At 36.3% G+C, this 137,137-nt stretch overlaps 3 protein-coding genes across 9 annotated transcripts in view; 1 reads left to right on the forward strand and 2 right to left on the reverse strand.

Annotated features, from left to right (window-relative positions):
• The window catches only part of LOC106181199 (uncharacterized), a 9,623-nt gene extending 204 nt beyond the window's left edge, over positions 1-9,419 (reverse strand). Inside the window, exons 1-3 of one of the 2 annotated variants that reach the window (XM_086994550.1) lie at positions 9,295-9,419; positions 3,788-4,024; positions 1-3,434 (exon numbers count right to left, since the gene is read on the reverse strand). The exon at positions 1-3,434 is cut by the window's left edge and continues 204 nt beyond it. In XM_086994550.1, the coding sequence (XP_086850676.1) occupies positions 3,205-3,434; positions 3,788-4,024; positions 9,295-9,319 (492 nt within the window). In that variant the 5' untranslated portion in view covers positions 9,320-9,419 and the 3' untranslated portion in view covers positions 1-3,204. Of the gene's footprint in view, positions 3,435-3,787; positions 4,025-5,468; positions 5,670-9,294 lie in introns of those variants that run through there. The other variant, XM_013565519.3, reaches the window with a different exon arrangement.
• An 8,260-nt stretch (positions 9,420-17,679) lies between these two features.
• On the reverse strand, positions 17,680-28,848 carry LOC106181203 (uncharacterized). Its single transcript, XM_086994549.1, has 6 exons — positions 28,694-28,848; positions 27,601-27,644; positions 20,684-20,840; positions 20,036-20,272; positions 19,245-19,476; positions 17,680-18,533 (listed from the first exon to the last, which is right to left on the reverse strand). Exons 3-6 carry the CDS (start codon positions 20,808-20,810, stop codon positions 18,479-18,481), a joined length of 651 nt encoding a protein of 216 aa, XP_086850675.1. The 5' UTR covers positions 20,811-20,840; positions 27,601-27,644; positions 28,694-28,848; the 3' UTR covers positions 17,680-18,478.
• On the forward strand, positions 23,517-121,615 carry LOC106181472 (uncharacterized). Of its 6 annotated transcripts, none has more exons than XM_024077135.2 (10): positions 23,517-23,927; positions 37,104-37,407; positions 112,238-112,377; positions 112,798-112,940; positions 113,330-113,488; positions 113,882-113,998; positions 114,319-114,512; positions 114,866-115,039; positions 116,092-116,247; positions 116,905-121,615. In XM_024077135.2, exons 1-10 carry the CDS (start codon positions 23,871-23,873, stop codon positions 119,064-119,066), a joined length of 3,606 nt encoding a protein of 1,201 aa, XP_023932903.2. In that variant the 5' UTR covers positions 23,517-23,870; the 3' UTR covers positions 119,067-121,615. The 6 variants fall into 6 exon arrangements, with proteins under 6 accessions (XP_023932903.2, XP_023932904.2, XP_023932906.2 ...); XM_024077136.2 differs by lacking the exon at positions 23,517-23,927 and adding an exon at positions 33,107-33,232; XM_024077138.2 differs by lacking the exons at positions 23,517-23,927; positions 37,104-37,407 and adding an exon at positions 44,602-45,273.
• The last annotated feature ends 15,522 nt before the right edge of the window (positions 121,616-137,137 follow it).

Raw genomic sequence — 137,137 nt, forward strand, 5'->3', positions numbered from 1 at the left:
TGGATAGCAGTGTAAGGTGCAAGTACCCCGAGTTCCTAAGGTCATTGGAGACTTGCCTGTCTATCATCAGCATATGACTGGGTTTTCAGTGTCCTTTGAAACACGGGGTGATGGAAATACCTGGTGTATATTAAGTAGTCATTGTCAAAATGTACAGTTTAAAATGTGAACATTCTCTAGCTTGTACAGCTTGTATTTTAATACAGAATGAAATATAATTATGGCTATTCTAAGTGGTGTTGTTATACATAGAAATTTATGTTGGAGTTGCCTGTAGTTTGTCATCACTAATTTTAAAGAAAAATTTAACATGAAATTTTCTCTAGTGAGATGTCACTATTTGAACAAAAACATAATATTGTCTTTTGTGTGAAATCACAAATTTTCTGCTGTTGGTCTACATGGCATCAGGCTATATGCAATGTTTCATCCATAATCACCAAGAAACAACAAATGCAGTATACGCACCACATAACAGTATTTTATTTTTCAAGCGACCCCAGAAATATACCATCTATCACAGAAACAGACCCTTCACAGATCAATATATATTTAAAGCAAAAATTGTTTTATATTTCATGATCAAGCTCAGTAAACGGTGGCATAATGAAGCAAAACAAATTGAAAACCTAAATATTTTTTAGGCTTCTTTTTTCCTATATAATGAAAATAATAAAGCTTTACTACATGCAGTTATTATAACACATCAGTCTAAAATAATATTGCCAATAAAAAGTGGACCAAAAAAATGAAGAACCATTGATCTGTGCACTAAAAAACATAGCTTAAAAACTGGAAAACAACTGAGTACTTTTTAACATAAAAGTCAGCTTAAAATAACTGTAAAGCTTTAACTTTATAATTTGGAGAAAGCCTTTTAAAATGGATGTGAAAAACAAAATGTGCTGGGTGTGAAAATCACTAAATTGCTAATTGTGCTTGTTGTGACCATTAAAGCTGATACAGCATTTATCAATACAGAGTGCACATACGCAGTTATGTAAAAAGGCAAGAAAACGCAAAGAAAATGCTTTGAAAACAGTGCTTTGGTAATTATGCAATCTTTTCAATGGGCAAAAATGATCAAACTTTCAGATACATAAATTTTATAATCACAGAAATTAAATTTGTATGGCATTTTTGGTGTCTTTACTGCATAGAATAGTACTATATAGTGGCCTGCTTTTTAATTTTGTTGCAACCACTCAATAGGAATGTTCTAAGTTTAACAAATGAAGACTTAAAAAATACAGTGACTTAAAAAATATAGTATCTGTAAAATTTACAATTTTCCCACCCATTGAAAAGACCCGAGTCATTACCATTCTTCAGTTATAAAAACTAATAAATGGTTTAAAAATATACTAAATATTTGGCTCACAAGGTACCGATTCCATATCCAACTCTAGTTTCTGGCAATCTGGCCAAAAATGAACAACAGATCAATTGTTTGCATTATTACATTATAGATTGAAAACATTCCGACCCTTCACCAAAGAACCCTGATCACACAGTGTAATGAGTGATGCTGTTCTTAATTGCGATATCCAGACCACACCTGATGTCATGTGACAAAGCGCTCCAACACAACTACTTGTCAGTTATCAGGTTTCATGAGCAAAACAGAAGAAAATGTTTACCCTCTTTAGAAAATAGTTTTCACTTGTTATAACCACAATAATACAATGAAAATCCTATTTCACCCTATGTCAAATCAACACAAGCTTTCCAAATATAATCAGTAAGTTTTCCTTTTTGATGTAAGCGAACATTCTTTAAAAGGGATAATAACTCTTCGTTTTGGCCAAAAAATGAATTTTCCTTGAGTAAACAACAATTTTCCCGTACTTACCAATGGTTAATGAATCCATTTTTACATTCAAAGTGAGTCCCTGTTTTTTTTTTTTTTTTTGTTTTGTTTTTCTAAAATGTTTGTTTTTATGTTAAAATCTCTTAAGAGATTATAACAGAGTATAGCCATCAATGGAGGTCACGTGGTCTAAAGACAAGCTCAGATATCAGAATAATAGCTATATTTGCCGTTTTTGTGGTAAAACAAATATATTATATTTCTATGAGTTCACAATGTTTTTATTGTGAAATATAGATCTCATACGTAGATCTCATACGAAGAGTTATTATCCCTTTAAATAAACTTCTAAAATAGCACTTAAAGCAATGACAGTGATTTAAATTGAATATCATTTCACCAACAAACTCCTCTAAAGCTCCAAAACTCATACTTTATCTTTTACTTAAAGCTTTATCATAATCCACTTAACAAAATTTGATCCTTTGTATTAAATAATAAAAAAAAATTGCTGTTACCTTTTTTGTTTGTGACTACCATGAACAAAACGTAAAAGTAATTCAGAAATGAGAAATGTAAAGAGCCACTCAAAAAAGCAACTGGCTCATAATAATATTCTTACTTTTTAAGTAAATAAAAATTATACACGTTAATCTAAAAATTGAAGGTTTGACTATTTACCTATAATAAAGTTATTTTACTCTAGGTTAGTACATAAGCAAAATCTAAAGCAATTTGATCTATAATTGTATCTATGCTAGAACAAATACATATACTAATAAAAGTATGCAGGACTGTGTCATTTTTTCAAATGGCTGTAAAACATAAAAGGTGTTTTGATGAAGTGGCTTCTAGCCATTTTGTGCCCATAAGAACCAACCCTGAACGCAGGGTGGCTACATGGTCCTCATCATTTCTAAAGGTCAACCAAGGACATCTCACCATACTTGCAAAACGGCTGCCCATCCCTCATATTGCAAATAGTTCATTTTTCTGCAAATTTTAACCTTTTAATCTTCATTGCCAAGGTGTACCATATTCAAATCCATTGAAGAAAATGACATTTTTAGCTTATTTTTTTGTTCTACATTTCTCATTTTGGGTCATTCCCATATGTGGGACAGATTGATGTTTTTTACTTGCAATGATTAGTTGCATTAGAAAGTAAGAGCAGGAAAACTTGTACATTACAAATTTGTTTTTGGATGGATGGATAAAAAGAAAAATTAATTCAATTTCCATATTTTTCATTTTTATCTACTTATCTACTTTATCTATTTATTTTTTTCATTCCATTCTTTTCTTTTTTTTTTTTTTAATGTTTGAAGATCTGCACTATCCCACATTGTACGTCTGCAATGAGTACAATGCTTGATCCATATGTGTGAAACTCACTAAGGTACCCCAACTTTTTCCCTGTGGTTCTTCATCGCCTGGGCGTGCCAGTCCAGCTGTGCCAACAGCCGCAGTGCCCCCTTACGCATGTGTTCATTCTGTGGTTCTCCCTCTGGGCTGATGGCTTCCATGACTTGGGGGATACCGAAGATATTCGAGACACTCAAGCAGCCAAGCTCTCCCAGAAAACTACGTAGTTGCATGGCAGCTCTCATTCCACCGTACTGACCTAGTTATTAAAAATAATATATATTAATAAATAAAGGAATAAATATTTTCAATTCATATCATAATGCTATTAAATCATTTCTGTCTTGCACTGGTCCATTACTCACATTTAGAGTAATAACTTAATACAGTCAAACATGACATGGTAAATTTACCCATGAAAAATTATGGATAAGTAACAACCAAATTTGTTGATTCAAAAGTTCTGAACAAGCACAATCACATCTGGTACAGTTCTCAACTGACACAATCACATCTGGCTCAGTTCTCAACTGACACAATCACATCTGGTACAGTTCTAAACCAGCACAATCATAACCAGTACAGTTCTCAACTAACACAATAACCTCTTACCTGGTGAATAACACACAATTCCACTAGGCTTATAAGAGTACCCTGATGACCCAAAATGGTCCATCATATTGGACAAAGCTGGCGGGATGCTGTGGTTGTATTCGGCTGTTACAACTACAAAGGCATCAGCAGCTTGGATCTTAGCGTTGCAGTCCTGTAAAAACTGGGGCGCCTTTGACTTGTCTTGGTAATGGTGGAGCGGCTTCTTCAACATTGGAAACTCCGTTTTCATTGGATCTGGGAGGCAGAGGAAATTTGATATTATTTTTTAATTGTAAAAAAAAAAAAAAAACAGAAGAAAATTAAAATTCTTTAGCATTGGAAACTCTGCCTTGGCTGGATTTAGGAAGGAAAGATTAATGTTGATGAGGTATGCATACAGCATACTTTCCATGCAGTTACAGAAAAAATGTATATCAATTTCTTCACCATTCAAAACCATGTCTTTACTGGATTTCTGGAAAAAAACAATGTTACAGAAACAGGCATACTGTATCACTATTTTTCCATTGCACAAAACAAAAAAATACAGAAAAAAATTATGGAAGAAAATTAATGTCACTGAGGAACCATTATTACACAGGATGTGAGGCATCTTTAATCATATTGTTACAAAGAAAGAGGTTATATTTTATCTGCATTAGCCTGTATGTGGAAAATATTACAGACAGACAGTTTTGCTGGGAAAAGATGAATTATTACAGTAATTATTTCTCCTATTATTTCATTGTACCAGAGATTTATTGCGTCATTATATGCAGATAACAATTTTTATATAAAAACAACAAAACCATGGTAACAGAAACAGACTCATAACAAATGCCTTTAAGCATTGATATGTTCTAACACTTTTATCACATGATTGAAAGCATATATATTTAGTTTCTTCATAAAGCTTTGGCTAAATAAATCTTATCTTCTGACCATGTGTACTTAGAGTTGCCACTGTTAGCCAACTTATCATTTCTGTCAGATCTAATGCATTATTTTAGTCATTTTGCAAGTCTGCTCACTAGGTATGAGTGAGTCAGCATTTGTTGTTTTGTTACATGATTGATGTGTTGCAGCACTTGCCGTCTGGCTGAAAACATAAATTGCATGGCCTAATTCTTGACTATATATAAAATTAACAATAGTAACCATTCTGTTATATCTATAATTTTTATTAAGCCTTTGCAATAGAATGTCTGTGTTTTGGTTGAGGTGCAGTAACATAGCTAGGTGTATTATGACTTTTTGTTTACTAATTTAAAAAAGGCAATATCTATTATATCTATGCAATTTTAAATTCACTGATGCAAAAAGATATTTATCCTTATGGCAGGAGCTGTTTTCTTAAAATGAAAACCTTACAGCAATCCTGAAGAATGTATATGAACATTAACATGTGTAATGGTTTAGAGTGCATACCCTGACAACTGAAGTAATCAATTGAATAAATCAATTGTGCAAGTCATGACTCAAGGTGAAACGTGCACTTCAAATTACCGTACCTGCACACATAATTTACCTTAGCTGTTTTCTAGCAATCAAAATTAATGATTTAACTCATGCCGATGCAGTGAATATTTCCCAAATTTATAATATTTTTAAATTCAATCTAAAAATCTTACAAAAAAAAACACCGAAAAAATTAACACTGACAATGATGTGCGCGCAAAGGTAAACAAAGACATTTTACCCATAATTTCGACCTCATGGTTAGTTTCCACAAGTATATTCTTCATGAACGTTGCGACCCGTTCCCCCAGACGGTTGTCACGGACGCTTCCGAGGAAAAGCACCACTTTTAACTTGTTGCCAGCCATCAGACAGGTCAGAGAATGCGGTGCGGCAGCCGATAAACACGATGTTTTCACTCACCTCGTCAATACTAGGTCAAGCAAGACGAGACGAATCGGTCACCTAGTCAGCACCAATCGGCAATCCTCGGCTGACTCCGCCAGGCTCCACACCAATCGAGTGAGTCAGTCCTGAAGAAGATTATTTTTCTTTTGTTCCGACTGGACGTTACAAATATGGTCTATGGCCCTTTTCACATAAAGTGGTATACTTTAGTGGCACAGTTCGTACCGGTATACTTCTTGAAAGGATTATTTGAAGGCAGGGTCCGCGGATGCGAAGCCGACAAACCCCCCCCCCCACCCGTGCTGTATTTGTACTATTATATAATTAAAAAATACAAAACAAAACGTACCAAGTGAACACCAAAATTCCTTTTGTTTAATCTCTCTTGTCCTTTTTTCTTCTTTTTTATCATAACCGTAAAATAATAAATTTGTTCCATTAATGTCCAACATTACAGAAACATTTTGTCTTACTATGGCCCCATTCAGAATAGGGGACTAACTAGCTCCGAGGATTATCCTGCAGCGATGGCGCATGTGGAGGCGGGAAGACCAATAGGGAATTTCAGCATCGCTTTTTTAAAAGTGGGGTTGGCCATATTTAGTCGACGGATCGATCGATCATATGTTCTGAATGCGCTCACAGAGGCAAGCTTACGATATTCTGGAGCTCACGTTTAATACAGTTAACCCCGAGTTTCAAAGTTTGGAAGAAAACTTGAAACCCCACAGGCATCCTGATAATAGAAGAGTTTTGACCGACCTGTGTTTCTCAGGGTGTTACTCATGGGCGTAACTAGGCATACGCACGGATGCACTGTGCGTACAATTTTTTGGCCAACCATGATATTATTTTATATAAATTTAGTATATTTTTCACGGAATATAAAAGAAAATCCTCTGCTTATTAAAGTCACCTGTATGTACAAATCCTCTGTATCAATTGTATAAGCACAATTAATTGTTCTGACTCCCCCTCCCGTCTTGCAAACTGAGGTAAACAATGCCTGTAACCTTAACAAGTCCTATCGTAATCGTCCATCTAACTGAAACTTCCTTTACCTCTTAATTGGAGGGTTCAGTGGCCCTCAACTCTTCTGTACCCTCTTTCTTAAGAATATCTGGCGATATTTATCTCAGGTAAAAATCTGCCCGAGTGTTATTTTCAAAGAGCAGCTCCCGCAACCCTGGGGGCACTAGATAAAATCTGGACACCACCAGGTTTAAGAAGGAGCTAGAGAAACAAAGGAAGAATTTTTCCTGCAAAGCTTCAAAGAATTTTGACACGGACTTGACCCAGCTTACCCCTCCAAACTAACAGGGTGACATGGGCAATTTTTACAAACAAATAATTAAACTTAGATGTATCAGAGCTCTGTCGTGTCGTACAATTGGTTGTTTTTGGGAGCCATGCATCCACATGTAAGGTGAATGAAACCGTATGTTAGTTCAACTCAGAGGTGGATCCAGGATTATTCAAAGGGGGTTCCACATATGCGAAGCTAGCCTCCTTTTAAATAAATATACCGTTCTGGGTAATAAGAATATTGAAACTTTTGTAATTGCGAGAATATTTCTGACTAAATGACGATTTTATTATTAATGGAAATTAAGCTGCGATGTGTGGTACATATGCTGTAATTACGCTGTCCTTCATCTCTTGCGTTAGTCTACATTTTGCTGGGAATTTTAAAAATCTGTGCGTACAATTTTTAAAGGTCTGGTTACGCCCCTGTTACTTAAACTTATACAGAATAAAAGTCTCTAGTTGTCTGTGAAACTCTGGGTGATTGAAATGCACTTCTCATGTTCAATGCCCATAACATTATTACTCTTCATTGTTAACATTTCATTAATTTCTTAACAAACCCTGTAAAATATATACAGCTATAACTATCGGTAATCTCTTATTACCTCCGCCAAGGAGGTCAATTATGTTTTTGGTTCCGTTAGTTTGTCTGTCTGTCTGTCTGTCATAAACATAACTCAAAAAGATATATGGGCCGATTTTGAATATATTTTATGGAACTGTCAAAAGTGGGTCAAGGAACAAATGATTAGTTTTTGGTGGTGATCCGGATCATTAATCAATCAATAATCAAAAATCAAAAAAAAAAAAAAAAAAAAAAAAAAAAAAAAAAAAAAAAAAAACTAAATCATTATAAAATGAAAATTTAGAGGTGAAACGGCATTGGGTGGAAACTTTGCTGCCTTGGCGGAGGTCTGCGCTCTCGGAGTGCTTTTCTAGTTAGGCTACTGTAGGCCCAAGTCATATCATTGTCTAGAGGTACTTTTATTACTTATTTCTTTATTTGGGATATCTATAAACATGGACGCTCGAGTATCGCAGATCATCTTTTTCACTTGAAAAAAAAAATTTTCTCTAGATTATTCTTGGTGAATTTTTTTAATGTTAAATGGACCTATAATCCGAGAAACAGTGGGTGTTCTCGTGGCAGGCGAAGCAAATCCCCGAGCTCGATTTTCAAGCAGGGTCGAGTCAAAGACCACCTCACTGAAACACACACACACACACACACACACACACACACACAAATGGAGCTGTTGTGTGCCTGGCCATGAAAACATTGATAATAAGCAATTGACTTTTTAACATGTAAGCTCTAGTGTTCGACAACTTCAGGCCTACCCAACTACCAGACTCGGCACATAAGGATCCTGAATTAACCGGTATACCGGACCACAATACCCCTTTTCAAGGTGTGTGTCAGTTCGCATTTCGGAGTATCAGTCAGAACACCGACAAGATGAGCCCGCGGTCGTCCTGCAAAATTTATTCTGGGGTACGATACTCCGAAATGCGATCTGACACATACCTTGAAAACGGGTAGTGTGGTCCGAAATACCGGTTAATTCAGGATCCTTATGTGCCGAGTCTTGTAGTTGGGTAGGCCTGAACTTAGGTAGTGTGATCGCCAGGGAGATGTGAAAGATGCCAGTAACCACTCAGACTTATAACAATGTTAAAACGTGTATTAGTGCAGTTTTCAACTGAGATTTAAGGGGATAAAGTAAACGTATAAATGAAAAATATTTAATTTTAATTTTTATATTAATGTCTTTTTTTCGTCTTTTCCTCTAGCCATGCTACTGACATCATAGTACTCAGGGCCGGATCCAGGATTATTTGAAGGAGGGGGCGGGGTCCGCTGATGCAAAGCCGACCCCCCCCCCCCCCCTTCCCCGTTGGCGTGGGGCTCAAGGCCCCGAAAATTTTTGAGATTTTAGAGGGCGAACGGTGCCATTTGGTACGGTTTAGTAGGCCTACTATAAAAGAGAAGAATATTAGTGTGTGTGTGTGTGTGTGTGTGTTTTTTTTTTCAGAAGCCGAAATGGGAGGGGGGGAGGATCAGGACCCCCCTGACCCCCCTCTAAGTCTGCCACTGGTACTTATAACCCTAAAGTCGTGAAGGGAGCTCGAGGCGTCTGTTGTTAATTATTACCTATATCAATAGACGCTCTATATGTAAAAAATATTCATTGTTGCTACTGCCTGGCCTGGAATGCATATAAGTAAATGAAGTTTCGTAAAATCACAATAACTTGTTTTTCATTTCTCAGAATAACAACTCAGTTGATTACAAATGCATTTCAGAGTACTGAGGTGGCTGTACATGCAAAGTCCAGCAGTGTACTTACAATTCACTACAATCAAAACAATCATGTTCCCTCAGGCTGCCTCGAAAATGCAGTCACCCTACGCCCAATTATATTATCCACATGGATCAACTTTGAATACGCACGTACTATAATGGCCTGCGAGAAGTTCACGTCTACCTGTACCAGTTCAACGGACATCGTGGACACTATAATTTTAGGGAGAAGGTATGTTGTTTAAAAATTGTCATCAAATTTGCCTGTACATTTCGAAGTCACTACTAAGTGCCTATTACTCTTATTATAAAATAAAATGATCAAAAGAATAATCAAAATAAAAAATAGTTAATAAAATGTATATGTTAATAAAATATTATAATGAATTATGTACATCACTATCAAATGCCACCCCCTATGAACAAGTTGACCATTGGTGACAACTGGAACGGCACCATGTGACTATATATCACTGAAGGTATAAAGGCGCGGAATTTTGAAATTTCGTTCATTCAACGCACACAGATCAGGAAGAACAAGAAGGATGCCATGGACTGCGCCCCGTATCACGCACAAAGGACACAGGATTCTACTCACATTTCTCCGAATCTTTTCCTCATCCCAAGTCAACGCATCGTTCATCGACGTATTGTTTCTTGCACACGCAGTCGTCTGGACGGTGGATTCGACGTTTCTCTAAGCTGGCCAGCTAAAACCTTCGCTTCTCTCCACGAGGAATCGTCGCTCAGGAATCTTCGCAGGATACATCATCGGCTTTCTGCTGTTGTGGGTTGTATTATTGTAGTGTCATTGCATATATTTTCATGGTTTCTTCTATTACAGGTCCAGGAGGCAGACTGCTGAGTGCTGACATAGGTAGGAAAAGTCATTAATCCGTTTTTCTTTCTTTTAACAGAACTCCATTATGGCGATTCTCGATAGAGTTCCCACTGACAACTGCAAGGAGAAAAGGGCCCACATCTACACTTCAGCTATTTCGACCAATCCTTGATGCCGGCGAGTCCCGCCATGGTCTGTCTACGAGGTGGCTGCATTGGGGAAGCGTCCAGCAAGTCCTGTCATGGTCTGTCTACGAGGTGGCTGCACTGAGGAAGCGTCCAGGGCATATGGTTTTTCAATGAGATGGAAACCCCTTAAAGGTAAGCCTGTCTACAGAGTGCTGACATAGGTAAAAAAAGTCATTAATCTGTTTTTCTTTCTTTTAACAGAAATCCATTATGGCGATTCTCCAAAGAGCTCCCACTGACAACTGCAAGGAGAAGAGGGCCACATCTACACTTAGCTACTTCGACCAATCCTTAGTGCCAGCGAGTCCCACCATGGTCTGTCTACGGGGTGGCTGCAGTGGAGAAGCGTCCAAGGCATATGGTTTTTCAATGAGATGGAAACTCCTTAAAGGTAAGCCCGACTGCAGAGTGCTGACATACTTATAAAAAGTCATTAATCTCCTTTTCTTTCTTTTAACAGAACTCCATTATGGCGATTCTCCAAAGAGCTCCCACTGACAACTGCAAGGAGAAGAGGGCCACATCTACACTTAGCTACTTCGACCAACCCTTGGTGCCATCGAGTCCTGTCATGGTCTGTCTACGAGATGGCTGCATTGGAGAAGCGTCCAGTGAGTCCCATCATGGTCTGTCTACAAGGTGGCTGCATTGAGGAAGCATCCAGGGAGTCCTGCCATGGTCTGTCTACGAGGTGGCTGCATTGGGGAATCGTCCAGCGAGTCCCATTACGGTCTGTCTACAAGATGACTGCAGTGGAGAAGTGTCCAAGGCATATGGTGTTTCAATGAGGTTGAAACCCCTTAAAGGTAAGCCTGACTGCAGAGTGCTGACATACTTATAAAAAGTCATTAATCTCCTTTTCTTTCTTTTGACAGAACTCCATTATGGCGATTCTCCAAAGAACTCCCACTGACAACTGCAAGGAGAAGAGGGCCACATCTACACTTAGCTACTTCAACCAATCCTTGGTGCCAGCAAGTCCTGCCATGGTCTGTCTACAAGATGGCTGCAGTGAAGAAGCGTCCAAGGCGTATGGTGCTTCAATGAGGTGGAAACCCCTTAAAGGTAAGCCTGACTGCAGAGTGCTGACATACTTATAAAAAGTCATTAATCTCCTTTTCATTCTTTTGACAGAACTCCATTATGGCGATTCTCCAAAGAACTCCCACTGACAACTGCAAGGAGAAGAGGGCCACATCTACACTTAGCTACTTCAACCAATCGTTGGTGCCAGTGAGTCCTGCCATGGTCTGTCTAGGAGAAGCGTCCAAGGCATATGGTGTTTCAATGAGGTTGAAACCCCTTAAAGGTAAGCCTGACTGCAGAGTGTAGGCATAGGTAGAAAAAGTCATTAATCTCCTTTTCTTTCTTTTAACAGAACTCCATTATGGCGATTCTCCAAAGAGCTCCCACTGACAACTGCAAGGAGAAGAGGGCCACATCGACACTTAGCTACTTTGACCAATCCTTGGTGCGTGCCAGCGAGTCCTGCCATGGTCTGTCTACGAGGTGGCTGCAGTGGAGAAGCGTTCAAGGCATATGGTGTTTCAATGAGGTTGAAACCCCTTAAAGGTAAGCCTGACCGCGGAGTGCTGACATACTTATAAAAAGTCATTAATCTCCTTTTCTTTCTTTTAACAGAACTCCATTATGGCGATTCTCCAAAGAGCTCCCACTGACAACTGCAAGGAAAAGAGGGCCACATCTACATTTAGCTACTTCGACCAACCCTTGGTGCCATCGAGTCCTGTCATGGTCTGTCTACGAGATGGCTGCATTGGAGAAGCTTCCAGTGAGTCCCATCATGGTCTGTCTACAAGGTGGCGGCATTGAGGAAGCGTCCAGCGAGTCCTGTCATGGTCCGTCTACGAGGTGGCGTCATTGGGGAATCGTCCAGCGAGTCCTGCCATGGTCTGTCTACGAGGTGGCGTCATTTGGGCAGCGTCCAGCGAGTCCTGCCATGGTCTGTCTACGAGTCGGCTGCAGTGGAGAAGTGTCCAAGGCATATGGAGTTTCCCTGAGATGGAAAACGTTTAAAGGTAACCCGTGTTACTGGGGAGAGAAATGCACTAAATGATTTTTTTTTCAGTTGCATTCTTTGCCATACCTTACTGGCCATTCGGATCTCAACCTTCTTAAAATTTATTGCTTTGATTCAGGATTCACCGATCTGAATAAAAAATTCAATACAACTTGACTGGATTGCTTTAAAACATTATTATTAACAAGACCTTGACATTTTTAGAATCATGATGTAACAGTAACATTAAAAATTAAATCATATCAAAAGCGTTTTTGAAAACCAAATAATAATTAGTATGTCAGTCATTTATTACACAGAAAATATTAGAAATATTGATACAACAAAGGATTGGTAATTCAAACAGTCTAAAATAATTGGGAAATGTTACCGTTTTAGTGATGAGACCCTGGAAATCGCAACGTGAAAACAAATCTGCTGGACAGCGAGAACTGCAGTGACCTGATAGTGCCGGGTTTGCCTGGGAAGAGCACTGACGATGATTTGAAGGCTTACTTCTCAGTTTGGGAAGTCAACATGGCACAGGTACTCATTGCTACTCATTAAGATCACTGATATGGGTTTCTTCAAAAAACAAATTTTAAGTGAGTCTTTAATTTTAGACGAAAAGGATTCAAATGGAGCAATCCAGTTATTACTGGTATCGAATGATAGCAATTTCATTCTTCTAAAAAAATAATTACTATTTTTTGTGTACAGCTAACGCCGCAGGCTGCTTTCGATACACAATTAATGAAAATTAAACAAACTAGACGACAATTCACTTTTGTTCATACTTGAAAATGTTGAAGTGTATCCCGATTTATAGAAAGCAGCATCTAATCATAATTCTTAACCATGCACCGTTATGAAACAATTCTGTCATCGCAAAAATGATGTCCCTCGGCCATTATCCACACTTTTAGGGATAATTCACTTTTCAATGTTAGTACATTTGGGGAGGGAGGTAAAAGGAAAACTAATGCTATTTTTCCTTTCTATCTACAGAATTCGATTATGGCAAGTCCTGATAGAGCCATGGTCTGTTTATAAGGTGGCTGCATGGGGGGACATCAGAAGCATATGGTGTTTCACTGAAATGGAAACCTTTCAAGCCATAAAAGGTAACTCATATTATTGCGAAGAATAGTACACTAAAGTCATTTTCGTATCTTTCAAATATTTTTAGATAAAGCCCTAAGCCACATTAATTTTACAGCTTACTTTCACAATTAAGGTAGTGTATCTTCACCTTGACCCACTTCTGGAATGAAAAATATTAGTGGGTTGGGTGGGAGGAAGCGGTAAATGGGGAAACTAATGTCTTCTAAATTTCTGCTTTGAAGTTGAGGCAGATAGCATTGGCGAGCGCCTAATGGTCCACTTTTGCGATGTTAAAATGGAGAAAGCTATATCAGCATATGGGATTTCAAAAGCCCTTGTCTAGTTGTGATACCATTGGGATATAGGACCCTTTAAGGTAAGTTATGGGCGAGGGTAGAGGGTGAATCATTAACTTAATTTGTCATTCATTCTGTAGATATTACGAATCATATGTCAAAGCAAATTCAACAAACTGGACATTTTGTGCAAGGTCTTACACACAATTGTTTTAAATTAGACTGTTTGGAAACTGTTGTCTAGTCACTAAATATAGACATTTGTTTTCTATTTACAATTTACTCAACGAAATCCATATAGCAGACATTTTAGAATCCAAAAACTCTTTTAATTTGTCACAAACTTGAAAAAAAAAAACTCGTGCAAAAAAAGAGAACAAACTCATTTTAGTAGTCAACGCCCTTTTCATTTGTCACAAACTTGCAAAAAAATCACTCATGCAAAATATTTTGACATCCAGCTTTCAGATTTTCATCAGTCTCAATGTGACACATGTGGCGTTGTCACTGGTCTAGAATACTAGGGGCTACTACCCCCCAACCTCGCCCTCAGTGCTGCGGTTGTGGTACTAAGAGGCCATTGTACAAGTGAGCGTGTTTTTTCATCTCTTTATGTTGTTCAGATCGTCAAGCGTTTTCGTGATTCATATGCCTACCTTTATCCCTCTTATTCTCTAGTCACTTTCTTTTTGTACAATGTTAACACTCTTCTAAATCATAATGTGGATTTCTTGTGTTGTGTTCTAGAAGTGGGATGAATGAAATAAGAAAATTAATTAATCGCGTAAAGGACCAAAACCTTGTGAAACATCAAAATGATTACTAGTTTTAATTGTGTGTAAATACCAGTGACATACATGTTCAAAGTTGAAAGTTTTCAATCGCTTTTCATACTTTTTTGTAAACAAGTTGCATTCTATTTGTAGGCTACATGTACGAAAGGGCAGTTTTCCAGAAATAATGCCCAAACTCGGATGCCATCAATCCTAGCCTAAAGTCCAAGACGTGAAACACTTAATGGCGTTATCAACTATCCCCTGGGGTCACTTTCATTGATGATCGGACGTCCTAGTTGTCTTGGTTTTTAAGGACACAGCTTGTCTGCAAATAAATTTAGAGAATGTGGAATGGTTATGAAGAGCGATATACTGAATGTAAGAGGAATGCAAACTAATAATGTACTCGAGTCTTTTGGATATTGATGATATTTGCAATTCAAGGGTCACGGATGAGTCGGCTGTGATTGCATATAGTACGTTTTATATTTTCACTTTTATTGCAATAGCTTACGAGAAAGCTGAATTTCAAGATGATCATTCATAATTCTATTAATGTTCAATTGAATAAGATGAATTGTGGTTCTGTATTAAAATTTTAAGTCTTCCTCCACAGGTATTATAATTATTTTAAAAATTAAATTGAATATGCAGATGCGTTATCCACATTCTAAGTGCAGATAGGTTTTCGCTCACAAAACATTGGTATCACCACCACTTATGGTCATCTGTGTTTTATTTCAATCTTAGTGATGTAGTCAATTTTCAAATTTGTGCTGTTGATGATGTGGAGTTGTTCGTCAGTATAGCGTTTGAGAAGATCATAATCCGCACACTAATCTCAACTAACCCTCACATCTTTGTAAAATCTGACTTCATGTAAATGCTTTTACATGAAGAGGTTTTACATTGATAGATTGTGCAAAACATATAATGAAATATTTTAGTTTGAGAAAATATTTCATTATATTTTTTGTACACAGTCTGCTCCTCGTGGGGGATGGCTGGATGCATTCAGGCATCTCTCAAGATAGAGGATCGCACATTACTAATATCACTAATATTATGATTTTCTCAAGTGTTATAGTTGACAAATATATCCAATTCATCACATATGCACCTTTTTTCTGGATCGAAAAATTCTTTTTGAAATTTACATGGACGGCCATTAAGTGTAATGTGAGATCTGAAATATTTCAAAGCAAGCTTGCTTTAATCTTTACTTGTATTATAAAAGTACAATGTAGTTGCGATTGCAGGGTAAAATTACATTTGAGAAACTTATTTTAAACCGAGTTTTATGTCCAAGTTTAGTTTAAATCATAGGTGTTTGGGTAATGATCATATTACCTGAACTTTTTATTTTTTATCATTAAAAAGAACTATATTCAAGTTTTGATGGATGCTTTTAGTTGTAAAAGGGTTTAGTCACTATTTATGACTTCATCTCCCTAGATATAGTTTAAATTAGGCTGTTTAATTGTGTTAAGATCCTAGTAAATGTTTTAAATGGCGTCAGTACCTCTTTCTGTGGAAATTACTTTAGCAAATTCTTGTGCTTCATCTTGTGTACCAGTATAGTGTATATAGAGAAAAGTTTGTAGTCATGAGAGTTTTTTCAGCTGCACCATGCTGTCTAAAACGGGGCGATATTCTTGAACTGTAAGGCGCCGTCCCAATAAAAAACTGAAGTTATCATGTTATAAAAATTGAAGTATCCGGGCGTGGGCACTTTCCCGGCATTCCCCACGAAGGGTTTAGACGGGTTTTTCCCCACGGCCCGCAAGCATCGGGTACCAGCTTACTACCACAAGAGCAGCATTATAGGACTGTATGCGGTCTGATGTTACATGATAAAGACAGGAATGGAAATCTTATACTTTAAATAATACTAACATTTATTGATTTATTTCGTTTACATGATTCATAAATGATTGCTAAAGCACTTTTGAAATTGAATGTTACTGTATATAATAGATTAATAAAAAATATATTCTGTAATTTTTTTTTCTTTTTGTTCAATAAAAAAAACCGGAAGGCCTGTACAGATGGCAAAATAATCACCAGATTTGTGAATTAATGTTAGTGGAGTTGCCTGCATGTGCACGCGATTCGTTTAATTGTCAGTCGAAATTGTCTTCTATTCAATTGCCCCTTATTTCGTTTAAACTTTTTTTAACTTTGGCGCTTTCTGTCACTCCGGTTTCTTCCATAAAACCGGCAATGTCCAGATAATAAATTGATTTTTTTTTTGGTTCTAAAAATAAAACTGCGGCGTTGAGGAACTTTTTTCTCCGGAAATAACTCGAGCCGATACCTAGACTTTCCTGAGTCGGATTACAGCCCCTAGAATTAACTATCCTAAATGAATAAGAACTCAAATCCTCTTGATGTTAGTGAAGGGGTACATTATATATAGGAGCGGATTCAGGATTTTCTAGAGAAGGGGTTCGTTTTTATTGATCCCCTCACCCCACCAAAAAAAAGCACTTTTTAAAATTCAATGTATTGACGGAACGATTCAAGTTAAGCATTAAACAACTTAATTAAAGATTAATATATTAAGATTAAGCTCATTAAATTCACGATGAAGGACTCGGATATTTTCGTATCCGTGGCTAAATGAAAATGAGGTCCGTTGCCTGTAACAAGAATGGGTATGGGTTCCTATTGAAAATGTGGACTTGGAGCAGACAAAATCGATAATTGCTGAAAGAACGGCGACTCTCTAGTTTTATACAGGAATCTTCATGAACTTCTTCATTTCTCCACTAAGAATTCTCAAATTTATTTATTTATCTATTTTTTATTTTGCTCTGTTTTGTTTAAAGAGAGAAAGGAATAGCTGAAACTACAGCGTGGGTGATTTTGCGGTTTTCTTTTTGTAAATTTATCAGCTTTACCAATGTATTATTTTCCACTGAAAAAATGGCGCCAAAAATGTGATTTTCTAAAAATGAGACTCTATCGCGTGCATAAAGCATATTATCAATTTTTGTCTGTCTTTATCAATATCACATATCCGTTTGCCTACAGAGGCTGAAAAGTAGAATGGGGCGTACGAGGCCCGCTGAAACTGGGGTGAAGAATTATACGCAGTATGTCGGCGAATTTTGTCAGCGTTATTTGATCGGAGAGATGGTGTCGACAGTGACTGCGATGAACAAACAACGACAACGTGATTTGTTTATGCCAACGCAATAGTAAATACAACTTTATTTATTTGTCTAACACAATTACAAAACGAAATCATGCCGAATGAAGCAAACTAAATTTACAAATGATGATCAATGCAATTGATTAACTTGTGAGGTGGCCTTTCCGGAGCAATAATACAACTAGAACCCTGTATGCAACGTAGAGGAACACAAGATGGACATTTACTTCTTTCATCAAAGGGTAATTACGTCACCCGATACACGATACTGACAGAGAAGTGAGAGGGGGCGGTGAAAGAATCCACGTTGCTTGTCACCCATGGCCATCTCAATGTCACCCTTGCCTTTGGTCTCTGTTGCTTGGGCTCTATTTTGCGTGTGCTGGGAGTAGCCCATGTTAATTCATTGCCAGCTGGAACTTTGATTTTCTGTGACCTTTGCCGTCTGAAGCCTTTAATTTAAATTGCCTCCCGCCTTAACTTCCTGGTTTCTTTATTTCCTGGTGCCTTAATTGCCTGGATTCTTTATTTCCTGGTGCCTTAACTTCCTGGTTTCGTTATTTCCTGGTGCCTTCATTGCCTGGGTCCATCATTTCCTGACTTTTATCTTTACCCTTTGATGTTTGTGCTTTCCGGTGCCTGGTGCCTTTATTTTCTGAAGTCTTTCTGTCTGGAGCCTTCATTTTCATAGGAATTTATTTCCCGGAACTTGCACTTCCTGCTTTATTTATTTCCTGCATGGTGCCTTAACTGCTTGGTGCCTGAATTGCCTAGGCCCTTTATTTCCTGGGACCGCCACTGCCTGGGGACTGATTTAATTTGGGATCTTAACTGCCACACGATAGAGTCTATAACTTGGCCAGTATTACCAATGGAGGCGAGGGTGGTAAGCTCCTTATAGAACTTCATGCAAAAGTAATTTATGGAAAATATCAAAGAATCTCCAAACATTTATTTGTGACCATATAAAGTTTTCAAATAAATATTCATATAAAGTATTATGTGAGCGGTAATGTAGTGCGTTTTACAAACAGTGCCGATTTAGAATAAATGATTGCCTACGCATATCTGTCCTTAAGTCAGAAAATAATATGTAGGCTGTTTCAGGTACACAAATACCAACAAAATCGAGTGCTCATGGGAGAACAGAAGGGTATTTCTTACTGTCAAATCAAACAAAATTAAATAGTAATAAATTCCATGAGGTATTTCCAAAAAGATTCATGGGATAAATTGTAAAAAAAGTGGCACTTAAACTGTAACCTTTTTTGTATAACTTAACATTATTAATACTGTTACAGTTAAATGTCTCCATGTACATACAAAATGTTTGGTGTTTGGCATTATGGAGCATAATTAGCCTAAAACAGCTGTTTAGACAACACAATCTATTTCATTAAAAAGCTAAGCTTTAACTAGTGAGTCCCCATCGTCTTTCTGATAATTCGGGTAGCTGATGACCCTAAATTTTCAGTCTAAAACACCACCCGTGTGAACGCAATTACATTGCTTAAGAAAAAGAAAAGACATTAAAAACAAACAAAAATACTATAACTTAATAAGCACAAAAAACAAAACAAAACAAAGTAATAAGTCCAAAAATGTTGCATTTACTGGGTAGGGACGCCCACTTTCATCCTATGATTCCTCATCGCGTGGGCGTGCCAGTCCAGCTCTTGCACCATCTCCAGCGCACTCTCCCGCATGCGCTTGTTCAGCGGTTCGCCGTCCGCGTCGATGGCCTCGTGCACTTGCGGGATGCCGAAGATACTGGGGACGCTCATGCAGCCGAGAACTCCGAGAAAACTGCGCAGCTGCATGGCGGCTCTGACCCCAGCTGTCTGACCTAGACACGAATGAAAATAAGATATAAAAAATTTGACCATTTTTAACAATTCTTCAATGTTACTGAGAGAGAGAGAGAGAGAGAGAGAGAATGTGTGTGTGTGGGGGGGGGGGGGAGGGGTTAAACATTCAGATATCAAATAGCGGCCGGGCGATCTACCATACCCGCCCACCCACCCACCCCCAACCCAATTACTGTGCTTGAGATGTGGTGAGAAAAAATGTGTGTTGGGGTAGATGGACGGCAAAACCCAAGCCGCTAAAACCCATCCCCACCTCCCGCTCTTGGTTGAGATTTTCAACATCATGTTAACATTGTGTTAAGTGAGCCTTTCAACTATTGCAATCACCACTCCAAAACAAATTGCATGTCATTTTTTTCGACTCTCTTACACTATGTTTATTCTGTTGTTTCTTCCGCAAGAATGCTCATTGAAATCGTTTTAATGCAGCAAGACTATGGTAATGATTTGGGAGTGGTGTTATACATTTGTACTTAAAACAACCCCCCCCCCCCTCCCACACACACACACAGAAGAATCGCAAAAATGACCACTCACCCGGAGAATAACTGACAATCCCGCTCGGCTTATAGGCGTACACTGACGGGCTAAAATGGTCCATCATATTGGACAACGCTGGCGGGATGCTATGGTTATATTCGGCAGAGACGACCACAAAGGCATCAGCCTCCTGTATCTTGGCGTTACAGTCCTGTAGAAACTGGGGCGCGTCTGACGGATCATCATAATGGTGAAAGGCCTTCTTTAGCAATGGGAAGTCGATCTCTTTTGGATCTGGAGGAGAAGGGGGGATGGTACTATTAGAAAGAGGCGATATCAAATGAAAATTGACCTCGTCTGCTCATAAAAGTGTATTGTAATTAATTAAAATGGTCCGCTTCTGTTTTATATTTACCAAGATAGTGAGTCAAAATTTAAAAAAAAAAAAAAAATAAATAAATAAATTAACTGAACATTTATAATAGGCGTAAGATGCAAACATTTGAACTTATTTAGAAAAAAAATTAATTTTAGTTTTTCTTATAACCAGTGATCGTTGAGTAATTGTTTAAGAAATGCAATGAGAACTAAAAATTTAAACTGGTAGAATAATTCTGGAAAAAAATAATAATAACACTTATATTCTTAATTTAATTGGCAAATATGACATTTAAAAAAAATACATCTATAATTTTAATCATTTACCCATGACTTCCACTTCGTGGTCCGTTTCCTCCAAGATTTTTTTCATGAAGATCCCGACACGTTCCCCAATACGGTTTTCCCGCACGGTCCCTAGGAACATGATAACTTTAAGCTTGTTGACGGCCATCTTAGATCCCCTATATCCGCAGAATTCTGACTGAATTGGAATAAAAAAGAAACCAGTAATGAAAATGACGGCGATCGGGATAGTCCTACTTAACTCATTTCGGTTTGCTCCTGGGCATAAGAGTATTTGCATAGTTGGCTTTTTTGGTATTCGGCTTCCGTCGACCTCTTTCTTAAAGCTTCCACTGGCGTATGTAGCTGTAATTAAACATATCATTTCATAACGGATCTCATTAATATCAGAACAGATCAACGGTAAATATATCGTTATCCAAATTTGACCGTATTTGGACAAGTGCTATTCTTCAATACCCTCTACCAGATTGATTTTTCACTAGATATTCGCAGATATGTCTCTGGCTAATTCGTGACACACGGAGAAATGTGCACATAATTAATCTACGGACCTGGTGGAGAGCAATTTTTTTAACATGAAGCCACCTGTACACACTTTTGTGGGCCCTATCTTTTAATTCTCTGTGAAAAATTAAAAAAAAACTTCGCTTGGGAATACAGACAATGTGGAGAAACCGTTTCATTGCTTTAAGAGAAGTTATAGAAACTATAGTACGTTGGTAGTTTTGTGCAATATATAAGAACAAATAAAAATTACGCATGACCAAAAACTGTTTTTTTATATTTTTGTAAGTTTATTTTTCATATCCAAATTCCCTAAAGTTACCCCATGAGTTTCAGGGTTACTGTTACCTAGATTTACAACTACTGGCTGATAGTAAATAGATGAGTTTCCAAGAAGGGAGCTTTTAAACTAGGGGTGAGCGATAACTGATAATGCCTTTTCAGTTTTTTAATCGTTTGTATCAATTAAGATTCTAAGATTTACCGGAGTGACAGGAATGCTAGCCCGCTTGGGACCGTAGTTCGTTTTTCGTTGCTTCGTACAGGTGACGTTCGTTCCATATTCTGACCTTCTGACTCCGATACTTCCGACTTATCCTAACCTGTACAGATCATATATAACGGGAACCCGGACTTCCATACCTGTCAGCATTTACGATTGCCAGAAAGGGAGATTCCCTCGCACGCCCTATGTTCCCCACCCCTACACACACACACACACACACACACACCCACACACACACACACACACACACAAAAAAAAAAAAAAAAAAAAAAAAAAAACGTGACTAAAGTCACCTCAGCAGAGAGAAATGTCTGGCAGATCGGGAAATTTTTAGTCTGAATCGGGAGACTTCCTACTTGATCGTTATATTCTGGTTGTTTCCTTTATTTCAAAGGTACTTTAAGGTACTTTAATTGAGAGAGAGAGAGAGAGAGAGAGAGAGAGAGAGAGTGGGAGAGAGCACGAGGGGGGGGGGGTGTCACCGTATGCAAATATCAGGGGCGGATCCAGAAATATTTTCTGACAGTCTTTCAAATTATCTTTGTTGTTCCATCCTCAATTTTTGACCGTCTTCCGACAGAAAATATTACGTACCCATCAATGTAAACTTGAAAATCTAACCGTCTTCTAGAAGACCCAGAAGACGGCCTCAATTAATCCGCCCCTTAATATATAGCCAGGTTTAGAAAAGCGATGCAATCTACATGTATTATACTGCTTCAGATCTGAGGCGTCTCACGGTTTAGTTATCGTGATAGATCTCCACTCCTCATGTTCATTGATATCCCAGCTGTACTGTTAGCAGGCCTAATGTTATCATATTATTATCATTCGATCCTTAATTGACATTGATCTTGATCTCTGTATCAATGATAACCTATTAAATCTTGTGTAATTATACTTTATAACCTTAACCTTGTTTTTGATTTGAGTTCGGTGACTTGTACTTGTAGGTTCACGGGGCCTGGTGATTTATATATTCACGTACATGACACGTTAAAAGATAAATAAAAACTGTACTATAGTAGGGGTGTACCGGGTATATATATTATAATGTCACTAGAAATTATTTATAATGTAAAATATTTACTCTTATTCATGAAATGGTTGCGCAATATAATAATAATTATTATTATTATTATTAGTCAAATATGTTTTAAATGTTAATTTTGGCGAAAGGTCCACCTGTCCTCATGAGTTCCAATTCAACTGCGAATTTAGACAGTTTCTATTTCTTTTATTGAAAAACATGTTTAAATTAATCGGAACCAATGGGTTCACGGTTGTTGTTTTAACTTTGTTTGGGTTCATTATAAACTGGAGCGTGCATCGACCTTGCATTGTTATAGCAACAGAATAAAATTGTAAACACCGCCACCAAAAACTAGGTCAAAGAAGACGAGCCCAAACCGAATTGCCTTAAAATCCATTAACACAAAAATCAATTAACGTTTTAGTAACACAAGAGAAACATCTATTCAACCAGTAGATTGTCTTCGTAATGCAGTTAACCTAGAAAGTCAGTGGGAAAGTCAACATCGCATAAATTTATTACAAGTCAATGGTTCATAAAAAACCTATCAGTTCATTTTCTGTGACATTAGTCAAGTCGTGGTTTGTGATAATGACAGGTGCACTATAATGACCTTTCAATTTCCCCCGTCAAAACAGACCCAGGCAGTCGCCATTCCGCATTCTATTTCAAACCATTAGTTTCCCATTTAGAGCCAGATCTGTTCTAATGCCCGCGGGACGAGGAAATTGTTCATTTTGGCCGTTAGATCGAAGGGAATTATTATCACCCGGGATAATTAGCGCAGGCGCATCGAGTTGTTTACGACTCTGAACCTAGATCACGTGATGCGAATATGGCTGCTGCCTTTCAGTAAAGAGAACAACACAGCCGCTGCAAGATTAATATAGATTTTTCTCCGGTTCAGGAATCGCGAGACCTTGTGTGCTTCAAGTCTGACCAGCCTCCCCTTAATCTTTTCATCCAGGGGCGCTGAGGATTTTTCCTTTCGCTGGAACATTTTGATCGGGCGTTTGTTATTGAGAGGGCAAGCTCTCTGGTGCGCCGACTCTCATTCATAAATTCCCGTGTGTAACATGTTTATCGGCGCCAGAAGGTACAAGGAAGAAGTTGTGTAATAAACAGACTCACGGAGGAGAAGGTGAAGGTGATTCAAAGGCAGGATGGCGTCCACGGACTCGGGGGATATCCGAAAGCAGGGATATTTGAGGAAATTAAAGGTGAGACTCGAGAAAAACAAGGGCCGTACGATACACATATGTAATGGAGTGAATGGCAGGTTCAAATTGCACCCTGTGTGTCATAGCGTAGAAATGTTCCTTTAACCTCCAAATCACAGGGTGACATAGTTTTACCGTGTAGATTGTACCGAGTAACCCAGAAAAACATATATAACGATAAAAACAGATTGAATCAAAATTCCAGGTACTACTACTAGTACTCGAGTACTGATGGAGACGTTTCATTCATCCTTTATTGCCAGCACGTCCCTCTGTCTGTCATCCCGTCTATCTGTCTGTCTAGCTATCTATGGACATGTATATACACATACAGCACTGGAGTATAAGCCCATTGATAAAAAGTGAATTGTTCCTAAAGAAAAAAGCCTAAACCTGTTTTTTGCTAAGTACTCATGATTATGTGAGACATGGCATTGAGCCAATCATCAAAGAGCCGTTTTTTTTTTATCCTTCATTATAAAGAGACAGTGAATGTTTTATCATGTAAGCCGATTGTCCTCTCGGTGTATTAAGTACTCTGTAGTTTTTTTCCCTCCAAGTCTGATGGAAATGGCAAATCCCCTCCCCCCCCCCTGCATTCTGGTATTTACATATATGTTAAGTACATGTGATTTGCATATATGTGTTTAAGGTATATTAATTAATCACCATTATTATAATTATTATTGAATAATTGATACTGTTAGTATTTTTGATTGATTGATTGGTCTGAAGAAACTGTGGTTCACCTAAATTAATATGTTTGTTCACATGTTCACTTTTCTGGAAGCTTAATACAGTGTCATCAGAAAAAAAAAAGTTTTTTTATTGGGGATATTTTTTTAACTGCAGATGTTTTTAGATCTTCCTTGAAAAATATCTGCCAAATTGGAAAATGACTTACTCTCTCTCTCTCAGTTAAATATCATATAGCAGTTGCAGGTACCATGTACATAAAATAGAAATCATCAAATCATCATTCCCCTTTGTCATACGAGACTAGAAAACATGACAAAAACCCGTGTGAGGCTTAACTTTTTATTGATTTTGCCCAGAAAGGCATCTTAGAAAACAAAACATGATGAATTTGTACTGTAGCTACACACAATGAACTATAATTTGACGAGACATAAGAGGAAAAATTACCAGTGTATAAATTCTATTGTCTTTTATTTGTTGGCGCACCTCTGTCGCTAGTCTGCCATTATTTCTTATCCCACTCCTTCAAATTCCATGAAAATTGGCTCGACTTTAGGCTAAGTGGTGAGACTGTGGGCTGTCTCTGTAGAACGCATTCAGAACAGGTTGATCTTGGGACAAACAGATCCGCGGACCAAATATGGCAGACACACTTGAAAGCTTGCTGCCTAATCCCCTACTAGGTACTAAATAGATTAGGCAATAAGCTTTCAAGTTTGTCTGTCATATTTGATGTGGATCTATTAGTCCGTGGATCAACCTCTGTTCTGAACGCAGCCTATGATTGTTTAAAGGGATAATAACTCTTCGTTTTGGCCAAAAAAATGAATTTTCCTGGAGTAAACAACAATTTTCCCATACTTACCAATGGTTAATGAATCCATTTTTACATTCAAAGTTAGTCCCTGGTTTTTTCTAAAAAGTTTGTTTTTTTGTTATATAATCTCTTAAGAGATTTTAACAGAGTAAAGCCATCAATGGAGGTCACGTGGTCTAAAGACTAGTTCAGATATCAGAATAATAGCTATAACTGCCGTTTTTGTGGTAAAACAATATATTATATTTCTATGAGTTGTTCACAATGTTTTTATTGTGAAATATAGATCTCATACGAAGAGTTATTATCCCTTTAACATGGGAGACAGATTCATACACCCCATTTCCATAGATTTTTAGATCGATCTATCCCTGTGGGGAGTCTCACTAGATTACTGTCAGCTTGGCCAGCTTAAGTGTCTGTCCCGCCTACTAAAAGCTGTAAGGGGGTAATTAACTATGGTGCGCGCTCGGCTGACTGCAATTTAGTGTGAACCCCCAGGGAGTTAGGTCGATCTAAAACTTAATCTTTAGATCGATCTAAATCTCTGGGAAAGCACCCATAGTGTGACTGTTGTTGTTGTTGTTTTTCATCTTCCAGTAATTGTCCTTCATCACCCTTAGCAACAGTCATATTTATATCTATTTTGTCTCAGATAGGAAATGATGGCCATTATTTCTAAGCTCGTTTCATTTCAGATTTATTTATACCTTAGCCTATCATGAAAATTGTTTAGTATTGTTTTTTATTCTTGTTTTGATGGGATGTAGGTTTTTTCAAAGGTCAACTCAACCCTGGATAGAGAAATTTCATTATCAGAAACCATAGGAAAGATTATAGTTTTGAGGAAGCTTACTAGTACCAGAATGTAATGGGGGTTTATCTGGAATAATCTTTATTTAGTCTTATAGCTGGATGGTTTTGGCCATTTATTTATTTATTTATTTATTTATTTCTGCCTCAAACATGCCAAAAGTACATTTGAACTTTAATTTCCATCTCCCCCCCCCCATTTTTTTAGCTGTAGACAGTATAGGGATTTTTTCATTTGTGATACAGAATGTTAATCCTGTTATTCATTTATCTAAGTCAGAAACTTTTAACAAAATTAATTATGTATATTTGACGGGAAAGGGCTAATGTGTTTTACATCGATCTTCAATGAGTAAATGGTCCAATTTTACATTGTACAAAAAAATAAAAAAAATAAATAAATAAAAGAATGTCAGCAGACCACACCAGGATCTGTTTACAAGTATAGAAATATGATAAGCAATAAATATACAAAAAACAACTGGTGTTATATAAAATTTGGCTCGGGGACTTCATGATGGAGGGAACTTTAGCTGGCATAATAAGTGTTCACATAGGTTAAAAATAGCTAGCTAATATATTGCCACGAAAAGTGAAAGAGGATTTACTTCTCTTTTCCAAATTTTGTTAATTCATGGCTGGAAAGATTTTAACAAAATTTGTTTGAAATTAGGATTCTTTTTCTGTAGGTAGTGGGTCTAAGGGTGGGATTAGTGGGGTGGGGGGTGGGGGGGTTAAAGGTTAGGAAAGGGATGTTTTATTGTGTAAATAATTGTGTAATGGGCGAAGGTTTTACTGGTTGCACGTAAAAGCAGTGGGAAAAGAAAGTAACATGTTACACCATTGTTATAGTAAAGATTCAATTGCATTGATTTTTTAAGTGGAAGAGTGGATCTTGCTTCCTTCACATTAAAATTAATGCTCATCATTTTCTTGAAAACAAACTGGATTTCTATTCCACTTGCTTAGATTTAGTGACAAGTTACCTAGTCCATAAAGTGCAGTTATCTAAGAGTAAGGGTCACATTTTTTTTAATCTCTTAAATTTTGCCCTTGACAAGTTTAGAACGACTATATGTGCCCAAGTAATAAATTTGATTTAAGGTATAAATTGTATCAGAGAACTTAGTAGAGGCCATACTGTCTTGAATGCATAAGGATGAAATTTTGGCAAAAAACACTCTATCAAAAGTAATATTGCTTCTGGTTTTAAAAAAATCAGATTTCTTTTATAATAAATTTGGTGAAAAACAGATATTTGATTCAAAAAAATTCTGCAACCCTTTCATAAGTTTTTTACTTTTAAGATATATTTTAAGTTTTAAAATAAATAAACAAACATACCTGTGGCTGACAAAGTCTGCTGTTTTTTCTTGGAAGTCCTGGCTCTGTAATGACGGTTGAAGAAAATGACCAAGCTATTTATACTATAGATATGAAACTGAAAGTGGGCAATACCATATGTCACCTTAGAGGTCCCTAGCTCTTAGAATTGGGGGTTTCCGTAGGCTCTTTATTTCTTAGAAGTGGAGGTTTCCAGAAGGCCCTTTGTGTGTGTGTGAATGTGTGTGGGTGAATGTGTACGTGTGTGTGTGTGTGTGTGTGTGTGAATTGATGACAATCTGAATATAATTGAAATTGATGCAATATAATTTTCGAAAATCTTTGATGTTTGACAGGACTGTGATAATAATAATAATAATAACAGCTATAATAATCAAGCAATATGTCACTTTTTTTTTAGTCGCATCAACTTTTAAAACAAAGAATCTTTTGTCACAACATCTTTTTACAGTTTTGTTCCAAACTTGGGGGGGGGGGGGGGTCTGGATAAATTGTATATAATTTTTTTTAAAGTCCAAAACGTATACAGTACAAAACAAGGCTGATAAGATTGCGAAAGGGTGAACTTAAGCAGATGGTTCTCAGGTCAAATGTCACAGGGGTTTCCGTAGCTCTTTATATCTGAGAACTGGGGGTTTCCAAGAAGTCGTGTGTATGTGTGTGTGTGAGAGAATCAGTGATAATCAGAAAGTTGAAATTGATGCTATATATTAAAATTTTTTGATGTTTGACAGGTCTGGACTAGTGTGATAATAATAATAATAACAGCAGTAATAATCAAGCACTATTTCACTGTTTTTAGTCATATCAAGTTTTGAAAAAAATCTTTTTTGACATCATTTTTTTGACATTTTTGATACAAACTGGCCAGGGCTAGGGGTCTGGATAAATTGTATAAAAAATTCTTTGAAGTCCAGAAATTATACAATACAGGAGAAGGCCAATAAAATAATCAAACGGTGAACTTAAGCAGGTGTTTTTCAGGTCAAAGGTCACAGAGACTTCCAGCCAGGTTGAAGTTTCTGAGAAATTTGAGAAAATGAAAGTAAAAAAATTCCATCCTATAAAATGCTTGAAAGACAAAGCAACCTACCTGCTATTAACCGGCTGTGGTGTTTTCTTCTAGCACAGGATCCGTAATAAAGGCTCAAGAAAATCACCCAGCTTTTTGTACCATAGATATGAAACTGAAAGTGATCTTTTGAAATTTCCAAGAACTGGAGACTTCCAGGAGACCCTAATTTTGTGTAGGTGCATTGTTGACAATCTGAAAATGGATTTTGATGCTTTATCTTACAATGTGCCTTCCATAGAATTGGTATATAGTAATAATAATAATAATAATAATAATAATAATAATAATTATGAATATCACATCTCTCTGATATTTTTGTCATTTATTTTTGAAAGTGAATTTTTTAAATCATTTATTTCCATTTGCTCAACTTGAGAATGTCTAGAATTAGATGGAAATATAACCAAGTCTTAAATCCAACCCTTACACAAGGGAAAGTTGATTTAATTTTAAAAGGTTGTGTAAACAAAGGTTTTGAGGTCAGCAGGTCAAAGGTCATGGAGTCTTCCAGCCAGGTTGAAGTTCTGTGAACTGAAAGTGAAGGTGAAAGTCAGAGGATACATACTAGTTATTTCTTTATTGAATTTTAGTAGCTAACTTATATTTCAAGGGAATAATGTGATGGATGCAATTCTTTTTATTTATTTATTTATTTATTTATTTATTTAGTCCTGCCTCAGACATGCCAAAAGTAAAATGGAATCTTGAATTTTCATCTTTTTTCCCCATTTTTTAGCTGTAGACAGTATAGGGATTTTTGTTTGTGATACAGAATGTTAATCCCATTATCCATTCATCTGTCATGTAACACGTGTAGCGGAGGCGCCTATGTGTGATGAGATGACTTCTTGAATGGTATAAAATATGCATAAGGGAAAGTTGATTTTATTTTAAAAGGTTGTGTAAACAAAGGTTTCGCGGTCAGCAGGTCAAAGGTCACGGAGTCTTCCAGCCTGGTTGAAGTTCTGTGAACTGAAAGTGAAAGTGAAAGTCAGAGGATACATACTAGTGGGGCCGTAGCGATAGTCCGAAGGTTCAATAGTCCGAAGGTTCATTGGTCCGAATGTTCACTATAGAACCTTCGGACCAATGAACCCTTGATTAAAAAATCGATGAAAATGTTACCACTTTTCGGACCAATGAACCTTCGGACCAATGAACCTTCGGACTATCGAGACGCCCCCATACTAGTTATTTCTTTATTGAATTTTAGTAGCTAACTTATATTTCAAGGGAATAATGTGATGGATGCAATTCTTTTTATTTATTTATTTATTTATTTATTTATTTATTTATTTATTTATTTATTTAGTCCTGCCTTAGACATGCTAAAAAGAACAATTGAAACTATAAATTTCCATCTTTTCCCCCCCCCCCCAATTTGTAGCCGTAGACAGTATGGGGATTTTTTTATTTTCCAATTCTGAATGTTAATCCCGTTATCCATTCGTCTGTCATGTAACACGTGTAGCGGAGGCGCCTATGTGCGATGAGTAATGACTTCTTGAATGGTATAAAATATGCACATCAAGTACAGTTGCTTAACCTTGTAACGAGACACACTACTGAATCACATACAAATTTTTTTTTTTTGTCACAGCACAGAACCTGACAATTTTGCCTTATCACTGGCCTAGTCACTTTTACCAACTTTTAGAGAACTTTCTGTTTCACTTTTGTTTTAATACTTTTGGATTTAAATTCTAACAACTATTTTACAAGTATATACACTTGGTAAAAATGTTTTGCCTTTGTCATTGTTAAATGCACTAATACTGTACTAAATAATAATGATAATGATGATAATTATAGAAAAAAAAACTTTTTTCTTATCAATGCAAATAACCTTCACCCAGTTTCATTAAATACGTCAAAAGTTCAACCTTTTAAGACTTGAAGGCCTATCAGGGTGTTTACTGTGTATATTGCCACATCTGGGACCCCAGCGTTTTGTTTGTTTATAGATTTTGAACTTAGCCAGAACAAGGTTAAGGCATGGGAATTTTTTTATTTTCTTTTTTCTTGTTAATAATTATCAATAAAACTAATAATACTACTTAGTACTACTACTAATAATAATATTTTAATCAAAAATTCTCAACACATTTTGAGCGAATGTCAGAAGGTTGGCTCAACCAAACTATTGCATATAGTATTCATAAAATGTAGTGTAGACGTGGAAAGAAAAATTGACAGACAGACAGACAGACAGACACACAAAACTTAAATCATAGTAACACCATGGCAAATATCAAGGAAAAAAGGTCAGACATGCATCTTGCTTACAGGAACATCACAAAAGTGAAAATAAGCCACCTAGACGAATTTTAAAGCCTTGCTGAGTTTGAAATGGACATGCACCGAATGACCCCCCAGAAGTTAAAAGATGCCATCATGTTGTTGTTGTCGTCTCAGCCACCAGACATTGAAATGAGTTGTTGACTGACACTGAAGGTGAAAATAGACCGGGTGATTGACCTTGGGGCAAATAACAGTGTCATTGAGACAAACCGTAACAGTATGTGTCACCCAATTTGATATCTAGATCTGTGTTCATTGCTTGTTGTTTACCTGAATGAAAGCGAATTATTAAATACTGGAAAAAAATATAAAGACAGAAACCAGAAAACAATCAAATACCTAAAGAATGAAGAGATTAATAAATAAGAGGATTAATATATAAATAGTTGATAAATAGTTGAATCAATAAATAAATGAATGAATGAATGAATAGAAAGATGAATGAACTAATAAAATAATTAAATAAATGAATAAGTAATTAGTTAAAATTGAAACTAAATTGTAAAGTTTTCACCAATTAAAGTGGAAATGCCCCAATTCATATCTTTTAGGCTAGGACCAGTTCAGACAGGGAAGTAACTTAGACTGGATCTTGACCACATTGCATCATGATATTTACTGTTATAAAGAATCACTAAACCGCAGGCGGCTTGTTTGACGGGGCAAAAAAGGTTGCCGTAGAAATGCTCTAGTGATGCTCAACATCTGGTGATGATAATGATGATGTAATTAATTTATGACGCTTAATTTGATTCCTGATGTGAACAGGCCCGTAGGTTGAATTTCTGGCCCTCCGGTGCCATGTCAGTGCAACACGATATTGATAACCTAATTTCATGGAGTGTGGCATAAATAAGTTCTAATTATATTTCTCAGCTGGCTCAAAGATGGATTACCCTGAGTTTCTAAATCATATTGCCAACCCATTGCATGTACTAGTAGTGGGTAAGACTTCTAGAATGAAATTATTTGCTGGGTTTTATAATTATGTGAGTATGTTGGTGAAAACGGAAGTCACCCTATTGAATGTAGGTTGGGAATTGATAGATGACGATAAATAAACCTAAACTGGGTTCACATACCTAACGGGATCGATCCATCTCCAAAGGGTTTCCCGCTAAATTACTTTCATCTTAAGTGGCTCAGATGTCTGACACGCCTACTGAAGCTGCTAAACGATAATTAATTACCCCCTAGCAGCTTCAGTAGGCGGGACGTACATCTAAGCTGATCAAGTTGATTGCAATTTAGCAAGAATCCCCTTGGAGATAGATCGATCCACAGTTAGTACGATATGGTCTAGGAATGGTTCCTTAGCCACAATGACGTAAAACATAATTATAAAAGGTGGGGGGTATGATTTCTCGCCTGGTTCAAGGATGGGATAAGCTGTCCATGAGTTTCTGCACGAAAATGATTACCCAATGCATGTAGTGTGCTGACGCAAATAGGCACTAATTATATTTCTCAGCTGGCCTAAGTATATCGATTACCTTGGGTTTCTATGCCATAATATGTGATGACATAAGAAATTAGAAAACTGTCACAATAATATACGTAAGAGAAGTCTTGTAGATATTGGTTACTTTTCAGTAACTTGCTGTTTTTAGCGCGGTAATAACATGGAAATTTAGTCGGTTCTGAAATTTTTTTCAGTAGATGATTCTCCACTGACATAATTTTTTTTCACTTAGAAAATTTTGTCAAAATTTTAAACATGACACAGGATAATTTTGAGAAGTTTTTCACCTAATATGGCCATGTCAGATTCAGGCATGACAAAAATGACAAAAATTTTCAAGGTCTTTACCGTAACACCCTGAGATTCTAGGGTCATTTTGAAAACTCTCCCGTCTTACTTCAGAAAGTCTCTACCATTTCCAAAGAGGTGATCTTCCAGTGCCTTCTGACTCTCAGGGTGATATGAGTATACTTGCACTAAATACCTCCTGTTTTGTAACTCGGATAAGGCGGTTAACCATAGCGATCATAAGTGTCACTGGAAATGATGTCATATCAAATTTTGTCAATCACTCTCGTTGTTGTTATGTAAGTTGGGATTGGCTCATAAAAAAAAAAAAAAATTGGGTAAGATTACACGAGCTACCAGTGCTAATAGATTTGAAATACGGATGTTTGAACCAGGCTTACCCCTGAGGGACGACCAGCCATCATTTGGATGGCCATTGGCTGCAAAAAGACTGCCTTTATTTCCAAAGATGGTAGAACGGCTTATGTAATCATTGGGAAGTGAAGGTATATTTGTAGTTTGACTCCCTGTAAATCGGTGACGCAATTACAGATTTATTTATAAACATTTTGGGACTCCCCATACCCCAAATACTGGGGAAACCTCTGATTTGAATTGTGACAAAATAGCTTAGAGACTAAGAAAATTTAAAAATGTTTTTTTTTCCTTTGAGGCTTGATGTTTTTTACCTTTCTCAAATGGCCTTGATTACACTTGATGGCACTCGTCATCACCATCGTGAGCTCTGGGAGTTAAGATGGTGCCATTGTTGAAAGGTCAAATTGTCATGCCTTGTAGACCTATGAAAACACCTTTTGTCTCATAAATGTAAATTATCAAACACAAGCCGAAAATTTTTCATACCATTAGCTAACAGACAACCTGGGACGTAGGCCTTCATCAGCATTATGTTGTTACTCACTGACCGCTAGGTGGTATAGCGGTGATCCAGTGTGACCGTAAACAAACCATATGAAAGATTTTCAGCTTGTGTTTTAGAATTTTCATTTATGATCCAACTACCAAGCTAATGAACATTTTTGCTGATTTACTTTAGTCTCTATACAAATGTTGTTTTCATCATCGCCACTCAAGAGACACGGTTTCATCCTCCTTAAAGCATTGATTTAATAGATTATTTTTGCTGTCAGTGTTTTTTAGTTATTATTTTAAAAGATGAATTGATTCTGCATAAATCTGTTTGTGATTGTGTAATACTTTCAGACATTTAATATACACATTTAAAAATGCCCAAATGCCCCAAAGTCATTTTTTGCATGTCTGCAGATCCTGCAAAGCTACTTATCTTTCCTGATTCTGATCCTAAAAACCAATAAAATCTCTCGAATCTAAATACTTGATGTCGATAATTCCCTCTGCGATGTTCAAGAAAACATGTCAGCTTGAGCATCTGGCCAGACATTAAAAACTAAATTATTTAGGAAGAAGAGGCGTAAAACTTCAAATCATTGGGCAGGAATTTGTTGAACGATGCTTTATGTGTAGGTGAATTGCTTTTTTATTTCTCAAGGAAAATCTGAGAAGTAATGAAAATCCCAGATATGATGCATTTATTTTATGTTAATAATTGAAAGAGCAGTTACATTATAGTAATTACTCGATCTTTTTAAAGGGCAAAAATGATCAAACTTTCAAATACATAATTTTATTATCACAAAATTTTATTTCTGTATAGCATTTGTGATGCCTTTACTGTATATAATAGAACTACAGAGTAGCCTCCTTCTTAGTTTTGTTGCACTCAATAGGAATGTTCTTATTTTAAGAAATTATGACTTAAAAAATACAGCATCAGTAAAATTCACAATTCTCCCCATTGAAACAAGGATTGGCAGTGATCGCTCCTGTGGGGGGAGGGGGGGGAGGGCTTTTTTGTGTATCTCTTTGGATGTAGATATATATACAGTATTTAAATCTGGGGTAGCACTAGCAATTTTCTTCTTATAGCCAAATCACCCCTTTTTCATTACTTTTTTTCGCAAAATGGTTTAAATTTGTCTAAAATGAGTCAAATCAACCCTATTTTGTTTAGCCACTTGAAGTCAGTTTTAGCATTTGGCTAAATTGGCGAGTGTTAGCACTACCCCATTGTAGATATATATGAATATATATCTTTTTGGGTCATTGGTTTAGATTTATTTCTATTTTGTTGGATGAAAATCAGGGACGACCTTTAATGGACCGTGGAAATGATAACCTATTTCATGTTCTTGTCAAATAGAAAACAATCCCATTTCTATTTCTGCCAAAGATTTATCTTATTAATTTCGGTACGAATTGTCTGGTAATGTTGGTGCATTGTATGGTAATGTCGGACGGATACAATATTGGGTCTGAAAGGAAGGAGAAAAAAACAGAGAGAGAGGGAGGATACATGTGAACAAATAAATGAGAGAGAATAGAAAGTCCTGACCCTAAGACATTTACAAAATTATATAAACGTCTTAGTGTTGGTGTGTGTGGGTGAGTGAGTGAGATATCTAATTAGTTCTTATCAAATTGTACTTATTATTATTTTTTTTTTGAATTATGCAATAAAAAAGTGAGTCCAGACCCAGGATAAAAATCAACACTTTCAGACTTGAATAGAAGTCAACACAATTTTCTACTGTCAATATTGACCCAGTATGGAGAGAACAGAGCCCAACCTCTGACCTCTGACCTTCCACCCCCCTGATTTTTATTGTGGTCCAAAATTGAGCTAACATGGGTAAAGACCAGGGAGGCGATAATGGGCAACGTTGCCCTACTACATGAACGGGATTAGAAACTGACCTCCCCCAGGCGGCAAGCCTAACGGCAACTATTTATGGCAGTACGTAATGAGTTTGGCTTAAATCTGTCAAGTTGAACTACTCGGCTAAGGTTAGAATTTCTTTACGGCCATTGGCTGAATAAAGTAACCAAAAGCATTAATTAAATTACAAATTGTTTGAATTGAGAATTTAAAGATAGAATACATTTTTGCCAAATAATATGCAATCAAGCGATAATTAAATAAAAATAATTTTGATTGAGAATGTAAAGATACAATACATTTTTTGCCAAATAAAATGCAATCAAGCATTTGGCTTCGATTTATTCTTCTAGAAGGGGCCATGTTACCCTGTTGATCAGGCATACCACTTTCCACTTCCTATTTTTTTTTCTTACGCATCATCCAGATTCATGGAATATAACAAAAGTTAAAGGGATAACAACTGTTCATTTTGGCCAAATAAAAAAGGATTTTCCTACGTAAGCGGCAAATTTCCTGATAGTTCACGAATGTATTCTGACATTTTAAGTCAGTCCCTGTTTTTATTTTCTAAAAATCTTTTATTTTTTTCTTTTTTTTTTTTTGTAATATTCTCTTAAGAGATTATCACAGAGGGTAGCCATCTGTGGATGTCATGTGGTCCAATGGCAAGCACAAATTTCAGAATAATTGCAGTAACTGCCATTTTGGTTGAGAAATGGAATTTATTATATTTCTCTGAGCTGTTTTCAATGTTTTTTATTGTGTAATATGGATCTCATATGAACAGTTGTTATCCCTTTAAACCTTTTAAGACTTGAAGACTTGTCTGGGTGTTTACTTGGTGTATATTGCTACATCTGGGACCCCAAGGTTTGCTTGTTTATAGATTCATGTCTGGACTTAGCCAGAACAAGGTTTACAGTCATGAGGGAATTTTTTTTCTTTTCTTTTTTTTTTTCTATTTTTTCTTTTGTTTCACTTCCAACTGTGCCAAGATTTGCCAATGTTTGTTAAGCATCGATAAGAGCAGTAGAAGTAATGCCTGATGATTGCAGTGCATTTTGGCAGAAATGAGGATTTGTTTTTTTTCGAAGTTTGTTGATATCGCTGTTTCTGATGTAGGTCAGTTCTGTCATACTACATTTGAACCAGTCATGTTTTTTTTAATCCTCTGGATAAATTCATCAACTTTCAGTTTGGAGGCGGCTAGTGCGTGTGTGGAAATGTCAAATAACTTCTCTTGAATCATTAAAAAAAAAAAAAACCCAATGCCCTTGAGGAATAATTGTATCAGGAAGTGAATTGAGGAATTTTTTCAGTCAAATAGTCAACAATCAGTATTCTGTATTTTTTTCTTCTTTTTTATCTATTGTAATTTATTTATATAAAAAAGTGGTCTGTTTTCTTATGTTTGTTTAAACAATTTCTTTAAAAAAATTTCTTTACATTTATAAAGAGACATTTATTTATATAAAGAAGTAGTGTGGCTTCTATTCTTTTGTTTGTTTAAACAGTTTAAAAAAAAATTTATACATTTTATAAATGGACAACAGCGCCATCTTTATTCCGTATTTTTGACTACAAAGCAATGTCATCATCTCAATTCAATCTTTCAGACGATGAAGAAAAGGTACTTTGTAGTCAGAGAAGAAAGTCCTAGTGGTCCTGCCAGACTCGAATACTATGATAACGAGAAAAAGTTCAAAAGTGGCCATGCCATACCCAAGAAAGTGGTGGACTTTTACGAGTGTTTCAACATCAACAAAAAACACGATTCCAAACACAAGCACGCCATTGCCCTCTATACTGGAAGTGACTGCTTTTCGCTGGTTTTTGAGAATGAGAAAGAACAAGAGGAGTGGTTAGCGCTGTTTTTAGAACTGCAGGGCATTGATGAAAATTCTACCAAGCAGCATTTTGGTGAGTCTTCCTTGTAATGTTTGCCTGGTGTTGGTTGTTTTATGTCATGTTGTGTGGATATATATTTATATTTATATTTATATATACAATGGCGGATCCAGCATTGGGGGGGGGGGGGGAGGGGGGGGGTCTCGATAGTCCGAAGGTTCATTGGTCTGAAAAATGGTAGCATTTTCATCAGTTTTTTAATCAAGGGTTCGTTGGTCTGTAGGGAAAATTCGGACCAGTGAATCTGTGGACTATTGCTACTGCCCCGGTGCACACAAGTGTTAAATAATGGGCCCAATTTTACAATTATAATATTATAAAATTATAATGCTTAGAACACAGGGATGGAAACATTTTCTGGTATCATTTTGCTTACTTATTTTATTTAATCATTTACTTTTTAATTTTTTTGTTGGGAAGAGGGGGGGGTATCTCGGAAAGTTGGGGGGATGGAAGCTCATGCCTGTTGTAACTTTGCCCGGATCTGCCTTTGTGACATTGTTATAAAACTGAATTTTATCAAATTTTCATCATTTCTGAGATTGGTCAAATGTTGAACCAGGTGTTATTTCTTTTTCTTGATATTTTGTATAATTTACACATGAAAGTCTTCCAGAGATTTGATTGTTGTATTTATGCCACCACATAATATAGATCCCAATTGTTTGCATTTTCAGGATTATTATAAAGTTTTGCTTATATCTCTCAGTCTGATAATTGTTTTTGTGTGTGTGTGCGTGTGTGTGAATTTTAAAATTATTTGTGGGTGATCAGCGTTACTGTTTTCAATAGTGTCACTGGAAAATGATTATTAAACTGGAATAAAAAGACCTGGTTAAAAAGATGAATGAATAAATAAATAGACAAAGGAATGAGTAAACATTTGGAAGTAGATAAATAAAATGCATAGTTGAATAAGATGAATAAACATGGACGTGGACAAATATTATAGGTAAATATAGAGATTGATCAAATTTAAGACATATTTAAAAAAGCAGTGTGTGGTATGACACAAAATATGTAAATACAGTTGCTGACTGTGACAATACATAACAAATGATAGTACTTCAGATTCTATCACTCATCGTGGCCCTTTTAGAATTGTTTTTTTTCTATTTATCCTTGATCAAACTTGGAGATTAAACTTAGATGGGTTTTCTTATTGGTTTTAGCAAGAAATGGATGATATTAATGCTATTTATTGTTAAGTTGTGGCTTTAGTCCTGGGAATACTCGGGTTAGTTGAGGCAATAAGCAGGTGCTACTATATCCAGACGTTCTTGTGGCAAAGATTAATTTTCCTAGAAAACTCACCACTTTTCCCTTAATTTCCAAGGAATTTCCTGCTGTAAAGTGTTGGCAACATTTTGATCCTATAAACAAATTATCAAATATTAAATTGAGATGTTTTTACATTTAGTACTGAAATTCACCAGTTTCTCTCCCTGTCATGCCAGTCCTGTACTAATAATGATAATTAAAAAAAAAATTAAAGCTAGAAATTAAAAATGGCTTTAGGAAGTGCAATTTCATGTACTGTTTTGGATAGGGTATTACGTGATGATTATGGAAAATTGTGAAATTGGTAAGAAAATTTTCATTGTTATTTATTATTATTATTAGTGGTAGTAGTATTTGTATAGAAAGTTCTAACTCTTGCAACGTTCGTTGTGGAATTATTTTATAGAGTTATACTGTCTGAGATTGGGAACAGCTTAATCTGACAAACATTGCTCATTTTGTGGTCTTCAAATGATGAGAAGCAACAGCAAAATACAAATGCCACGTGAACCAAAAGAAAAATAGCGTTTTGGGGCCTGGAATAATGGGGGTTTTGTTGTGCAAGTTTTTTTTATGAGTTATGCAATGCTGATTATTTAAGGAGGTTAGAATTCAGGTAAAAATGTTTACCCCACTTACAAATGAATATGTTTTTATACATACCTGTGGCATGTTATTTTATTTATTTATTTTTTTGACTGTGAACTAGTTTCTAGATAAAAACTGCAATAACAACTATGGTGGGAGAAACTAGGACGGAAAAACAGACTTATTTTCTATTCCATATTTTCAAGATTGATATTTAAGTTCTTAAAAAACATGGTAATTATTAAGAAATCGCAAAGTAGGTATTGTAAATAAATTTTCTTTTTGCAGCACAATTGTTTTTAAAAATAATTTGGATAAACATTTATACCAAAATTGGTTCAGGTATATGAGAAATGTGAGCAGAGAATTTTTGGGGTTTAAAGGGATCATAACAACTGTTTGTATGAGACTCATATTTACAATAAATGCATTGTAAACAACTCATAGAAATATAATAAATTCCTTTTTACCACCAAAACAGCAGTTAAGGCAATTTTTCTGGAGTCTATACTTGCCAAGGATGGCCTTACCTAATCTCCTAAGAGATTATAACGAAAAATTTCAAACTTTCTTAGAAAAAAAAAAAAAAAAAAAAACATGGACTCGAAAATGGTCAGATTTTAAATAAATAATAAAATAATAAAAATGAAAGAGAGGTTGCTGTACTTGTGGTATTTTTTTCCTCAAATGCACCATGGGGCAGTCAAAACAACACAAAGATGGGAAAAGGCAAATGCAGATTATTTTATTTCCGAACATCTGCTCCGATACCTTAAAAACAGGAAGTACTTTGTGGTCTGCGGGTCTGATAAAATCTTTCATGAACGTCTGCTCGGTTTGTTTGCACATTTGGAAGGTCGGCTGCTATCTTTGGCAGTGGAAACATAAGCTTGGTTTTAGACCATCATCAATCCGTATTTTATTGGAAACCACAGTTTATTAATCAAGTGAAGAGTACTCCGATTCTTTGTTTGCTAGGAAACCACCAAGAAATCATCTTAATGACAAACCACGGAGTTCTTTGTTTTCCTGTAACCACACTTATCAAATCCAAGCTGGTGCTTTCCGTTCTTTGTTTTCTGACAACCACAGATCTGATGCATGATGCCTGCTCAAAGGGTTGACGCCAACCGCCCAGAAAATGGACGGAATCACTTTGTTATTGTTCGTTCAGAATTGCATTTGCTAGGTGGGGTATTTTAACCCCCTACCCTACAAACAAATCTCTTAATCTGATGAACATATTTAGGATTTAGTACTGGGATTTTAATCTGTGTTGAGCTATTGAAATAGGCGGAATTTCTCTTGACTGTTCTCAGAAATTTTGTTTTCAAGTCAGCCTTTTCTGTGATTTGTATCAATTTATAAGTGAACAAATGCCATTTCATTCAGATGATATATCATAATTTTTGACAATTAAAGCCACTGCTGAAAATTTGAGATGGGCTAGCCTTTTTTTTTGAAAACTAAGAAAAATTTATCGCTTTTTTGTAGTGGTAGATTTAAACCAATACATTGTCTCTTTCAACTCAAACTAGATATGCAGTAGTTCATGATCATTGAAATAGAGAAACTATTTGCCTAAAACAATAGCCATCTCTTTCTAAAAAAAAAAAAAGAAAAAAAAATTAGGTAGTTACTTATTTATCTTATGTCAAAATGGACTAAAATTTTGATCTTAAAGTTAAGACCAATTTTGGGGGCCAGATATTTTTTTATGAATCAATCCACAATGTTGATGTCGCTGATGTCGCAGAAAATAGACCCATTAGCGGTTGTTTACAACTTCTCAACCAGACGCTTAATATGGGGCCACGTTGGGTCATAGCGGGTGATTAAGGAGCCTTAAGTCTGACGAGAAATCCTATTTCATTTTCCAGACATTTCTGTGTCCCTGAATGATATGAATCCTGCCTTGGGCATGTTCACAATACAGACAGATAAATTGTTTCTAAATTGGTCTCGATGACAAGGAATTTTTTTTTTGAAGAGAGCATTGCTGATAAGGCGATTTTCTATAGAGGATGAAACTCATTTTTGTCTTTTTTTTTTTGTCTTCTTTCTTTTCTTTCAGACTTTGATTCAGTGTGGCTGTATTAATGCTCTGTGTGTGTGTGTGTGTTTCTGTGCGCGCGCACATGAGAGAGAGAGAGAGAGAGAGAGATTATTCATTTATTAAAACTACACGAAGCATGACAGAATATATTTTTAAAAAATAACGATGTAGACAGAAAACCCCATCCTTGTCCTACTAGCCATATGTGTCAACAAGTACAACAGATGGTGACTACAAATTAACCTGGCTAGATAGGCAGTTTTCACAAAACAATTTCAGTTCGAAAATCAGTCCAAACTTCGGTCTACTTCTGACCTTAGATAAATCAGTAATAGTCCAGTTTTAAGAAGTGTTTGTGCTTTTTTTATAAAAATAAAGTCTTGGACTATGTTTGAGACAATTACTTACTTTATTTAAGCGGACTGATATAGATTTATCTAGAATGAAAGTTTGGACCTATTTTCGGTCCGAAGTTACTTTGTGTAACTTGGCCCTGATTTTCATTCATAAGTGTGGTCTGCACTTTAAGCACCCTCCCTTCCTTATATAAATAACCAAGAAAGGGGGTACAGAAAGTTCATATATTTTTTTGACATTTTTTGCATATTTCTTGGACTTTTAATAGATGTAGATAGTGTCTGCACTGTTGGAGATAATTTCGGGGGATCTAAATAGCGAAATATATGTGGACCAGGATATACAAATTGTTTGTCACCTATAAAAGTTATGAAAAGGAATTGCGTATATATTGGCTCACTACTTTAAACAGGAGAGATTATCAGAAAGACTTTAAACAGTGGACCAATGTATTTATAGATTGAATGTTTTTGTTTTTCTCACTCTTTCGACTTAATTTGATATATTATTGTAGAGCTTCTTAGTGCCATAATTACTTACTAGTAATGTTTTCAAATCCCTGACTATTTCTATAATTTTGTTTTTACAAAAAATCTTTTTTCAAACCCTCCCTAAAGATTACTTCTCAAGATGAAGCCTATCAACATTTTAATTTAATTACAAACAAAACATTTCTTGAAAATTAAATTAATTCATTTTGTTCAAATTTAATGAGCATTTATCATACCTTAGAAAAACTTGATGCTCTAAAAGTGACCATTTTTTGTGGAATGGAAATTAATTAATATATTTTGTTCACATTTGATGATTAGTTACCATTTCTCAAATAAACTTTACGCTCTAACAGTGACCATTTTTATGTGAAAATTAATTAACTCATACTGTTCAAATTTAATGAGTATTTACCATACATTGAAAATACTTTTGTGCTCTGTAAAAGTGACCATATTTTCAAGTACCCCTGTAAGATGGCAATCTCCTCTTGTAACAGCTTGAAGTGTGTCTTTGACCCCTGACCCCTGACCCCTGACCTCGTCTAGCCACAACTATTTGTTTGTGTCCCGCTCAGTACACTGTTGAAATAAGATAACTTGCGCAGCAGTGTAATTTATAGACCTACTTTTGGGTTGAGTTTCCAGGGTTGTTGGAGGTGAAGAATTCTAAGGGGGGGGGGGGGGGCACTGGGATTTCAGCATGGGATAGAGTTTTTGTTGGTGTGATACTAAGTACAATGGGACAAAAAAAAAAAAAAAAAAAAAGAAGAAGCAGTGGTGAAACAATAGATAAAGTGGGTTTATATTGAGGTCCCTGCTTAATATCAGTTTATATGAGGCAAGGAACTGAAAATCTGAGAGCCTTGGGCAAGGGGGGGGGATCATTGGCATCTTTGCATAAAGCAAAGCAGTCATCAGTGTCTAATTTAGTACAATGGAGAAACAGAAACTATGGTGGCCTTGAGGTTCTTAGTTGTAAGGAGGCGAGAAACAAAGTGAGATAGAATGCAACTTATTAAAGTATTGGCAGTCAAGACGGGGGAGAAAGTGTTTATGAGTATTTTAGGTCAGACGGGTTTGTTTTCGTGTTGTTGACCTTATGTGATTGCCTGCTCAAGTCAGTGCATGCGTCCGTTTTAAAAAAAATGTCAACAAGACCTTTAGCAGATAGAATTCTCACAGGAGGATTTTGACTGGAATTGCCATTCTGTTTATTGGGTTACTCAATCTGCATTGCCCTTTTGAGGGTAGAATATTTTCAATGATTTCCTGAATTCTGCATTAAATGTTTCAGTGTATCTATAGTAAAGCCTTTGAATATGTATGGCTGCAAAAGCATGTCCTTACCAGGACCCCCCTCACTCCCCCCCCCCCCCCCCCCTAGACTCCCAAATTTCTCCTTAGGTAATTTGCTTTATTTCACTCGCAAGAAGAAATAATACTATAATGATGATAATTTATACAACTATTATATAATTGATGCATTAGAAATTGTGATATGAAATTTGAATAATTAACAGTAAATCTATGTCCCTAAAAGGAATTTAGTGTTTGTGCATGTGTGTGTGTGTGTGTGTGTGTGTGTGTGTGTGTGTGCGTGTATATATGAGTGACAGCCAGTCATATTTCAGCATTGTGTTTGTATTGTTTATTTTTGAAATCTAAACAAAAATGGCATTCTAATATTGTTAAAATACAAGGTCAATAAATCACTACCAAATTAATTTATAATTATTGGTTAAGAATAAACCTTGAAATCAGTGAAGGGATAAAAAAACATGCAGATAGCAGCAGTGCATTCATTCTGAAAAATCTCAGTTGTTGGCCAGACGGAGTTTAGCTGCCCGTGGAACTAGTGAATGAATCGTTCTAAGCAGGTGGAATGAGGTTTTTGTGGTCTGGGGTTGTCCAGGGGGGATCTCCAAAGAGGAAGATGGCCATAATTTATTTTTATCCAGTATTTTTCCCTTCAGGGTTTGAATTTTGCACAGCAGACCTCATTTTAAAAAAAAATTTCATGATTGGTTTTAATCAATTTTTAATGATTTTATTTATTTTTTATTATGTTTCGCTTGGCAAAATAGAACAAACACAAAAATTACGAAAGTTCCTCTGACAAATTTTTACTACATGCAGGAGTCGAACTATTTCTGACCAAGACGTTTATAAAACGACCTCATTTATATAACATTGGACTCTTTTTCCAGCTTTAGTATAGAACCAAATTTTTTATATGGTTCTCCAAGATATTTTTATTCAAGTATCCCCTCCCCCCTCCCCCCTCCCCCCCTGTACACTTTAAAAAAATTTTGCACCTGCCTTAATGTCACCCCCTACCCTTACCCAAACCCCTCTTGTACACCCCCCTTGTTAAGCAGAATAAGTTCTATTGCATGTAATTTGCCACCTCTTCATGCTGTATATCCACAGTACCAGCTTCTCTCAGGTGACTGTGGGCCGTGTGGCGTGTTGTTGTTCTACCTGATCCGTCTGTAGACTAAACTGTGCTGCTGTGATAAAATCTTCCGACTCCGGGCCGACCCAGTCTGCTCTTCTAGTGCTTTCGCGATGTTTCATTTGCGATGAGGGGAAAAAAAAACAAGACCTTTCGGAACAGCCTACTGTAGACAAAAATGATGGCACAGTACTAGCTGCGTAAATATGTTGTAAATCTACTCGTGTGACAATAGAAGTAGACATCCGATACCAGAAGTGATTATTTTAGAAAACGGATCAAGTCTTCAATAGCCAGTGAACCATATTGACCACGTGAGAATCAGAAACAACAAACAACCTCTTCAATAACAGAGGACTCTCCATTTGGACATTACATCCAGTGAACTGCTCGGGTCAGATGTATTCCATTACTATACCCTCCTAAGTGTTTATTTCTCAGTTTAGCACCTCTAAAAGTGCCCTGAGGAGTTGGACTCATTGACTGCTTTTGGTGACCTTATTTTGTCTGGAAAGTGGCAGCCGTCCATTTCCGCTGCTGTGGGGTCTGTTTCTCGTGGATTTGACCTCCAATGGATGTTTTTATGGGAGGGAGGAAGAAGCTGCGACGTTCGTTTAGTTATCCCAGCGCCTGTTATACTATACAAGGTATTGTTATTGCATTGTTATTGTTATTGTTAGTGTTGGGTCTGGTATTGTTATTGCACTGTCATTGGTTCTCTCCTGCTGTTCTCTACAAAGATATAATGTTATTCTAGTGTTATTGTCATTGTTACTGTTGGTGTACTATACAAGGTATTATTGCATTGTTATTGTCATTGTTTTCTGTCTTGCCTGGCATTGTTATTGTACTGTCATTGTCTTTGTTCTGCTTTTTTTTAAAAAAAAAAGGTATTGTCATCATAGTGTTGTTGCCATTGTTACTGCTATAATTTGATAAAATCTTTCCTGGAAAACAAATTTAAACAATTTTAAACAAGTAAATAGTAGTAAAGAGATTGAAAACGGTGACACATTTTATTTCACTTTTAAAAACAAGATTGCGAGATAAAAAATACCCCCCCCCAAAAAAAAAAATCTTTGATTTATATATATTATATATATATTAAGTGATGTTTAGGCAAGAAAACATAATTAAAGAATGATAAGTATATATAGATATATAAAATGAATATATTTTAATCACCCGAGCATGATAGTCCTCGACTTTTTAGCGACTGGTTGTGTCTGAGGTCACGTCCTCAAAACGTATTAAAAAAACATCCTCTGCTGCTTTATATATATTTATATACAGAATGCGATGAGGGCATTTGTAAAAGGCCAGATGAAATGTATTACCTTACTTGGTTCGCAGGGTTTTTTATACCTCCACCATGAAGTTTTTTTCCCCTTTGTTGGTTTGATACTCAGCGTAACTAAAAAAATTCTTGATGGATTTTTATGTATATAAAAAAATAGGATAGGTCAGAAAATAGGCTTATTTAGAATTGTTTAGATTATTATTGTGTTCCATTTATTAACTTATACCTGTTGTTTTATTGATAAGGAAGATTGGGTTTTTGTGTACAGAAGTCTACGCTCTTTTTTTTTTTTACGTTAAATAATGAACTGAAATCTGCTTATGTGGAAAGACATTGAATTACATTTAATGTGACAGTGTGTATATTTTATGCATTGAATCACAAGTAATATAATAGTGTGTGTGTGTGTGTGTGTGTGTGTGTGTGTGTGTGTGTACGTGCATCAGTTCGTTCATGTATGTGTGTGCATGTTTAAAATAAAGATATTGAAATATTGAAATAAAAAAGATGTTTTTTATAACAGGAGATTTTATGAAGCTTGGTTTTAGTTCCTACCAAAAGTACTGTTTTGAAGTTTTTACTTCCTATTTAACATTTTTTTCCTCCAGACAAACATAATGATTAAAATGTAATTAATCTATTTTAAGCTACCACTTATTTTGTTTTATTTATTTGCAAAACATTTTAACATGTCGGGAACATTCCCCAGTGGGTGGTGGTTGGGATGTTTGTTTTCAAATTTAACAACGGTAATTATTTTTACATTTGCTATGATGTGTGAAGAATATCTTTGTTTTTTTTTTTTTTTTTTTTACAGAGACAGATATGATATTGAGTATATTGATTTAGTGGGTGGTGGGTGGGATGCTTGTTTTTGGAATTTCGCAACAGCAATTTTTTTAAACAATTGGTCTGACAACGTGTAAAAGAGAGCCTAAAAAGTTTGTTTTTATTTACGGAGACAAATTTGATCTTGAGTATTTTGTTTTTATGATCAAAATTTTGCAGAATCATGGAAAATTAGGAATAGGTTGTCCTATGTCACTGGACAAAAATACCTAGCATTTCTGCATGAATTTTTAAGAACTTCAACCTGGAAAAGTTGGGTTAATAATTCATTTGAAAAAGCAGCAGAGGTGTTTGAATTTCCAATGCACCGGTTGAAATATGTAACAGAAACATTTTGTAAAAGTAATCATGTGCTATCATCATACTGGGAGACACATTAATTTTGTCCTACTTTTTTGTAAGACCCCATTCCCATACCTAGATCGATCTAGCAGAATCAGTCCATCTCCAAGGAGATTCTCGCTAAATTGCTTAAGCGGCTTACATGTCTGGCTTGGAGCTTTAAGCTTGAAAGCTGAAAACAACTTAGCTAGAATCCCCTTGGAGATGGACCGATCCCGCTAGATCTAGGTATGGGAATGGGCTCTAATATTCTTATGGCATACAGCTCTGTTTGGTATGAGCTTACAGCGGTGATTTAAAAGCATAATTTCGGAAAATTTTGCATCGTCTTGACTACCATTTCTATTATGTATGGCATACCTTAGGTATCATTTAGGGCGAAACAAAAGATAACTCTTCATTTACTTGACGGTTAAGTCAATTACAGTAATAATACAGTATATTTTAGAGTTTATTTGCAGTTACAGGTGCCCAGAGTAAGAAGAGTCTGGCGAATGTTGGAGAGTGGGCTTTTTCCAAATCTGTCAATTATCTTACTTCTGGTGGAATTATTTTATGGCATTTATTTCTGTCGATATTTCATGACATTTATCTGATTAAATATGATCAAAATATAACGCTTGCCCTCAGATAAGGTCAAAAAGAAGTGGTTCAAATGAAATGTGTTCAAAATCTTCCTCTGTCTCAGTTTGTATCAGTGATCTTCTGTATTTTGTTTACAATTAAATCAAATATTTGAAGAAACATGAAAAATAAAGTATGGGTCTTCTTAAAATAAGCAATTTTTTGTGGAATACAACTTAGTTGGCTAAGTCTTGGTAGGCTAAGATTTAAGCTCTGGAACTGACTTCAAATTTTTTTGTGAAATGGGTCCTGGTTGTTAAATATTTACCTCAGCCATGATCCCGTCTCTTCTCGTCTCATAGAAATTACATCTCAGCTCAAATTGCAACAAAAATATCTGGACCAAAGTCCGAATGTAAGTTCAGGGGGTTTATTTATTTTGAGCAGTCTTGTTTTTAGAACCAATTTGTTAGTGAACTGAAGTAGCCTGGTACATATTTCTGTTACTGGGAGGAATTTTGATTGAAATTATTCAATTACAGTTGCAATATGCACTTGAGGGTCAGCGAGAAGCGTGCTAGAAAAAAATGTGTAATAGCCTCTTCATGGTAGCTTGTGAAATGTATGTTTATATTGATTGATTGAATGATTTATATTTTATGACATCAGTTCTCCATTTTTCTCAAACATTTTCATTTTGGTTCTTAATTTTACTTAAAAGTACTAGAAAAATGAAATGTTTGGAGATATTTGAATGGAAAATGTTTGACAAAATAATGAAAACTAGAGTGTGTAGGGCTTGCAGCAGATTGACAACCAGCTTTATGTTTGTGATATAAGGCTTTTCTGTTCTAGATTACCCGCAATTATTCACATAAATTGACTTACTTTTTGCCGTCTGTCGTGGTAACATGACACGATACTGCTAGACCTTTAGGTGATATATACAAAACGTAAAATCAGAAAATGTCACAATTTATGAAAATTGCTGTTTGATCAAGATTCATCAATGCTAGTAATAATAATAATAATAGCAATAATGATAATAATGACTGTAACTGGTTCTGGCACATTTTATAAAGGCTATTACCAAACACTTATGTGCTTGACAGTAATGACAGATGCTTTTTTTATAATAAAGAAAAGAAGACCTTCACATACATCAAACTGCTAGATAGGAGTTGTCTTTATCATGCAAATAAATTGACTCGTTTTTTTTTTTTTTTCTTCCTACAATAGTGGCATTGTGACAGACAAATCTAAATCTGTTTACGAAATCCTTTCACAATCTGAAAATCTAATCACACCGATCTTGACATTGCTTTGATGTGTTTTTTTTTTCTTTGACGCACAATTCTGAGAATTTGCCACTTGAGACAGGCTGCCAGTTTCCGCTTACATCTTCTGTTGTGTTTCATTGAAGCAATTTTTGCCTGAAGGTCAGCAACCGGAAATGTTCATGAATTGAGATATTTATAAATATTATTTTTGTCAAAGTGGTGATTTCATGGCCAAATTTCATTTTAGAAACTTTCACATTGAAATCAAATTTTATCAGTGTTTGGTAAAGATTGTTCAGGTGTTTCAGCTATAATGATATTACATGAATCTGATAATGTATTTTATTCTTTGGAAGTAACTGTGAGCAAGGTTTTTAAAGGTGTTTTTAGTTTTAAAAGGATTGAGTGACTTAAGTCATGGCTTCACATCCTAATTAAAATGAAATAAATCGCATGTTTATTATGTTTTATTATTATTATGTTAAAGGTTTCAGTAAACATGTCTGAATTAGTTTCAATATCTCTTGCTATTTTATGTGATTCGTTTTGTGTATCAGTATATGTATAGGGAATCTTTTGTATAGAGACCAGAGATCATCAGAGCAAGTTTGATCAGTCGAACCTATAGCTGGATTGCCCGTGCTGTCTTAGGAAGACCCAAGATCTCTTACCCTGAGAAATAAACCCATAGATCAGTCAGTTTATAGTTGATCTCTAGAAAACATATCGTAGCTGAACGTGTGTTACCTGTCGCAAATTTTCTTTTGTCTCAAGTATTCAATTTTAAAAATATTCACAGCTATGCTTCAATGTCTGTCGACAGTTTCTTCATTAGGTTTTTCAATGAATTACTAGTAACTTCATTTGCGACAGAAATTTTTTGATCTGAGTGGGGTAGTGATTGTGTTAGAGGAGACAGCAGTCACAACCGGCACATTGTGTTGAGCAAAGAAAATAGGACAACTATCACAATGAGTTTATGAGGACCTATTATTTTATTCTTTCCAAAATCAAATGTTTGATTGTAGTTTGTTTAAAAAGGCGTGAAAAGCAGTGGTTTTTCACCTAATTGGAAAAATTCAAAGTCTACTCCTCTAAAGGAACAGAAGCCTATATAGAAAAAAAGCTTTCAAGTATCTGCTAGCAACAGTGTTGAGTTTGCTTGTAAAAGCAAGCAGTCATTGCTTCAGTTGCCAAAATTTAATTTAATTTAACTCATTTCAATTCAGAGGAAACAAGTGACACAAAATAAGATGAGATTTGATATGTTGTTATTGTGTATTTTTCCTTTTTCGAGCATGCTTTTTGAAGTGTTACTAGGTGATCAAGCAATATGTTCACTTGTAGGATTTTTGTTTTTTTCTTTAAATTTTGACAGGCTGTCAAATTTTTTGTTTACTGTTTGTTTTTTACTCATTATATATTTATTGAAATGCCTTCCTGTGGCTACTGTTTATGAAATTAGATGGCAAATTCATTGATTTTGAGTTTAGATTGAGTAAGAGTACAGAAGTGATTTTTCTTCAATCAGCAGCAAATATCAGAATTGTTGTTTACCTCCCATAATTTGATGTCAGTCTAGAGAATCTCCATTTTCATAAGTCGGTTACTTTTTAAGCTTCAGAGAGCAGATAATTTTACAGAAAAGAGACGGTTCAAATAACTGCATGTTTCTTAACTGTTTATTGCTGCAGTGTTGGTAAGTCTGTATATGTAAACTGTTTCCATGTGATCAGGTGCCAAATTAACTGTGTAGAATTCTCGTTAATTGTGAAACATTAGATGAAGAGAACTCCCATTACAGGGGTACCCAAGGACAATTCTGAAGAGCTGGTTCTTGTTTTTTTTTTTTTTAGCTAGTAAACAGTTAATCAATCACCTCCCGGTTCTTTTCAGCACTGTCAGATATAATAAGTATAAATTTATACGTTCTAGGAATCCACTTATCCATTTATGCTGACGATATTAAATAAATCTTTTTTTTTTTTCATGGTAAATAATTTCTAGGAAAATCTTGCTAATTCTATAAAGCCACTTGGAAAAACCATCAAATGGCACAATGAATTTATCACTCCTGTGAATTCACTTCTTCTGCCATTACTCCCAAGGTATCAGATGATCTTTGTTTGTTATTTATTTTTATCCGTCCTCCCCTCCCCTCTCCTGTCAACGTATATAATTTCTAGGAAAAATCCTTGTTTCCAGAAAACTAATTTAGCTTGTCATCAAGGGGTCACGCATTTTTGCCTTGAGTGGATTTCGCTCTTGAGACCTCGGTAAACAGGATCAAAATCCCATTAAACTATTACGTTTCTGGATAACTTCCCCAGGGCTCGAAGAACTGTAATGTTGACAATTTCATGTGACCCAGTGGAACGGTGGCAATCGGTGACCTTTTGGCAGTTGAGGATCTATAACCTTCTGTGGAATTAGTACTTGACTGTAGTTTGTAGTGCTGTTCACTTTCTGATCGAGTTCCATGGTCAGGATTTAAAGAAAAAAAAAATTTTGAAAAAAATCTGTCATATCCCCCATTCCAAAATTTTTAAAAAATTGAAAAAAAAAGAAAAAAATGAAAAAATGGATGAGACCAATTTAACTCAGTACTTACCTTTTTGCCAACTACGTAATATCTTCCAAGAGTAATGAAAATAAAAGGTCAGAGCTCACATCAAACTGTTTGGCACAAACACCAGGTTAACCATTTAATTAGCTAAGAACTATATTTAGCTTAAGATCATGCTGTTTGGGTGAAATAATTTCTTGACATATTTATCAAAAAAACTAAGACAGGTCTACTATAGTTAATGGTTTGTTTTCTTTAAAGCTTCTTGTATCTTAATTAAGGAGTGTTCATTGTTTTTATTTTTGTTTTGTGTTTCCATGGCAATAATACAGTTGATCTAATCAACTTTATTTTTATAGGGACTTTTGACTACATAAATCATATTCAAACAAATACTGGAATGTCAAATATTATTTTGTGTGTACTAAGTCCTAACTACATATTGCTAATCAGTAGTTTGCAGGTCACCTAAATGCCATCCAAACAAATTCAGTCATTTCAGTTATAAAAATAGAAGGAAAATACAAACCAATTTTGTTTACAAGTGTGCATCAGTATGTGATGGTCAACAGCTTCTGCTAACCCAGATCCAAGCCAATCAAATTTAGCTGCGATGTCGCATTGTTTAAGGTAAAAATAACGACCAAATCATCTGTGCCAAGCAACAGCTTAGTTATTGACCCAAAGAGGTGAGGCAAACAAATTCCTGCTTATGAGAAGTAAAATATCCAAATACAAACCAACTGTTGTTGTTGTTGTTGTTTTGGATGCATTGGACATCTGCCAGTATCTTTTTTTTTTTTTTGTTTGTTGTCCTCATTATAAAATTTGTCAGGAGTCAGTCTCTCTCTCTCTCTCTGTCTCTCTCTCTCTCTCTCTCTCTTGCTTCTACTTCTCTCTTTCGTCATTCATTCATTTATTCATTCATTTAATTTGGTTCTTCTCTTCATAAATGAAGAGAAAAACATACTTTATACAATAGAAAACATTGTTTTGAATGACCCTAATTATAGCAGTCTGTGACGTCCACACATCTGCTGCTAAAGCAGTCCCATGTTTACAACACATCTGCGAAACAGACAGTCCTACTACTGATGGGGTTGTTATTGAGGGGGGGGGGGGAGAAATGAGGGAAAAAATTAGTCAATTCAATTCAATTTATTTCTCTACTGGTAATTTTACTGAGTAATTTTACTTATTTGTTTTGCAGGTGTATTTGTTTAAATGTTGTTTGCATATTTCTTTCTTTCTTCATTCATTCGTTTCATCATCTCTACCATTTGTTTAAAAAAAATCGCTGTAGTTTTAAGAAGTCAAGACATTTATGTCTGTTTGGCATTATTAGTCTCTAATGCATACATCATTGTCGGATCAACTTACCTCGGTGTCGCGGCTAATTAACTCTGTTATTGTTTACTGGCAGAAAAAGTCCTAGGGAGATAATGGAAAAGACGTGCTTACACTTTAGGCTGGCTTGTTGATTCTCTGTCTCATTGTTCATTCACATCAGTGGTTTCACATTTCTCACGTTTTGCCAGCTTGATTTATTTTTCTTACGCAACTCGTGTTGATGTTTCTTTTGTTGATATTTTTCTCTAAAGTTCTAAATAAATGGATTTTTTTGGTTTGCGTTGTCGCCTGTCCGATTCTAATTTATTTCTTTACTGTGGAAATTAATCATTTGGCTAAAATGTTCAATAAAATCATTTTGAATAGAGTACTTAGTAACATAGTTTTCAGTGTTACAGTAATGATGTGTTTAGAATTGATCTCCTTGTGCAGCCATGCTATTCTAAATAAGTCACCGGAGATTTTGATTCTAAATGTAAATGTCAGTCTTTTTCTCTCTTTCTCTCTCTCTCTCTCTCTCTCTCACACACACACACACACACACACACACACACACACACACACACACACACTCTCTCTCTCCTTCTCCCTCTCTCACACATACACACTTCTCTCTCTTTCTCTCTCACACACACGCATGCACGCACGCGCGCACACACACACACACTCTTTCTCTCTCTCTCTCTCTCTCTCTCTCTCTCTCTCTCTCTCTCTCTCTCTCTCTCTCTCTCTCTCTCTCTCTAAAACAACAATTTTGTTGTTGCTGTGTGAAGCCTTCGTGTATTCGAGATGTCTGCATGTATCAATACTAATAGAACACATGCCTCAGGAGAGTTCTGGAGATTGCTGGAAAGGGCAATCGAGGAGAGAATGGATCTTTTGTTTACTGGCACTTTAGGTACATGATATTGACTGAAATGAATTCCCCTTACTGTAGTGTGGGCTCTACATTGGATCTACAGAGGGCCAACATTGGTGCAACATTGGTTCAACATTGGTTCCCCATTTACCTGTCACTAAGCTTATGTGAAGCCGACACTGGATCCAGATCATGTGTGCGTGCGTGCATGCATGCGTGCGTGCACATGTGTGTAAGTGTGTGGGTATGTGTTTATGTACATGTGTGTATATGTGCATACATGTTTGTGTGTGTGTGTGTGTGTGTGTGTGTGTGTGTGTGTATGTGTGTGTGTGTGTGTGTGTGTGTATGTGTGTGTGTGTGTGTGTGTGTGTGTGTGTGTGTGTGTATGTGTGTGTGTGTATGTGTGTGTGTGTGTGTGTGTGTGTGTGTGTGTGTGCAAAAAAATCAACAGTGTGTCTGGATTTTATGAATCCAGAATACTTAATATATAAATGCATTTTATAATCTGATAACACGTGTTGTACATGTATGTTTGCATAGGAGCATATGTGCTGATGCAATTCTATAAACACACTTGCATACTAGTGCAGATGTAGGCTAATAATATACACTTGTGAATAGGTATGCACAATAGAACTATAGATGAAAGGGCATGCTTATTTTTATACACAGGTGAAATGAGAAATATTTGGTTTCTTTCCCAGTTATCTAGCTCGCTAAATATCATGTTATTTACAGATATAAAGTCTCATGCGTCTCTGTTGTGAAGTAAATGTTGAGTGGATACTAATTTTAGGAACAGACAGTCGCAATTTGTTTCTTAGGGGGAAAAAAAAGAGTTTGACTCTTTCGGTATTAGGTAATGGTTATTTTCTCTCTCTTTCTCTCTATCTGACATTAGCTGTTAAAGTACATGAGTGAGATTTTTGTATAGTTATTATTTTACTTTTATCTTGTCACAATTGGTCTTCTACCTTTCAAGGTGAATCCATAGTACTTCACTCAAACAAATGAAACAGTGATTTCAAACATTAGCCATGCTTGTGATAAAACAGGCATGAAGTTTCATCCATTTTACTTGTATTTTCTTCACAATGTTTATTGTATACCACCTTTTTTATAATTTTTTTCATTTATTTATTATCAATACTGTTTTTAATGTAATAAAAACATAGTAATGGTTACAGGGCTTTTAAACGTAAAAATTGGATCTTTAACCATGAAATCTTCATGTACCTAGATAAAAGGGGACCTTTTCCAGGCAGAAAGGGGGGGGGGGGTTTCATCCGAAAATCTCTCTCCCCCCCCCCCCCAAAATCCCCTTTGGTACGGGCCTGAGTCAAGTTACGTAAGACAAGGGCATAAACCTCTGACCAGAGGGCGAGAAAAGGGTGTTTAACCTTCGATAAGTTGCCGCCATGTTTACTCGTAAACATGCCTCTTGAGTGCAAAAAGATTAGGATGAAAAATGAGGCTTGACGGAAATGCCTTTTGATTATGTATATCTTCAAATATGCATTTTTCTCATGTCAGCTTGACATTTAATATGGCAAACAGAATTTTGTTTTGTTTTTCAGATGCACGGGTTATGTTCATTTTCCCCAAAGGGATAATTGTAATTATCTAAAATTTTCAAACTCCCCTTTTTTAAAAATAATTTACTTTTTCATTATTTATCATTCTCACAAACTCGCAACAGTGTACTCATTGTCATTAAGCCAACTGAATTAGTATTTTTAAGTATATTTAACGAAAGTTTTTTTGGTTGAAGGGGGGGGGGAGAGATAATGAATTCATGTTATTTGAATATATTAAGCAATTACCGTAGTGCAGACTTTTTACTCTAATAGAGACAGGGTTAGATTTAATGGTACCAATCTCCACCATTCTCCCTCCGTGTTCCCCAGTGAACATGACACTAAGTGCAAAGAAAATGAGGTAGAAAAATGAGTCAGACGGAAATGTTTTTTCCATTTCGGATTCAAATTGACATTTTGGAAGGGTCATGCAAAATCGCGTTCTAAGCAGAATTAAGTTGGACAGAAAATTGTCCATTTGGCATCATCTTTTTTTGTGAAAGAACAAAACAAATATGTAACATTACATTAAAAAACAAAAATAATTTTAGTCCAAACATTGGTCTTCATTTTTAGACTAGTCTGTTAGGCTTTCTTAACCAGAGATCACTTTTAGACCAAAATATTTACCAATTTCTACCTAAATTAAATCAGAAATAATTAAAGTAAATGAAATGTTGTGCCTGTTTTATAATTAGAAAGAGATGCTCAATGTTTCTAACAAATACTATTTCTCTGTGTGATTGAATTACAGTGACACACAAACACACACACACACACACACACACACACACACACCCATGCGCATGCACGCAGGCACACACATATACACACACATGTTACTTTGAACTGAACAGACGTATCAGATTTTTGATCCAAATGTTTTGACTATAATTATCTAGCTTTAGTGCATTAGTGAAAGCAGTTTTTGAACTGCAGGTTACGTAAGACCCGTATTTGGATTTAGAATTGCACAGAATATTATTGCCTGATATATGAATGTTTGTAAGAGTTCCAGTTTAAGTTAGTCTCAGTTTAGAATGCGACCTTGTGTTTCCTATAGGTCAAAAATTACAAGATCAGAAGTAATTGCCTACAAGGTATCTGGTGGGAGACTTCTAAACAACAACAACAACAACAACAACAACAACAACAACAACAACAGACAACGCCCTTTGACAGATGGAGTTATGCAGGGTGCATAAAATAATTATGAGATACAACACATTGCTGCTTTATTGTGTCAAGTAATTTTAGTTGTCTCTTTAGTTCAGGTTTAAGTTAGTTCCAGTTGAGAATGCGGCCTTGTAATGGATGATTTTACCGAACTCCCATTTTTTGATAAAGAATTGTATATCTGATATGAATGTTTAAGTTAGCTCCAGTTGAGAATACGGCGCTTGTAGTGGATGATTTTACCAGACCAGCTGCGGGCATGTTTTGGTCAAGCAACTACAAGATCAGGCAGAGATTACCATACCAGCAGAGATAGCCAGGGTCAAAATGTTTCCTATAGGTCAGATATTACAAGATCAGGAGTGCTTGCCTTCAAGGTAGCTCCAGCGAGACTTCAAAACAACAAAAATATCTGATCAAAAGAACAACAACAAGTACAACAGACATCGCCCTCTATAGAGTAGATGGATTTTTGCAGTTTTTGATAGATTTAACACATTGCTGTACTGTTTTTTCTTTTCTTCTTTATCTGTCAGCTTTATTTAACAAATTAAAAATTTTGAATTTTGCTCATACTCTTCTTCCTTCTTTTGAATCAACATTTAAAATGTTACTCATAAAACATTAGTTTTAAAGTTATTTCGTGAGAGTGAGTTTTTTAATCACTCTTGCACAATTTTATCTGGAAAATATACTGCAGCCAAGAAAGATACCAGTTTCCCAGCTGGGTTTTCCTCGCCCAGTAGTCACATGACCTCCAGCCAGTCATTTGACCTCTCAGGAGGTCGGAGGTCACTGTAAACAGCTGGTGGGCATGTGTGGCTGGCTATAGCATAGTAAACAACTTGGCCTATATAGTAGTGCTTAGAATAGGGGCAAGGTGGGATGGTTCTCGGCTGAAGTCAACAGGATCATTACCAAGCCTTATTTTGTGTATGCGGGTTACTACCACTTAGCCATGATCTATGAACGTGAGAGAAAGTGACGTAGTTTGGAAGTTGGGTCACTTACGTGTTTAAGACAACTTTCTACGTAGTGGGTTACTATAAAGGTGGGACTCCTTGAGAACAAACGGAAGAGTTTATTTTAATAGACTTTGTGTGTTGTTAATCGTAGGGATTTATGATACACCTGAGAAAAACAAACAAGGACATTAAATGATTTACCGCATTGGAGTTAATCATTGAGTGAAGACCAGTCAGTGAAAGTGAAACACAGGTGAAAAAAGCACGAGGCTTTGAGGATGTTAGCGACTTTGTTGGGATATTTCCATTCATTGAGAAGGAGAACGTGAGAGCGTGTTAATGTATACTGTGGTTTCAAAGATCCAAGATTAGAGGCACCAAAGGAGGATCTTAAAGCTGTTTTTTATTTAAGGAAATTCATATTTATTCACAGACAGGTACTGAGCAAGGGTTGGCTTAAAATGTGGTTAAGAACGTTTGTTTGTGCTGTACTCAGATTCAGAAGTTCAAGCTGATTTTAACTAAAGGGTTTCCCAGGTTCATATTCAAGACAGAAACACAAAGGCAGTCGGGCCCTGTGGGAACTCAACTGGTAGGAAATATCAACATTGATTGGGGATTTTTCCAGTAATTAAGGGATTCTCCTTGAAGGCAGACATTCTGAGGTCAGAAAAGAAAACATCACGCCACTCGATTTGAACCAAAAAAAAAAAAAAAGGAGCTGAGCAGACGGACAGTGCCATATTGATTTTTACTAAGTGGTGGGATTTTTCTCGCCTGGTTACTTTTTTCATCTGTAGACGGATTTAATAGCTCTGCGGTAATTTCACAGTTCCAGTTGTTGTTCTTATGACTGGGTCAGTAGCAGAAGAGAGGGACTATTCTTAGAACAGTATGTATTCACGTTGTAGAGACTACGGGAAGGCTCTAGAGAAAGGAGGTAAATAAGTGGAAAAATCGAACGACACAGGGATTAATCAGAAGTGTTTGTTTATAGGAGTGATAGCCAATGTGCATCAGTGATTCAGAGATTTTTGAAGGAGCTTGAGGATTTGTAGTCATATTTGTGTACTGAAAGGTTTCAGATCACATAAAATAAGGACTACAAGGAACTAGATCAGGGAAGAAAAATAAAAACACTGAAAGAGGTTGTTGACATTTGTGGGTTTGTTTCACAATTTCTTTCAATGTCTGATGATTTGGGAGAAGTTGCAGACGACAGTTTTAGTGTTGTTGTGTACTGGGTTTCCAATTTGAAAGCAGGAAAAAACATTTCTATTTCGGCAGACGACATTCTGTCAGCTTCACAACCCTGGCAGGCGAGCACGGATGTCAAAAAGTGAATGACATGGGGATATGGAACAGACTCCTGAAAGTTTGGGCCAAAACCAAACGGAAGGGTTCGGTGGAGTTTTTGGACCATAAATTTGTCTTTGACGGACACATCACAAAAGGAGCCAAGAAATCTCAGAAAAATTCGCACAAAAATGGACTCCGGAGATCGAAGAGTTGGTCCCCGGGTTTGGCAAAATGGTGGTTGAAAACCGAACGTACAGGTAAATTGTTTTTGTTGATGTTGCATGTTTTTTTTAGGTTTTTTTTAGATATATGTATATGTATATATATATATATATATATATATATATATATGGACATTTCATTTATAAATAACTAAATTACACCATAAATGCATGTATGTACATGACTGCATACACTGAAGACCAGGATGGACATAGGGAACAATTGATTTTATGATTTATACATTACAACATTCTCTTGTTTGTCCCGCACTGTAGTAGTATTTAGATATACTCATATATGTATTCACTACATGTTTAATTTAGTAAGAGTAGTTCATATAGTAGCTGTTGTAGGCTGGTTGAGCAGAAGTTGTCGAGAGTCAGCTTTGATAGCTGTGTGTGTGTGTGTGTGTGTGTGTGTGTGTGTGTGTGTGTGTGAGAGAGAGAGAGAGAGAGAGACAAAAAAAAAAAAAACAGCAGTTATTTTACCCTGACCGGTTTCATCGCATCTTCAGGGGGTTATATATATATATATATATATATATATATATATATATATATATATATATATATAATAAAAGTGGGGTAGATTCACAGTCTGTGGTAAAAAAACGAAGACGGATCTATGATTTTTTTATTGTGTCTGTTTGAAAGGTTGTCACTCCCCTAGGGAATAAAATACATCAACCATAGTTATGTATAGATAACATAACAAGACCGAGAACAATTCTTTCTATATTTAGTAGTAGTAGACAGCCTGAAGTCTTTAAAAGGGAGACACAACATCATCTACTAAAAAATAATATAAGTCCGTCCCTTATCTGTTTAGGGACAAGGATTTGATTTTATTTAAATAGGTTTTTATCAAGTGATCCTTTTGTGTGACCACAAAAGAAAGTGATAAATACAATTATGCATCTGGCCCTATAAACGTGAGTGGGCTACACTTATTTGTGAGGATAGCAAATTTTGCGCTTCAAGTAACATCCTTTTTATGTTGAACCTTTCATAAAAAAAGTCAGGAATTTCATCAGTTTTGGCCTCAAACTAGGTCACAGTTAAGGGTTTGGAGGGTAATGCTAAAAGGACCCCTAAATAAATTGTGTGCAATGGCACAGGGTAGGACTGTATTGTGTGATAAAATACAAATTATTATATATAATGATATATCTGCCCCTAAACATGAGTGGGCTGTGCTTATCTATGAAGACAGACACAATATGGGCTTCAAATAACATCCTTTTTTATGTTGAACCTTTTATAAACTAAACGCCTAGTGGCACTTGATAGTACTGTATTCTGTTGTAAAGTACAGTGTTTATTATATATAATAAACACATCCGTCCCTAAATGTGAGTTGCATTTATCGATGAAGACATACAATATGGGCTTCAAATGACATCTTTTTTATGTCGAACCTTTCATAAAATATTGGGAATTTCATCAGTTGTGGCTTCATAACTAGGTCACAATTGCCACTTTGAAGTACAGTATAACGCTAGAAGGGCTCCTATTATATATACTAGGCGTGCAGTGGCACATGGTAGTACTGTATTGTGTGATAAAATACAAATTATTATATATAATGATACATCTGCCCCTAAATGTGAGTGGGCCTAATTTTTCTATGAAGACGAAACAATATGGGCTTGAAATAACATTCTTTTAATATTGAACCGTTCATGAAAAAAGTCAGGAATTTTGTCCGTTGTGACCTCGTGTTGTATAACTAGGTCACGATTGAGGGGTTTGAAGTGTAACGCCAGAAGGAGCCCTAAACAAACAAGGCATGGCATGGTACATGATAGTACTGAATTGTGTGATAAAAAATACAAAGGCCAAATATAAATTAAGCATGACATTATTTTAATACTAAACCTGCTTCAGCAGAACTTGGATATAAACGCAACGTTGCATTATTTAAGGTGTAACGACCAACATCTATTTTATGCATGGTTGACCTAGCTGTCAGTGTTTGAAGAAATATAGACCATGTTTTATGACTGTTGTTGATTCAGTGATGTTTATTTTTTGTTTAGATTAGCTATTTTTCTAACCCCCCCACCCCCATTTTTTAAACCGTCTAATGTGGTTTTGTGGAACTTGAGGCGTGAGCACATATGTAGGAAGTGTGCATATGTTTTATTGCTGCTTATGCACAGGCATGCATATATGCATTGAAATATGCACAGTTTGATTGTATACCTAGATGGTTGGGTTCAATTTTACATTTGGTAGTTCTACATCCTTGCAAAAATATATATATATATATTCATTGAAAGTTATAGGTTGAAGAAAATGTCCAGAAAAGTCTTTGATGTTAATTGACTTGACAGGAAGGCAAAAATGAACCTCAGTGTTTTTTACTCCATTTTTTTGGTGTAATTTTATTCTTTCTATCTCAGCTGTTATGTTGGCAATTTTTCTTTGATAAAAATATTGCCTAAGATTTTATATTTTTCGGGGGTATGTCAGTCGTCAGTTACCATTATGTTTGAAAAGCTAAGAAGCAAAAATAGGTCTTTTTCCATTGTTTGTAAGTGGCGAACTTTACAAAAGCTCAGAGTACGAGACCCCCTGGAGTATTAAAGTACAAGTCCTCGACAATTGTGGGGTTGCTGGTGTGTAAAATTGTACAAATCAAAACATGTTTTTTGTCTATGATAAGCGAAGCATGTAGAAATAGTGAAGCCAGTCATCGTGATCGAAAAAGGAACCTGAAATTAAAGTCTCCTTATACTACTAATTAAATTTTAGATAGCCCACTTTATACTGCAAAATAAATTTTAGTCCACTTTTAGTCCACTTTGACCGTAGATAATAAGTCAGTATCAGGAATTACGTAAGGAATCACGAAGGTAGTGTCGCTGTCAGTGAATGCATGAATGAAAAGATGCAGAATGGACGGGAAGGCCTGGCTAGACGAATTAACTCAGGAACTGACCTGGACTCCATACATAGATTTAATCATTTTTGCCCCACTTCACTCTGCAAAAATAATGTAACATTTAGGTCACGCTGATGTCTAAAATTGCTTGGTTTTGTGTCATTTTGCTTGTGATACTATTATTTAGGTTAGTACCTCCTCCCCTCTACCAGGGCGATAGATTGATTTCTCACAGGATATTCACAGATAGACCCCATTCCCATAGATTTTAGATCGATCTATCCCTGTGGAGAGTCTCACCAGATTACTGTCAGCTTAGCCAACTTAAGCATCTGTCCCCCCTACTAAATGCTGAAAGGGGGTAATTAACTGTCGTGCGCGCTTGGCTGACTGCACTTTAGCGTGAACCCCCAGGGAGTTAGGTCGATCTAAATCTAAATCTCTGGATCGATCTAAATCTCTGGGAATGCACCCTATAGTCATTTGGTTCTCTGGCTTTTGGAAAATTTGCCAATAATATGTCCTCCCTGGTAGAGGGTAGGTACCTCCTATGTGAGGGGAAGGCTTGCTTCATCCCCCCCCTCCCCCCCCCCCCCCCTCGTGGATCTGCCTTTGTTTTGGGTACATGCGGGTGTGACAGAGCTTGTAATCCACACTCCTCCGTGTGAGCTGCGTTGACACGATGGCAGCTGCTACAACGCTTGATTACACTTTGTGGTTTTTTCCCTTCCTCATTGTGCCTTGTGACAATGTATACTGGAGAGCTGCAACCTTAAAGGTGGGACGCCACCAATGCGTGATAAAGAAATTCATTTTTGGTTGGAAAAATATTTTTTCTGAGAAAAAATGATGGTTTCCTTGTTTGTTTTTGTTAATTCCTTTATGTTACTTGCTGATTTGTGATGTGTTTGTTGAAAAATGAATTTGTGGTGTGAAAGGTTTTATTTGATTGTCTCATATTAAATATATAAGTGACATTCGAACATTGCTATTGGAGATAGGAAAAAACACACATCACTACACTTTTGGATAGAAAAGAAAAAGATAAAATGAGAAAAATTTAAAAAAATAAAGGGATTGGATTTTGGAAATGGACGCCAGGGCAATTTGTTTTGTACATGTTAAGTGGAAACTTAATGCAATTAAGCAAAGGAGATTTTAGCATGATTAGACCATTTTACTTCTTGGGAAACGAGACATGGGATGTGCTTATAAACACGTAGCTACAGAAAGGCAAACAAAAACATATTCTTATTTCAGGAAGGTCACAAATTGGAACAACTTGTTTATTTCTGTTTTGGTTGTTAGGTAAACCTAATAGAAAATTAGGTCCTTTCATTTTGTAAATACTACGCAAATTGTCCTTTTTACAGTGGATGAGACATAAGACATTTGTTTATGAGGAAAATGTGTTTCTTCTTTTCACGTGATCAAGTCAGGCAAAGGCAATTACACCGAATGTCCTTATACAGGATGTAGTAACAAAGGATAGGCAAATTCTCCACTTTTGTTAGTAAGAAATTTAAGTTTAGAAAGAGCGAGATCCGTAAATAGAATCAAATGAACATGACATCATCATAAGGTTAGAAGTAAATTTTTTTGTCCCTTGTGCAATGAGGCTTAAAAAAACACTTTGATGAAAGTTTTATAATGTCATGCTTCATTGGTAGTAAACATGTTTAGTCTCCTAATAGAAACAATTTATTTTTTGGCAAGATCATTTTGTCTGTGGTAAATTTACTAAATTTACGTAGTCAGGCCAAGTAAGAGAATTAGATTGAGAACCTTACATTTCCAGGGTATGGAATAAAAAAGGAAACTTGACAATTCAGATGAAATGTCCCCATGTCAGCAGTACTTGATTGATGTTGTTTATCAGCTTTATTTTCTGTCTCCCAGTTATGGGAAACAATGTAGCATTTGGCAGGTAATTAAAAACCAGTTAACAAAAATCCCCATTGTGTTTTCATTAAATAATGCCTTGTTTGTTATTGTGGTGTTTTAGAAGCCTAAATGATTTTTTGCCGTGTTCCTTGTTCGGAATTAACCTATAGAATAATAAGGTTGTCTTTGTGGTAGCTTGGGGATTTTTTTCCACCAAACTTGTAAAATTCCACAGCATGAATACGAAGTTTGACTTTCAGATTTGTACCCAACATCTTGACCCAAAATAAAAAGAAAATTATCCTAAAATCAGTCCAGCCAAGTTGTGTCCATTATATATTCATAAAGCACTTATGAATCTGCTCCATGCTCTCCACAGTGGCGTTCTGAAAAGGCTGTTTACTAATGATGACTTTTTTTGTATTCCAAAGATGTCATCATCGTGCTGAGGAGTATAGACTTAATGGGAGTTGATAATGTGAGCTGGGGTAGTCCACGGCCTCGGACTGTCAACTATGCGTGTGTGACCTGGGGGATTTAATGGCTGAGGACAGGGACTGGGGGCTGGTTGGAGAGAGAGAGGAATTAAAAGAGAGAGAGAGAGAGAGGGAGATAGAGAAAAGAATTAAAAGAGAGAGAGAAAGGACTTAAAAGAGAGAGAGAGAGAGAGAGAGAGAGAGTGAAAAGAAGAGTAAGAGAGAGAGGGAGAGAGTAAAGAAGAAGTTAAAGAGGTAGAGGAAAGAAAGAAAAAGAAAGAAAGAGAAAAAAAGAAAAGAAGAGGAAGAAGAAGAGAGAGGGAGAGTTGGAGGGAGGTGAGATGTAGGATGGAAGCAGAGAGAGAGAGAGAGAGAGAGAGAGAGAGAGAGAGAGAAAGAGAGAGAGAGAGAGAAACTTGAAAACATGTACATCCCTAGTTGTCATTCTATTCAGGTCCTGCTCTCCACATTGCCCCTTTTTTCCAGCCCCATTTCTGTCATATTTTAAAAGGACCAACAATGGTCATAAGAACTTTTTATGGGCACTTAGGTTGACAAGCTCAGTTGACCCCAAGATTTTTTTCTGTGTCAGCTTCCTTTTTCTTGACCAGACGCATTAGTCTTAGATATCTGACAGGCATATATCTTATTTGCCAAAATGCGTGCAAAGTCGACCTTGCGTGTTTAAGTTTTGTTTTTGCCAGTCAACAGTGTTAATATTCAGAAAAAAAGGAAAAACAAAATAGATTAATTCATTAGTCATATTAGATGGAATTTAGCTAAAAAAGTTTGAAATTACTACTTCTATTAAATGAAATGACATATTCAGCTTATTAAATCCATTTATACAACTATTTATGATTAAGGACTAAAATCCCACTGTTTTCTGAAAGTTCTCATTTTTTTCTCTGACCTAGTTACTATGTGCCCTGGCTTGTCCTCGCCTGATGTTTTATTTTTATTTTTGTCTAGACACATTAGCAAGACATTCTTGACGAGCTAATAATTTTTGCCCGGATACCCACTAATGATAGTCTGGGTTGAGAATTTTTATGTCGGAAATCTCTGTCCATCTTCCAAGAAAAGGTGATTACTAAGAAGATGGTTTTTCGATCAAGAAGAGATTTTTTCTTCCTATTTTGTTTTTGTTACTTTCTCTAATTCCTCATTGAATCAAAATTGATTGGGAATTTGTGTTTGTTTCATTTTCACTAATTCAGGATGATAGAAGCAATGTTTATGAACCGCCAGATGAACAAGACATGTTGATTTTTTGAAACATCATCTCTCAAGATCTCTCAAGGCACGAGTTATACCCTGTGTAAATTGCTTGGTGAAATACTACGGGGTTATTGCTCTGTACTCAAAGATTCTGCTCTCAGTGGAGTATTAGGGCTCCCCCTGAAGTGTTATCCTAAACAATTTCACAAATTACACCCATTTGATCAACAATGAATGTCGTAAATTAGATCAACAGATTTTGCCGCGTCTTGTACCACCTGTAATACCACAGTCGTTGCCTTTGTTACGGACATCGCCTTGACAGCCATTATGTAACATACAAAGTTACAGGAAATTTAATTGTGATTTATTCAATAGGATTAGGGCATACTGTAGTGTATGTGTTGGTAAACAAAAGTAGGCGAACAAGCAGTAAGGAAATTATGGGTTTATTTAAGTTTGATCGGTATAGTTTGGAGACAGGAATAACGTCACTCCATTTTAAGCGCTTTTGTTGATTACAGCATATTAAGTGTTATTTTATTTCTTGGGGATGTTGTGGATATAATGGTCATTGTTGTTATTGACGTGATTGGCCTTGCACTTGTTGATGGTATTTGCTGAGTACAGGTCAATTGTTATTGCCGACCATAGTATTTCATTGTCGTTCTTATAATTGTCATTGTTGGTGTTTTGTTATGGTCATTGCCATTGTCAGAGCCATTTGCAATGCAGGCCTTATTTGTATAATATGTGGTGGTAAAGAAGAGTGATCAGTATATAGCATGTGATATCATATACGTATATACTACTCAAACAATGAGAGAGAGAGAGAGAGAGAGAGAGAGAGAGACAGAGAGAGAGAGAGAGAGAGAGAGAGAGAGAGAGCAGGGTGATAGGGGTTCGGACTTTTGCTGGGGAAAAAAGTCTGCTCTGGGTGAAATTTGATCTAAGTGCACAAAGGTTGCATTGTAAAAGGTTCACTTTTCTAGAAAAAGAACCCCCTCTCCCACCCCTTTGAATTTGATGACCATGCACCTGGGGAGAGAGAGATAGAGAGAGAGAGGATGGATGGATGGATGGATGGAGAACGGAAAAATGGGATCTATTATTCCAGTTAATCGTCTGAAATGACGTCATTCCCTTGTTATTGCTATTGTTCCTGGCATCCCAAACACAGGTGTTCTGTTACAGGTAAACCTGGTATTTCCTGCTCATTCTAGCAAAGGGGATAGAATTCTGATGAAGACGATGAGAGGGGGTGGGTTATCAAGTTTGTTCCATCTTGTTTATAACTAGAAATTCCTCTTTATGTCATGGTCCTCTATTGATGTGGTCAGTGGCCAAACTCAGTGGTCACTGTGCGTGTGGGACTGGTCACTGCACCCTTTAATATTGTGGTCAATCTTACTCAAGTGGCCACTAAAGGATCGGTTGCTATTATTGACACCAACATGTCAAAACAACTCTACCTACAGGAAGTGACCGTGACCACCTGGTCAGTCTTGGACATGAAATTGACCGCTGGTCAGGTTTGGGTGGTCACTGCACCTTGTTATTATTGGTCAGTCTGTTCAATTATAAATGTTTACTAGGTTATCGTCACAGTCTGGAGTGCTGCCACGCCCACTTGTGTTCAGCTTTGATGGTAATAATGGTAGTTGTTCATGTTATGGTTCCGGTACGTTTTCTATTGAATTACGTCTGTCCCTTTAAAGTTGATGTTTATAAGTATGCACAACCACCTTTCATAATTACATCACTTGTTTGTTTATTTTGTTTATCGTTGCGTGGAATTTGCAATTGTTGAGGTGTTTGCGGGTGGACTGAGTGACCTTTTACTTTCAAGAAATGTAGATTTTTTTTTTTTTGTATTTTATATGCAGGCATAAATAACGAGTCCTTGAACATGTGCATGTGACTTGCTTTATAATTTTCATTTCGACCTTTCATGTGTGAAATCTTAGACTTGCTATTCTGTTCATGTATAAAATTGTTTTAGTTATAAAAAAAAAGAAGAAAAAAATACTTCCTCCAAAGTGCTTTGTGTGACAAAATGATATTAGATGTCATCTTAATGTTTATAAATAATGAACATTTTCTTTGTTCCTTTGTTGTGTTTCCTGGTATAGAAAAATAACGTGAACAATCTCTTGGTTTCATCTTTGCATTTATCAGTGTAATATCTCTTTTTCCCCTTATTTTTCATTTGTTAAACTTCCTCCTGCTTTCTGGACCTATTTTTCATGATGTGGATGCATTAGTTATTAATATTATTCATGTGTGCACGCGCGTGTGGGTTTTATATTTCCGAGAAAAAAATATTATGAAAGGCAGCAGCTGAAAAACAATCTATATAATTGACAGTAAATGGCAGCATCTGTACATTTTTGACATAAATGGGCACGTTTTTGTTTCATTTTCTTAATGGGAAGGGAAGTTCATGAAGGTACACATTGAATAATTGATTGACAAATGATAATGGCAAGGATTATGACGGTCAAAATTATACGAGGTTATTTTTGACGAGGACTAACTCTGTTCCCAAATGATTGCCTTTTCTGGCATAATGATTATTATTTCCATCTGACCATTGGTTTGTCGGTCGTCTGAGTACTTATATGTTAAGGTCAAGGTCAACTTTAACGCCTTCTCCCCATCTGTTTTTTACATTCACAGATACTTAATCTTATTATTATTATTATTATTATTATTATTATTATTATTATTATTATTATTAATTTATTATTATTATTATGTATAAGGATGGAAGGGAAATTTTAAAGGTAAACCTGATATTCACAAAAAAAAAAAAAAAAAAAAAAAAAACAAGATCAGCCTGTTACAAGAAAGGACAATTTAAACATCTAGTTATTCTTCATGTAGAGACTAAATAACGAGAGTGGTATATGTACACATCATTTTGATCCACTCTCTAGAATAACTCTGTTTTAAGACCAGCCTCTGTGTAGCACTAACACTCACCAACTTTGCCAATTTATGGATCTGTTCAGTCCTGAAATGATATAAAAACATTTTGGCCATTTTAATAGAGAGGAGTGTAATTGACAAGCTAGCAATGCAAGCAGTTTATAACGAAATTATGTACATTATTCATCAAAAAGATGTATGTAATATATCAGTGTCATTTGTATGAAATTTGGACATTTGAAAGCGCTGATTTATTAATTACAAGTAAGAAGTGATTCTCTATAATATACCAACTTTATAGAACGATTCTTGCAATGGTGAATCACAAAATCAATGAACTCATGTGTCTTATTTGGTGTTTTCATTTTCTTTTGTGTAATGATGATATAAAAAGTAAATCTTTTCTAAAGTAAAGAGACTTTATATGTTTTCTACCCCTGATATGTTGAGATTCATTCATTGGTGTGTACTGGTATATCGTGATTGAGGAAAAAAATGGGAAATTGATAACGCATCTGTTACAATACCCGATTGCATGTTTTTGTGTAATAAGAGATGGGAACATCTCTGTGGTATCTTATCTCCTAGAACGAAACATGATTTTTGTTCAGTGATTTTTACAAATCAGATAAAGAGCACGGGAAAAAAAATCATCAGATAATCAGATTCACTAGACTGGAATGACCACAAGACTAGTATAAATATAAAAATGGTACCCGTTTTATCTTTCCAACAACACGATTCGACCATTATAACACAACTGTCACGTACAGTGACGTAGATGACCTCTGAAATTAGCAGGGTCGATGAAGACAGTGGTATTGGGTTTCAAGATCTTAACCTTTTTACTCATTTCCTGTTTTTTATATTGTGGTATGGGGCCCTAATCCCAGGTGGGAAGGAACTTAAGGACCTTTATATTTGTGTGCCTTTTTTACCTGTTTTTTTTTTCTTACGAGAGACTTTTGAGTCATCTTGTCACCATGTAGGACAATGGCAGAAGATTTTTGGCACTTTTTTTGTCGAAGTTTTAGCGTGAGAAAACTGGTACTTTATGTTGGGAAGATTTTTTTCTTTATAGCTTGATGTGATAGTATATATCCTTGATGTTATTGTTGCATTATTCTTGTGTCTGTCTCTCTGTCTGTCTGAGAAACAAAAAAGTCAAATTTGGGGACAATATAATTTGACAAAATATAATAATAATAATATTCTTTTTCATACAAACGGACTCACTGAATAAAGACATTTTATTTAACAATGTGATAATGGTAAACAATAAAAAATATTAATAAACACCAATTCCCAAATTATTACAATTCCATTCATGTTCTCTGTATCTCTTTTCTTTATATCTCTCCTTTCCTACCAAATTCTTACAAAAACACTTGGCAAAAATCATTTCCCGATGACCTCAGAAGTGGAGAATGAATGATCAGACATCCTCACCCAGACTGTAAAAGCACTTGTACCAGGTGCAGAAAAAAATTCTTGATTTCTTTACCTGCACAGTTGGTTTTTAACTCGTTATACACCTGTAGGGACTGAAGAAGCATTTTTGTGTGATGGGCTGTAGGCAAGTCATTGTATACGCCGTTAATTCTCAGGCTTCACAAACAGTTACGATGCAAATTATTAAATCCCAAACAGAAAAATTTTTATGTGAGATGTTCAAGTTTTATGTAAAGAGGGTTGTTAGGTTGTGTGGGAACCTTTTTATTTTTTATTATTCATTATTATTATTTTTGCTTGTTTCTGTTATATTACGATATTTAGGTTGTCATCAATGCTCCCAGGTTATGTCTTATATGCATGATGAAATGGTTTTCAGTTTTCTACCATTGTATGAAAAAGTAAATACAAAGTCATATATTACTAGTAATTTCATTCTCTGCACAAACTATGAATATATTGCATCCTTTTTTGTTGTTTTCACACTCGACAGTTTATTTTCCAAGTTAGTGGTGATATTTTTCATCACTCACACCTTCACTAATTGAGGAGTTTTTTTGTCTAGAACCATAATGAAATAATGATCATATCATCTCGGTGCAGAGCCTCCATTAGCGGAGGTTGTTTATGACAGGGGCAGCAAAATGGATTATTTCTTCCATTTATAGTTATTATAATCATTCATCACTAAGTGACAGGTTTTGAAAAATTGGTTATGGGATTTTGGCTCATTTTAATCATCATTTATAATTTGGATCATACATATGATGTGACACTATATGCAACATTAGGCTGTAGTTTGAGAGTTAAGCTTTTGACAAAATTGCATATTAGAGATTCAGAATGGAGGATGCCGTGAAATTTCAAAATATTGGAATAATAACAATGTCAATAATTATATAGAAAGATAATTTTTTGTGTGAAAAAATATAATCATCTTTGTTCTAATTTTCTGAGTAGTTACGGTAATTTTCAGTAATTTACTGAGTGCTGAGTCTAAAACAACAACACATAAGAAGGGTGCATGTGAGTTTAATAGTTTCTTAACCGGTCGTTGAACTTTTCTCTCTCTTGTTAGCATGCTGCACTTTTGTAATCTATAAATCAGACTGGTTTTTACTCATTGTAGATAAGGCGCATTTATAGTTCACTTGGGACGACCCAACTTGGTACCATACTAACTGGGCAAAGCATCTGATTAGAATTTCTAACCATAAAAAGAAACTCTTATCACTTTATTGTCACTCACACTTACACATTCTGTAAGTTTAATTGCATCTCATGTAAAGAATTAGAAAGATTTATAAGTTTCAGGTGAATTATTCCTATTTTTTCATGCACTGCATTATTTTGCCCCCAAAATACTTATTATATTTTTGAGATGATACATAGGCCCTACCTCTCTCTCTAATAGCAGAGATGACCATGCTGAGCGATTCCAAAGAGGGATGGTTGGCAGTGACAGGAAAACCAATTTGTTACTGTCAAAAAGAGACTAACACAAACAAATGAATCATAAATTAAAACATTTTAGATATTTTGTTTTTCATCTACCCCCCCCCCCCACAAACCATCTCCAATATTTCAGATTATGTCATGTTTAGTAAGATGTACGTTTTTAATAAAAATGTTAAGTATACATTATATTATTAAGGCGAAAGAACAAAATGTGTTTAGTTATCTCTAATACAAGCCCTTATCCCTCCTCTCCCTTTTTTTCCTGGTAAGGGTTGGTCTAATATAGGTATGACATATTGCTACAGTGTTGTAATTAAGGAAAAAACAGGGCTAGTCTGGAGAGAGAGGCGAGAGGAAAAAGGAAGAGTGATTCGTTATTGTCACGGATAAACTTGCACAAACAAGTGATAAATCAAAAACTGTGACATTTTCATATCTGTGGATGGTCGACATTGGCTTTGTTTTTATCAGCACTATACACTTGCACAGTTAATTGAACCACTCGCCAAAGGCTTTGGCTATTTTTGGTGCGGGACCTCAATTAAACTGTTTATCTCGTGAATTATAATTGGCGATATTTTTAGTTCTTTTGAGCTGACTTACTTCAAATACTACGTACACACAAGGCAGTGTATGTTTAATTAGCCTGTATAGTCAATAATTGACTAGGGGCGGTATGTTTTTGGAGCGTAAGGCTAATAATACGGAATTCAACGATTTTTTGAGATAATAAGATTGGTTTGGAGAAAAAATAAAAAAAGTCAAATAGTGCCACTTAGTTTCATTTTGCTGAATCTCACTGGAAGTGAGAATGTAGCCAATTTTTCTTATATGTTTTGTGGCAGGTAATTTTCTCATATTTCCCCTAGGATGAGGTGGAGATAGAACTTCAAGAAGATTTACGAGATATTTTTTGTGTTGATTTACATCTCAGAGTTGCTTTCAATAATTAAGTTAGAGAGAAGGGGAAATTTATAACCTAGCAAAAAACATGTTGTTCACCTTTTTTTTTTCCTTAAATAAATTAAAATATAGATTTTTTTCTCTGAAAAGAAATGTTACTGAGAAGAAAAAAGTATCTTGAAATTTTTAGCACTCTTTTTACTGCGATACTTGTACTTGGGAAGGCAGGTTTACAAAGTACAAACTTTTGTCTGTTACCATAGCAACAAGCATTTTTGAGAAGGTTTTGAACCAAGTTATCAATCGGAAAAAAAGGAAAAGAAATTAATTTTTGATCTTTGTTATCCCAACTTTGAGCCTTATGATATCTGCTCTTAAAGTGGGTTTAAAAAAGTACTACATGCATTGCACTTAGCAATGTGTAAGGTCCATAACCTTTACATTTTGTCCTATATCAAGGTTTATTTGTTGATGTCATTGTGGTTTTAAGATAACCCATATTTGTCTTGCATATCTCATTGTAACTGACCCTGAGTGGATAGGATAAGGCCAAATAAAAGATTCGGACTATCTAGACTATCTAAGGCCACGTTGCACTACCTTGTGATATGTCACATGCTTGTTGCAACTGTAAGACTGGGTTCTCATACCTAGATTGATCTAACAGGATTGATCCATCTCTGAGGATTTTTTCTTCCACGTCTTCCCTGCCAACTGAAGCTGCTAAATGATAACTAATTACCCCCTAGTAGCTTCACTAGGCATGGCAGACATCTAAGCCACTTAAGTTGATTGCAATTTAGGGAGAATCCTCTGGGAGATAGATCGATCCACAGTTAGTACAATAGGGTCTGGGAATGGTCCCTAAGATTAAAAATCTTGTGCCTTTTTTATTTAAAGGTGTAGCAACAACTGAAAAGAAGAAGTTGGGTCAGATTTAGAAAAGCAGTAGGAAAATTTGTGTCGAGCAATTTACTTCTTAGCATTTTACTGAACAGTTCAGGGTGTCAGTTACTTGTGATGAAGGCCTAGAATACTGGAGATTTTTGTTTCAAATTTTTTACAGATTGATAATAGACCAAGGATGAACAGATTTGATTTTCATAAGGATCAGAATATTATATTTTCCTTTTCTACAATGAATAGCAGATAAAGATAAGTTTGACAGTTTTAATTATTATTTGTTTGTAGATTTTTTTTTTTTTTTTTTTTTTTTTTGTCAGCTGCATGCCATAAGCCAGTCCCTTGTCCAGTTATGTAGAACAAATGTAGTACATACCACAACAAGACCACACCACACCATCTGGTCTTGTGAAATAATGAAACAACAAGACAACTCCCTCATCATTATAAATTTCTTGACACCTAGTTAGAAAGACTTTGACGTCAACAGACATCTCCTTACAGTCGAAATAGTGAAATGCTTAGGTTTGTTTTTGTTTTTGTTTTTTTTTTTTTGGTAGTGACGGAATTGGAGTCATTTTAAGGCATTTTGAGGTTAGTGCCTCCCCTTTTTTTTAGATTCCACAACTGGAAAATAATTGGCGTATTTTGATTTCAGTAATCAAAACTAGCCGTTATCTGAAATAAAGAATAATTGGGGATTGGTGTATTTTTAATTTCTTTTCACGTTTTGATTTCATAAATCAAAAGCAGACCCTGAAAATGAACAACAAAGTAATAGCTCTAATGTGTTTGCAAATGACAGATGTTTGTAATGGATGAAACAAGAAATGTGCGTTGTGGTGGCTTTTGTCCAATTCTTAGTTCAAGTGTACTGTTTATTTACTTCCCCAGTAGTATTTTTCATAAAAGTATAATGAGCGCCATTTTAATTGGTTCTCACCTTAAAAAAGAGGTTATGGGAACAGAGTTATAAATGTAGTGTACTTTTGGATCATTTTAAACTTTCACTCTTTTGCAATGGGGTCAGGTCTTCGATTTTCGAGTCATTATTTTATTTCGAGACTATTAACACTTGATATTTGTGCCTTTCGATTATAATGAAACCTACAATCATTAAACCTGAAAAGTTGTATTCCGAATAAAAGAAAAGCGGGGTGCATGCCATTGCCGTGGAAACCACCGCTCAAACATTGTTGCGAAGTCAAATCACTTGTTTGCTCTGAGAGTAAAAGTCAACTTGTTTGTTGACTGCTAAATTCTTTGGTAATTGTTATCGAACTAGAGGAGCTTTGTGAATGAAATTGCCTCGGGGGTTCGTTGACTGCTGGAGGTTAAATAAGAGTACGCGTCCCTCCCTTGTTTTGTTTTTGGCATTGATATTCAGATATTATATTTACCAGTCTAGGGTAAATCTGTCCTGGGATTGTTGAGGTTAGAAGAGTTTGTCATAATAATTATAATAACAATGATAATAATAATAATAATGATGATGATGATGTTGATAATGATGTTGATAATACTAATAATAATAATAATAATAATAATAATTGTATTTATTGAAAGTCTGTAATCTTCAAAAGTTCAGAAGACTTAAACATAACAGTGTTCTAAAAAACGAAAACACAGAAAAGATAAAGACACAATTTAAAACCTGTAGTTAAGGCATTAAAGGGTAAATAACATTAAAGTTTTATACATAAAAAACTGTCAAGTTGAAAGTCTCTTCTTTTTCTTTGATAAAGTGATGCAAATGGTTTTTTCCTATTGTTTTAGTTTTGAAAAAATTTTAAGATGGAAGGTAATTTTGGTTCAACCCCACACACACACATACACACACACACACACACACACACACACACACATACACACACATACTACCACTCCCACCAAGACAGACATATTCAAATCTTTTACAACTTTGCTGTTTGTCAACAAACTAGCTGTTATTGAGTTATGTCTAAGGGGTTAGAGATTTTCACCTTCAGAGTTTTATTGTTGTCACTAATCTGTTTTTGTCCAGATTTTCCTCAAAAGACTCAACCCGGGCGGGGGAGGGAAGGGCAGCTAACATAAAATGCACACACAATGTGCACTGGCGTTTGTATTGTTGCTTCTGTAAACAAATATGGGTGTTGTTGTCATAATTTGTTTTTGGCAAAAGTTCCTATTGTTAAGTCACGCTTCACGCCTGAGGAGGTTGTAACATGATCCCCTGCTCATCAAAACTATTTATTTGAACTAGAAGTGTTGTTGGGTAAGTGGTTGGTTCACCTTAAATTAAGGTTTTTTTTCTGTGAGGATGGGGTGATTCGGTAGGCCTGACAAGGGCACTTATTTTGATATGGTAACAATGTTGACAAGTTAATTTCAACTTCGTGATACATTTATAAGGTGGTGAGGTGGTGAATCTTTTGTAAAGAATCTGAATGTGTTTTTCTGTCCGTGAGTCGTGACACATTAACCCATCATCAAAGGAAATGTCATATAGAAATGATTTACTTACCATTTCACAAAAAAACAAAACAATGAAGAAATTGTTCCCCAAATTTACTATAGTTATTTATGTGTTTTTTACTATAAAATGGATATTGACAAATGATTCCCTGCATTGTAGAAATTTGTTCAGTCAAGATATGTGGGATTGTGTGACCTTGTGAATTCTTAAGTCACTTTGAATTTTTCTCTTTTTGAAAGTGGGTCCTTTTTTCCTAAAAGAAAATCACTTTTTACTAATCAAGTTTTCTAGTAATTGTTCATAGCAGAATAGTGTGTTTATTAGCATGTCTCCTAGGTTAATGGAATTTGGAATTTTTGACAGTGGCAGTTATAATTACCCTCTAATCTACGATTCATTGGCTGTTCTGAACTAAGCTCTCAATGACATAAATAAGTGCAGAAATGTCCCCATCAAACCTATGCCTTCTTGAATGAATCAGACAAAGCTCTGTAAGCCCCTGGCTATTTTGAACTTAAGTTTCGGTGACATTAATGAATTCATAAACAACATCCCTGTCAAACTTTCAAACTTAGGAGATATAGTGTGACCTGTCCTTGTATGACATTGACCAAAAAAAAAATCGAGTCTACTTTTCCCAAGAGAAAGGGGAGATAAAGGGATTGGCATGATCTCGTACTGTTTATTAATTTAGATGCAGGACACACAGCGATGCCGAGGTTGCTGGCTAGCATATCAACATACAGATATGGAAAGTTTTTTTTTTCTTTTAAGAGAATTTGTTATTTGTATTTTGAAAAGAAAGCTTGAAAGGTTATTGATTTTTGTGTAAAATCTTCAGAAAATGAAATTAAATTTATTGTTGATGTGGTAGATGGTTTTATTTATTTTTATTTATTTTTGCATTTTCATGGGCTTATTGAAATACACAGTCACACAATTGAAAAAAAAATAGATCCACATGGTACACTTTATCTAATACACTGCTTTTAAGTATCTAGAAAACAGTGATTTATTTCAAATTTTAAAGAATTTTTTTAAATGTTGCTTCATATAGATAGGTTTATCTTGATTGACCCAATGCTTCCAGTCACCCCCTCCCCCCCCCAAAAAAATATCTTGATTGACCCAATGCTTCCAGTCACCCCCTCCCCCCCCCAAAAAAATATCTTGATTGACCCAATGCTTCCAGTCACCCCCTCCCCCCCCAAAAAAAAAATATCTTGATTGACCCAATGCTTCCAGTCACCCCCTCCCCCCCAAAAAAAATATCTTGATTGACCCAATGCTGCCAGTCACCCCCTCCCCCCCCCCCCAAAAAAAAAAAAAAAAAAAAAAAGCCAACGAAGAAAAAAAAAATCAAAAATAATCAGATTATGGGTCAAAAGTGGGAGTGGCACTTCTGGCTGTGTTCATTTCGCCCTCTATGTCATTGGCACTCGGGCAATGCCCTTGGACTGACACTGCTACGTGTACTGAAACGCTGTTGTTGTTGATGTTGGCAAAGCTGTTACCCAGTGGAATTGAAAGCCACAGTTATCACCATACATCACTTGATTACTGCAAAATTTGCAATTCATTATTTCCCTTTTTTTGTCCGAGAAATGGCACAGATAGGGTGAAAAGCCAGAGCTATCTCCGCAAATCAGTTCAACAATAGAGTTCATTGTTGGCTTTTTTTCTGCCAGAGATGTGGAACTAATGGGATGCAATTCTGCGCCTGGATAATCATTTGAGTGCTGGGAATTTTGTTTATACGTGTTTGATGAACTTAGACCTTTCCTGAAAAAAATCTCTGGGAGGTTAATGGCCATTGTTAAGTACTGGTCATGATATGTTGGTATACTCAGGTGCTTTGATAGAAACTCTGAAAGGTCCGTTTTACAAGAACTTTAGGTCTAAATTTTCAGGCTACGTTTTTAGCCTCTTTTGACTCGAGATAGGTCATCAGTTGTTTAACTGAAAGAAATATTTCTCAAAAATTCTCTCCTGTTTTTAGAATGTGAAAGGTGCATGGCTTATGTTATACAGGCCATTATGATATTTAAGTGGACTATTATGGGTTTATCTTGAACTGAAATAGATCAATATTTTGGTATAAATGTTCATAAGTGTAATTGATGCAAGGATATATTTTGATCAGAATCTGAAAAACGCAATTAACGGCCTGATTGCACATTAACGATGGCAATGGACCTGCACTAATCATCCTAGAAAGTGTGATTATATTTCATGGTTCATTCCAGAAGAATTTTTATTTTCTGATCATTTTCCATTACATTATAGATTCCAAATGCGAGATTAGAGAAAAGGGATTTTTTTTTTCACCAAACAAACAAAATAATTTGGGCAGGGGAGGGGGAGTGTAAGAGCTTAGGCACCCGGAATGTCAAAGTGAACTGTTCTTGATGTACTTTCTAACAACATTTGATGGAAATATCAAAGTTGTCATGAAATCTCTGAAACACAGGGTCACGTGAATAAAAAGTGCCCCCCCCCCCCCCCCCCATACACACGCATAAATTGTATTGCAGTGAATGGAGATACAGAGGGAATGCCATTGTTATTGAAGAAATTCCTGCAGCAGCTCCACCTATAAATACTTCAGAGCACTGTCAGACTAGCACTAGCTGGTATTGAGGTTTTGGTTCCCATCTTGGGATTGTTGATGATGTAGACTATCCTGTTCTTGGACCAACTCTGACGTAAGGGCTGTTTTTAGACTGGAAAATCAAATCATTATTTTGTCATTGTAAGGGCACGTTAAGGTGTTGTTTTAATTTGATTTTATGCCACTGTGCAGTCTTTCTCTCTCTCTCTCTCTCTCTCTCACACACACACACACACACACACACACACAAAGACATGCACACATACATACACACATGCACACACACACAAACATATACACAAACACATACATAAACACACACATACACACAGTCCAATGCAGTCACAGACTTTACGAAAGGCGTCGGACCGTCAGACATGCCTGGCAAATTTCGTCTCGGTCCGATAAAAAATCCTGTATCGTCGGACCGTATGTCCGGTGAATTTTCAAACTGACTGGGAATGTGTAAATATAAGGAATACGTTGTTGTTTCTTTTCTGGACGATATATTTTACTACATTCGAAAAGAGAGACGGGGTGAAAATCTCGGGGAGTTCCCAGCTAATTATACATAATTTATTAACCTCAGTTTCACTCACAAATACTATTTTGTGACTGGCTGAGGTTGGGGGATTCCTGAATGATGTAATGTACAGTCTCGTTTTCGTTTTCATAATACCCCTACATGACAAAATGGCTGCAACACATGTGCCCGTGCTATTTGCGTTTTTACAGACTTGATCCTCTGTTTCTTCATTATCAGTCGAACACAGTACTCATGGATAAGTCTTTTGTTTAGAAAATGACGTTGTTGAACTTTAAACACTTCGTTGGTGCAAAGCGTGGCAAAAATGAAAACGAAGTGAGGAAGAGAAACGGAAGTTTACTAAAATTGGAAAGAAGGTAGGCCCTGGCGGACTTGTGACCTGTAGGAGAGGAAAATAGTGTGTGCCGATTGTCAGGAGTACTAAAGTTATCATTTTGACCAATAGCAACATAAATGTTACAGCTTTATTACGGGCTCTTAAATTATGGAACATATGTACGTATTTGCATGTACCGTTCACCACGAGTTGGAGAAAGTGCACATGAACTTGATAAAAGCTCACAGTTTGAGTTTTTTTTTATAAAAAAGAAATAAAATGAAGAAGGAACTTGGACTCGGGATGGACAGTCCCTGTCAAAGCTTCAATTGGATGAAAGAGACTGCCTTATTGTGCTGTTTCAATATGCATATGTTATTGCCAAAAACAAGATGTGAAATGGTTATCTGATTAACAATAACAGACGTTTTTATGGACATACATTTGATATTGCTAGCTACACAATTCTTCATACTTGTATTGTTTTTAGCCCTTGTGTCATTCCACAGCGTCTTTTTCATTAAATAAAAAACAACTTGTTATGCAAGTAATTTTTTGTCTATTTTTTTTCTTTCTTATTTTACTTTTTTACAAATAAATATATATCAAAAATTTAATATTTGAATTTATGTCAGTGATATAAAACGTTAGAAAATACACATGAAAACATGAATAATGGTTCATATTTCTATTATTTTACTTCGGTCTGACAGATTTTGTTTCGGTCTGACAGAATTTTCAAGCTTGTCAGACCGAATGTCTGACAGATTTTTTGGCCTTTCGTAAAGTCTGCAGTCAGCAGTTTCATACTGAGCCAGGATATTTTTCTCACAGACACAAATATTCGCAACTGACCTGTCTGACTTGTTGTGATGATGTTTTTTTTTTTCTTTTTTTTTTATGAAGTTGGCTGTAGAATTTTTTTCTCTATCACTAGACAACCACCTGATGTTTGGAAATTAAAAAGAAATATCCTAGTAGTTGAAATTGTCTGGTAAACAGGATAGAGGAATAGACCACCTGTTGTTGATCTGTGAAAAAACAACCAATTGAAATGAAATTAAGCTGACTTGGATGAGTTTGTCTGCTTTCTGAGGCCTGTCTGCTTCAGGTGAAGATAGGAGGAAGACCTAGGGTGAAAAAGTGCAACGGCAGGTCTGTTTTGCCGCTCTTTTCTCAGGGGAAAGAGTTTATAGGGGCTGAATGAGTACAAGGTATTGATACAGGTGTCAAAAAACAAAATAAATAAAAAAAAATAAATACAACTTTTCCCTTTATTATCAAGGTATACCACGCCCAAAACTCTACACAGAATTATAGTTCATAAACCATTTTTGAAATTCTAAATTTGTAATTTTGTTTTTGACTCGTGCTCTTAATGGAGCTATTGTCTGATGGATTTCACTTGTATAAGACGCTGTAAAAATTATTAGAAAGTCAGGACTGTAAGAAGGGCTTTATAGATCACCATATATTTTATCAATAGTTTTTGAAAAGGTAAACCTTGATGATCTAGAAAAAATTGATTTAATTTCTTGGAAACTTTTTTTGTAATATATGAAGGTCAAACACATCTTGTATGCCTTGAATTTGAAGTGAACTAACTTGAACTGCTGTCTCTAGGTGTCTCTAGTAGTTGTTTCGGGTTTTTTTATGACCTTGTATCGCTTCTCAGTATAAAGGGCAACATGTTAGGATGTCATGGAATAGTTACCAGGTGCGTAAAAAACGAGTTGACTGACCTATAGGTGTTTTCCCAAAATGTTTTCCTTTCTTTTTCTTCTTTGGAAAATCTTTGCTTTAAGCATGATCAGAAGTGAAGCTGGTGAAGAAGAAATTGTTAAATGACTTGAAACCACTACAAGACTCAGACTTTTGCCAACATAAAGCAACAAAGGATTGATTTCAGAAATATAAGTTGACATGAATTCAATTGGAATTTTTGCCACTTTTTTGTCTCCTGAATAACCATCCTGAATTTTTTTTCAAAGAAAAGAACATTTTTAGTTATCTTGTCCACAAACGGACCAATTCTGATAAAGTAACCTCTTTTATTGACAAAGCTTATGAAAAATGCTAATGACAAGTTTTTTTTTTTTTTTTTGGTGAAAAAAAATTTGTTGTCAGGAATGCCACGTAATGAGAACAAGACTTTGATGGTGAACTTAGGAGCATCATCATTTTTTTTTTTTTTGTTCCATTCTCAGAATGGGAAAAAGGCAGAACCTGCAAGATTTTTATGTGGTAGCAGTTAGATAAATTTAAGGCAGTTGATGTCTTACAACAAAAACAAGATAATTTGCTCAGTGTACCCCCCAAAAAAGTCAAGATTAAGTTCACACCATGATGAGGAAAAAAGGAATGTTTCAAAATCTAGGATCAAGGTTAGAACATCGTAATTTAGTGAAAAGTTCATGACCTTTGGGAATTTTGAACAGGTGTAACATTCAAAAGTAACAAGAAAGTTGATCTTTTGGGTCCAGAGGCCTTACTAACAAGTATTTACTGTTCCTCAACTGGCAAGCAGTGAAAAAGGCTTTCTCTAAGTCGCCATGGGTGGTGTTTAGAGTAGAAAATCGGAATTTCAGCTCATTATTAACAGGTATAAATTTGAACAAACAGGAAGAACTATTTTAACGGCCCAGAGAGATGTTGCTGTTTACTTTTGGTGTTGGAAACAAAATTTGTGCCCCCAAAAATCTGGATGCATGCTCTGTGTGGATAGACGGCCAATAGTGCTGTTTCTGTTACAGCAGATGAGAAGAAAAATTAGAATATCTAAACGTCTGTCCCTGATAAAACAAATTCACCCTCCCTCTTCCCCTCTGTTTTAAACTTTCAAAAGGGACAATAAATCATCATTTACATATTGAATTGACTTATATCTTTTTGAAACCCCATACCAAATAAAAATGACAAAATCATTGTCGCTTTCTGTTGCCAAGATAAACTTGTACGTGACAAATGTGCTGCCATCTATCGGCCCTAATATAAAATAAATTGACTTCTGTTGCAAAATTTAAGCGAAAAATTGACAACATGTATCATATTTGCCATCCTCTATCAAGAGGAGCTTGTTTATTATGACAGGTGCTGCCATCTATGGTCCATGATGTGAAATTAATTGACTTCTGTTACAAAATTTATGGAAAATGCTGCAACATCTTGATGGGGACCACCTGTTGTTGTTGCAGATTTCACATTTCCTGTTTTTGACTGAAAAATTAAAAGAAAAACAGGACACTAGTTTGTCATTTTTGAGTATGCTTGTGTATGATATGAATAAGGTCAAATGTGTGGAATCGAAATATATGATGCTCAGAATGCGGTTTTGACAGCTTACCCCTCTTTTTTCAATAGTTTTAAGATTTCAAACTAAATGTAAACTTATAAGTAGGTTATTGATTTGTTGGGTTATAGAGATAGCAAAAATAGTTGTTTCTTTTATATTTATTTATTTATTTATTTATTTATTTATTTATTTATTTTTTTTTTTTTTTTTTATTGACAAATAACAATTTCTCCCATTAATGTGTTCAGGCTGATGCAAGGTCATTTAAGGTCAAAAAATGTTGAAACACTCAGCCCACCTACCATCCGGAAATACCAGTTCCTGACAATCCCCATAAAACTTGAGACTTTTCATCAGAATTGTTTTCTTAAACAACAGGAAAATACTACAGGAAAATACTTAAACATTTCTTCAGTGGCCACATCAAGGATACTCTAAAAGCCATTAGCCTTAAATTGTTTTGGCCACTGACAAAAAAACGAAAAAGGATTTGACTTCAAAATAAAAAGCCATTTAGGGACATGATTAACGATTAAAACATTAATTATACCTTTTTGGGGAGAAAAAATTAAAAGCAAGCTCAATACAAACAGGATTTGTGCATGGTGAATTTGACAGAAGTGGCAAGTTTGTGGGTTTACTTTGAAAGTGGACAACATTGAAAGTATGGCCTTGCCTAGATTGGAATATTTTGGAGACAATCAGTCCACAGCATGAGGTCATGGCTGAATTACAGACAGTATATTAAAGGAGTGGTTTGGTCCAGGAAAAAAGTCAATTAAAGGGAAGTTTTGTTCATCTCACATTGCCATCGTCATTATCATCATTATCTCAATTGCATACCAATATTCTTTACTTTTTTTTCCTATTTGATTGACTTTTTAAATTGTTTTTTTTTTTTTTTTTGGTTGGGGAGGGGGGAAAGGATATATCCAACAACAAGTACACGTAGATTATGATTAAAATTTTTATTCCTGGTAGATATGCCTTAAATATTAATAGCTCAATTCTTTGGACTTAGTTCTCATTTCTGGATATTCTACTGTACTTCCCCTGTCTGTCCCGATATCGATGTTTTCATCAGTCTCTGTCCTTTTTTTCCTTTGTTCCTTGGATAAGAATAGAGTTAGTTGATCATTTCCATTGGAATTTCATTATTTAACTCCCCCCCCCCCCCCCCCCCCAAAAAAAAAAATCATATTTATCAACATTCTATGGCAGATGTATGACACTTTATAGTTATGAGGATATGATACATTGAATGAAATAAAATTGAAAAAAAAAAAAAAAAAAACAGATAGGAGCTGGTTGAGAGCAGGATATCATTAGTCAAAATTCATGACAGATGTCTGACAAGTTAACAATAATGATGTAATTTGTCTGATTGAAAAAAATGGAAAAAATTGAAACAGGCAGAGCAGATGTCAGTTGTACCCAAATTTATCATTTTCAACTCAGAACCCTGCTTTTTGCACTAAAGGACCCCAGTTTGTATGAAAATGGAGGCAGAATACTGGATTAATAAAGTTATTTTTGGCATTAAACGCTGCTCAACGAGCTATTTTTTCCCCGCAAAGATAAACAGATATAGGAGTCTCAGTGTCTGGATCAAGAGGTCGGAAAAAAATAGTCTGGACATGGTTCAAACACGGAGGGCCTGACGCACAGTAGTTTGTTTGGAGAATAGGTTTGCAATTAGGGTCAGGTGCACTTTCAGGTGCTTTTCTGGTACAGCTAACTAATTTTAGACTTGACTGGTAAGGTTGGGTAATAAATACGAAAATGTTGTGTTTTGTTTTATTTTGTTTTTTGTGTGAATTGCCTGGGGAGAAGAAAAAGTAGGATGGTTTTTGAACGGAGGCAGTGTTATTTTTGTTGATTTAAAGTACTCATTGGCCATGCTAGCTGCTTGCACTAAAACATCCGAGCATGGCAATGACGGAGGTCGTTTGGATGGAGACAGGTGATTTCACTCATTAGGGCAAAAAACCAAAGTATGTACCAGTAACTTTAAATAAGTTATCTTTGTTGAAGTAAACTGTACCTTCACATTGCCATTCATCTATTCAGCAGTTGTGTTCCCATATCTTTATAGCCTGGTGTATAATTTATTTAGAACTAGATTTCACAAAAATTATACCAGCTTATTGCTTTCATTGGATCGAATAACTTGTTGACTGAGACCTGATCAATTTTGCATAAACTTATGGCCAATCTCGGTCATTAATTGCACTAATTGGAGTTATTTGTGAGATTGCTGGGTAATAAATTACATTGCATTAATGCATTGCGTTCATGGTACGGGGCAAAATTGCACATTGTAAAGGCTGGTGAATTCAACCATTACACTTAATGATACTTTAGAATTTGCTTTTCATGAAATTCATCATTTTATTTGTCACTCACTATCTTTTTTTCTCTGTCTATCATGAAAGCAGATTGCTTTTTGCAGACCATTAAAATGATATTTTTCAGGATTTACTAGCATTACTAGTTTAAATACTCTTAATACTTGTAGCTCAACCTTTGCAAAGTTGACTTAACGGAGCTGGCTATCTGATATTAGCTATCCAAAAGCTTAGTCAAAGAAGTTCAACATACTATTTATAACAAATAAAATGGGATAAAAGTTCCTGCGACCAGGCTACTTCAGTGAATATCAAATCCTGATAAAAATTTAAATGATTACTGTAGGTGGAACATCTCGTGACGTGATTAAAAACTGATTTATGCCTTAACAACTTTTTAATCGGAGGTTGCAGTTAAATGAGTCGGATATTCCCCCATTGAATTGATCCAAGTTACTTTGTTTTGGAATCCCAGTCAGGTTATTTTCTCGTTTTCTTGAAGTTTAATTCATCATGATGTGGAGAATGCTCAAATGAGCTTTTGAGAATTTCTAGATTTTTTTCAAGATCTTTGATATGAGGGAGAACTTGGCCTACATCTGGGGCAAAAGTCTTCGCACGCTCGCACACAAGTACACACACACACATACACATACACACACATGCTACTATGGTTGTTGCCATGTTGATTCCTGGTTTTGGTTGTTACCATGTTGATTCCTGGTTTTGGTTGTTACCATGTTGATTCCTGGTTTTGGTTGTTACCATGTTGATTCCTGGTTTTGGTTGTTACCATGTTGATTCCTGGTTTTGGTTGTTACCATGTTGATTCCTGGTTTTCATGAATTAAAAAAAGGTATTCCCCCACCTTGTTTTAAGGGTCACTGAAAACAACAGAGGCATGCTGATAATATGGAGGGGAGGTTTCCACTGACCCCTGAAACCAAGGATTTATTTACCCCACCTATAAAGCTTTTATTTCTTCACATATAAAATCCTGTCTTGATATTGTTTTGATATCCAAGTTTTGTTATTTGGTTGGTGTCTAGGAATCTTGGCAACTTCAGGTGTTAATGGAAACTTCTCAGGCGCAAAGACGACTTCGATTGTTGTTATGTAAGTCCTCCAAGATATTGATTGATTAAAACAGACACGAAAAGGGAGCATTATCAGTAGCAGCACCTTCTCCAGAGAGACTTCTGTCTCAGATAACCTCACAATTAACTAATTGAATACCAATGCTAATTAGATAGGGGTTAGGTGCTTTAAGGAAATTATGGTGCCCTGTGGTTTGGGTGATGGGTAACTGTCAATGTGTGGTTTGAAATGAATGATCTATATACTTGGTTTTCATCATGTGGTGAATTTTTGTGATGTAATTCCCTTGATGTGGGAAGACCATAATGGTGCACGGGATTTGATGACACGGTGCACGAGATTCTATTACTCAGTGCACGGGATTTGATGACGAGGTGCCACTGCACACATTATTTTTGCGTTATGTCCTGCTAATATTGACCATATACCAAGAATTAGGTCTGATTGAAGTATGTACATCTACCATATATGTGGAATAAAAAAAAACTAAATTTAGACAACTACTAAAAATGTGATTATATATATATATATATATATATATGAAACAACTGAAGTGCAGCAGAATCATTTGGTCTTAAATGATATAGAAATACAGTGAAATTAGTCCTAAATAGAATAAGTACTGTAGTGGAATTATTTGTTTCTAATTGGTAAAAAAGCACTGCTGAATCATCCGGTCTTAAAGATACATACAAAGTCAATTTTTTGTCACAAAAACCAACCAAATGCCAGCATATAGTTTCAAGTAGTATAACTAAGAGAATTACCAAAAGGCATTGTTTAATTTTACCCGAAAATGATGTTTGAACAGATTTTTCTGCTGGCATTCTAAGCTGTATGTCAATGGGGCAGGAAAGTAGGTCACGAATGTAGGTTAAATTTACAACCATAAATTTAAAGAAAGGAGCAGTCTAAAGGTCTTTTATGGCTGATCGAGTGATCTATTCAGTTTATCCCTTGGCATGTCAAATTTATTTGAGTCATATAAGAATCTAGTAGAGGTGGTTTACATGTGTTACTGGGAATCCACGCTCCACCGATGCTCGGTTCGTATGTACCTTTAAATTTTGGCACAATGTAAAGCTAAGTTGATTAGTTCTACCATTATATCTAAGTCTTTCTTGGCACAAGTTTCATCAGCACATTCACACCCAAAAGGGCTTTTTTATATTCTTCCACTTTGGCACAATTAAGGCATGTGACGACATCTATGACCCCATTTCCAGAGATTAGATCGATCTAATTTAGATCGACCTAACTCCCTGGGGGTTCATGCTAAATAGCTGTCAGCCGAGAGGACACGAAAGTTAATTACCCCCTTACAGCTTGTAGTAGGTGGGACGGACATTTAAGTGAATTATCTGACAGTAATCTAGTGAGACTTCCTGCGGGGATAGATCGATCTAAAAGCTCTGGGAATACAGCCTATGGTGAAAATTTTTTTCAGTGTAGACTGTGAAGACTTGTCTTTAAATCAAGTAAAAACATGCTACAGTACTTTTGTTTCTGAATTTGCTTGAAATGCGTTCACGTGAATTAATGCCTACAGGTAGCACAGTCTGTTCTGTGAAGAATGCGTACTTGTATGCACTTAGTAAAAACTCAACAACTGTTAACAGATAGTGCTGATGTACTGATAGCCACTACACAATACTACATGAATTCTTGAAAGCCGATTTACTCTGTTGGGATTAGATAAATGAACAAATTACATGCATTTTTAAAAGCATCTGTGCTTTGGGGTTTGATAGATTGCAGTGTGGAGAATAAAAAAGGAAATGTCTGTAATATTGTGTTAGGGAAAAAGGTATTTAGTTTCACTTACAATCAGTATCTCTTGAGAAAGTTTTACAGTACTTAGGCAATTTTTTTTCTCATCTTTGGATGCTATCTTGTACTCTGCAGTTATATTATTGTTCTCACTAAAAGCCAATAAGGTAGTCAGTTACAGTATGTATGTAGAGATCATTATTTTTTATCATAATTATTAATTTGCAGAACATATGCATGTAATACAAATGTGACGTTGAAAAAAGGAGAAATTGGTGCTACTGTATTTACTCTCTACCCTTGCTGTAGGTGAAGTTTCTCATCATTTGGCAAATAGGAGAAGTAATAATGACTGTGAATGATTCTGACTACTACTTCTCTTTCCCACCTCTCTCGATCTCTCTCTCTGACAGTTTCTGCAACTCTGCTCCGTGGTTTAATTTAATCACTAAACATAATTTGATTAAACATAGTTTAGGGACATAACTATGCGGATATCACGTGATTGCGTCCCTTTGACGAAGGATCGAAACATCATGACTCACACGCAGGGAAAACACATTAAAATCTCCTCAAAAACAGTTTACTATTTTTGCCATCATTACACAAGAGACGAATGCAAAAAAAAACTATTTCACCAAAGGTGAGTGATGTAGATGAGTGACTCAGTGCCTTTAGAGTGACCATGTCTAGTCATCACCCTCTTGTGAAGAAATCCAATCAGTTCAGTTATGGGTCTGAAGCGAATCCGGTGCATTAAGGACACATTAGATCAATGGCTTATAATTTGCTGTATAACTCACAGGATTTGTGAATCATTTGGATAATATTGTAGCTTCCACTTGAGCATGATGGAAAAAAAGGAACTATTCATCTGGAACTGTATTGCGAGTACTGTTTGTATTCTGAGTCTGTAAAAAAAAAAAAAAAAACAATGAACCATTTGTCTGAAACTGCCTATTGGTATATTTTGAGTCTAATTTTAAAAAGAATTACAAAGTATGATTAAAAAAAGAAAGATCATTCATCTGAAACTGCCTCTACTCAAAGGCCAGTGACTCACAGGTTATTACTGCCCTTATCCAAAACAACCAGTAAAAGCCAGTCATCTTGCTCTGAGTATACTTTTACTCGTTTTCCAAGTCCCCAGAGTGGCCGTGTTTATCTCCAGAGTGGCCATGAAAGACGTGATGCTGTTGGTAACTATTCACGTTCAAAGATCCCACAATGGATGTTGTATGTGTTAATGAAATGGCTAATGTGTAACAGCAGCAGTTTTTTTCTGAACTTCACTTGGAGGATGATTTGGGCAGAAAGTACACAGTGACTTTTGCCACAGTTCAAAACCATCAGTGAAATGTTCTATTCTCAGCAGACTTTGAGCTAGTCATTTGGCTTTGCATTTTCTGTTTTCTTTTTTTTAATGTGAAATGGACAATTTATGGCACAATATTGATGGAACTGGATGACAGTACAACATGTTCAATTGAAAAGCATTCCCGAGCGGTTTCATGCCTGTTAAATGGGTTTTTTGTTCCAATAATCTCTTTGTGTGAAAGGTGCGTAGTACTTTTGACTTCGTCTGTCTACTTTTCATTCTGAAACTGACTTTTTGTGCGTCTACAAGAAATTAAGTTCGTTCTGCAACTGATTTCTTTTGTGGACAGCAACGTAAATCGTGTCTAGGAGGCTCTTTTGCGTTGTGAGCCAGGAAATGGTGGAAATGCTGTTGGGGATTCATGCGTGCTTCTTTTACAGAATCGAGCAGATCCAATCATTTTTTCTCTAACAGACTTCCAAATTGTAATGTACTAATAGACTGTCAAGTTACGTAATGGAAGCCTGTCGACAGAATCTAGGATAATTTTGACCTCTTCCAGAAGATAGTGGAAGATGATGCATTTCCGAAGCCTGCAAAATGGCAGTCGCCCGTTCACTTCTCTTCCATAACACCTGCGAATCTTCTCTTAATCACATTGTTTATAGCTCCATAGAGAATGATACGATATTCATCCAAGGCAGCCATAGGAGAGTATTGATCTTGGAAGATGTAATTAGGCTTGGTCCATAGATAATTTAATGAATGAACAACAAAGCAGAGTTTTCAAACTTAAACTGTGTTCCCACAGATTTAGATCGATCCATCTGGATCAGCCTAATTCTCCCTGGCCCAGGGTTCACGTTAATTTGCTGTCAGCCGAGCGTGCACGAAAGTTAATTACCCCCTTACAGCTTTTAGTAGGCGGGACAGACATTTAAGCCGGCTAATCTGACAGTAATCTAGTGAGACTCCCCACCGGGATAGATCGATCTAAAAATATGTGGGAATGCAGTCTTACTGGTTATATTTGCCTAGAGCCTGTTAACTTTGTCTTTGGGTTAGTAGACAATGGAGAGAGAGAGATGCCAAATAGTTCCGCGAGAACTGAATTAAAAAAAAAGTTAATTTGATCGCTGAGGAGAGATAATGCTGTTTAGCTAGAGGTATTTGGCTGATTGGGGGATTAGCTGAAGTGGATAAAAGGTTTTCAAGCATGTTGTCCAGAATGTCCGGTATTAAGTGAATTCCTGTGGGCAAAGGAAAGCTGTGGTAACATGAAAATCTGACTCCCAGAGTTGAAATTTCATAATGAAAATCTGACACTCCCCCCCTCCATGAAATCTTGACTACCAAAGGGGCTAACTCTGACCCTGACCCTGACCCTCACCTGCAAACTAACAAAAAGTGCCAAGATAAAAGTCATATACTCAAATGAAATAAGATTTATGAAGTTTTATGTATGGGTAGGGGTTGGGTGTTAAAATTTCATGGGGGAAGTCAAATTTTAATATGAGATTTTGACTGGGGAGTCAGATTTTCATAATGAAAGTCTGACTGGGGAGTCGCCTTTCAGGGGAGTCGGATTTTTATGGTACACCTGCGCAAAATTTAGTCAGAGGTTGTTAGAGTGCACAGTAGCAGTTCCTTGGAACGTAAGAGTAGTATAACGGCCAACTCATTAAACTGATTGTGACTTGCCAAATTATTGGATTACAAGTACCAACAAATAAAAAAATTAATTCGAGGAAGGTATTTCTGCCATGTTCGTTCTATTGATCTTGGTGGCATTTGAGTGCTTTTACTAATTATCCTGGTCGCAAATAATTATTTAGTAATGAGAAACAGAGGAAATTGATATTTATTCATTAGAGTAGGTTGTATACTTTCCTAGTGCTGGGTATAATGAGTGCATTTCAACTTAATGAGAAATGGGTGACTTTTTTTCTTCTTTTTGAGACATTCAGAACAATGTGCTATGTGACATGATCTTAAGTCCATTAAAGGGATAATAACTCTTCGTATGAGATCTATATTTCACAATGAAAACATTGTGAATAACTCATAGAAATATAATATATTCTGTTTTACCACAAAAACGGCAGTTATAGCTATTTTTTCTGATATCTGAGCTTGTCTTTAGACCACGTGACCTCCATTGATGGCTATACTCTGTTAAAATCTCTTAAGAGATTTTAACAAAAAAGCAAACTTTTTAGAAAAAAACCAGGGACTAACTTTGAATGTAAAAATGGATTCATTAACCATTGGTAAGTATGGGAAAATTGTTGTTTACTCCAGGAAAATTCATTTTTTGGCCGAAACGAAGAGTTATTATCCCTTTAACTTTTCAAAACTTTTGAATCTGCAGTTATACTGTTATGTCAGTAAGTATCTTATAATTGTGAGTAATTAAAAAATTTAATCTTGGTAAAAGTAGAATACTGGAAAGAGTGAGGAAGTAGGAATTCCAGGTAATCACAGTGCCACCGTCACATTTCTTTGACTAGAAAATCGAAATAATAGAATTATCTGCTTTGAGTTAGGATATTGGAGTTACACATTAATTATAAGAGGACCAGGAAATATCGAAGACAAGATCAAGAATGAACTGATATGTTAACTGATATGTTATTTATATCCGAGTTCAGATTAACGATACGAGGACCAGGAAACATGAAGGACAAGATTAAGAATGTACTGGTGTATTCTTTTAACATGAAGATACATCGCATACTTGCAAGAGAAGTATTGTTCTCAGTTCATATGGTGGGTTGCACAAAATGACTATAGCCCTATAGCTAGTCAGTCTAAAGTTTTAGACCCAAAATGAGGTCTACTTCAGTTTGAGATGAATTTATTGTGGCACTAGTCCACATGAATTAAGTGATAGTGGTCTGAAACAATGGCCATGCCTCCCATGTTGTAAATGGGGAACAATATTTCTATTTAAATTGGACTACTACTGAATCAGGTTTATCTTGTGAAAGCAGAGAAAAAAATTGGTTTTTATGTTTGGACCAGTTTATGAAACAACCATAGCTCGTCAGTGAATTACAGGCCCAAGGCAATTTTTTGATGTGATTGATGACAAGACGTCAAAGAAATAAGATGAAAATATCTATTTCAAAAATCGACACAGATCTTTGACATACAAATCTTATCAGACGGAGACATGTGCTTCTTGGAATTTTTTTGGTGTATGATATCCTGAAACTGACCTGTTATCTTAATAAAAAAACCTGCACTCTTTAAGTTAATCGATCTAATATCTGATACAGCCCTTCCCTGGTCGGGTCAGCGACCTGTTTTCTATCGCTTGCCGCCAGTTCTTGAGCAAATAGCCTCTAGTCGACAGGCGGCCATGATTCTGCACCCTGCATCTTCATCATCTTGATAGGTAATTAGCTGAAGTAGCTGAGGTCGAGTGCATCCAAGGACACATTCACAGTGTGCTTGCTCGGATCACTTGTGATACGATCTCATTGATCTATGCTCAGCGTTGATAGTGGTTATTGGAATTATAATTGAACTTGAATTGCATGGATTATGTGCCGAGTTCCACAACTGTCGTTAAAATTGCTTTTAACTCTTGCCTGGGTTTTTATTGTGTCTTGAAAGTTGATTTTGAACCAATTTAGATATGAATAATGTGAACTTGCCTTAGATAATCCTCAGATCCAGCCCACTTAGCATGTCATCTTTCTGGAAGATTAATCCATTATTCTCGAATTCCAACCAAGCATTTTAGATAATAGAGAAAACTACCATTGAAGACTATAATTCTTATTGAATGTTTTCAAACCTGTATCTGGATTGTTCCAAAGGAAGGGATTAGCTTAGGGTAATGAACGCCAAGATGACACGCTGTGCAACTGCCAGATTATCGGATTGCAATCGACATTGATGAGAGAAATTGATTCCAATTGGCATCAAAATATGTATAGCATTGCAGAACTGCCAAGTACCAGCCGCTATTGGGTTATTACAAGGATTAGAGTTAGTATGAGGAAGAAATTAGACGTAAACTGTATTACTGTAAATCTATGACAAGTTGTCTTAACGAACAGCAGGGTGATTCAAGACTATTAAGTGTAAAAATCTTTGGTATGTAAAAGGAATGAGCTGAAAAACTGAACAACTGGAGGTCTATAACAAGATTTTTTTATAATGATTTTATCATTAAAAGAAAGGGAATGACAATTATGGCTAACAGAGGGTTTCTGAACTGTCTAGTAAAACTCGCTGGTATGCAACAGAAATTAACTGTAAACTGAAGAATAGGCCAAACTGCAGTTCTGACAGTAGTGTTATGCCTTGCAGTTCTGACAGTAGTGTTATGCCTTGCAGTTCTGACAGTAGTGTTATGCCTTAATGCTTTTGGCAATAACACAAATTGTGGGAGGAATATTAAAGCCAAGATAGAAGAAAAAAAAGAACAAGTGCATCATTATCTGAACATTCCAGCCAGTCATATTTGTGGATTCTACCCAAGACTTTCCAAGAGCACAAGGTTTAAAAAAAGAAAACAGAAATATCACTCTACCTTACGCTGTTCAATACTGGTATTTAAAATATTCAGTAGAAGGACCCATTAGCGGCTAACGGCACCAGCATCAAAAACGTCATTAGCAAAACAAAACAGCGCAATATGCAATATTCTGCAGTTTAGATTATCCCGAACCATAAAGAAGGCAGGACAATGGCAATGATCAAACAATGGGTATTTATTGATGGGCCGTAAGCCTATTATATCAGATAATGATGTCATCAAAAGGAGATTTTTCTAGGGAAGTCAGTCGACTGGGGTAGTTGTCATTGTACTCCTGTAAGCTAAACATTGTTGTTATTATCACGGATCGTTGGTTCACGCCAGGAAGTGATGAAAGCCAGGACAACAAATTGGTGATTACGGGAACACCGTGAAGGGATCGACATTGTCAATGTTCATAACTAGGATTGATTTTAAGTTTCCTTCCTGTATTGGACCTGAGTGTGAGAAGGAACCAAACAGCGTAACTTTCTGATACTATGCATGGAAGGAACAGCTGCAGCTAAAATTGAGAGATATTACCACTCCAAAAATTTCATTGTCTGGAATTAAGACACCTTGATTAAGACACCGAAGCAGTGTAACTTTCTGGTGCTCTGCATGGACAGAGGGGTAGTGGCTTAAATTGAGAGTTACTACCACTCCAAAAATTTTCAGCGTCTACCTGAAATTAAGACACCCTGATAGAAAAGACACCAATGGGACTTTTGTACTGGTGTCTGAGTAGCCATTGTTTATAATTGGGGTGACAATACCTTTGAGTTGAGCTATTTCTTGAAGAGGTTAATGACTTAGAGCGCATTCTCAACGAATTAAGCCAGGCTTTACAAAGCCGGTGACCTAAAAATGGCGGACGTACATGAAAGAAAAACCGCCTAATCTTTTAATAGTCTCTCCGCCTCTCACACGCCTCCCCACACGTCGTCCCTGCGGGGTACAGTAATTAAATCTCGGCTCCGAACATTAATATTTCCGTGAATATCTCTGGTGATATTATCTCCGTAGATAGTCGATTCATTGCTGCTCTACGGGCCAAATTATTCCTTTTTCGTCTCTGTTTTCAAAGATAATAGAAGAGAAGAGCTTTTTTCCTTCGATCGCCTTCAGCCGCCATGCTTTCTTCACCACGAGTTTAACTGATGAGCATGCGCACTTAATATTTCTCAGGTAGCTTCCGCATGGCGAACGGAGCCGAGATTTAATTACTGTACCCCGCAGGGACGACGTGTGGGGAGGCGGAGAGACTATTAAAAGATTAGGCGGTTTTTCTTTCATGTACGTCCGCCATTTTTAGGTCACCGGCTTTGTAAAGCCTGGCTTAATTCGTTGAGAATGCGCTCTTATTGTAACTTGGATTTGCATTAATGCAGCTAACAGAGTGCTTCACTGGATTACGATAGTGATTTTACACTGGCGGACCCCCAGGGCAAACACTCATTATTAGTCGATGGTACCGCAGGAATTGAAGGGACCCAGACACTGAAGTTTCCAGATACGAGACAGTTAATGTTTCAGAATTATGAATGGCAAAGAGGCTATGCAGCATTACTATGTATAGTATAGGGATGTGTATAGTGTATAATGTGATGTTTAATAGGATTGCTTCGAGCCAGAGATGCAATTAACTGGTGAATGGAAAAGGTAGCGTGTGGCCTCCGGAACTTTTGCGTAATAGAGAATGTTTTTTTTTTACGCAGGTTTCCAAAGAAAATGTCATTTCCAGAAGCACTGTTTATTATTCGTAGGAATGCAAAGGTGTAGGTTGATCAATAAGGAATTTTATTCATCAAAGTGTCACTGAGATCGAAAATCAAATTGTAGAGCCCAGTGTATTCCTGTATTAGAATCGGGATGTTCAATTGACTAGCTGCGTGAAGATTGATCTCCGGGTCTGAAGTCAACGTAGTCTCTGTATCAAGTGAAACAATTATCTCTCAAAGACAGAGAAAAAAAATTGCCTGGATAACTCCTAGAGAAACCCATTTGTGATGGATTTTGATAGAAAACTAAGATGAAACCTTCGAATGAAACATCGTAGAAGGTTTGGATCGCACTGGGAGTCTGAAAAATCTGAAAGCCCTTAGTTATAATGCAGTGTAGTACATCTGTAGGATGAGTCAAGGTTTGTTCAGACAAGACCAAATTGAGACTGAAAAAAAAAAAAACGGACTGACATATGCTTTCAGATGAGCAAATTGGTAAAAGTGGTAATTTACGGCTTTTTGGCTTGTTTTTCGGTGCTTTGGTTTCAAAGTTTACCTGATTTTCGGTCCAAAGTTTTTCTGAGTAACTGCCCCTGATTATATTATTGATTCACCGTATTAATGTCAATTCACATAGGAAGGCAATGTGAAAGCATGCAATTTATCATAAGTAAAATGACACCGAGATTGGATGTGCTGTCTATTCAAAACTAATCATCATTTGATGCTGTACACTCTGTCTGTAACCTGATCATCTGATGACACAAGTTTTGTCCTATTTTCGATCCGAAACAGTCCTAGTCTGAACAGATGTGAGTATGAAAAAAAAATTAGTTGAGCTAAGTGAAATTACACATGCAGGTTTAATGGAATTGGATTCACTTGCATCTCATCGCCCGTTCCTTTTGACAGAGTTCATGTAAGGCAAGAGCACAGGCGTGAAGACACGTTTCTGGGAAAAGTTCTCTTTTTCTGAGAAGCCATGGACCATGCAGTGATGAGCTTAAATGAGTTTCACCTGATGGGGTCACCAATGGTCATCGGTGCGGCCATCCGTATGGCTATCACGAAGGATGATGGCTGCATGAGAGTTTATGTCTCTTGCCTTGGAGCGCTATTTCCTCAAGCTGTAAAAAAGGGAGAACAGTTTTTATATCATTCCTGGAAAAATGGAAATCAAATACGTGGGATTTAGTTTCAAAAGGTACCAGCACTGAAATGGTGTGAATATTGGCGTCAGTTTTCAGCGTGATTTCAATACACAAGTTTAAAGGAAGGCACAGTGAAATTAAACCGGCAGCTGCCAGACTGCTAGATTTTTTAATCTCTTCTCGATCAGTTACACACAATTGAAAATACAAATGGAACAGTGAAATCGAACCACTTACGGCAGGTGGGCAAGTGGGGAAATAAATAAGGAAGACTTTTTTTCTAAGGCCTTTCCTGGGACAAGAGATCCAAGTGCAGAATTTAATCATGGGCACAGTGTGATAGAACCACTGGCAGTCAGACAGTGGGGATTGTTTTTACAAGACCTGTTAAGGACCTGAACTGTTAGGGACAAGCCTGAAGTTTGATTGCCAGAGAGAGAGAGAGTGAGAGAGAGAGAGTGATGTTGCTGACATTCTATTTGGAACTAAATAAGCTAGCAAAATGGTGTGTGTGTGTGTGTGTGTGTGTGTGTGTGTGTGTGTGTGTGTGTGTGTGTGTGTGTGAGAGAGAGAGAGAGAGAAAGAAGAAAATGAGAAAGAAATACCTTGCCGGAAACACGATCATAGCAATTACACCTTCCCTTCTTTATTCTATTACCTCTGGTTAATGAGCCAAGAGGGCAACAACCCAGACACTCTCAGCGGGACACAGCCTGTAGCCCTAAGCCGTGTCCTATTGTCAGGACAAGGAAAAATATTAGCGAGGTCAAAGAGTTGAAAGTCATTCAGAACCTCTGAACCACAGAAGCCCCAGTGGATGAGGCGCAGATGGCAGTAGCGCGGTAATCTTGAAAAAGCTGACAAGGAAGCAGGGGATTTGGCTGTAAAAAAAAAGGAAGGGGAGAAGTGATTAAGGGAAGAGAAGTTGATTACTGGTTGTATTGACAGCTCTGAAGAATGTGTGAGGAATTTTTTTTTTTTCAATTTTCTTTGTGTCAAGGAGTTGAGAAGTTGAGAGATCTTGCTGTAAGATATGAAGGAAGGAGAGAAGTCGGTGAAAAGAGAGGGAGAAGTTGGTTACGGCATGGATATTGATAGTTCTGAATAATGTGGAAGAATTTTTTTTTTCTTTTAATTTGTAACAATGATTTGAAAAATTGAGATCTTAGTGTGAGATAAAAAAAAAGGGAAGTCACAAGGAAGACAGAAACTGTTGTTGGCACATGTACTGGCAGTTAAAAATAGTATTCAAGTTAGTTTTTTTATTTTATTATTTCATTACACTTAAGATAGACATTTTTAATTTTATGTCTGTGCAAAGTCAGAGAGATGTCTCTGAAGACAGCCAACTGGTAATTTTGGAGAAAGAGTCGAGAATTCTTTCTTTGGGATAAAAAGAAATGAAAGATCGAATTCATTAGAGAGACAAGCTGTTAATTGCAAAACAGCTCTGTATGTAATGTGTGAGAATATTTGGGGAAATTTGATATTGAAACGGTAGTTTTTTTAGAACAAACTTACCCCATGTTACATAGTCTTCAAATGACCTGGCAACTTAAACAGGGGATCTTATTTCGGTCGAAGTCATTACTTGATGGGTATCACTCTTTCTGATGACAGAACTGAAAGGAAATAACAGTAATTGTGAACAACTGCCAAAAAGAAAATGAAGACACCTTACATGAGAAATATTACGACTAAAGATGTTCCGTGGTTGGCGATAACAAGTTGATGGTCGTGGTTACACTGGTAATTGTGAATGATAATTCCAAGTGACTATATATATATGCCACTGGTTGGGTTGTCCATTCCCAAGGGAGGCGAGATCCTTTTAGGATTGAACAGGCCCATAAAGACTAGGCATAAATTAAAGAGAACTGTAAAAACCAGGCATAAATTGAAGAGATTCTTAAGAACCAGGCATAAATAGAAAAGATCTGTGAAGACCAGTCATAAATTGAAGAAATCCATAAGGACCAGGCATAAATTGAAGAGATTCTTAAGGACCAGTCATAAATTGAAGAAATCCTTAAGGACCAAGCATAAATTAAAGAAATCTGTAAAAACTGGTCATAAATCGAACAGATCCATGAGGACCAGACATAAATTGAAGTGATCTGTAAAAACCAGTCATAAATTGTAGAAATCCTTAAGGACCAGGCATAAATCGTAAAGTTTTTGTATATTGAAGATATCCAGCTGTGAGACTTAACCTTTACCACAATGGTTATAGATGCAGTGACCATTTTGAGCTTTCTGCACACCAGTGGAAATTATTTTGGGCAAACTTGGAGTGTAGGAGATCCCATAGGAGACAAAACGACAAAAGCAATGTAGCGTTAATTTTAAAAATACTTCAAAGAGTTTGATCTGTTTAGTTTTTCATTTGCCAACATGATCTTCAAAGGCAATGGCATTAAGTTAACCAGAGATTTTAAACAACAGACTAGTTGCGAGGTTGAAATAAAAGGATGGCCAATGAAACAAAATCTGTGAACAAAGATTGTGTCTAATTCTGCGAGAGCAGTTGGTTTTGATAATGTTTTGCCAACTCGAGAACAGGAGTGCATCCAGGAAATTTATGTATATTTCATTAAGCAACCAGGAAATAGATGTAACGCATCTCAAAGGGAGGTGTTGATTGAAAAAGATCAATCTTGGATTTTTGATGTCTAAATGGGTATAATTTAGAAGTTAATTGCTGAAGAGAGATGGTTGGTAGAAGCCTTTTGGTTCATTAATTTGCAATGCTTTTACAGAAAAATCCTTTAGATCAGCTCATCAAATTGAAATGCATTAACACATATTTCTGATAGTATTTATTCATTGGCTAAATAAATCTTCATCTTTTCACATATGCATATACACCTAACAAACACATACACAATACACTCATACACACACACACATAACACACGCATGCACACACACACACCTACACACATAGCACACGCATATATACATAACCCACACATAACGCATGCATACACACACATACACACACACACACACACACACTTACACACATACACAAGCACACACAAACATACACATAATATACAGTAACTTGTGATACTGCTGCGTTACATCTACATATTATTGCTTGCATATCAAAGAGAAAACATTTATAATAATGGACAGATAGCGTTACCACCTAGTAGACGTAATAGTTGAAGAAGTATCCTTACGATAGAATTGAGATTGTTTTACGATTGAACAAATTTGTCGTGATACCTTGACATAAACAATAAAACTGTCTGATCTCGTATTACACAGATTTCAGGCTATGGCCCCAATCCTTACCTATTTTTACCTTTTAGGTATTGGAAATATGTGAGTTTTTACCATACAGAAGCTGCATGGTCAAGTCAACCTGACTATCTGTCTATAACGTGATAGATATTTTGCGTTGTAGTGATAAAAGACCTTGCGCCAGTATATATTATTAACACACATACATTATTTGTGGATGTATATACATCTATGTAAAAAAAAAGAAGTTGGAAACGCCAGACAAAGCCAAGCTATTTTGCACACACTAAGATAGATGAGGGCATTGCGAAGGAAGCTTAACATAGACAACTAAATCAAGAACTATCCCGGTGTATGGTGATTTCATTATCTGGAACCAATTTGCCAAAGTAACAGTTATATCACAGGTGGCTCTTGTTAGAAGGCTGCTGTTACTGTTATTTGTTGTTGCTGCTGCAGAAGTACAATGTACACTAAGCCCCCAAAGAAGGGTTGTTTTTATCATCATGGGAGGTTGACCAATATAAGGCTTCTAAATCAAGGACTCTCTGGAGAAAGATAGTTTGCAAACTCAAGCCAATTTGCCATAAAAATTGAGTTATTGTTGGAGCTGAATCCAGTAAGTATTCTTTTGTCATGGCGGGGAGGCAGGTGAACAATTACGGAATGGAGAACATCTAGTAATACAACTGACTGCGGATGCTTTTAACTACAGTTTTTAGACTGGAAAACACCTGAGATGACATCTGTGAGATTTTCCGAATGTTTTTTTACATTTATAGGGAGACCATAGTCTTTATTGTGACAAGATATATGAGAGCGTTGCCCTTAGCAGTTACAGCATCGTCCCAGTTGACTGCTTTGCAGACATAAATTTTAGCTATGACAGAAGATGAAATTCAGTTAAAAGTAGAAATACAGTCCAGAGTCTCTGCAAGATGTAATGCAATAATGGAAAAGCAATGAAGGCCCAGTTTGCTTCCTGGAAACAGTAACGATGTTATCCAAGTTTGCATTTTGTTTCACATAAACTGATTTAGCTCAATGAAGTTGCAAGTGCTATTGGAACTCGATAAACTAGAAAATGGACTCTGTGTCAGAAACTGTATATAATCCTATAAATGCATAAATATTAGTAATAGCTGGCACTATAATGAATGGGAGACTGGGAGACTACACGGGTATGAATTATAGTGCAAATTGTTGTGTAAGAAGCAATTTGTTTTGTAATATGTCTGCTGAAATAATCCTGTTAAGTGTCGAGATTGGGTTTCTGAATTACCGTCTGAAAGACATACATTGTACATGTTCACTTAGTTTACTATCACGCACACATCAGGGACGACTTGTTTGTTGATATACCAGTATAATTTTTTTTGCCAGTCAATTAAGCTGGATGACAGAAACAGCTCTTTTCACAGCAAAAAAAGAACTATATAATACAGATCAATTTTCTTAGTATAAAAAGTGAGGCAGTTTTGAAATTGCAGTTCTGAAATTTTTTGCTTACATGAAGATGAAGGACAATACAAATTGAATTTGCTCTACATATCTGTTTTAATAGGAATACGTGCAGTTAATGAAATTATTTCCGAATCATGTGGAAGGAAGTGCCTTAGAGAACCTGACCTGATCTTTTTTCTCTAAAGAGCAAGACAGTCTAAGTTGTTTTTTCAAAGCCAGTGGAATAAAGAACTGCAAAGCCAAAGTGATGAAGTGCTCAAAAAGATAAATAGGACTGGTAACATGATAGAGAAAATAATTTATCTGAGTGCTCGTGAAGCTGAGTATTTATTTTGGTCTTGGCACAGGGGATTTTAACTGTTGGCAGTCTTAGTTTCATCTATAACCAGGAGAATGGCTAAAGTGACGAAGAACGCGTGTCTTTTTACGATTCCGCTGGAAAAGAGGACGCAATAGAAGGACTATGTAACAAGATATACTAGACAAATGACTTGACAAATGGAAGGAGGAAGTTTTTCACTGTTGTTAACATTTTACTTTTGTGACTATTGGTGAAAACGGGATGTAGCCAAGATATTACAGAATGTTTGCTGAGATATTTACTTGTAACTCATATCTCTTGTCAAAAATGGAGAAAGAAAAGAAAAATTGATTGATTTCAGGAATGAGAAACTTCAGGCGGATACTTTTAAGCTTTTCACTGGAATATATTTCATGCATTCCTCTTTTAATTAAAAAAGGAGGAAAATAAGAAATTGGACGGTTTGACTGGTTTCTTTGTCCCAAAAATGGGCACAACACTATAAATGTTCCTGAGAGGCATTTGAAAAAAACATGAGAGACAGATGATTTGATATCTTTTGGTACAATGAAAGGAAAGAAAGAGACAGAAAATCACAACGGAACTTAAAGAAACTTTTTCACGATAGCATGCTGTTTTCACCATTGGCAGTCCTATGTAAGACCTGCCACAAGCCCAAGCAGTGCATAACTCCCATTTCAGCAGGGCATAAATCCCATTTAATGCCCAATCAACAGAAGAGCAAAACCAAGCTGTGGAGCCCCCTGGCGGTCATAAAAGGGGGCAGCACTAGTGCTTTGCCTAACAGAGGTAGGATATTATGAGAGGGAAAAGTTTTGGGTAAAAGGGAAGAATGTTTCGGGGTACTTAGATTTTGTGATATTGAACTGAAAGGCAGGTTCGTAGCCAGGTGTTTCAAAGGGGGTGGGGTATTTTTTTTTACTGAAAAATAGACTCTTTATGGTAAAGCCTGTGTGTGCTCAGAAAACCTAGATGAAATTTTGATGAAGAGCAGAATCTTTTTTCGGTCAAAAGGATTGTTTCTACTAATGCCCCCCCCTCCCTCTGAAGCCCCTGCCTACAAACCTGATTCAGTGATTTGTACAATGTAAGAGAGCATTCACATAGTGAAGAGCCGAGGTCTAGCAAGGCCGAGACCTAATATGGTGGACCGGGGCCGTAGCGATAGTCCGAAGGTTCAATAGTCCGAAGGTTCATTGGTCCGAATGTTCACTATAGAACCTTCGGACCAATGAACCCTTGATTAAAAAATCGATGAAAATGTTACCACTTTTCGGACCAATGAACCTTCGGACTATCGAGACGCCCCCTGTGGACCTACATGACAGGAAGACCACTAAATCCTTTATTGGCTCAATAACATTCATTGAATGCTCTCTTAGCCAGTTTTGATAAAAAAAACCTACTGAATTGGTTTTGGCATCTTGGGCTGGTTGTCCCAAAATATTTAAAAGCTAAATTCAGTCTTAATTTTTTATAGATCAAACAAATTTTTGACTTCAGTTTGGTTTTTTTAAACTGACGAAACATCCAATGCATCACGAAATTTCATTTTTAAACTTTTTAATAGGAAATTTGATTTGCATTGTACTGAACAATTGGTTGGTATTTTTGTGCCATAACTCTCTATGTCTTAACTCTTATTCAAAATAAGTGAATGATCATTTGATGGGTGCATGATATCTGGACCTAATAACACACAGGAATAGCATACATCAAATTACGTAGAAGGCGACAAAATTAAGATGCAATATTTCCACAGTGTTGCCCATAAAGGACAATTTCAGGACAAATTCCATCCTAATAAATGCCATTTTAAAGCTTTGGGAAAGTCTAGTCGAAACCAGTATTAGCAGGGGACTTAACGCCGCTGAAAACTTGGTTTGGGAATCCTTTATTATTAGTGACATCATATCGACTGAATATTAGAAGTTTAGTATTAGGCGTGTTCCAGAGCAAATTATTTCGACCAGGTCATATATCATACCGAAAGAGAGTGGAATGCTTCGATAATCGGAACACAGGTGGGCCTGGGAGCAATTCATCTGAGACAAACGGGAATTTGATGGAGAATTATATCATAAGAGCCAATAAAAGCAATCCAGCAGAGGCTTGCCAAGATAATGATATTTATTAACGGACCGTATAGAAAGTTCATAGAGAGAATTATAGGAATTGAGGGGTTATTTATAAGAGTGTTGTTACAGGAACAGGCATTTTTCAGGGAAACTTTCAGTTTAATGTAGGTAACGTTAGAGAATAAGGTTTTTTATGTGATGCTGCCATGGTGAATATTATGTTGTCATGGTGACAGCCATGTTGTCATGGTAACTGTTATGTGGTCAAGGTGACTGCCATGCTGCCATAGTGACTGTGAAACTTTGCAGGGCAATGATGACATGAGAATTATGTTGTCCTAAAAAAAAAAAAAAAAAAAAGAAAATCATGAATATTGTTAAGTTAAAAAGATCCAGCTTCGATTTGGGGAGAGGGGATGGTCAAAGGGGGAATGGCATATTACCTGAGCGGCATTGACTAGAAAACGAAGAAAAACTTTTTTGCTAGAGAGAAAAAAAAATCAGACAGATTTTTATTTCCTGTAATTATTTGTTTATTTGTTAGTTTGCTTGTTTGTTTATTTTCCCTAAAATTAAATAACAGCTGGATGTTAATTTGAGTAGGTAAATGACACTTGATAATGATAAAAAGAATTACGAATGAATTAGGGCAGTAGAGGTGGCTCCAAGCCTGGGATTGGTTGTCATGATGGCTTGTTTGGAAGATAACGTGACACCGCAGGTTTTTATAGATGGCATGACAGCTGGTCTTATTGCCCATGGATACTTTTCAACTAAGTCACAACAACTCCAGGACCCTTTTTTTTTCACTGAGAGATTTTTTTTGTTTTTTACCTCTCAGACAAGGTCAAGGTTAAACAGCTTGTACCAGTAATTGCTACTATCATGATTTATTTTATTCTAGACTTACAAATGTAAAGCATTTTGATTTTTACATTTTATTATCTTGATATTTTATTGACTGAATGGTTGTTTATGTGATAAGAGGCAACAGCACTGCGGGTGGTAGGGCGAGATGTCTCGTGTGATGCATGATTCAGAAACGGGTGCTTGCACGCTCGCCATTTTTGCACGCCTGAGGCAAACAGCACTTGAATTCTTTTAAAATTTTTGAAGTAAACACATTTCTGTGGTCAGGTTGTTTTGAACCTAATTTTTTCTAGAAAAATAACAAGGTCTTTGAAATTGACACAACTGGGTTACCACAAAAATATGGAGTAGACCACAAATGAAACACGACACCTGGATGCTTCTCCCGCAACAGAGATTTTGTGGGAAATACTTAGGGACGATTGCTTTTAGAAAAAAAAAAGTAATTAAGTGTATAGTAAACACTGAACAAAGAATGAAGGGTTTTAAAGCTGTGGTCAATATGCTGTAAATTAAAAGTGGTTTTCACTTGTTTAAAAAACAAGTTTCATTTTTGTACGGAATTTTCCCAGTTAATTCGGACACCATTAATCAATGATTTTCCTCTTAAAGGATTTTTTTTACTAACTCTTTCAATTTCCTGATTAAAAATTAAATTTTTTGCAAAAGTAGTTGGCTAGGTTGACAAAGGTACATCATAGTATTTGAAAAGTATAATCTTGAAAGAGTAAATCAGTAGAAAAAGAATGGTGTTTGAAAGTGTTGGGTAATTGCCATACAAAAGAATTTCCCCCTGTTGTGTAGGAAGTGGTTCATTGGTTGGATTGCACTCCAATTCATCTTAGGACATCAGTGTAATCTAATATTTCATTGCCTAATACAGCACCTAAATCATTTTGATGTTTTGTTGATTTTGGGAACTAGTCTGTTTCTTAAAGTACAAAATATTCTTTTAGTTTTTTAAGTGGTAGTTCGAAGTTACATCAGTGTATAACACAGCAGATGAAATTCTTTGATAAAAGTCTCTCTCTCTCTCTCTCTCTCTCTCTCTCTCTCTCTCTCTCTCTCTCTCTCTCTCTCTCTCTCTCTCTCTCTCTCTCTCTCTCTCTCTCTCTCATTTTAAGCCTTTTCAGCACCTAATGGAACATTAACAACACGCACTGGCTAGACGTTAAATCATAAAATCATCATCTTTAAGTCGTTAGGCAGCAGTTAACCAAGGACACAAAAAATCAATAGATGCAAGGGTCTCAGGCGATCTGGCCTTGATGGTCATGGCTCACGATGTAAGGCTACATGTGATTGGCTAATGACACCCTTGGGTTTAGGTGGGCATTTGGATGGTCAGACAGAGGAAGGGTCAGAGGCCTGGACAGACGGACAGACAGGAAGAATCAGAGTCGTGGACGGACAGACAAAGGGACAAGTGGACAGAAGAACTGTCAGCTGGACAACCTAACAGACAGACAGACAGACAGACAGACAGATAGACTGACAGTTTAAAGAAAAGAGGCAAAGACAAGCATACAAAGGAAAAGACAGTTAATTCTACTTGTAAATGGAGAGACAGAAGAATCTTTATTACATTTGCAAGTACAAACCAAAACGTCCTATTTGATAGCAAATTCAAAGGACCATTTAAGCTTGCCTTTGTAAGTGGGGGGAAAAAAAAAACATAAACATCACTCAGAATGAAGCTAAAATGAATATTTCATAAGAGCGTTGTGCAAAATTACTTTTATCATCGCTTTTTTGTACCATGATGCCTTGTTTATTACGCTGCATTGAAACTGATAGCGCAGAAATAGGTTTGAATATATGAATGGGAAGTCTGTCTCAGATCTTCAGAGGGCATTTGCACTTTGTGCAAGCCGCAGACAGATAAAAAAGACAATTAAAACTTTCCTTGATTATTGAGTTATTTTTTTTGAAGATCCACCTCAAAAGATCAGAGAGACAAATAGATAGACGGACAGGCAGACAGACAGATGGACAGACGGACAGGCAGGCAGGCAGACGGACGGACGGACAGGCAGGCAGGCAGACAGACAGACAGACGGACAGGCAGACAGACATAAAAAAAATTTGAATCACTACATGGTTATCAATCAAATGTAATAACCACGGATATTACTTAAATAATATTTAATAACCTTTGCTTTAAATTTTAAAACTTGTCTCGGAAGTTCAGCTACATGTTATTCTAGCTTTAAAAAAGTAAACAAAACATTAAAAAGGAATTCTCTCTATAATGTTCATAGATTCCTTTTTCTCAGAAGGGCATCTCTAGACAGATGGACATTACCACACAAGTCACAAAAGCCGTTATCGCCGGGTCGTTACCCCGGAGACTGCTGCTAATGGCGTATCTTGGAAACCACACTTTTCGCCTAATTGTTCTTTATGTCCCCTGTTAACCTTAAAACAGTGCTTATCAGGCTGCATTTCCCGAAAATGTGCATATTTATGTCATGTGCAAGCAGTTAGTGTCGGTGTATTTGTTGAGAGAGGAAGATGAAATGGAGTTAGAGCAAGAATAAGTAAGGCCATAGACAATGGGGATTTAGGAGGGGGGGGGGTTGTAGGATCCACCCTTTTGGCCAGAAAAAAATACTTTGAATCACAATATGATATATAGGCTCTGTGCCATTTCTCAAGTTCGGGCAACTAAGGTTCAAGGTAAAAGGGTTCACTTTATCAGATATCTTACCCCCCCCCCTTCCCCCATTGAAATTGCTGCAATCTCTGACTCGTTTGTTGTGATATTTAAAAAATTTTCCCTCTGTTTTCCTGCCCTAATCTATCTCCATGTATTTTTGGTCACTGTATCCCGACTGCTTTCATCTTCTACATTAGATGGTATCGTATAACGTAGATTAATGGGAGTTGACCTACTAATCTTGGGATTTCCCGGTCTGACAAAATAAAAGAGAGACTACAAAGAAACTTTGGGGGAATAAATGAAAATGAGGAGTGATAAATGGCCGTCACGTATTCCTGCTGAAACAGAAATTGTATTTCAAGTTCATGATATGATATCTATTGGTGCGCATTCAGACAATGATTATTGAGGACTGAAAATGGTCCAAAGTGCAGTGCGTATCAGACAAGAGAGGCCTCGCTAAGTATTATAGTCATAATTTCGTTGATTTGAATTTTAAATCACATGATAAGCTAAGATTCAATAGATGGATTGATTACCTGTGATCTTTAAAATCTGAATTATCTCTTCCAAGTATAATAAGTAAAAGAAATTTTCCTGTTAGTAACAGTATTCATGTATCCTCTTTGATAGTTTTAAGTTTTTAAAAGACGAATGATGAGTTATAAGCATGCTTGATTTTAGCACCTAGGTAGTTGGACAAGTACACTTTGTTTTATAAAAAAATTATTGAATAAGTCATAGACAAACTGAAAAAAAATAATTAATGCTGAAAAGAATGCCATCATTTTTCCCAAATGTCCAAACAAACAAGTACATGTATTCATACCGTTATTGATTAACATGCACACATTTGTTGCCCCAACTGAGAACAGAATTTTACGATTCATATTCCCAATTGTAAAGAAAATGTTACGTGACACAACATTGTATCCTGGGGGAGAGGGGGGAGGCATCTGTAAACTCGTTGAATGCCAAATCCCTCTGGGGCTAAAATGGACGCCAGGATGTCTGCAAAACAGGAACGTTAATTAGAACTCTCTTTACTACCAACATTTTGGATTTTGGCAATAACCTAAGAAATTATAGGTCAAAAATTTGTGTCAGAGCAGAGATGATGGTCTTATAGTTTGTATAGTAGTTGGAATACCAGTAGTTTTTGTGTTGCGTTAATGTCATTGTTATTGCAGACTATTATTTCATGTTGATGAATTTCTGTGTGTATTGTACTAGTACATAATCACTATTTGTTTCTTGCGGATCTGCTCATAATAAAGTTCGTATAAAACCATAAAAGTCAACAAAATATGTCGAGGTACCATGCACTAGGACCAGTTTATGACATATGCCTTTGTGGTGTTTTTTTTTTTTTTTTTAAAGCCAACAATTGGTGACTGTCATTACGATCCTCTGCACTCGCGTTTATGCCTTTTATACCTTTTATACCGTTTATGCTTTTGTTTTATGGAAGACAATGTATCTGGCAGAATGAATCACCAAAATATGAACATGGAGGCAAGAACAAAAGGGTTGATGTTGACAACTCTTTTTGTACACTGAAGTGTTTACGAAAACGCTTCGTGCCAACAGGTACTGTTTCATGGTACCTGGTACCTTAGGTGCCTCTTGTCGCCTTTTATGGTTTTGACAGCCTAATTTCATGATTAAGGGATAATAAGAAAAAAAGTTGAATGGCCAAAGAGAGTCATTTGTGTTTGTCAAGAGAGTGTTGCATTCGAGAAATGAAAAGTACTTACGGATATATATTATGTGTGCGTCTCTGTCTCTTTGAGAGTTACAGCGAGTGCTTGTTAGTTTGTGCTAAAGACATGGTTGGCAGGAGACATAGACTAGGACTCCGAGTCCTACATATAGATTATTATCATATTAGAAAAAGCAAAATAACAAAATTTCCTTATTTCCCAATGAGTTGTAATTAATAAGTTCAAAACATTTTTGCATCTTTTTCTGAGGACGTCATACTGGTGTCGCCAGTGATTGACCTCTTGAGGTCATCGTTTTTATAACAACTGCCTGCACAGCGCCAACATTAACCTTGACAGGAGACAGCAGTGCCACTTGTACCGTCTTTTAAGGCCATACTTATAAATTATACATATGTGTTATAGATGTACTTTTTAAGGCTACAAACATCACATATATTTTTCCAGCACAGCTGTTGTAAATTATAGGGGAGGAGGTTATTGAAGGTTATTTTAGGTTATTGACTGACAAAAAATTATTATTTATTTATTCATTTAGTCGTAGATGACTTATGTGCAAAGTGTACGTCTATCCATATTATATCCATCTAATTGATTGTTGAGAGGGGTGAACAAGTATCCATATTGTATCCATCTAATTGATTGTTGAGAGGGGTGAACAAGTATCCATATTGTATCCATCTAATTGATTGTTGAGAGGGATGAACAAGTACTCGTTATAACTCGAGTCGTCCACTGTATGCGACGTACAAGAGTGTCATTATATCGAGGTGCAGTTGAGATATAATTTGCTCTAGTGTGTCGTGGACGACGAGTAGTTGTAACTGACTTATACCACGACTGATGCTACGAACAATAGGATGAACGTACCAAAGCATACGAAAACACGGGCAAGCCTTATGTGAAATACAAGTGCAGTTATCCTATTGTTCGAAGCACCGGTCGTGATATAAATAAAACTACACACAATATCGCAAGGGGCCCAGCACTTAATTGTGTTACCGTACTATGTGAAAAAGTCAATTTCAACTAAGGCAGTTGCTGCATACAAGGACTAATAAGCAAAGCTTTTAAATTTTTGTTTTATCCTTCAAATAACTCGTTGTCAGGGATGCTGGTATTATTATACTATATATCATTGTAATGTACTATATTGGCACTTGTGGTCCACACAATGCCTAACTGATAAATTTTCAAGAACAATATCAAATTATTACCATCTTCTAAATTATATTTTGTCAGCAAGTCATTAAAGCTTTTGTTCAGAAGTTTTGAAAAATTAATTAGTGTAATACATTGTTTAACTGAAAATGATAAATCTCAAACAAATGACATATAAAAGTACAATATTTGAAAATATTGGAAGTAATTACTATATACATATTTATTTATTTATTTATTTATTTATTTATTTATTTATTTATTTATTCCTATTGCCACTTCCCATTGTTTTCAAGTGTCCAACAGTCATTGTAAATAAGGTTATAAACAGTATTTGCCTGCCATTTGAGGACTGAGAGGTCGATTCCGAAGTTAGTAAGCTTTGTACATTTAACTAACCAAAATGATAAATCTTGGAAGAGTGACGTATATGAAAGTACAGTATTCAAAAATGGACTTAATGTCCAAAAGTCATTGTGAATAAGGTTATAAACAATATTTGCCCGCCATTCGAGGACTGAGAGGTCGAATCCTCTGAGGTTACAGCTTAGCATATTTGATGGATGTGGTTGTTTACTTCATAGCAAATTTTATGTGTCTGGAGAGCTGAGAGGAAAGCTTGTTTATCTTCCAAGTGAGCTACGATGAATACTGAAGCAGGGAGAAAAATCAACAGAAATATTCCCCCAAGAGATGAGAAATTCTTCGGAGATGATGAATTGTAGGTGGAGCTAGGGTAATTGTACTTCAGTACGTCTTTAGTAACGTTGAAGATCATTTAGGGTTCCCAGGAGATTTTTTTCTTTTTATTATGAAGTGATCAAATTATTCATTTTAAGCCAAGATGTATTTTTTAGTTTGCAGAATGTTTTAATTTTATTCTTTTATTTTATTTTTTATGAATTTTTTAAATTTATTTTCTGTGTTGTTTGGTTGTTTATTGATATGAAATTTAAGTTGTTTATTTATTAATTAATTAATTTATTTGTTTCTTTGTATTGAATAAATATATTTGCTTTGGATGCACATACTGATCCAAACCTACAAAAAAACAAACTGAATATATATTTCAAAAAGCTTAAAATTCTCAAGGTATCTTCACAACTTTCTGTAACTATTTCCTTAATTAACTTTTCCAAATCCCCAACTGAGTGGGCGGGAGACATCCCAAGGACGTCAAAGTCATGTTTTTGTTTCTCCAAATGTTTTTGCGGTCTTTTGCACGCTAAAAGTAGATCTGTAATTAAGGGTGGGATTTTGTTTTGGCTGAATTTCATAAATATTAATGACATTTTAAAGGAAAGCATACATGAAGTAGATGGGGATGTTATAATGAAGTGAAGTTAATACGTGAAGCGTTTTGTGGTCAGTAACAAATAAATATATTTTTCAGCCCATATTAAGCATCGTTAATGCTTAATCTTCTTTTAAATCTTTGAGGCTCTAAGGTAAACTTTTAATACTTTTCACATTTTCTTTATGGGAGATTAACTTTTTGTAGGCGTTATGTATTCCATCATTTTTGCTTAATCTTCTTTCACATAGTTGAGGATAGAAGATAAAGTTATGATTTTTTCACGCTTCCTTTGTGGGTGTTTACCTTGTGAAGGTGTTATATTACTGCTTAATCTTCTTTCAAATAGTTGAGGTTTAAAAGTAAGATTGTGATATTTTCTATGAATGGTTACTTTAAGAGGTTGACCTTTTTTCAAATCATCTTAAGGTAAGGGATTGACCTTCTCTAGGTCATCTTAAGGTTATGGGGTGACACAGTGTGGTCATTAGATAGATAGATATTTTATAGTTTCTGAATTGTGAGCAGAATTACAACATATGAAAAAAAGTATTTTCTTTGAAATGCTATCAGTAGGTCAAGCCGTTAATTTGGAATTGGAGAGATAAACATATTTGCACATGTTGCTAAGTATATTTGGTTTCCCAGGGAGCTGTTACTGATACGAAGTCCAGATTTACAGGAATTAAGTTCTCAGTAAGAAATAGGTCCATGTTGTATCAAATATGCTACTTATTTTAGAAGAACAAAATAATAATAATAATTTATATCTTAATAAGCACATGGTGTTGCTACATACACATAAACATTTAAATATTAAAAATAGGATTAATAAAACTTAATATTATCATAAAACTAATCACTTTTTTTTACATTGAGCAACTTTAAGATGTATTTTCAGGGCCAAAAGACCATGGAAGCTGTGAAAATCCCTGTTGTGACTGAGCACAATAATGTCACAACCGGTTGTCACAACTAACACAATTGCTGTACTACTAACTTAATCTGCTTTTATTTATTTATTTATATATTTCTTATACCACTAGTTTGGCAGCTTGATTTTGGCCCTATATCACCCAGCCTTATTCAGTCTCATATTTATTTGTTTGTTTTTGATAAATATTTATGTTTGCTTTGCTCTTCTGTCTTTGCAGAGCATGTTTGGCAAGTGACGGTCAAGCCGCGTGGTCTGGGCAGTAGCAAGAACCTGGTGGGGACGTACAGGTTATGTCTGACCAGCTCCTCTCTCAGTCTGGTCAAGCTGAACCACGAGAAACCGGAGATAACATTTCAGGTGGGAAATAAAGAAAGGGATGTGCAACCTTTTCTTTTTAAATTTTACCTCACTGTGTCACTCATATATCACAATTTTGGTTACTTCTTGTGGTACTATGGTAGAAAAAGTAAATCACTTTTAAAGAGAATGTTTTAAACAGTTGGGCCTGTTTCGACCCTTCATTCAAGAGCCTTGATTGCACGGTTGACTGGTCAAATTAAAAAAAAAAAACACCTGGTATATTTTTCTATGATCATGGTTAAATATTTCTGACACTGGATCCTCTGTCTGAGCATGCTTGGTCTCCTTTGTGGTCTATGTCCCTCTTTCTTTTTATATTTTTATTTTATATTATATTTTTATATTTTTATTTTATATTATATTTTTATATGCATATGTGAAAACACCATAATCAAAATCCAAACTTCAATTTTTCAGCTGGCAGCGATACGAAGATGCGGTCACTCAGACTGTTTCTTCTTCATGGAGGTGGGGAGGTCGTCAGCGACAGGGGCTGGAGAGCTCTGGATGCAGGTTGAGGATACTATCATTGCACAGAACATGCACGAAGCCATACTGAGGTGAGCGTAAAAGTTATACTGTGGAACATCGAGTTAATTTGTTTCCTTACTCCAGTTTCTGAACCAAAATGTTCACAAACCCAAGGCTTTTTTCTTTTTAGTTGAAAACAATGTAAATCCAATTATCTATTTCCCACTTTTGATTTTGCCATGTTTTGCACTGCTTGTCCAAAAAGTAAAATAAACATAATTATGAATACAGTAGAATAAATATAATTATTGTTGGGAGCAAAAGAATTCTCACTCGTCTCGTTTAGTTATCTGAGAACAAAATTTTATTTATTTAGTATTATCTTACATGTTTGTGATGGCAAAAGGAATGATTATAGAACAGTAGTAAAATATATCATTAAAGTTTAAATACGGTATAATTACCACATTTCTCACAGCTCCATGAAGTCAATGAGCAGCGGTCAAGAAGCCGGTCAGCAGATTCGTCCCAGGACGTCCAGCACCCTCTCGGACAAGACGCGTCCGGCCAGTGCTGTCCACCGCAGTCGGGATGACCACGGCCCACATCGGTCACGCACAAGTAGCGAGGGACACAAGTAAGTCTATCCAATATATGTGTGGTACTGTTATATTATAGAAAACTGATTATAGAGACTGACTGGTTGAAAATGTTAAGACACATCCTGTAAGCCACTGATTCTCAAGTAGCTTAGCAAATTAAGGCAAGCTTGAAAATAAGATATATGACATAAGTATTGAAAAGTTATTAAAAGTTTTTTTCCTAAATAAATTCAGGGTAGTAGGAAAAAGTCAATAAATGTTATGAGTATTGAAAGATGACTTAAAATGTTCATTCTGTTTTAACACTGAAAGACAAGTCAGGCATATAATGACACATAATGGCAGAATATAGGTTGGCAACAGATAACAGTTAGTTATATTTATCATTAGGTCATTTATTTTATTAAATTTTTTTCATTGTGAACCAGGAGATCCCGCCATTCTCCAACTGTGATGAGAAAAGATCGTAACCTCCTTACCACTCATGCGGGCAGCCACTCCAGTGTTTCCTCTGGACACTCGCCCATGACAGGAAGTCCGCTCAGGTAGGGATAGAGGGTTGTCATGTCATGTCATCATGCCATATTTTTCATGGTATATGTAATAATAGAAATAATATTAATAGCAATAATTATTATGATATATTTATTTATTTATTTAGTCAAAAATCCATTGAAAATGTTCAGTAGACTTTACATAAGAAATAGTACTATGTCACATGGGCAGTCACTTCATTGTTTCTTCTGGACATTTTTCCATGACTAAAAATCCTCTAAGGTAAAAATTGACCACTGTCATGTCATGCCCCATGATATTTTTTTCTTTCACATGTCATATCACTTCATGCTACATCATTTTATTTCAGTGCAACCATACTGAACGAGAGCCTGAACCCCAGCGGGTTTAGAGGGCGCTCTGATAGCACGGACTCCCGCGGCACAAGTAGCAGTATCTCTGACGAGTGTGATGGTCACTCGGGCATGCGGTCCACAACCCCTGACCAGTCTCAGACCGACTCTCAGTCCGATTACCTGTCCATGACGCCCAACACTATGATGGGTGAGTGACGCGTTGTGTTAAATTAAACAGTAAATAAGAACAAGTGATAATAATTATAATATTATGTTATGTGAGTGAATCCTGGAAGAATGGAAGTGGAACTCAAATAAACTGTAATGCCGAGTTTCCCTCTTAGAGTCAGAAGTTGGAGGTTTTCCATTTAATTCCCAGCCTAGTCTATTCAATAAATGAAAATTATACCTACCGTTTCTCATTGGATATTGACCACTTGAGAAGTCAATATGGTCTGATATTGACCTGCATGTGACTGCTCTTGACCAAATTTTGTGATCGTGTAACAATTATTATTATTATTATTATTATTATTATTACTTTGTATTCTATCTCTCCAGGCGCCAGTCCAGTGGGTAGTTTAGACAGTAACAAAAATCTAGAATACATGGAGATGGATCTGACGTCCAAGTTCTCCTCTCCTCATACCCCTCATCACCATCACCATCACCACCATCATCACCATCCGCCAGAGGGGCTCACCTTACACGATATCAATGCTTCTTCATCTAAAGGTAAGGTTTGAACCTCAGTCGAGGCCTTCTCCAGAGAGCTGTTCAGTTGTCGTTTGGACAGCCACTGGCTTCAAAAGACTGCCTAGATTTTTTCAGGACAGCTAAGTGGTAAATGAAGTTTTTTGGGGAATGATGGTATATTTGTAGTTGTACTCTCTGTTTATCTGTGACCAAATTACTGATCAACTCTTTGGACCCCTTGTACCCCAGATCCTTGGGAAAACCATTGATCTTAAGTGAATTTTTTGTGAGAGATTTTTTTTTCTGAAGTTAAGTTTGATACATAAGATGTTTTACTAGTATGTTACAGATGAACTGATTTTATGGACTGCTTTAAAATAAAAGTGTGAGGGTGCCTGTGTATTGAAATGACGTTATGTGTAGATTTTTTTCTGCTTTTATAACCACACACACACACACACACACACACACACACATATAGATGATAGTTCTGAACAAATAAAAAAATAATCCATCTGCCCTGACTTGACCAGCTGAGGTCAGCATCTAGTCAACAGCTAGCTGCCATTAACTAACTTAAAGTGCAAATGGATTTTGAAAGTCCATTAGTGCATTTGGCTCATTTAGAACAACTTAAGTTATCTGCTTTAATTCAATCAAGGAAGTAGACAGGACAGATTTACTTCAAGGCAGGAAATTGGGGAAAAGTTCTGCAGTTGAAGCTTAACGATTTCAAAATTATCAGAACTTCTTATCTTGTCATGCCATCAGATAATTTGCACTTCATCGACACCATAAAAAGTTAAATCTCTAAATGGAAACTAGCAAAGGTCAGGCAATTATATCTTCATGATTTATAGCATATAAGTGAAATTATCGGTATCTCCACAAAGGTTATCATGTCACAGAAACATTGCCTTTCTAGTTTGGCATAGAACAAGGTCATCGTTAAAAATGTTCTATTTTTAGAATAAAAAGCCATATAGTATAATGGTATTTTAACAAGTTCCAAAAAAAGTATTTTTGATAATAATAATAATAATAATAATAATAATAATAATAATAATAATAATTTTCTTTAAATATTTCAGGTGCACCTTCAGAATCATCCTATATGTCAATGACACCTACGAGCAGTTTGTCATCATCACCGCGGTTTGGGACACCTAGTATATTATCTGATGACAGTAGTTATCTGGATATGGCCCCCCTGGGGCAGGGGTTACCCCCTCTACAGGAGAAAGCAAGTTAGTATTATGTTATTGTATTGCATTTTTAATGAATAGGGTGTCACACCTAATACACTGAATATCTAGCATACTATCACATGTAACACACTGTCACACCTATCGTACTGTCACATCTAAGGCTCTGTTCTCACAACTTTTAGATCGATCTATCACCGCGGGGAGTCTCACTAGATTACTGTCAGATAATCCCCCTTAAGTGTCCGTCCCCGCCTACTACAAGCTTTAAGGGGCAATTAACTTTCGTGTCCGCCCGGCTGACAGCTATTTAGCGTGAACCCCCAGGGAGTTAGGTCGATCCAATGTAGGTCGATCTAATCTATGAGAATGGGGTGTTTGTTGCTTTTTTCCCCCTTTTTGATCACATTCTCCTAGGTCATAGATATTGGATTTTTGTTTTTAATTGTACTAATGTTTGTTTATAAAAATTACATTTTTGGAATCACAGAAAAATTATTTGAGAGAAAAAAATGTCCTTCATTTTTTCCTAATACATGGACGTTCTTAATATGATACAAAATAGATTAAACACACTGAAAAAGATTTTTTTAAAAACAATTCCAACTGTTGTGTAACTAAAATGGAAAAAAATAAGTCCTAATTAATATTTCATATGGACAAAGATAAGAAGTAATTTGGTATATCTCTGTTTTCCAGCGCCGGATGGTTACATGGACATGGCGCCAACACACACCTCTGGGTCGCGCTCCGTTCTACGCCCAGCAAAAAGTTTTCTCCACGAAGCTCCAGAATTTCCACAGCGAGCTTACTCAGTGGGGAGTCGGCCTGGGAAAAGTCTGAGCACACAAATACAGCAGCCATACATGGAAATGGTGGCCAGTCAGGGCGCGTTGAACAATAGCAAAAGCAGCAGTGCCCCCCACCTGGAGAACGAGAACATAAATGCTAATGTTAAATCGACGAAAGGGCACACGCGCTATGCCAGTCCTTCTCCATCTGGAGCAAGAGAAGGAGGCGGAGGGATGCAGCCCATGAAGGCTTTCCCTCCGCAACAGACTGATTTATTTATGGAGATGGATTTCGCCAGACCTAGAACAGCCAGTGATAGTTTCAATTATCAGCACTGTAGACCACGGACGTCCAGCTGGAGTAAAGCTATGCGTCCACGTTCGGCCAGTCACAGCCAAGGGAGTAAAATAAATGGCCGTAAGCTGTTATCTAGAGACGCTGCTCCATCCCAAGAACTCATTAAGCAAATTTCCCAAGATTCTTTGCGACGCTCTTACGACTCCATTAGCAAATTGGGCTCAACGCCAGAACAACATGAGGCGTACATGGAAATGAGCCCACAATCGTCATCAAAAAGATCGCCGGCTACAAAGCCCGTGTCCATGCGTGTAACGCCGGTTATTAAGACAACTCTAATAGCTCCAGATTACATGATGATGAACCCTGTTATAAAAGAATCCAAGACGGAACCGGATGAGAGCGAAAGTGACAATAACGATAGTGTCTCAGACTCAAAATTAAACGGAAGCCGATCCTCATCATCTTCTTCCTCCATCACAGAACAAAGGCGACAAAGTTCCCCAGACGTGATCAGGCAATCGGCCAATCAGAGTCCAGGAGCATCCAAAGTGCAGGCTCCTTTTGACCCTGTGACTTACGTCAATTTGGATTATTCCAAGAAGCCAGTGAAAGAACCCGCGGTGCCCCCTGGTGATGATTCATATTTAATGCTTTCACCAGGAACGGAGGACACGTCACAAGCAGCGATAGACAGTGGGAGTCTATCGCCACAGAGGGTGGTCAGCCATATCAGAGTCTCCTCTTCACCAGCTTCAACCACAGTGATGCAGGAGGCGGCTGGAAATCATGGCAGTGCTGCAGCGTCAACGTCCGTTGTGAAGAAACCTCCTTTGCCAGATACCCCAAAGATTCTCAGTAGCCCTGGAGAGAGTGGGGCAGTGAAAGCACCCAAGCCGACCACACCCGCACCCTTTCCAACCTCTCCCCCTGTTCCGACCTCCCCAGCTCCCTCTCACCCCCTTTCCACACCCCCTCCTTTCCCCATGTCACCCCCTTTCTCAGTACCATCCCCAGCCAGGATTTCCCCAACTACCCCACCCCAGCCCACCACCCCAACTGCCCCTGTTCTTGCCAAGCCCACCCCACCCCTTCCCATCAGCCCCTTCTCCAAAGGAGAGTCTTCGCCTCAATCGCCATCAGCCCAAACACAAGATTATGCAAACATCGATGTCGGTGTGACGCGGGTTGTGAAGCCAGTACCCACTTTTGGCAGTGTGCAGTCAGTAACCAGTGATGGTAGCACATCGCAAGTTGAAAAACCAGCCCTGCCGATTAAAAATAAAGTGGGCAGATCAAAGCAGCAGCGAGCGGAGAAAAGCAAATCCATGGGGGATTGTCAGGAAAGGCCAGAAAGCGTAAATGTGAACACAGCAAATTCCAAGAAGTGTCCGCCTCCACCTGTGTCAGCGTCTGCTTCCAAAGTTTCCAGTAAACCGCCATCTTTACCTCCGCTGCCGCCATTGGGCCAGAGACACAGCATGTCAGACTTTGGTGCTAATAACAACGGGATGGGCGAATCTGGCCCAGGGAAAGTTCCGCCATCAGCACAAGACGAACCTCAGTTGAACTATGCCTCATTAGACTTAGGATCCTCTGAAGATATCGAATTGACGCAAGCTCCGAAATCACCACGGATTATCACTTCTCGTCACAACAGTGGGGAAGACGGCGAGAAAAAGCCCACCTATGCTGAGATTGACTTTGAGAAATCGGAAAGTTTTAAGCAGGCTCGTCAACAGAGTGGGCGTAAGCCGCCGTTTGACTTATGATGTGTGGGAGTTGGAACATGATGAAATATTTGATGTATACTTTTCTTCTCTAAAAAAAATGCAATGGTGTATGATTTCTTTAATTGAAGCTGTAAATTTGTAAATGAGCGAGGAATGTGTTTGATGTTCAGTATGTTTGTAACTTTATACTGGTATTGGTACAATTTATCACCTTTGTGACTGTGCTGCCATCTGTTAGAACTGAAGAAAAACTAGGCACAGGTTATGTACACTTTCAGACTTTCATTTTCAACAGTGCTGCCATCTACAATGTATTAGAATTCTTTGCCAATTGGCCAATCAAATATAAGGTGCCCTCTATAGCCCATCTGCTAAATGTTAGCCAATGTTTTAACTTATGCTGATACATGTATCCCATTACAAAACCAGATGCTGTATTGCATACAATGCACTAAATCTTAAAGTCACGATGAAGTCAAGAATGTGTAAAAGACTTTACACATAAGGGACAAAAATGTCCCATGGGAGTTCTGCTGTGGTAAATTATGTAAAAGATTCATTGGAAAAGATTTAATTCTTTTAGTGTGTCTTTTTCAGCTAACTTCAGGTGTAACTTTATAAATAAGTTGCCAAAACGGGTTTACTGATTTAAGGGTTCTCATTGTTGAGATGTAATTAGCAAAATGAAGGCCTATTTTGAATGTCTGTTTTCGTTTTCTTAGTTTTTAAGAACTAAGGAGTGTCAGTATTTTCTGAGGTTTGGTCTGTGATTTCCAAATATATGAAAATGCAGAGTAACTATTTTTTTTCGTTACAAAAGGGCCTTCGTGATTTGAGTATTAACTTTTCAACTTGATTGGCCAAATGGAGTTGTGCCAGTAGATAAACCCTGTGCCATTGCTTTTGATTGGATGATCTATTATCATATGATTATCATGTGACTACCATGTTGTTACCATGTGATTAAAACAACACTGCTTTCTTGGCTGCTCTATACTATGGGTCAATGTTTCTTTTCGTGCTGTGCATGTACCTTAAAATTCCATGGATTTAATGTACATCATTTAAAAGCAGGTATCGCACTGTTGATTGGTGTGACAACGTAGTTCTTGACTCTTCAGTTCTTTCAAAACTACCTTTTTTTTCTCAGAGCTTTCATTGATTACCTATTACATGATCACTCAGAGAAATGATGTTGTTATGCCGTAATTGATGTACATTTTATGGCGGGAAATGACAAAGTGCTGCCCCCTGTTTGTAGATGATGAAGTTGTATATGGCCTCGTTCAGAACAGGGGCCTAACAGATCCAAACATGGCCAGCCCACTTAAATGCTGGTTGCGTAATCCTTGCAAAAAATCTATTCAGTGTTTAATCCCGAATTAAGCATCAAGCTTTTAATAGGTCGTCATATTTGATCTGCGGATCCGTTAATCCAGGGTTTTGAATGCGCTCTATGATCTGTAGCTGGTAGCCTACTCCAGTTGGTACCATTGGAGCATTGTTGGTTAGTTTGTCATACAAACTGGTATATACCTCATGCCTCTGAAACATACGATAAGGTTCTGATGGTGTTTGGGGTTGGGTGTATGATCTTTGTTGATGTATCTATTTTTTTTTCTTTTATTTTAAAGACACCTTTTCCCAATTGTTTGTTGTTATGTGCTCGATTTATATCTGTTATGTTTCATTTTTGAATGGGAATTTCTGTTAGTGTTTTCACCAAGAAAAAAAAAAGCAACTCTTTTTTTTTTAATAAGTAAATTAATTTCTGTAAATAAGGGCAACATGTTAGGATTAAGTTTATACAGTTGCAGGAAGCATTAATTAAGTGATGGGTAGTATCACCTTTAAATTATTTATTACATGTACCCATCAAATTTCCCAAGGAAGGAAAATTGGGAATATGTGTACATACACTGATTCATAAAGTTTCAATGTGAAATGTGAGATATAGAAGTGTTGCCCCTTTCTTAAAAGTTGGTGTTATTTATTGTTAAGGTGAAACAAATCCTGTATCTTTTACGTCAGGGCTGATGAGGTGATACATACCCATGAAGACGGGATTCATACCATTTTCTGAGTTTGAGAATAGTTTCATCGGAATGAGTAACTAATGTTTTTAGAATAGCGTTTCATTATTTACCATCCAGAACTTTTAAAAGGACATTTTCAGATGGTAAAGATGAAACATAATTATAAAAACATGTTTTTTGTAAGTTCATGAAGTTCTTAATGGGAAACTGACTAGTATTTGACGATACAGTTTTGATATGGAAGCTCTCCTTGAAGGCCATTTGAATATTTTTTGTGTTATTTAAGTGTTAGATTTTTTCTGTTCTTGTTAAAATGAAAGTAGTGAAAAAAACATTTCTCCTTTTTTGGGGAGAAAATGGTTAGATGCTAGATAGCTGTATTATATGAGCTGTTAGTGTAATAATGATTGATGATATAATTGTTAATTAATTAACGAGCAGTGTATGTAAGTTGGTGGCATACTTTCAAGGTTGGTAAACCTCTTATTAATTATGAACTAATTTATAAATGGAACATTATAAGCAGTGCAAAAATAAAAAGATTGAAATAATTATGATGTCTTTTCAATTCTCTATTTATTTTTAAATACATAAAAACCATTATAAAATAAACCACTATTAACAAAATGACAGTCTCATCCCTGCAAGGTACAATAATTCTTAATTTCCCTGATAGCAATATGTTGACCAACCGTGTTGCTAAAACATTTTTCTTTCAAATATTTCAAAATTCAACTTCTTGCAATGGCCAAACCTTGGCATCCGTCCTTTAATTTCAATTATGTCACTTCTGTATCAGTGCAAGGCCCAGAGAGAGTGGAATTTATCAAATTTCAGAATCTTAAAAACCATACATACTGACAGTCAATGAAAATGCATCATTTATTTATCAAATATTTCAAGTTCCTTTGGCACATTAAGAAAAAAAAACAGTTTTCGTGTGAAATATGTGAAATATCAAATAGTGGTCATCCCACTCTCTTATGACCAAACAAGTGCATTTGTACTCGTTTATATGGTTGGAATCGATTCTCGGTAAAAAAAAATACAAGAAAGTTTTCTGATGCCTTTTCATTGACTGTCAGGATATTTCTTCTCTTTTTTGTCTGTTTTTTTTTTTTTTTTTTAAATTTTATTTTATTTTTTTTATTTTTTTTGAAAATTCAAAAGTGTTTACCACAAGCTTGAATGTGCATGCTAAGATGAAGTTGTGACAGAGGAAATGAAAACATTGAATCTTTTAGGCTCTAACTGTAATATTTACGACTATTGTTTCTAATATATATGAAGACCATAAAAGTCATCCATTCGTATTTCAGCACTCCCTACCACTACAGCGTATTTAATATCTTAAAAGAAAAGGAGTTTTTCCATCTAATACAGGGGTCGTATTCTTAAGACTTTGTATCTTACAATAATTTAGGCAGTTGTAAATTTACGTGCTCGTGAATATTTACAGCAGATTACAAACTTTCCAGATACCGTGAACATTTTACAAGAGTTACATGTAGGCATACCAGTATTACGACAATATGGCCCCAGGACACGAAATTTAGTGTAGTTCACGAAGTTGTGTCTCCGTCGGCGAATAAAATTCTATGGGACCCGGGGGGGGGGGGGCATATCTGATCCGCGGATCTGTTAGTCCGCTGTTCAGAATGCGCTCTTAGTCCGCGGATTAACTTCTGTTGTGAATGCGACCTAATTAAAATATAACATTAAAAATTTTCCTGTATCCTTGAAACGTTTTTAAGCTTCCAACTCCGGGGAATAAAATTCAAATGGCGTAAAGGGGTGGCACGATATGATTGTGATGGAAATCCACAAGTTTTGATCTGTTATTACTGATTGATTAATTGTTTGATTTCTTGTCGCATTTGGGAAAACAGCAAATGCTTTAGAGAAGATAGCATGCGATGGTCAATGTGCTACAGTACTTCCGAATGGGCTGTGTGAACACACTGCTCTCCGAAGTTTGTACTTATATTCATCAAACAAAATTTCAGACACGATTTAAAAGAGAAATAGCACCTTCGTGTTGTATGGAACCCACGACAAATTGTCTTAGTCCAGTGATAGCACTTTCCTTCAAACGCTCTGTGCGAGGACAGTCCTAAGCGCAGGAAGGGAGGGGGTGCAATGTACCCTATCTTCTTCTTAAAGTCAAAAATATCCTTAAATAAACCTTTAATACATTACGTAGCGGGACAAGGCTGAACATCAAGTATGTGGTTTTCGCCATCATAAGGGACCATTCTCAGATCCTATCGCACTAACTGTGGGCCGATCTATCTCCGAAGGGATTTTCGCTAAATTGCTTCAGCTTAAGCGGCTTAGATGTCGGGCACGCCCACTGAAGCTGCTGGAGGGTAATTAATTATCGTTTAGCAGCTTCAGTAGGCGTGCCCGACATCTAAGCCGCTTAAGCCGAAGCAATTTAGCGAGAAACCCCTCGGAGATGGATTGATCCTGTTAGATCGATCTAGGTATGGGAACCCAGTCATAAGGCATTAATTGCTTTTCGGATTTGTTTTTTTTTTTTTTTTAAGAATAGTACCCCCCCCCCCCCCCCCCCCCCCCACACACAACCCATTGACTATTTTGAAATTTCCTTTCTGTTTGCCCTATTTGCTTCAACCAGCTGTGAATCATGGACGTGATTAAGTCCAAATTGTTCCAATTTTTTAACATTTTTAACAGACATTATCTCATAGGCTGTGGGGTAGCAAGGTCACAGAGCGAGTTCTAGTTCCTTCACTATCGGAAAATCCCAAGGACGATGCCAAGATCTTTTGACACAGGGTAAATATGCTGCAACAGAAGTCAGGAGAACGAATGGGGCTCTCGTGGAACAACAACAACAACAACAACAACAATAATAATAATAATAATAATAATAATAATAATAATAATAATAATAATAATAATGAATCCCGATAATTAAAAATGAATTAAAAAGCAAATTATAAAACTAGATTAATTTCATAAGTAAAAAAGACTGACAACCAAATCAATCAAGGATTAAAACCAATACAAGTATTGTGCAATCTACATGTGGCTAAAGGAAGTCTTTTATATAGTGCTCAAATCTTTTATTTGATCAATACAAACATGAAAAAATATGAATTATTAATTAAATGATAAAACATTCACATCTGAAAAAAAAAATTGACAAAAATAACAATAGTTATAACAATTGAAATAATGACAAGAACAATTATTATCTAATGAAAGTTACGAAAAAAGCAACCTCATACAATTTTCAGTCCAAAATATGTAACATTTAAGGTAGCAATGATCACGTTAACACTTACTTAAACGCTTTAAAGATAATAATACTGGTTCAAATTTATTGCCTTATTTACTTAATCTCGAGCAACTGTCAAAACCCTACTCTTCTATCTGTTATGGATAAGATAATGTCATCATGATCTGCTACAACAGCCTTCTCAATTTCCAAACTAACAGAATTTTCGATGAGTCATGCACACACGCACTCACACACGTGCGCTCTTCCGTACGTTTTGCATAGCAACCCCCATGACGTGACTTTTTTCTTTTTCTTAAATGTGTCAACAACAGCTTTTGTGAAACCGCCAATGTCCTTTTCAAATATGAACAATTGTGTAATGAGTACATGTACTTCCGATCTCCCGACAAATGGCCAAACACGCTGCTGGAGACGATTTCTACTGTAAAGTTCAGGCTAGTCATTCTTGATTAAAAAATCGTCGCTAATAATAGTGTTAATTGTGGCATCCTTTGTTTTGATCGTCTGTTGAAAATGAATTATCAGTAAATTAATGAGTTGTCTACTTGTTGTCATTGTCCAATCATGATGTTAAAAAGCGGTACCATCACCAAAGAAATAACCTCGTCAAAGATTGTCAAGTCTGATGTTAAATTTGTCCAATTTTATGCTTTTTTATGCAGATAAAACAATGGCATTAATAGTTTTTTAAGCAACAAAACGTAGAAAAATGGTGCGTTCTCGTCTCTTCGTTCCATGAACCAATTCAAAAACAGAAAGGAATTAATTAAACGTTATACATCGAATGAGTCCAATTTCATCATCGATATCATTTCATGCTGGTTCTATGTCATGGGACAATTAGTTATAGATAATTCCTTGCATCCTTGGATCGTTTGAAAGTCGCGTTTTCTAGATTATGGTGCTGCCATCGAACTAACGACCCCCTAATCCCTGAATGCGTCTTTCGAAGGTTTTCATCGGGTCGATGAAATAATATTCAATCCACGACATCTTGAAAAACATGATTTTTTGCACGCGTTTGCGCTCACCGCCGATCATGATGCTGTCGGCGACAACGAAGGTGCGGTTCACGGCGCTGAGCTCGTAGAACTCGTTACTGTAATCATGGCACATTTCTTCGCTATGGAAAATGCATTTGTTGATCAATTCGTCGGGGCTGATGAGGAGGCAGAGAATCAACAATCGGTTGGTCTCTTCTTCCGACAACCATCGGTACTTCTCATAATCCCTCAAGCGCCGGACTTCTTCTGAGTTATCCAATTTAAGCACGTCGCAAATGCAGTCGAGATAGTACATCAGCTTGGCTTTGGGGTTGTCCGGAATGGTGCATGGCGTCGTGGTCCTCTTTAAACCGATCTGGAGTCTTCCCATAGCAGCCGCCATTTCTGATAGGCCTATAGCCAATAGACTCTTTTAAATTCGTTAAAATGTCTTTTAAAAAGCTAGCGACAGTTTAGACACAAGCAGACGCATCAAACTCGCAAATGAAAATGCGAAAGAATGAAAGTTAAATAGCATAAATCCGGGGCTCGACCCAGGGGCCGGTTTCACAAAGCAGTAGTTAGTTAGAACAACTAACTACTGAACTACCTCGCTAACGAGCAAACTTAGCGATTTTCGAGGGGTGTTTCACGAAGCAGTAGTTAACTCATCGCTAAGTTCAGTCGTAAAGTTCGGTCGTTAGTTCTCTCGTTACTCACCGTAGTCTCGAAACCGTCTACCGGAAGTGGAACTCTTGCGTAAAAGTGTCACGAAAGCACTAACTCTCCAATTTTTGGTGGCTGGAAATGCATAAGAACGTCTGCTTTGAGGTCGTCGTAAAGGATCTCCACCACCTTTTTGCCGCTCTTTTTGTCACAGCTAGGCGCAACCTCTCGTAAATTGCATCATCGTGTGTATATTCTAATAGATTCTGCCTTTCATGAAAACATCGTAGTCTACGTTGCCGTCTGGCGGTACGGTTAGCAAGAAAGGTAGCCGCCATATTGGATACAAAGACAAACGACAGACAACGGTAACTAAGCAACCTTTTTATTTCACTCATTACGCATGCGTACGATGAAACTCTAGAGTTAGCGACTGGTCTGACCAGTCGTTAAATATCCAAGGCAACAACGAGACAATAACGAGCGAGAGAACTAGCGACTGCTTCGTGAAACGGCACTCTAAATAGCGAGAGGCTAACTACCGATCGCTAACTAACTACTGCTTTGTGAAACCGGCCCCAGGGCTTTTCTGACATAGTAGATATAAATAGATCCGATAACGAAACTAGTCCGTGTGCAAAATCTTCGATCAAAGTTACAATTCGTTATCCATGGCAGTTTATATATGAATATATTAAAGCAATGAATGTAAGTCATTCAGACCGAAAAATAAGATCAGATCAATCATTTAAGTTACAATTCGTTATCCATGGCAGTTTATATATGAATATATTAAAGCAATGAATGTAAGTCATTCAGACCGAAAAATAAGATCAGATCAATCATTTAAGTTTGGAGGAAACATTTGTCCTCTCAATCTTGTTGATGAATTTAGATTTAATTTGAAGTTTTCAAAGTAGGTTATACGTCGGTTCAAATGACTGGTGGTTAGCCCAACAGCGTCGAATGCAATTAAGTCGGTGTTGCCAGAGCGTGTCTCCCGAGCAATTGGATACTGTATTTGTAAGCCTACTCCTACTACGTTATGCGCCCATTTAGACCGAAAAAATAAATTAGACCGGGGCTCCGTATCTCGAAAGGTTCGCTATGTTGCGCACGTGCGCAAGTGTCTCGATTCCATGGCCCCGTATCTCGAAATAGAATCGGTTATGGAATCCAGACACTTGCGCACGTGCGCAACATAGCGAACTTTTCGAGATACGGAGCCCTGGTATATCATATGTAAATACAGCGATGATAAAATATAGAGCTTAAAGTTCATGCTTGCTTTTTTTTTTTTTTTTTTGTAGACCGAGGCATCGAGGTTGGTATACAAAAGATAAAATTGATGTCTTCTCCCCAGCCCATGTCCGGCGCATTAAAGAGATAATAACTCTTCGTATGGGGTCTACATTTCACAATAAAAACATTGTGAATAACTCATAGAAATATAATAAATTCTGCTTTACGACAAAAACAGCAGTTATATCTATTATTCTGATATCTGAGCTTGTCTTCAGACCACGTGACCTCCATTGATGGCTATACTCTGTTATAATCTCTTAAGAGATTTTAACAAAAAACCAAACTTTTTAGAAAAAAACCAGGGACTAACTTTGAATGTAAAAATGGATTCATTAACCATTGGTAAGTATGGGAAAATTGTTGTTTACTCTAGGAAAATTCATTTTTTGGCCAAAACGAAGAGTTATTATCCCTTTAAAATTGGTATTAAAAATAAATTGATATCGTCTCTCTAGTTGAGAATCAACTCATCAAGACTCGGATTAAAATAGTGAAATGATATCGTCGTTCTTGCTCAGGATCAACGCATCTAGGTTGGAATAAAACAAATAAAGTGAAATCGTCCTTTCAGCTCAGGTCGGACACATCAATTTAAGAACAATCTATTTTTATCATTATTTTTAGTGTGTTTGGTACAGACATTGTTATATGAAAATGCATTTTAAAACATGAAGTAAGAAAATCACAAAATCTAAAATTTTGTTATTCGATGAAAGCGCTAGAATATTGGCTGAAAATTTCATTGAAATCAATTTTTGCCTTACTGTCATTCTACATTAATTTAAACTAGATAATTTCAATTTAATTACAATTTTAACAATAACCTGCCTTTATATATGACAGGTATATATTTCCTGTAAGTTCATTTAGTATTTATTGCCATCTAACCGTTGTTTTGCGATCCAAGTGCCATAATTATGGCATATAATGTTTAGTCATAAAATGCTCATCGGTCTCAAAATGAGTTTAATTTTAAAACTGGCATTACACCCCCTCGTTTTATACAAGGTACGATAATTCTTTATTTACCTGTTAGGGCATTGTTGACCAATCGTATTGCTAAAACATTTTGTTTTTCAAATATTTCAAAATTCAACTTCTTGTAATGGTCAAACCTCGGCATCCATTTAGTCTGTTATTTCAATGGCCACATTTTGCAACGGTGTGTAGAATTGATCAATATTCATGTTCAGAATCTTTAAATCCTTTTTCTCGGCTAAGTCTTTTTTTTTTTTTTTTTTTTTTTTGGAGGGGGGGGTTTGATTAGTAAAGGTAAACCTGGTTTTAACATGAATACTTGCAATAAATTGCATTGAGCTTACTCAAATGAAGTTGTTATATACTAAATGAAAAAATCTTTTTAAGACTGAGAATGCTCTTTTTCCCCGTTATATCTAAATACCTTTATATATTCTTTATGCTTCCAACTTTTATTTCTTTATTTATTTATTAATTGAAAAAAATATGGTATAACCTCCCATGTAGGGCCTACAAAGTTATTCATTTCAAAAATATAAAACCAGCGTGTTGATAATGATTGCATTAGAGGAGACACTAAGCGATACTAAATTTGGTAGTTGAGATAATGTCTGAAGAGAAAAATGTCACAACTTTTGACGCAATCAGCTGCTCACGTTTCACGGCTGGTTGAAGGAATCAAATGATCGTAGGAGAGAAGAAAGCCTTAATAAAACTTAAAGGTATTTTAGATTGAAAAAGATTGAGAACACACTAAATAAAGGTTTTTTATTACTCCAAAAGTATTAAACAATTTACAATAGCTGAAGTGATTCGTATATTTAGTGCTCCAATTGTTCAAATCATCAATACAAACACAGAATTATGAATTGTTGATTAAATGAGAAAGACATTCACATAATTATTAGAAGAGAGTTTCAACTTTTCACTTCTGTCTGTTCTGGCATAGTTTATGTAATAATGATATTCTAAAACAGCATTCTCAGTTTGTATATAACTCACAGAAGTTTCAGTAAGGGTATGTCCAAACCCACCCCACATTCACACACCCGCACACGTGTGCGCATGCTGTCTTCTGTAGTTTCTGCATAGTGAACTTTTTTCACTCTCCGTAAAAGTCTTAACAATATCTAGGCAAATGTTCTTTAAAAACGTGTACCCATATGTTATGTACACTTCCGCATTTTATAACAAATGCTCAATATTATTTGATTATATACTAGTACAGGAGTGGATTAACAGTAAAATTTGAGCTGGCCTTCTGTGTTTAAAAAGCGTCCATAATAGTAACGTAAAGCGTGACATCTTTCATTTTGATCAACTTTTCAAAATGAATTATCAATAAATTATTAAATACACATACCCAAGCTGTCTAGCTACTAGGTGTCATTGACAAAGCTTGATGTAAAAAGCGACACCATCTTAAAAGGAAAGATGGTCACGTTTGATATTGAATTTTTCAAATTTCATGTCATTCTTTGCTGTTTCCAATTTCATGCCATTCTATGCTGTTTCCATCAGAGAAAACAATGGCATTCACAATATTTTGAGCTACAAAATATAGTAAAGAGGGTATGTTTTCGTCTCTTCGGTCCTTGAACCAATCCAGAATCACAAAGGAATTAATTCAACAAGGATATTCCAGTAAGACATCGAATGAGTCCAATTTCATTGTCATTTTATGCTGGTTCCATTTCATTACATTTGGTGTTATTAGTCTTAGAAAAATCTCTGGCTTCACTGGATCGCTTGAGGGTCGCGATTTCAAATAATGATGCAGCTATCGGATGAACGGCGTCTAGCCTGGCGACTCCCTCTACCTAATCCCTGAATGCGGCTTTCGAAACTCTTAATCGGGTTGATGAAATTATTCTCAATCCACGACATCTTGAAACACATGATTTTTTGCACGCGTTTGCGCTCACCGCCGATCATGATGCTGTCGGAGACCACGAAGGTGCGGTTCACGGCGCTGAGTTCGTAGAACTCGTTGCTGAAATCAATGCACATTTCTTCGCTATGAAAAATGCATTTGTTGATCAATTCGTCGGGGCTGATGAGCAGACAGAGAATCAGCAATTGGTTGGTCTCTTCTTCTGACAAGCTTGAATAATTTTCATAATCCCTCAGGCGCCGGATTTCCCCGGAGCTGTCCAAGTTAAGCACAGTGCAAATGCAGTCAAGATAGTACATCAGCTTGGCTTTGGGGTTGTTTGGGACGGTACATGGCGTTGTGGTTTTCTTTAAGCCGATCTGGAGTCTTCCCATAGCAGCCGCCATTTCTGATATAGCCAGTAGACTATTTTAAATACGTTAAAATGTCTTTTAAATGTTAGCGACAGTTTAAACCCAAGCAGACCCCTTAAAATCAGAAACGAGAATGGGAAAGGATAACATACGTAATGACATATATCGCTCGATCCAGGGTCTCTCTTGACATCATACATATAAATAGATCCCAAAACGAAACTAGTTCGTGTAGGATCAATGCAAAAACTTTAGCATGGATTCAGCGGAATTTCCACTTTGTAAAGGCCTTATAAATATAAAATTTACTTAATTCAAACTTGAAATTAAAATTAAGAGATCAAATGACTCATTAAAGTTTGCACGATTTATTTCTTCCTTCAATCTTGCCGATGAATTTTTAATTTTTTTTTTAATTTAGGCTATATTTGAATTTTTCAAGGTAGTAAATGGGAAGGTGCTAATGACGAACCGCCAGCTCAATAATTTGCAATTAAGTCGGTGTTGCCAAAGCATGTATCTCAAGCAATTTGATTCGACTGTACTAGTTGGCCTACTCCTACTCCGAGATGGGACTCATTTAGACCAAAAATATCGTGCATAAAGTAGACCGGGTATATCATATATATAAATGATGCGATGATAAAATATACATCCAGTCCATAAATTGACCTGTTTAAAGTTCACCTTTATTCGTATTTATTAGCTTTGTTTTAAAATGCTTTTCCGATAAACCACCCTTGGCGTTGATGAGTTGGGTACCTTGGAAATGTGTTTTAGGCGCAATTGTTATTAAATTTTTGTTTTTATACGGTGCAGGTACTCTATCTTGTATTATTTTTCATAACATATGGGACAGTACTTTAAAGAATTCTTCCAAGAAATCGACCTTGACCCCTCCAAGTAGGTGACGTGTTGCAAAGATGGTTGTTTTTGAATTCATACAACGAGGATGGCCATCTCTTTCTTGGGGATATTTTTTCAGTTTCATTTTAGTGGCTAGCAATTTGCGTAAAGGCACCTAGCGTCCGTAGAACGTGGATTTACAGTAACGCATACAATCCACTTCTGATATACATAGTTCTTCGGTTTTTGTGTCAAAGAAAATTACTTTATATGCCACTTTCACGCATGAGCACCGTTTGGGGTCAAGGTCAAAACAAAGGGGGCGTATCTCGTCCATACTTCAAAGATATCAAGATAGATATTTAGTTAATGATGAACCAAATAATTGTGGAGTTGATCAAAATCCCTGTAATAAATCATCGATTAATATCTTCCAAGAAATCGACCTTGACCTCTCAAAGTAGTCCAGGTGTTGCAAAGATGGTTTTAACTGAATACATATAACGAAGATGGCCATCTCTTTGTTGAGGATAATTTTTCAGTTTCATTTTAGTGGCTAGCCTTGTTAATATTCTCCTAAATGTAAATTTGAACCTAGCGTCCGTAGAATGTGGATTTGCAGTAACACATAAACCACTTCTAGTAGTACTTCGTTTTTTTGTGTTTGGGTCAGGGTCAGATTTTTAAATCAGAAGGTAAAGCATTTTTGAACAAAGGAAGACGTATCTCGCCCAAACTTAAAAGATATCAAGATAGATATATAGTTAATGATGAACCAAATAATTGTGGAGTTAATTAAAATACCTATAATAAATCATCGATTAATATCGATTCTGCGTGTTCTTGAGGCAATGAATGTGACTGTCGAGATCACTGTAGATTTGGAGGGGCCTTATCGCTAAGTTTTGTTATTATCATGGCAATTTTGAGGCTCCGGTTATGTACCGGAGATACGTTTAACAGTTTCCGAGTTTGATGTCATTTCACCTTAGACCAAAGCCGCAGTTTAAAAGTCATTTCAGGCTTAAAAACACTAGCTAACATATTAAACAGACGCCATGAATTTATTTTAGACCCTAACCCAAACGTTGCTTATGTGTTTTTTTTACATCAACATCACAAAGGTATGTTGGAAGAGGGGAACTATACCATATAGCCGAAAGTGAACATGTAAGCTTCACAAATGACAGATGACTAACTTTGGACTATAGCTGTGCCATGGATGAATATTTTTACTCAATGGACAATTTTACGATCCATTCTGAGTTCCGATTTTTATATTAATCAGCCAGTCTGGTGCACGTAAAATGAAGACAAGTAGGAAAGGGTGGGTCAAAAAGCCCAGTTGGGGAAAAAAAAACAATTTGCAAATTCCGCATAGCAGACGACGTGTGTGTATCTAGCCAAGGCCCAGTCTCACCAATAGGTACGTATTTTACAGGGTTTTTTAAAGAGGAACAACCTCAGCGTGTGCCAGCCCTAAGCAACCAGCTGAAGGGCCCAAAAATTTCGGTGTCATTTGTTACGGTTTAGAACTATGATTCAGCTAGTCAAAATTCTAATTTCAAGAGAGGACCATTGGTGTAATTTTTTTCAGAAACTAAAGGGGTATAGGAGCCCCCTGACACCCCCCCCCCCCCCAAATCCGCCACTTCTAAGTGAGTCTTTTTTTAGTGCTGAAACCATTAATTTTATTCGATCGATGTGGACTTTTGTATTTAGAACGGACTGTCAAATACAGTGTAAATCCTTAATGTGGAATATCTTTTTTATCGTTGTTATTTTTGAGTGCATATTAAAACTTTTTTGTTTTATTGTTCAAAAGAGTATGTTATTGAGCGATAAAAATATTCAGTCTTCTGTTTTGATATATTTTGGTTAATAATATCATATCTGACATAAGATGTCATCCAAAAGAAAAGAACACCCCCAGATTGGCAAACATTTTAGGCCACCCCTGTTACGTAATAACTGGTACTACTACTTTTTATGTTAAATATGAATACCACGTAAGTCACCCAGTCGTATTTTACATAAAGGAGGTTTTTCCATCTAATACATGGGCCATATCAACAAATAAAATAAAAATTACTAAAATTCAAATGGCGCAGAGGGACGTCACGATATGATTGTGATGGAAATCCACAAGGTTTGATCTGTTTTTACTGATTGATTAATTGATCGATTTCTTGTCGCAGTTGGGAAATCCTCCCCTATACGTTATTTTTGTCTAGATCCAGTGTGGGAAACAATCAATGCTTTAGAGGAGATAGCATACGATCGTAAATGTGCTACTACCGATTGGGCTGCGAGAACACACTACTATCCGATGTTTATTCTTTTTTCATTAGACAAAATTTCAGAAACGATTTAAAAAGAAATAGAATCTACGTATTGATTGGTCCGAATCGAACCCACGAAAAATTGTCCTATTCCAGTCATAGCACTTCCCTTCAAACGCTCCAGTCCTAAGCGCAGGGAGGGGGTGCAATGTACCCTATCCTCTTCTTTAAGTCAAATATATCCTCAAATAAACATTTAATATATTACGTAGCGGGACAAGACACCAATCAACAGAGCATCAAGCATGTGATTTAAATCACTGATTTTTGTTCGTTGTTTTTTAGTACCTTTTAAAATTCCTTTTTATTTATTTGCCGTCAACCAACTGTGAAACATGAGCGTGATTAAGTCCAAATTGTGTGTATTTTTTACAGACATTATCGCAAAGGGTGTACTGTAGCAAGGTCACAGAGCGAGTTCGAGTTCCCTCACTATCGGGAAATTCCAAGTACGATGCCAAGTTATCTTTTGACATATGGTAAATATGCCGCAACAGAAGCCAGGAAAAACAAATGGGTCTTTCATGGTATAATAATAATAATAATAATAATAATAATAATAATAATAATAATAATAATAATAATAAATTCCTTTAATCATTAATAAATTAAAAAGCAACTCTAAAAGTAGATTAATTTCAAAAGTAAAAATGATTGAAAACCAACTCAATCAAGGATTAAAACCACTTTAAGTATTTTGTACAAACTACATGTGGCTAAAAGGGAGTATTTTATACAGTGCTCGAATCATTTATTTGATCAACACGAACATGAAAATGATAAATTACTGATTAAATGATAAAACATTTACATCAGAAGAAAAAACAAAACTGCAAATCGGAAAATGTGTTCGTCTCTCCAACCTACATGTAGTACTTATCCTAGGAACTTATCATCATATAATAATAATAATAATAATAATAATAATAATAATAATAAATTTGTGATGTGAGATGAATGAACAAAGACATAAACACTTTTTAGGTCAGGGTCAGATGTTTAGATAAAGAGGTAGAGCATTTTTGACCAAAGGGGGCGTATCTCGCACATGCTTAACAGATAGCAAAGGAGATATTTAGTTAATGACGAACCAAACAATTGCGAAGTTGATCAAAATCCCGATAATAATTCAATAATAATTATCAATTTTGATAACTGTGATTCAGCTTATCAGTTTTGATAAACTATGATTCAGCAAGTCAAAATTCTAATTTCAAGGGGGGACCATTGGTGTGATTGTTCTCAGAAATCGAATGGGGGGTGGGGGTCAGACACCCTTAACCCCCTTAAACCGCCACTGGGGAGTCAATAGGTTGAAGAAATATCTCAGACAAAGTGGTTCCCCATCATCGTTGTATGAATGGTAATTTTGTACATGTATGAATTCAATAAACATCTTCCGTGTCACATGAACCACTTTGCAAGGTCAAGGTCGATTTATTAGAAGATGCCTTTTTAAACAAAGCACTTAGTCCTTTATGATGTGAATATAATGTAAAATACCTGCACAGTTAATATTTAATAACAATCACGCTCGGTACATGTTATCAAAACACTTCACTTTGTGATGTCGGGGTTGGTTTCTTGGAAGAAGCATTTCTAACAAAACACTCTATTGATTAATAAATACCAGTACTATGAACTGGTGACTGGTGTCAACATGAACTTAGAGAAGATGTTCGCATGGAATAAAAATAATTACCACGATATTTAGGCCTATATATATGATATGTCCCGTCTAATGTATACAAGACATTTCGGGGTTGAATGGGTCCCGCAACAAACCTTCATTAGTAGACCTCTCTGGTGACATGCTTTGAAAACACCGATTTAATAGCAATCGACACTGTTGAGCTGAATTTGGACCGACTCATAACCTACCTTGAAAAATTCAATCAGAGCTTAAATCTCATTTTTAAATTCATCGACAAAATTGAAATAACCTTGTGTATCTGTGTATCTCTTTGTTTTTTTAGTGTAAGGTCTCTACAGAGTGCAAATCTTAGCTTAAGATTTTTTGCATCGATGCTATACGAACTAGTTTCGTTTTGGGATCTATTTATATCTATGATGTCAAGAGAGACCCTGGATCGAGCGATATATGCCATTACGTGTGTTATTCTTTACCATTCTCGTTTCTGACTTTGATGCGACTGCATGTGTGTAAACTGTCGCTAACTTTTATAAAGCCATTTAACGTATTTAAAAGAGACTACTGGCTATATCAGCAATGGCGGCTGCTATGGGAAGACTTCAGATTGGGTTGAAGAAGACTGGTACGAAAGTTACCGTCCCCGACAACCCCAAAGCCAGGCTGATGTACTATCTTAACTGCATTTGCACCGTGCTTAAATTGGATAGCTCCGGCGAAATCCGGCGTCTGAGGGATTATAAGAATTATTCGCGCTTGTCGGAAGAAGAGACCAACCAATTACTGATTCTCTGCCTACTCATCAGCCCCGATGAATTGATGAACAAATGTATTTTCCACAGCGATGAAATGTGTGGAGATTTATCAAACCAGTTCTACGAGCTTAGCGCCGTGAACCAAACCTTCGTTGTCACCGACAGCATCATGATCGGCGGTGAGCGCAAACGCGTGCAAAAAATCATGTTTTTCAAGATGTCGTGGATTGAGAAAAATTTCATCAACCCGATAAAGAGTTTCGAAAGCCGCATCCAGAGATTGAGCGGAGGTAATCGGCAGGCTAGACACCGTGAATCCGATAGCTGCACCATTATTTAAAAAGCGCGACCTTCATGCGATCCAGTGATGCAAGGACTTTTCTGTGAACAATAACGCTAAATGGTAATTTAAGCATAAAATGACAATGAAATTGGACTTTTTCGATATCTGACTGAAGTATCCTTGTTGAATGAATTCTTATGAATTCCTGGATCGCATCAAATGGATTGGAGAGACAAATACACCCCCCTTTTCAATGCAACGTAATATTGGCTTGCTTATAATCTTACAATATTGTAAATGCCATAGTTTTCCCAAGTGGAATCAGCATAGAAAGAATGAAAATGGACAAATTCAACATCAGACTTGACAATCCTTGACGAGTTTATTCCGCTAGTGATGGTACCGCTTTTTAACATGATGCCCGGACAAAGACAAAAAGTAGCCAGACAGCTCGTTAATTTACTGATAATTTATGTTCAACAGCGGAACAAAACAAAGGATATCACAATAAACGTCATTATTAGCGTCGCTTGTTAATCAAGAATGGCCTGTTTAATCTCCAGTATGAACACATATTTGACCACTTTTCATAAAATTCGAAAGTACACATTACGTATATTTTCATATTTAAAAGGAAATTGGTGTTTTTTCACAGTAATTGTTGTGGACACATTTAAGTAAAAGAAAGAAAATGTTGCTCTGAAGAAGCTATGCAGGGTTGTTATGCAGAAATGCGGAAGACGGCAC

The sequence above is a fragment of the Lingula anatina genome, chromosome 8 (assembly GCF_051362555.1).
Source record: "Lingula anatina isolate TDL-2025a chromosome 8, LinAna3.0, whole genome shotgun sequence".
Classification (NCBI taxonomy): Eukaryota; Metazoa; Brachiopoda; class Lingulata; order Lingulida; family Lingulidae; genus Lingula; species Lingula anatina.

Excerpts from the sequence above, each read along its gene's own strand:
- LOC106181203 (XM_086994549.1), bottom strand. The coding sequence starts at position 20,810 with ATGGCCGTCAACAAGCTTAAAGTTATCATGTTCCTAGGGACCGTGCGG. Across the intron at positions 19,477-20,035 it reads GATTGTCAGTTATTCTCCGG|GTCAGACAGCTGGGGTCAGA; the intron begins GTGAGTGGTCAT and ends ATTCGTGTCTAG. Across the intron at positions 18,534-19,244 it reads AAAGTGGGCGTCCCTACCCA|TTCTATAAGGAGCTTACCAC; the intron begins GTAAATGCAACA and ends TTTTGCATGAAG.
- LOC106181472 (XM_024077135.2), top strand. The coding sequence starts at position 23,871 with ATGGCGTCCACGGACTCGGGGGATATCCGAAAGCAGGGATATTTGAGG. Across the intron at positions 113,999-114,318 it reads ATGACAGGAAGTCCGCTCAG|TGCAACCATACTGAACGAGA; the intron begins GTAGGGATAGAG and ends ATTTTATTTCAG. Across the intron at positions 115,040-116,091 it reads CAATGCTTCTTCATCTAAAG|GTGCACCTTCAGAATCATCC; the intron begins GTAAGGTTTGAA and ends TAAATATTTCAG.